The 144,179-nt window shown below is 44.8% G+C and overlaps 1 protein-coding gene across 1 annotated transcript; it reads left to right on the top strand.

Annotated features, from left to right (window-relative positions):
* The first annotated feature begins 37,401 nt into the window (after nucleotides 1–37,401).
* On the top strand, nucleotides 37,402–125,140 carry atrx (ATRX chromatin remodeler). The gene is made up of 35 exons (XM_029744856.1): nucleotides 37,402–37,583; nucleotides 41,199–41,293; nucleotides 41,525–41,672; nucleotides 41,924–42,016; nucleotides 42,453–42,562; nucleotides 53,488–53,555; nucleotides 53,832–54,359; nucleotides 54,468–55,330; nucleotides 55,380–55,402; nucleotides 55,663–56,569; nucleotides 58,510–58,579; nucleotides 60,412–60,539; nucleotides 60,674–60,862; nucleotides 61,312–61,565; nucleotides 61,753–61,938; nucleotides 62,792–62,933; nucleotides 79,209–79,318; nucleotides 79,793–79,939; nucleotides 80,042–80,219; nucleotides 80,304–80,441; nucleotides 83,245–83,420; nucleotides 83,839–83,956; nucleotides 85,432–85,562; nucleotides 88,030–88,124; nucleotides 88,356–88,492; nucleotides 97,288–97,435; nucleotides 101,494–101,594; nucleotides 106,489–106,597; nucleotides 108,581–108,758; nucleotides 112,803–112,994; nucleotides 117,796–117,945; nucleotides 119,775–119,894; nucleotides 121,114–121,209; nucleotides 121,403–121,531; nucleotides 121,684–125,140. The coding sequence occupies exons 2-35, from the start codon at nucleotides 41,204–41,206 to the stop codon at nucleotides 121,912–121,914; spliced, it is 6,483 nt and encodes a 2,160-aa protein (XP_029600716.1). The 5' UTR covers nucleotides 37,402–37,583; nucleotides 41,199–41,203; the 3' UTR covers nucleotides 121,915–125,140.
* Nucleotides 125,141–144,179: the final 19,039 nt, after the last annotated feature.

The following is a 144,179-nucleotide window of genomic DNA, read 5'->3' as shown; positions in this document are numbered from 1 at the left end:
TCAGTGGTAATTATTCAGTATAGATAGTTCAGTAGAGAATAGTTCAGTAAAGAATAGTTCAGTACTAATAGTTAGTAGAGAATAGTATAGTAGAGAAATAGTTCAGTACAAAGAGAATAGTACAGTAAGAGAATGTCAGTAGAGGAATCGTATAGTAGGAATAGTTCAGTTACATAGAGAATGTTCAGTACAATAGAGAATAGTTCAGTTAGAGAATGTCAGTGGCGAATAGAAATTCATTTTACGGAATAGACAGTAGAGAATAGTTAGTAGAGAATAGTTATAGTAGAGAATAGTCAGTACAATAGAGAATAGTTCAGTAGAGAATAGTTCAGTAGAGAATAGTTCAGTGGAGAATAGTTCAGTAGAGAATACTACAGTACAATAGAGAATAGTTCAGTAGAGAATAGTACAGTAGAGAATAGTTCAGTAGATAATAGTTCAGTACAGTATAGAATAGTTCAGTAGAGAATAGTACTGTAGAGAATAGATCAGTAGATAATAGTTCAGTACAGTAGAGAATTGTTCAGTAGAGAATAGTTCAGTACAGTAGAAAATAGTTCAGTAGAGAATAGTTCAGTAGAAAATAGTTCAGTAGAGAATAGTTCAGTAGAGAATAGTTCAGTATAGTAGAGAATATAATAGTTCAGTAGAGAATAGTTCAGTAGATAATAGTTCAGTACAGTAGAGAATAGTTCAGTAGAGAATAGTTCAGTACAATAGAAAATAGTTCAGTAGAGAATAGTTCAGTAGATAATAGTTCAGTAGAGAATAGTTCAGTAGAGAACAGGACAGTAGAGAATAGATCAGTAGATAATAGTTCAGTACAGTAGAGAATAGTTCAGTAGAGAACAGTTCAGTACAGCAGAAAATAGTTCAGTAGAGAATAGTTCAGTAGAAAATAGTTCAGTAGAGAATAGTTCAATAGAAAATAGTTCAGTAGAGAATATTTCAGTAGAGAATAGTTCAGTAGAGAATAGGACAGTAGAGAATAGCTCAGTAGATAATAGTTCAGTACAGTAGAGAATAGTTCAGTAGAGAATAGTTCAGTACAATAGAAAATAGTTCAGTAGAGAAAGGTTCAGTAGAGAATAGTTCAGTACAATAGAGAATAGTTCAGTAGAGAATAGTTCAGTAGAGAATAGTTCAGTACAACAGAGAAAAGTTCAGTAGAAAATAGTTCAGTAGAGAATAGTTCAGTACAATAGAGAATAGTTCAGTAGAGAATAGTTCAGTACAGTAGAGAATAGTTCAGTAGAGAATAGTTCAGTAGAAAATAGTTCAGTAGATAATAGTTTAGTACAATAGAGAATAGTTCAGTAGAGAATAGTTCAGTAGAGAATAGTATAGTAGAGAATAGTTCAGTAGAGAGTAGTATAGTAGAGAATAGTTAAGTACAATAGAGAATAGTTCAGTAGATAATAGTTCAGTAGAGAATAGTTCAGTACAATAGAAAATAGTTCAGTAGAGAAAGGTTCAGTAGAGAATAGTTCAGTAGAGAATAGTACAGTAGAGAAAAGTTCAGTACAATAGAGAATAGTTCAGTAGAGAATAGTTCAGTACAATAGAGAATAGTTCAGTAGAGAATAGTTCAGTAGAGAATAGTTCAGTACAACAGAGAAAAGTTCAGTAGAAAATAGTTCAGTAGAGAATAGTTCAGTACAATAGAGAATAGTTCAGTAGAGAATAGTTCAGTACAGTAGAGAATAGTTCAGTAGAGAATAGTTCAGTAGACAATAGTTCAGTAGATAACAGTTTAGTACAATAGAGAATAGTTCAGTAGAGAATAGTTCAGTAGAGAATAGTATAGTAGAGAATAGTTCAGTAGAGAGTAGTATAGTAGAGAATAGTTCAGTACAATAGAGAATAGTTCAGTAGAGAATAGTTCAGTAGAGAATAGTTCAGTACAATAGAAAATAGTTCAGTAGAGAAAGGTTCAGTAGAGAATAGTTCAGTAGAGAATAGTACAGTAGAGAAAAGTTCAGTACAATAGAGAATAGTTCAGTAGAGAATAGTTCAGTACAATAGAGAATAGTTCAGTAGAGAATAGTTCAGTAGAGAATAGTTCAGTACAACAGAGAAAAGTTCAGTAGAAAATAGTTCAGTAGAGAATAGTTCAGTACAATAGAGAATAGTTCAGTAGAGAATAGTTCAATACAGTATAGATTAGTTCAGTAGAGAATAGTTCAGTAGAAAATAGTTCAGTAGATAATAGTTTAGTACAATAGAGAATAGTTCAGTAAAGAATAGTTCAGTAGAGAATAGTATAGTAGAGAATAGTTCAATAGAGAGTAGTATAGTAGAGAAGAGTACAGTTCAGTAGAGAATAGTTCAGTAGAGAATAGTTCAGTACAATAGAGAATAGTTCAGTAGAGAATAGTACAGTAGATAATAGTATAGTAGAGAATAGTTCAGTAGAGAATAGTATAGTAGAGAATAGTTCAGTAGAGAATAGTTCAGTAGAGAATAGTACAGTAGAGAATAGTTCAGTAGATAATAGTTCAGTACAGTAGAAAAATAGTTCAGTAGAGAATAGTTCAGTAGATAATAGTTCAGTAGAGAATAGTTCAGTAGAGAACAGGACAGTAGAGAATAGATCAGTAGATAATAGTTCAGTACAGTAGAGAATAATTCAGTAGAGAACAGTTCAGTACAGCAGAAAATAGTTCAGTAGAGAATAGTTCAGTACAATAGAAAATATTTCAGTAGAGAATAGTTCAATAGAAAATAGTTCAGTAGAGAATAGTTCAGTAGAGAATAGTTCAGTAGAGAATAGGACAGTAGAGAATAGCTCAGTAGATAATACTTCAGTACAGTAGAGAATAGTTCAGTAGAGAATAGTTCAGTACAATAGAAAATATTTCAGTAGAGAAAGGTTCAGTAGAGAATAGTTCAGTAGAGAATAGTACAGTAGAGAATAGTACAGTAGAGAAAAGTTCAGTACAATAGAGAATAGTTCAGTAGAGAATAGTTCAGTACAATAGAGAATAGTTCATTAGAGAATAGTTCAGTAGAGAATAGTTCAGTACAATAGAGAATAGTTCAGTAGATAATAGTTCAGTACAGTAGAGAATAGTTCAGTAGAGAATAGTTCAGTGGAAAATAGTTCAGTAGATAACAGTTTAGTACAATAGAGAATAGTTCAGTAGAGAATAGTTCAGTAGAGAATAGTATAGTAGAGAATAGTTCAGTAGAGAGTAGTATAGTAGAGAATAGTTCAGTACAATAGAGAATAGTTCAGTAGAGAATAGTTCAGTGGAGAATAGTTCAGTACAATAGAAAATAGTTCAGTAGAGAAAGGTTCAGTAGAGAATAGTTCAGTAGAGAATAGTACAGTAGAGAAAAGTTCAGTACAATAGAGAATAGTTCAGTAGAGAATAGTTCAGTACAATAGAGAATAGTTCAGTAGAGAATAGTTCAGTAGAGAATAGTTCAGTACAACAGAGAAAAGTTCAGTAGAAAATAGTTCAGTAGAGAATAGTTCAGTACAATAGAGAATAGTTCAGTAGAGAATAGTACAATACAGTATAGATTAGTTCAGTAGAGAATAGTTCAGTAGAAAATAGTTCAGTAGATAATAGTTTAGTACAATAGAGAATAGTTCAGTAAAGAATAGTTCAGTAGAGAATAGTATAGTAGAGAATAGTTCAGTAGAGAGTAGTATAGTAGAGAAGAGTACAGTTCAGTAGAGAATAGTTCAGTAGAGAATAGTTCAGTACAATAGAGAATAGTTCAGTAGAGAATAGTACAGTAGATAATAGTATAGTAGAGAATAGTTCAGTAGAGAATAGTATAGTAGAGAATAGTTCAGTAGAGAATAGTTCAGTAGAGAATTGTTCAGTAGAGAATAGTACAGTAGAGAATAGTTCAGTAGATAATAGTTCAGTACAGTAGAGAATAGTTCAGTAGAGAATAGTTCAGTACAATAGAAAATAGTTCAGTAGAGAATAGTTCAGTAGATAATAGTTCAGTAGAGAATAGTTCAGTAGAGAACAGGACAGTAGAGAATAGATCAGTAGATAATAGTTCAGTACAGTAGAGAATAATTCAGTAGAGAACAGTTCAGTACAGCAGAAAATAGTTCAGTAGAGAATAGTTCAGTACAATAGAAAATATTTCAGTAGAGAATAGTTCAATAGAAAATAGTTCAGTAGAGAATAGTTCAGTAGAGAATAGGACAGTAGAGAATAGCTCAGTAGATAATACTTCAGTACAGTAGAGAATAGTTCAGTAGAGAATAGTTCAGTACAATAGAAAATAGTTCAGTAGAGAAAGGTTCAGTAGAGAATAGTTCAGTAGAGAATAGTACAGTAGAGAAAAGTTCAGTACAATAGAGAATAGTTCAGTAGAGAATAGTTCAGTACAATAGAGAATAGTTCAGTAGAGAATAGTTCAGTAGATAATAGTTCAGTACAGTAGAGAATAGTTCAGTAGAGAATCGTTCAGTACAGCAGAAAATAGTTCACTAGAGAATAGTTCAGTACAATAGAAAATAGTTCAGTAGAGAATAGTTTAGTAGAGAATAGTTCAGTATAGTAGAGAATAGAAGAGTTCAGTAGAGAACAGTTCAGTACAATAGAGAATAGTTCAGTAGATAATAGTTCAGTAGAGAATAGTTCAGTACAGTAGAGAAGAGTTCAGTAGAGAATAGTTCAGTACAGTAGAGAATAGTTCAGTAGAGAATAGTTCAGTAGAAACTAGTTCAGTAGAGAATAGTATAGTAGAGAATAGTATAGTTGAGAATAGCAAAGTTCAGTAGAGAATAGTTCAGTAGAGAATAATTCAGTAGAGAATAGTATAGTAGAGAATAGTTCAGTAGAGAGTAGTATAGTAGAGAATAGTACAGTTCAGTAGAGAATAGTTCAGTAGAGAATAGTTCAGTACAATAGAGAATAGTTCAGTAGAGAATACTACAGTACAATAGAGAATAGTTCAGTAGAGAATAGTTCAGTAGAGAATAGTTCAGTAGAGAATAGTTCAGTAGAGAATAGTACAGTAGAGAATAGTTCAGTAGATAATAGTTCAGTACAGTAGAGAATAGTTCAGTAGAGAATCGTTCAGTACAGCAGAAAATAGTTCACTAGAGAATAGTTCAGTACAATAGAAAATAGTTCACTAGAGAATAGTTCAGTAGAGAATAGTTCAGTATTGTAGAGAATAGAAGAGTTCAGTAGAGAACAGTTCAGTACAATAGAGAATAGTTCAGTAGATAATAGTTCAGTAGAGAATAGTTCAGTACAGTAGAGAAGAGTTCAGTAGAGAATAGTTCAGTAGAGTAGAGAATAGTTCAGTAGAGAATAGTTCAGTAGAGAATAGTATAGTAGAGAATAGTATAGTTGAGAATAGCAAAGTTCAGTAGAGAATAGTTCAGTAGAGAATAATTCAGTAGAGAATAGTATAGTAGAGAATAGTTCAGTAGAGAGTAGTATAGTAGAGAATAGTACAGTTCAGTAGAGAATAGTTCAGTAGAGAATAGTTCAGTACAATAGAGAATAGTTCAGTAGAGAATACTACAGTACAATAGAGAATAGTTCAGTAGAGAATAGTTCAGTAGAGAATAGTTCAGCAGAGAATAGTACAGTAGATAATATTATAGTAGAGAATAGTTCAGTACAATAGAGAATAGTACAGTAGAGAATAGTTCAGTAGAGAATAGTATAGTAGAGAATAGTTCAGTACAATAGAGAATAGTTCAGTACAATAGAGAATAGTTCAGTAGAGAATAGTTCAGTGGAGAAAAGATCAGTAGAGAATAGTTCAGTACAATAGAGAATAGTTCAGTAGAGAATAGTTCAGTTCAGTTGAGAATATTTCATTAGATAATTATTTAGTAGAGAATCGTTCAGTTCAGTAGAGAATAGTTCAGTAGAGAATAGTTCAGTAGAGAATAGTTCAGTGGATAATTATTCAGTAGAGAATAGTTCAGTAGAGAATAGTTCAGTAAAGAATAGTTCAGTAGCTAATAGTTCAGTAGAGAATAGTATAGTAGAGAATAGTTCAGTACAATAGAGAATAGTACAGTAGAGAATAGTTCAGTAGAGAATAGTATAGTAGAGAATAGTTCAGTACAATAGAGAATAGTTCAGTACAATAGAGAATAGTTCAGTAGAGAATAGTTCAGTGGAGAATAGTTCATTAGAGAATAGTACAGTAGAGAATAGTTCAGTAGAGAATAGTATAGTAGAGAATAGTTCAGTACAATAGAGAATAGTTCAGGACAATAGAGAATAGTTCAGTAGAGAATAGTTCAGTGGAGAATAGTTCAGTAGAGAATAGTATATTAGAGAATAGTTCAGAAGAGAATAGTTCAGTAGAGAATAGTACAGTAGAGAATAGTTCAGTAGATAATAGTTCAGTACAGTATAGAATAGTTCAGTAGAGAATAGTACTGTAGAGAATAGATCAGTAGATAATAGTTCAGTACAGTAGAGAATTGTTCAGTAGAGAATAGTTCAGTACAGTAGAAAATAGTTCAGTAGAGAATAGTTCAGTAGAAAATAGTTCAGTAGAGAATAGTTCAGTAGAGAATAGTTCAGTATAGTAGAGAATATAATAGTTCAGTAGAGAATAGTTCAGTAGATAATAGTTCAGTACAGTAGAGAATAGTTCAGTAGAGAATAGTTCAGTACAATAGAAAATAGTTCAGTAGAGAATAGTTCAGTAGATAATAGTTCAGTAGAGAATAGTTCAGTAGAGAACAGGACAGTAGAGAATAGATCAGTAGATAATAGTTCAGTACAGTAGAGAATAGTTCAGTAGAGAACAGTTCAGTACAGCAGAAAATAGTTCAGTAGAGAATAGTTCAGTACAATAGAAAATAGTTCAGTAGAGAATAGTTCAATAGAAAATAGTTCAGTAGAGAATATTTCAGTAGAGAATAGTTCAGTAGAGAATAGGACAGTAGAGAATAGCTCAGTAGATAATAGTTCAGTACAGTAGAGAATAGTTCAGTAGAGAATAGTTCAGTACAATAGAAAATAGTTCAGTAGAGAAAGGTTCAGTAGAGAATAGTTCAGTACAATAGAGAATAGTTCAGTAGAGAATAGTTCAGTACAACAGAGAAAAGTTCAGTAGAAAATAGTTCAGTAGAGAATAGTTCAGTACAATAGAGAATAGTTCAGTAGAGAATAGTTCAGTACAGTAGAGAATAGTTCAGTAGAGAATAGTTCAGTAGAAAATAGTTCAGTAGATAATAGTTTAGTACAATAGAGAATAGTTCAGTAGAGAATAGTTCAGTAGAGAATAGTATAGTAGAGAATAGTTCAGTAGAGAGTAGTATAGTAGAGAATAGTTCAGTACAATAGAAAATAGTTCAGTAGAGAAAGGTTCAGTAGAGAATAGTTCAGTAGAGAATAGTACAGTAGAGAAAAGTTCAGTACAATAGAGAATAGTTCAGTAGAGAATAGTTCAGTACAATAGAGAATAGTTCAGTAGAGAATAGTTCAGTAGAGAATAGTTCAGTACAACAGAGAAAAGTTCAGTAGAAAATAGTTCAGTAGAGAATAGTTCAGTACAATAGAGAATAGTTCAGTAGAGAATAGTTCAGTACAGTAGAGAATAGTTCAGTAGAGAATAGTTTAGTACAATAGAGAATAGTTCAGTAGAGAATAGTTCAGTAGAGAATAGTATAGTAGAGAATAGTTCAGTAGAGAGTAGTATAGTAGAGAATAGTTCAGTACAATAGAGAATAGTTCAGTAGAGAATAGTTCAGTAGAGAATAGTTCAGTACAATAGAAAATAGTTCAGTAGAGAAAGGTTCAGTAGAGAATAGTTCAGTAGAGAATAGTACAGTAGAGAAAAGTTCAGTACAATAGAGAATAGTTCAGTAGAGAATAGTTCAGTACAATAGAGAATAGTTCAGTAGAGAATAGTTCAGTAGAGAATAGTTCAGTACAACAGAGAAAAGTTCAGTAGAAAATAGTTCAGTAGAGAATAGTTCAGTACAATAGAGAATAGTTCAGTAGAGAATAGTTCAATACAGTATAGATTAGTTCAGTAGAGAATAGTTCAGTAGAAAATAGTTCAGTAGATAATAGTTTAGTACAATAGAGAATAGTTCAGTAAAGAATAGTTCAGTAGAGAATAGTATAGTAGAGAATAGTTCAATAGAGAGTAGTATAGTAGAGAAGAGTACAGTTCAGTAGAGAATAGTTCAGTAGAGAATAGTTCAGTACAATAGAGAATAGTTCAGTAGAGAATAGTACAGTAGATAATTGGATAGTAGAGAATAGTTCAGTAGAGAATAGTATAGTAGAGAATAGTTCAGTAGAGAATAGTTCAGTAGAGAATAGTACAGTAGAGAATAGTTCAGTAGATAATAGTTCAGTACAGTAGAAAATAGTTCAGTAGAGAATAGTTCAGTAGATAATAGTTCAGTAGAGAATAGTTCAGTAGAGAACAGGACAGTAGAGAATAGATCAGTAGATAATAGTTCAGTACAGTAGAGAATAATTCAGTAGAGAACAGTTCAGTACAGCAGAAAATAGTTCAGTAGAGAATAGTTCAGTACAATAGAAAATATTTCAGTAGAGAATAGTTCAATAGAAAATAGTTCAGTAGAGAATAGTTCAGTAGAGAATAGTTCAGTAGAGAATAGGACAGTAGAGAATAGCTCAGTAGATAATACTTCAGTACAGTAGAGAATAGTTCAGTAGAGAATAGTTCAGTACAATAGAAAATAGTTCAGTAGAGAAAGGTTCAGTAGAGAATAGTTCAGTAGAGAATAGTACAGTAGAGAATAGTACAGTAGAGAAAAGTTCAGTACAATAGAGAATAGTTCAGTAGAGAATAGTTCAGTACAATAGAGAATAGTTCAGTAGAGAATAGTTCAGTAGAGAATAGTTCAGTACAATAGAGAATAGTTCAGTAGATAATAGTTCAGTACAGTAGAGAATAGTTCAGTAGAGAATAGTTCAGTGGAAAATAGTTCAGTAGATAACAGTTTAGTACAATAGAGAATAGTTCAGTAGAGAATAGTTCAGTAGAGAATAGTATAGTAGAGAATAGTTCAGTAGAGAGTAGTATAGTAGAGAATAGTTCAGTACAATAGAGAATAGTTCAGTAGAGAATAGTTCAGTAGAGAATAGTTCAGTACAATAGAAAATAGTTCAGTAGAGAAAGGTTCAGTAGAGAATAGTTCAGTAGAGAATAGTACAGTAGAGAAAAGTTCAGTACAATAGAGAATAGTTCAGTAGAGAATAGTTCAGTACAATAGAGAATAGTTCAGTAGAGAATAGTTCAGTAGAGAATAGTTCAGTACAACAGAGAAAAGTTCAGTAGAAAATAGTTCAGTAGAGAATAGTTCAGTACAATAGAGAATAGTTCAGTAGAGAATAGTTCAATACAGTATAGATTAGTTCAGTAGAGAATAGTTCAGTAGAAAATAGTTCAGTAGATAATAGTTTAGTACAATAGAGAATAGTTCAGTAAAGAATAGTTCAGTAGAGAATAGTATAGTAGAGAATAGTTCAGTAGAGAGTAGTATAGTAGAGAAGAGTACAGTTCAGTAGAGAATAGTTCAGTAGAGAATAGTTCAGTACAATAGAGAATAGTTCAGTAGAGAATAGTACAGTAGATAATAGTATAGTAGAGAATAGTTCAGTAGAGAATAGTATAGTAGAGAATAGTTCAGTAGAGAATAGTTCAGTAGAGAATAGTTCAGTAGAGAATAGTACAGTAGAGAATAGTTCAGTAGATAATAGTTCAGTACAGTAGAGAATAGTTCAGTAGAGAATAGTTCAGTACAATAGAAAATAGTTCAGTAGAGAATAGTTCAGTAGATAATAGTTCAGTAGAGAATAGTTCAGTAGAGAACAGTACAGTAGAGAATAGATCAGTAGATAATAGTTCAGTACAGTAGAGAATAATTCAGTAGAGAACAGTTCAGTACAGCAGAAAATAGTTCAGTAGAGAATAGTTCAGTACAATAGAAAATATTTCAGTAGAGAATAGTTCAATAGAAAATAGTTCAGTAGAGAATAGTTCAGTAGAGAATAGGACAGTAGAGAATAGCTCAGTAGATAATAGTTCAGTACAGTAGAGAATAGTTCAGTAGAGAATAGTTCAGTACAATAGAAAATAGTTCAGTAGAGAAAGGTTCAGTAGAGAATAGTTCAGTAGAGAATAGTACAGTAGAGAAAAGTTCAGTACAATAGAGAATAGTTCAGTAGAGAATAGTTCAGTACAATAGAGAATAGTTCAGTAGATAATAGTTCAGTACAGTAGAGAATAGTTCAGTAGAGAATCGTTCAGTACAGCAGAAAATAGTTCACTAGAGAATAGTTCAGTACAATAGAAAATAGTTCAGTTGAGAATAGTTTAGTAGAGAATAGTTCAGTATAGTAGAGAATAGAAGAGTTCAGTAGAGAACAGTTCAGTACAATAGAGAATAGTTCAGTAGATAATAGTTCAGTAGAGAATAGTTCAGTACAGTAGAGAAGAGTTCAGTAGAGAATAGTTCAGTACAGTAGAGAATAGTTCAGTAGAGAATAGTTCAGTAGAAACTAGTTCAGTAGAGAATAGTATAGTAGAGAATAGTATAGTTGAGAATAGCAAAGTTCAGTAGAGAATAGTTCAGTAGAGAATAATTCAGTAGAGAATAGTATAGTAGAGAATAGTTCAGTAGAGAGTAGTATAGTAGAGAATAGTACAGTTCAGTAGAGAATAGTTCAGTAGAGAATAGTTCAGTACAATAGAGAATAGTTCAGTAGAGAATACTACAGTACAATAGAGAATAGTTCAGTAGAGAATAGTTCAGTAGAGAATAGTTCAGTAGAGAATAGTTCAGTAGAGAATAGTACAGTAGAGAATAGTTCAGTAGATAATAGTTCAGTACAGTAGAGAATAGTTCAGTAGAGAATCGTTCAGTACAGCAGAAAATAGTTCACTAGAGAATAGTTCAGTACAATAGAAAATAGTTCACTAGAGAATAGTTCAGTAGAGAATAGTTCAGTATTGTAGAGAATAGAAGAGTTCAGTAGAGAACAGTTCAGTACAATAGAGAATAGTTCAGTAGATAATAGTTCAGTAGAGAATAGTTCAGTACAGTAGAGAAGAGTTCAGTAGAGAATAGTTCAGTAGAGTAGAGAATAGTTCAGTAGAGAATAGTTCAGTAGAGAACAGTATAGTAGAGAATAGTATAGTTGAGAATAGCAAAGTTCAGTAGAGAATAGTTCAGTAGAGAATAATTCAGTAGAGAATAGTATAGTAGAGAATAGTTCAGTAGAGAGTAGTATAGTAGAGAATAGTACAGTTCAGTAGAGAATAGTTCAGTAGAGAATAGTTCAGTACAATAGAGAATAGTTCAGTAGAGAATACTACAGTACAATAGAGAATAGTTCAGTAGAGAATAGTTCAGTAGAGAATAGTTCAGCAGAGAATAGTACAGTAGATAATATTATAGTAGAGAATAGTTCAGTACAATAGAGAATAGTACAGTAGAGAATAGTTCAGTAGAGAATAGTATAGTAGAGAATAGTTCAGTACAATAGAGAATAGTTCAGTACAATAGAGAATAGTTCAGTAGAGAATAGTTCAGTGGAGAAAAGATCAGTAGAGAATAGTTCAGTACAATAGAGAATAGTTCAGTAGAGAATAGTTCAGTTCAGTTGAGAATATTTCATTAGATAATTATTTAGTAGAGAATCGTTCAGTTCAGTAGAGAATAGTTCAGTAGAGAATAGTTCAGTAGAGAATAGTTCAGTGGATAATTATTCAGTAGAGAATAGTTCAGTAGAGAATAGTTCAGTAGAGAATAGTTCAGTAGCTAATAGTTCAGTAGAGAATAGTATAGTAGAGAATAGTTCAGTACAATAGAGAATAGTACAGTAGAGAATAGTTCAGTAGAGAATAGTTCAGTACAATAGAGAATAGTTCAGTACAATAGAGAATAGTTCAGTAGAGAATAGTTCAGTGGAGAATAGTTCATTAGAGAATAGTACAGTAGAGAATAGTTCAGTAGAGAATAGTATAGTAGAGAATAGTTCAGTACAATAGAGAATAGTTCAGGACAATAGAGAATAGTTCAGTAGAGAATAGTTCAGTGGAGAATAGTTCAGTAGAGAATAGTATAGTAGAGAATAGTTCAGTACAATAGAGAATAGTTCAGTAGAGAATAGTTCAGTAGAGAATAGTTCAGTACAATAGAGAATAGTTCAGAGGAGAATAGTACAGTAGAGTACAGTACAGTTCAGTAGAGAATTGTACAGTAGAGAATAGTTCAGTACAATAGAGAATAGTTCAGTAGAGAATAGTTCAGTAGAGAATAGTTCAGTGCAATAGAGAATAGTACAGCAGAGAATAGTTCAGTAGAGAATACTACAGTACAGTAGAGAATAGTTCAGTAGAGAATAGTTCAGCACAGAATAGTTCAGTAGAGAATAGTTCAGTAAAATAGAGAATAGTTCAGTACAATAGAGAATAGTTCAGTAGAGAATAGTTCAGTACAATAGAGAATAGTTCAGTAGAGAATAGTTCAGTAGAGAATAGCTCAGTAGATAATTGGACAGACCCTAGATCAGATTGTATGGGACAGACCCTAAATCAGATTGTATGGGACAGACCCTAGATCAGATTGTATGGGACAGACCCTAGATCAGATTGTATGGGACAGACCCTAGATCAGATTGTATGGGACAGACCCTAGATCAGATTGTATTGGACAGAGCCTAGATCAAATTGTATGGGACAGACCCTAGATCAGATATGATCAGTAAATATAGATAAGGAACACCATTCTGAAGTGTCTTTTAAGAGCACTGAAACTGTGAACTGTTGTTGACAGGAACACACTCGTCATCAGTATGATTCAGAGCTAACTAGAGTTAAAAAGACAGGTGACACCAACTAACACCCTGCAATCAATCAAGGTCTCTGACTCAGCCTGAGCATTCCATCACATTCTATCATGGGATGGTGAGAATCATCAGAACAAAATGACCACCAATCAGGTGTGACAATAAATCCATGCCCCTAGGCTCTGCATCTGCTGGCCATGTGATGATCACATCCTGTTTCCATCCAACTGCTGCCTCACGTTCCCCCTCTCTTCTCCATTCCTCTGTTCTACCTCTCCTCCCCTTTCTGTGAGTCATGAACACCTGTTTCTCTCAAGATTCACTTTCTGTTAAAGAGCATCTTTCAGGTAAGCTACTCAAAGCTACGGAGAAAATATCCGATCTCCCCATGATTAATGCCAGTCAGTCAATGACTTCCCGCTCAGTCACACACCTCAGTGACCTGTCTCACTGGTTATTTGTAACGCCCTGGCCATAGAGAGGGGTTTTTTGTTCTTTATTTTGGTTAGGCCAGGGTGTTACATGGGTGGGCGTTCTATGTTCCTTTTTCTATGTTTTTGTATTTCTTTGTTTTGGGCCGAGTAGGGTTCCTAATCAGAGGCAGCTGTCTATCGTTGTCTCTGATTAGGAATCATACTTAGGCAGCCTTTTCCCATCTGTGCTTTGTGGGATCTTGTGTTTGTGTAGCTGCCTGTGAGCAGCCCAGAACGTCACGCTTCGTCTGTATTGTTTTGGTGAGTTTTCATATTTAATAAACATGTGGAACTCTAAGCACGCTGCGCCTTGGTCTACTCCTTTAGACGATCGTGACAGAAGATCCCACCAAAGAAGGACCAAGCAGCGTGCCCAGGAGGAGCAAGGATCCTGGGCCAGGGAGAGAAAGGACTGGACATGGGAGGACATCCTGGACGGCAAGGGATCCTACACTTGGGAAGAGATCCTGGTCGGAAGGGATCGCCTCCCATGGAAACAGGTAGAGGCACTCAGAAGAGCGGAAGCAGCAGGAACGAAGGACCAACGGCAACGGTATGAGGGAACACGGCTGGCAAGGAAGCCCGAGAGGCAGCCCCCAAAAAATGTTTTGGGGGGGCACACGGGGAGTGTGGCAGAGTCAGGTTGGAGACCTGAGCCAACTCCCCGTGCTTACCGGAAGCGGCGTGGTACTGGTCAGGCGCCGTGTTATGCCGTGGAGCGCACTGTGTCTCCAGTGCGCGCTCATAGCCCGGTGCGCTACATCCCAGCCCCCCGCAAGTGCCATGCTAGAGTGGGCATCGAGCCAGGACGGGTTGTGCAGGCCATGCGCTCTAGACCTCCAGTGCGTCTTCAGGACCCGGTCTGCCCTGTGCCTACGCCCAGAGCCAGGCCTCCTGCATGTCTCCCCAGCCGGGGGAATCCTGTGCCTGCGCCCAGAACCAGGCCTCCTGCATGTCTTCCCAGCCTGGTGAGGCCTGTGCCTGCGCCCAGAGCCAGGCCTCCTGCATGTCTCCCCAGCCTGGTGAGTCCTGTGCCTGTGCCTGCGCCCAGAGCCAGGCCTCCTGCATGTCTCCCCAGCCGGGGGAATCCTGTGCCTGTGCCCAGAACCAGGCCTCCTGCATGTCTTCCCAGACTGGTGAGTCTTGTGCCTGAGCCCAGAGCCAGGCCTCCTGCATCTCTCCCCAGCCTGGTGAATCCTGGGCCAGAGCCGCCGGCCAGTCCGGAGCCGCCAGAGCCGCCGGCCAGTCCGGAGCCGCCAGAGCCGCCCGCCAGTCCGGAGCCACCAGAGCCGCCCGCCTGTCCGGAGCCGCCCGCCTGTCCGGAGCCGCCAGAGCCGCCCGCCTGCCTGGAGCCGCCAGAGCCGCCCGCCTGTCCGGAGCCGCCAGAGCCGCCCGCCAGCTTGGTGAGTCCTGTGCCTGCGCCCAGGGCCAGGCCTCCTTCATGTCTCCCCAGCCTGGTGAGTCCTGTGCCTGCGCCCAGGGCCAGGCCTCCTTCATATCTCCCCAGCCTGGTGAATCCTGGGCCAGAGCCACCAGAGCCGCCCGCCAGCCCGGAGCCGCCAGAGCCGCCCGCCAGCCCGGAGCCGCCCGCCAGCCGGGCGCAGCCAGAATCGCCCGCCAGCCGGGCGCAGCCAGGGTCGCCCACCAGTCCTCCGGCGCAGCTAGGGGCACCACCTAAGTGGCCGAAGCCAAGGGTGGAGCGGGGTCCACGTCCCGCACCCGAGCCGCCGCCGTAGGAAGGCCCACCCGGACCCTCCCCTTCAGAGTCAGGTTTTGCGGCCGGAGTCCGCACCTTTGGGGGAGGGGGGTACTGTAACGCCCTAGGCATAGAGAGGGGTTTTTTGTTCTTTATTTTGGTTAGGCCAGGGTGTTACATGGGTGGGCGTTCTATGTTCCTTTTTCTATGTTTTTGTATTTCTTTGTTTTGGGCCGAGTAGGGTTCCTAATCAGAGGCAGCTGTCTATCGTTGTCTCTGATTAGGAATCATACTCAGGCAGCCTTTTCCCACCTGTGCTTTGTTGGATCTTGTGTTTGTGTAGCTGCCTGTGAGCAGCCCAGAACGTCACGCTTCGTCTGTATTGTTTTGGTGAGTTTTCATATTTACATTTAAGTCATTTAGCAGACGCTCTTATCCAGAGCGACTTACAAATTGGTGCATTCACCTTAAGATATCCAGTGGAACAACCACTTTACAATAGTGCATCTAAATCTTTTGGGGGGGGGGTAGAAGGATTACTTTATCCTATCCCAGGTATTCCTTAAAGGGGTGGGGTTTCAGGTGTCTCCGGAAGGTGGTGATTGACTCCGCTGTCCTGGCGTCGTGAGGGAGCTTGTTCCACCATTGGGGTGCCAGAGCAGCGAACAGTTTTGACTGGGCTGAGCGGGAGCTGTGCTTCCTCAGAGGTAGGGAGGCGAGCAGGCCAGAGGTGGATGAACGCAGTGCCCTTGATTGGGTGTAGGGCCTGATCAGAGCCTGAAGGTACGGAGGTGCCGTTCCCCTCACAGCTCCGTAGGCAAGCACCATGGACTTGTAGCGGATGCGAGCTTCAACTGGAAGCCAGTGGAGAGAGCGGAGGAGCGGGGTGACGTGAGAGAACTTGGGAAGGTTGAACACCAGACGGGCTGCGGCGTTCTGGATGAGTTGTAGGGGTTTAATGGCACAGGCAGGGAGCCCAGCCAACAGCGAGTTGCAGTAATCCAGACGGGAGATGACAAGTGCCTGGACTAGGACCTGCGCCGCTTCCTGTGTGAGGCAGGGTCGTACTCTGCGAATGTTGTAGAGCATGAACCTACAGGATCGGGTCACCGCCTTGATGTTAGCGGAGAACGACAGGGTGTTGTCCAGGGTCACGCCAAGGTTCTTAGCACTCTGGGAGGAGGACACAAGGGAGTTGTCAACCGTGATGGCGAGATCATGGAACGGGCAGTCCTTCCCTGGTAGGAGGAGCAGCTCCGTCTTGCCGAGGTTCAGCTTGAGGTGGTGAGCCGTCATCCACACTGATATGTCTGCCAGACATGCAGAGATGTGATTCGCCACCTGGTTATCAGAAGGGGGAAAGGAAAAGATTAATTGTGTGTCGTCTGCGTAGCAATGATAGGAGAGACCATGTGAGGATATGACCGAGCCAAGTGACTTGGTGTATAGTGAGAATAGGAGAGGGCCTAGAACAGAGCCCTGGGGGACACCAGTGGTGAGAGCACGTGGTGCGGAGACAGATTCTCGCCACGCCACCTGGTAGGAGCGACCTGTCAGGTAGGACGCAATCCAAGCGTGGGCTGCGCCTGAGATGCCCAGCTCGGAGAGGGTGGAGAGGAGGATCTGATGGTTCACGGTATCAAAGGCAGCAGATAGGTCTAGAAGGATGAGAGCAGAGGAGAGAGAGTTAGCTTTAGCAGTGCGGAGAGCCTCCGTGACACAGAGAAGAGCAGTCTCAGTTGAATGCCCAGTCTTGAAACCTGACTGATTAGGATCAAGAAGGTCATTCTGAGAGAGATAGCAGGAGAGCTGGCCAAGGACGGCACGTTCAAGAGTTTTGGAGAGAAAAGAAAGAAGGGATACTGGTCTGTAGTTGTTGATATCGGAGGGATCGAGTGTAGGTTTTTTCAGAAGGGGTGCAACTCTCGCTCTCTTGAAGACGGAAGGGACGTAGCCAGCGGTCAAGGATGAGTTGATGAGCGAGGTGAGGTAGGGGAGAAGGTCTCCGGAAATGGTCTGGAGAAGAGAGGAGGGGATAGGGTCAAGTGGGCAGGTTGTTGGGCGGCCGGCCGTCACGAGACGCGAGATTTCATCTGGAGAGAGAGGGGAGAAAGAGGTCAAAGCACAGGGTAGGGCAGTGTGAGCAGGACCAGCGGTGTCGTTTGGCTTAGCAAACGAGGATCGGATGTCATCAGCCTTCTTTTCAAAATGGTTGACGAAGTCATCCGCAGAGAGAGAGGAGGGGGGGGAGGGGGAGGAGGATTCAGGAGGGAGGAGAAGGTAGCAAAGAGCTTCCTAGGGTTAGAGGCAGATGCTTGGAATTTAGAGTGGTAGAAAGTGGCTTTAGCAGCAGAGACAGAAGAGGAAAATGTAGAGAGGAGGGCGTGAAAGGATGCCAGGTCAGCAGGGAGGCGAGTTTTCCTCCATTTCCGCTCGGCTGCCCGGAGCCCTGTTCTGTGAGCTCGCAGTGAGTCGTCGAGCCACGGCGCAGGAGTGGAGGACCGAGCCGGCCTGGAGGATAGGGGACAGAGAAAATCGAAGGATGCAGAAAGGGAGGAGAGGAGGGTTGAGGAGGCAGAATCAGGAGATAGGTTGGAGAAGGTTTGAGCAGAGGGAAGAGATGATAGGATGGAAGAGGAGAGATTAGCGGGAGAGAGAGCGCGAAGGTTGGGACGGCGCAATACCATCCGAGTAGGGGCAGAGTGAGAAGTGTTGGATGAGAGCGAGAGGGAAAAGGATACAAGGTAGTGGTCGGAGACTTGGAGGGGAGTTGCAATGAGATTAGTGGAAGAACAGCATCTAGTAAAGATGAGGTCAAGCGTATTGCCTGCCTTGTGAGTAGGGGGGGAAGGTGAGAGGGTGAGGTCAAAGGAGGAGAGGAGTGGAAAGAAGGAGGCAGAGAGGAATGAGTCAAAGGTAGACGTGGGTAGGTTAAAGTCACCCAGAACTGTGAGAGGTGAGCCATCCTCAGGGAAGGAACTTATCAAGGCATCAAGCTCATTGATGAACTCTCCAAGGGAACCTGGAGGGCGATAAATTATAAGGATGTTAAGCTTGAAAGGGCTGGTAACTGTGACAGCATGGAATTCAAATGAGGAGATAGACAGATGGGTCAGGGGAGAAAGAGAGAATGTCCACTTGGGAGAGATGAGGATTCCAGTGCCACCACCCCGCTGGCTCGATGCTCTAGGGGTATGCGAGAACACGTAGGCAGACGAGGAGAGAGCAGTAGGAGTAGCAGTGTTATCTGTGGTAATCCATGTTTCCGTCAGCGCCAGGAAGTCTAGGGACTGGAGGGTAGCATAGGCTGAGATGAACTCAGCCTTGTTGGCCGCAGACCGGCAGTTCCAGAGGCTGCCGGAGACCTGGAACTCCACGTGGGTCGTGCGCGCTGGGACCACCAGGTTAGAGTGGCAGCGGCCACGCGGTGTGAAGCGTTTGTATGGCCTGTGCAGAAGGGAAAGGGAACAGGGATAGCCAGACACATAGTTGACAAGCTACAGAAGAGGCTACGCTAATGCAAAGGAGATTGGAATAACAAGTGGACTACACGTCTCGAATGTTCAGAAAGTTAAGCTTACGTTGCGAAAATCTTATTGACTAAAATGACGAAAATGCTAGCTAACTAACACAACACTACACTAATCAAGTCGTTCCGTTGTAATGTAATAGTTTCTACAGTGCTGCTAGTCGGTAGAGGTTGGGCTATTATACAAAAGCAACTTTGTAGCTAGCTAACATAACATAACACTAATCAAGACGTTCCTTTGTAATGTATTTAGTTTCTACAATGCTGCTCGTCGGTAATAGTTGGCTGGGTATGGAACAATGGCGTCGCGGGGGACGGAAATAGCTGGCTAGCTAACCTAGCTAACCTAGCTAGCCTCGATAATTACTAAACTACACAATTATCAAGCTATGACAAAGACAGCTATGTAGCTAGCTAGCTAATACTGCACTAGTCAAATTGTTCCGTTGTAATGTAATAGTTTCTACAGTGCTGCTAGTCGGTAGAGGTTGGCTATTATACAAAAGCAACTTTGTAGCTAGCTAACATAACATAACACTAATCAAGACGTTCCTTTGTAACGTATTTAGTTTCTACAATGCTGCTCATCGGTAATAGTTGGCTGGGTATGGAACAATGGCGTCGCGGGGGACGGAAATAGCTGGCTAGCTAACCTAGCTATTACTAAACTACACAATTATCAAGCTATGACAAAGACAGCTATGTAGCTAGCTAGCTAACACTGCACTAGTCAAATCGTTCCATTGTAATGTATTAGTATCTACAGCGCTGCTAGTCGGTAGCGGTTGGCTAGCTAGCGGTGTTGACTAGCTAGCAGCTAGCAGCCAGCAGTGTTGACTACGTTAGGAGGACGAAAAAATAGCTGGCCTCGATAATTACTCTAATTACTCTAAACTACACAATTATCTTTGATAGCTAAGAAAAAAAATTGTTCAGATCAAACAAACCAAACCGTTGTAATGTAAAGAAGTGTAATATTACCTGTGGAGCGAAGCGAAGTGCGACTGCTCGCTCCGAAACATGTGGAACTCTAAGCACGCTGCGCCTTGGTCTACTCCTTTAGACGATCGTGACATTATTACAGAACACACGTGAAGCATGCATAGCTGCATACTTAACCAAACTATGTTTCAATGCAAAATAATGTACATATGCAGCCTAAAATGTAAGATCTGTAGACTACACTGTAGTATGACGGGTCTGATTAAGACCTAATCTATCTAGGCCTATGTGATTCAAATGCTAAAATGGAAACAAAATCAAGCAATCAATCAATCAAATGTATTTATAAAGCCCTTCTTACATCAGCTGATGTCACTAAGTGCTGTACAGAAATAGGCTTATAACTATGCATTGTAAATAGAAGAAGTTCTGATGTATCACATTTTTGGGGAGAGATAGCCTGCATGCATGGTTGCTATGGATTCGGTACCACTGTGATGTTTTGTTTACCTCGTGACCCTCTGCCCGGGCCCCGGGGTCCATCACTCGGGGACCGGAGGGGAACACCGGGTCAGTCACATCCGTTCCAGTTCCACCGACGGTCAACTTCACGTCTCCTCCTCTTCCCTGAGAAATCTCCCGCTTCACTTCGGACCGGAGATCCAGGTAGCACAGCCAGTGTTGCCAACTTAGCGACTTTGTCGCTATATTTAGCGAGTATTCAGACCCCTCTAGCACACATTTTCAAAAAATCGACTAGCGACAAATCTAGCGAATTTTTCTGGTGTTATTGGAGACTTTTGGAAACTCTGACGTGAAAGCACGTATCGTTCTTACTCTTCTCAACGAGCAGCGGGTGCTGCCGTGGGCCCCACCTCCGTCCCAAAGCACTCACAGGTGGCCCAGTCCTCGCGCAGCAGTCCCTCCCAGCTGCAGTCAGAGCAGGAGATGTTCACCCCTCCGCGTCCATACTGAAAATGAATCGCACATGTGGGAAGCCGCCGCTGGCTGATCCCTCCCTGGCTTACATTCAGGGCGGGATGTAAATGTAAAATGTTCTTTGTCTAAAAGAAATCAATGCACAAAAATAAATCACTGCATTTGACTCACACAGCCTCAGTCACTTACTCACCTTGTCCACTGTGTGTGCTTCTCTGTGACATAAGCTAAACATCTAGCTGGCTAGCTCATCATGTCTCCAGTCTAAACTGTACACTCAAAAATACAGAAAGGAGTGGGAATCAAACCCTGAATTCAAAGGCTGGTTGAAGCCGTTTATTGGAGAGGATACACGGACATACTGCCTGTATTGTAAGGCTGATTTCTACGCCAAACTTAGTGATGTAAAAAAACACATGACAACTCAAAAACATACTCAAAAGGCAAAGCCTTATAACAGTACCACCCAAAATAAGCTGTCATTTATGGTTAAAAAAATTGACTCTGCAAAAAAGGATGAGCTGCTTTCTCAGACTCCACTGCTGCTACCCACTTCAAAATGCACAGGACAAAGTCCACAGAAATGATTAATGGTGTTCTAGCACCATACTTTCAGAAAAAGTTGGTCGCAGATGTGGGTGACCAGCGTTTCAGCCTCCTCCTCGATGAGTCCACGGATGTAAGTGTTTCTAAGTACATGGGGGTTGTGATAAGGTACTTTAGTGACACCAAGCAGACAATTGTATCAACATTTATGGGGCTTGTTGAGTTGGAGGTAGGAGATGCCAAATCTATAGCCCGTGCTGTTGTGGCTTTCCTTGAGAAGTGTTGTCTTAAAAAATAGATACTACTGGGGATAGGGACTGACAATGCCTCTGTTATGATGGGGATTAACAATGGGGTCCATAAAGTGCTGAAGGAGGAGTAATGGCCTCAAATATCTGGTTCTTATTCGTTGTGTGTGCCACTCTCTGCAGCTTGCTGTAAGTCATGCTTCCAATGGCACCATCCCCCGTAGTGTGGAGTACTTGGTACGAGAGACTTATAACTGGTTTTCAGTGTCTCCAAAGTGCAGGGAGGCCTACAAGGCCATATATGAGACCATCAACTGTGGGGAGAAACCTTTACAGATAACCAAGGTGTGTGCCACACGTTGGCTCTCCATTGAACCCACGGTTTCACATGTTTTGGACCAGTGGGAGGAGCTTAGGCTGCATTTCGCAGTCACCAAGTCCAGTGAACACTGCTACACGGCTGAGGTTTTATACTCCATGTACAGTGATCCTCAAAACATATTAGATCTGACTTTTTGAAGTCGTTGCTGGGTGAGGTACAGTTGGCCATCAAGGCTTTTGAGGGAGAGCAAGTAGATTCTCTTAAGCTACTTGACAGCTTGGTTAGCCTGATCAAGTCTGTGAGCAGCAGGGTGCTGAATCCACTGGCAAATGTTGATGTACTCAAAGGGCCAATAGATGGATACATCAGTCCCAAACCGTACCTTGGTTACCTTTGTTTAAGTCAAAGGCAGCTGAGCTACACCTTGCGCCTGAGGATGAAAACAATGTCCAAAAGAGGTGTGTAGCCTTCACCATCTCCCTCACTAATGAGTTGAGGGTGAGACTGCCGGACAACATCGAAGCACTGCAGTACATGTCAGTTTTCAATGTGGAGGAAACTCTAAAGCACAATAAGAGCCCTGGAGAAATAGAAAAAAATAGCCAAGCTCCTTGGCTACTCCCCTGCAGAGATAGACAAGACTGTCCAGCAATGGCGTGCCGTCCATCTTAGTAAATTGAATGAGACAAAAAAAACACACTGGGCTTCTGGAGTGAGATTTGGAAGTTCAGGGATGCAGCTGATATCAACCCGTTTCAAGAATTTGCCATGGCTGCTGTGTCTGTGTTGTCCTTGCCACACTCGAATGCTGAAGTCAAGAGAGTATTCAGCCAGATGAGTGTGGTAAAAAGCAAACTTAGAAATCGGATGTCCTTGCAAAATCAAATCAAAATCAAATCAAATTTATTTATATAGCCCTTCGTACATCAGCTGAAATCTCAAAGTGCTGTACAGAAACCCAGCCTAAAACCCCAAACAGCAAGCAATGCATGTGAAAGAAGCACGGTGGCTGGGAAAAACTCCCTAGGAAAAACTCCTGAGAAAGGCCAAAAACCTAGGAAGAAACCTAGAGAGGAACCAGGCTATGAGGGGTGGCCAGTCCTCTTCTGGCTGTGCCGGGTGGATATTATAACAGAACATGGTCAAGATGTTAAAATGTTCGTAAATGACCAGCATGGTCAAATAATAATAATCATAGTAATTGTCGAGGGTGCAACAAGCACGTCCGGTGAACAGGTCAGGGTTCCGTAGCCGCAGGCAGAACAGTTGAAACTGGAGCAGCAGCATGGCCAGGTGGACTGGGGACAGCAAGGAGTCATCATGCCAGGTAGTCCTGAGGCATGGTCCTAGGGCTCAGGTCCTCCGAGAGAAAGAAAGAAAGAGACCCTTAACTCCATCCTGTACATTCAATATGGACTGAAGCTGTCTGGTGAGGCTTGCTATGAGCACCAGCTGCCTGATAATGTTTTGCAGCTTTTTGGCACATCAGCTGCTTACTCATTTAAGTCAGCTCCCTCAGTTGCTGAACCTGTCTATAGAGAGCCTTGACAAAAATTACGATGACCCACTCTTTCTGTGAGCCAGCACAGCCTGTATGTGTGTGTTGAGATTTCTAGCTCACTCAGGAAAAGAAAAAAAAAATATATATATATAAATAGATAAAAGAGAAGCAAATGGGTCTGATGAGTTCAATTAAATGGGGAACGAGTGATTTCTTTAAGTTTCTTAGATGCTCATATGTTACGTTATGTGCGCATGCGCAGCTTCACTAGAGACTTAAATAACAGCACCTGGTAATCACTTCACCGTAGACAATCATCAGGAGCACACAGCCCGTTGGTATGTAACTGCGAACTACTCAGTCTAGCATTGATGTTTAAGTCACTTATATGTTTGTGCACTGAACGTTTACCTCACTGTGTCGGTGTTAGTTGGCCGGGAGTAACTTGTAGCTCGCTGGGTGCGGTAGCTCAGCGAACCAGATGCTATATAGCATTAGGCTATTATTATCAGACATTTGCATTGTGCTGATTTGTTCGGAGCACTCTGCTGGTTTCTGGTGGTGGTGGTGGTGATAGCGGTGGTTTGGTTCGGTGATCCATGGTGGAGTGCCGCATTATGTTGCGTTTGTGTGTAAATCCTTTGGACGAGGCATGTGGTGGCAAGGGTCCTGTGACAGCGTCCATAGCAACCTGTGATGGCAGAGTCACTGTGCGCATGCTCCTCTGGCGCTGGGCATTCTGGGTGATGTAGTCGGTGCTGTATGCCAGATTCACCACATCTTTGATGGTGTTGCAGGCTTATTTGATTTATTATTTACATTATTATTATTATATTACTTGAATAACATACTAAATAATATATCTGAATAATATATTGTCATTACTTGTTTGTTGTATTTCAGGTTTATGAGCTGTGGTCATTTGATTTAAATAAAATTAAGGACAAAACACGAGTCATGACATTGTGTGCTTCCTGGTGAGCCTTTTCGGAGGGCTAAATAACGAAAATCCGAACAGTGTGTGTGAAGGGGGGTCTGGGGAAAAAAAACTATTAACCTGAATTAGGGCCAGACTAGTTACCATAATTTTCTCACATTGCCATTGACAGTTTTTTCTATTGTCTCTTTTTGGTCCATTTAGATTGTTAATGTAGATCGTATACAAAAACATGTTATGGTTAAAAATGTTCATGTTTTACTGTGACTTGTTGTAGACTCCTAAGTGGACCATAAGGTTAAATCCAAACCAAATTAAGAAAACTAAACTAAAAAACAAAAAACAAACAAATAAAAAATAAATGGACATGGACAATTCTACAAATTAGGTGATGTCATTTAGCGACTTCTAGCGACTTTTAGGACAGCCATTAGCTACTTTCCTTACTGAGGAGTTGGCAACACAGAGCACAGCAGTGTGATAACGTGCAGTGACATCGACAAAATAAATGTACATGATGCATAGGAAGTGTAGTGTACTGTTTAAATTATATCTGTATATAACAATTACAAATCAGCCTTTTAACTAGTTAAATCCTGTTTCTAGTCTATTGCATAGTTACAATGTGTAACCATTGATGTCCCAGGACCAAGATTGGTAAACACTGTTGAAGTGTATAATTGTAATACATACATGCAGACACAGCATCATTCAAAGACTGGAATTTGATACTCCTGGTATTGGACATGACTGAAAAATAATCTCAAAGACATTCATACAGTTCATACCTGAACTGCACCTTTATTTACCAAGGTAGAGTACATGATCAGTGAATATATTAAATGTACAGGCTAAAATGTGGGGATTTCATGCAAGGTAATAACTACGTGTATATATGACTTGCATCCTTGGCACAAAGTTATATTTTAATCTACTCAATCCATAGGCTTCATTAATGTCATTCAGACTCTTTTGAAGTTGATACAACTGGCTATGATAGCTGAGGTTCATAGCTAGGTTCTGAACTAATATGTATACCAAACGTTTGGGTCCATACACAGATCAGCTAGATAGCTAGCTACACATCCATAGGCATACAGGTATTTGTATCCTCCACTGCACAATAAGCAAGACCATAGATAGTTATGTTATTTCAATAGTTACGTTATTTCATCTATGCATTGCATGGCAAATATCAGCAAGACAAGCTTACAAAATTGTACATTCAATTTGCAGTAAATGCTTTAGCTAACTAGATTCTTTACATCCACTGTTTCACAAGACAACGGCCTGGTTTGCTGGTTGTTTCAAGAGTCCCTAAAACATTAAACAACCAGAATTACAATTTCATACTCATGTCACAACACCCATAAAGCTAGCCAGCTAGCTTGCAAAACAGCGATTTTTATAAATGAACTTTATGATTAAAAAAAATACATTAACTAACATATTCCTGTCAACTGTACATGTTTTGCATGATTAGTTATGACGTTATAATCACTTACATTTGCTTCCATCAGCATTTTTGAAGAGAGGAAAGAGCGGAATTAGGCAAGGTTGTCCTATCTCTCCGTACCTGTTTTTATTAATCACCCAACTTCTTACAAATTCTTTAAATAATAGTCCTGTACAAGGTATTCCCATAGCTGGTAAATAAATGATTATAAGCCAGCTGGCTGACGATACTACACTTTTCCTGAAAGATGCTGGTCAGATTCCCATATCGATCAATGTGATACAATCTTTTTCCAGAGCGTCTGGTCTATATCTTAACATTAATAAATGTGAACTCATGGCTGTCAAAGATTGTGTGACACCCTCATAATACGGTATTCCAGTGAAAGAAGAACTTACATATTTAGGCATATCCATTACAAAGGATCAGAAGTCTAGAGGCTTACTAAATTTTAACCCTCTTATTAAAAAAAACAGAAGAAGCTAAATGAATGGCCACAGAGGGACTTATCATTAAAATGAAGTCCTAATAACCAAGGCTGAAGGTATCTCTAGACTAACATATGGCGCTCTATCATTATATCTTGATGGTAAAATAAGCAAGGAGATAGACCAGATGCTTTTCAACTTGCTGTGGAGAAACCGTACCCATTACATTAGGAAAACTGTTGTAATGAACACATATGAGAATGGTGGGCTGAATTTTCTGGACTTTACTACCTTAGATAATACTTTTAAGATCAATTGGATAAAACAATTCCTAAGAAGACCCACTTCTATGTGGAATTTTATTCCTCATCATGTCTTCTCTACTTTTGGTGGCCTTAACTTCATGTTGGTTTGCAATTATAATATTGACAAAGTTCCAGTGAAACTTTCTGCTTTTCATCGGCAGGTTTTCTTGTCATGGATCTTAATTTATAAGCATAATTTTTCTCCACACAGATATTATATATGGAATGATCGGGATATATTGCATAAAAGTACTTCTTTGTTTTTAGAATATTGGCTCCGAAATAATATCCTATTGGTGAGCCAACTGGTAAATGCAGAGGGTCTTTTACCTAGTTATAAGGAATTCTTATCATTTTACAAGGTCCCTGTAACACTTAAAGATTTTGCAATTGTTTTAGATGCCATTCCCTCAGGTGTTGCTTTATTATTCAGGAACGTGTCAAGACCCTCAGAACTTACCTTCCACTGACCCTGTTGACTCATCAGTAGGAAAGATTTGTTTCTCTTTTGGTCCATTCAACAACAGAGCGATACGAACCTTGTTTCAGCAGGATGTTGTCATGCCTTATTGGAACGGATTTATTGATAATGTCTGTTGGAAAAAAGTTTCGATGTTGCCACACACATACCTACTTGTTAACAAAATTAAGGAAGTTTCCTTTAAAACCTGTTAGGGACAGACGTTCCGCTAGCGGAACGCCTCACCAATATCCAATGGTAGAGCGTGGCGCGAAATACAAATACCTCAAAAATGCTATAACTTCAATTTCTCAAACATATGACTATTTTACACCATTTTAAAGACAAGACTCTCGTTAATCTAACCACATTGTCCTGTTTCAAAAAGGCTTTACAGCGAAAGCAAAACATTAGATTATGTCAGGAGAGTACCATGCCAAAAATAATCACACAGCCATTTTCAAAGCAAGCATATAATGTCACAAAAACCAAAACCACAGCTAAATGCAGCAATAACCTTTGATGATCTTCATCAGATGACACTCCTAGGTCATTATGTTATACAATACATGCATGTTTTGTTCAATCAAGTTCATATTTATATCAAAACCCAGCTTTTTACATTAGCATGTGATGTTCAGAACTAGCATACCCACCGCAAACTTCCGGTGAATTTACTAAATTACTCATGATAAACGTTGACAAAAAACAGAACAATTATTTTAAGAATTATAGATACAGAACTCCTTTATGCAATCGCGGTGTCAGATTTTAAAATAGCTTTTCGGCGAAAGCACATTTTGCAATATTCTGAGTACATAGCCCGGCCATCATGGCTAGCTAATTTGACACCCACCAAGTTTGGCCCTCACCAAACTCAGATTTACTATAAGAAAAATGAGATTACCTTTGCTGTTCTTCGTCAGAATGCACTCCCAGGACTTCTACTTCAACAACAAATGTTGTTTTGGTTCCAAATAATCCATAGTTATATTCAAATACCTCCGTTTTGTTCGTGCGTTCAGGTCACAATCCGAAGGGTGACGCGCGAGTGCATTTTGTGACAAAAAAAATCGAAATATTCCATTACCGTTCTTTAAAGCATGTCAAACGCTGTTTAAAATCACTTTTTATGCTATTTTTCTTGTAAAATAGCGATAATATTTCAACCGGGCAACGTTGTATTCATTCAAAGGCTGAAAGAAAAAAATGGAGTCATCTCGTGGACGCGCATCTCCAGTGCCACTGTTCCCAGCCTGACCACTCACAAATACTCCTGCTGTTTTTCGCCCAGAGACTGCAGACATCCCATTACACTTTCTGGCGCCTTCTGAGAGCCAATGGAAGCCTTAGAAAATGTCACGTTACAGCACAGATGCTGTATTTTTGATAGAGATGCCAGAGAAGGAGAACAAATTGTCAGACAGGGCACTTCCTGTATGGAATCTTCTCAGGTTTTGGCCTGCCATATGAGTTCTGTTATACTCACAGACACCATTGAAACAGTTTTAGAAACTTTAGAGTGTTTTCTATCCAAATCTACTAATTATATGCATATTCTAGTTTCTGGGCAGGAGTAGTAACCAGATTAAATCGGGTACATTTTTTATCCGGCCGTGAAAATACTGCCCCCTATCCCAAATAGGTTAAAATTATTCATAATTACACTGCTCAAAAATAAAGGGAACACTAAAATAACACATCCTAGATCTGAATGAATAAAATAATCTTATTAAATACTTTTTTCTTTACATAGTTGAATGTGCTGACAGCAAAATCACACAAAAATAATCAATGGAAATCCAATTTATCAACCCATGGAGGTCTGGATTTGGAGTCACACTCAAAATTAAAGTGGAAAACCACACTACAGGCTGATCCAACTTTGATGTAATGTCCTTAAAACAAGTCAAAATGAGGCTCAGTAGTGTGTGGCCTCCACGTGCCTGTATGACCTCCCTACAACGCCTGGGCATGCTCCTGATGAGGTGGCGGATGGTCTCCTGAGGGATCTCCTCCCAGACCTGGACTAAAGGAATCGGCCAACTCCTGGACAGTCTGTGGTGCAACGTGGCGTTGGTGGATGGAGCGAGACATGATGTCCCAGATGTGCTCAATTGGATTCAGGTCTGGGGAACGGGCGGGCCAGTCCATAGCATCAATGCCTTCCTCTTGCAGGAACTGCTGACACACTCCAGCCACATGAGGTCTAGCATTGTCTTGCATTAGGAGGAACCCAGGGCCAACCGCACCAGCATATGGTCTCACAAGGGGTCTGAGGATCTCATCTCGGTACCTAATGGCAGTCAGGCTACCTCTGGCGAGCACATGGAGGGCTGTGCGGCCCCCCAAAGAAATGTCACCCCACACCATGACTGACCCACCGCCAAACCGGTCATGCTGGAGGATGTTGCAGGCAGCAGAACGTTCTCCACGGCATCTCCAGACTGTCACGTCTGTCACATGTGCTCAGTGTGAACCTGCTTTCATCTGTGAAGAGCACAGGGCGCCAGTGGTGAATTTGCCAATCTTGGTGTTCTCTGGCAAATGCCAAACGTCCTGCACGGTGTTGGGCTGTAAGCACAACCCCCACCTGTGGACGTTGGGCCCTCATACCACCCTCATGGAGTCTGTGTCTGACCGTTTGAGCAGACACATGCACATTTGTGGCCTGCTGGAGGTCATTTTGCAGGGCTCTGGCAGTGCTCCTCCTGCTCCTCCTTGCACAAAGGCGGAGGTAGCGGTCCTGCTGCTGGGTTGTTGCCCTCCTACGGCCTCCTCCACATCTCCTGATGTACTGGCCTGTCTCCTGGTAGCGCCTCCATGCTCTGGACACTACACTGACAGACACAGCAAACCTTCTTGCCACAGCTCGCATTGATGTGCCATCCTGGATGAGCTGCACTATCTGAGCCACTTGTGTGGGTTGTAGACTCCGTCTCATGCTACCACTAGAGTGAAAGCACCGCCAACATTCAAAAGTGACCAAAACATCAGCCAGGAAGCATAGGAACTGAGAAGTGGTCTTGTGTCACCACCTGCAGAACCACTCCTTTATTGGGGGTGTCTTGCTAATTGCCTATAATTTCCACCTGTTGTCTATTCCATTTGCACAACAGCATGTGAAATGTATTGTCAATCAGTGTTGCTTCCTAAGTGGACAGTTTGATTTCACAGAAGTGTGATTGACCTGGAGTTACATTGTGTTGTTTAAGTGTTCCCTTTATTTTTTTGAGCAGTATATTATCCTGCCAACCACTATATGAAGAAGTTTAAGGAAAACATCAACTCAAATTGTACCTTTTGTAATGACCACCCAGAAACAGTGTTGCATCTTTTTGGGCATTGTATTCATGTAAGGAAACTGTGGCAAGACCTCAGTAGATTTATAATTCAACACATTTATGAAAATCTTACACTATTTTGGAGAGATGTACTGCTTGGATTCTTTACCTAAGATAGAAATAAGCTGAAACATTTTTACGTAATTAATTTCATTATTCTTTTGGCCAAATTTCATATTTACAAATGTAAATTTACAAACAAAACACCACATTTTCTTACCTTACAAAAAGAAATTGAACTGTATTTTCAGTCAATTAAATACTCTTCTAACAAAAAAGCTGTTAGAATGATAATTGTCTGTATGTCCCTTACAGTCCTTGTGTAATGTGATATTGTATCCCCTAGCCCTGCCCCCAGCCACTCCCCTAGCCCAATTGTCCTTTGTATATTATTTATATATACTTGTGTTCCCACATGTACTTCCTGTATTGATTTGTTGTTAATAAAAATACATTAAAAAAAAGTCTAACTAACAGTCACTAGCGCATGCAGCAGCCTCTGCAGCAGCAGCCTCCCCCAGGTCCTAGTGCCCGCCAGGTAAGAAGTTTAAGATGCGACAGAACGGTTGACGGGAGAAAAAAAAATCACAGAAAATATATTGACTGATATATTGATTTATTTCTAAAATAGGCCTAGCGACATCCCTGCTAACAACGATACTACAATCTCAGGTCAGTGCAAACTTCCCGCATCTGTGATCAATTTGGCATTTTTCCCACCAAGGGTTAATGTTTGGCGTTGTTGAGAGTGAACTGATCCTAGAAAGGCAAACACTAAAGTTAAAGGAACATGTACGGCTCTGTATGGAACATGTATGGCTCTCTACAGGACATTAGCGACATCTGCTGGACAATGGGCTCTCCTGCAACTAATGTCATGTGCATTGATTGTGCATTATTTTCATACAGGAAGCAGGATGATCTATCTGATCACTCCAAAATACTTCACTTCCCTCAGTTAGGATCAACCTGGTCATAGTATATGTAACAGTATAGCTTCCGTTCCTCTCCTCGCCCCTACCCGGGCTCGAAGCAGGAACCCTCTGCACACATCGACAACAGCCACCCTCGAAGCATCGTTACCCATCACTCCACAAAAGCCACGGCCCTTGCAGAGCAAGAGGAACAACTACTTCAAGGTCTCAGAGCGAGTGACATCACCGATTGAAACGCTATTAGCGTGCACCCCACAAACTAGCTAGCCATTTCACATCAGTTACACATATAGCCTAGCGGTTAGACTAGAGTGTTGGGCTAGTAACAGAAAAGTCACTCGTTTGAATCCCCGAGCCGACAAGGTGAAAAATCAGCCGATGTGCCCGTGAGCAAAGCACTTAACCCAAACTGCTCCAAGATTGCCGTTGATAATGGCAGGCCCTGGCTGTCATCTCAAAATCAAATCCAAGTTTATTGGTCACATACACAGATTTGCAGATTAAATGCTTGTGTTTCTAACCCCAACAGCGCAGTAATAATACCTTGCAATACAAAACAATACACACATAGTCAAAAAAGTAAAAAGAAAGAAAATTGTCAGAGTCTGGAATATGAATATAGATATATATATATATATATATATATATATATATATATATATATATATACATATACACAGTTGAAGTCGGAAGTTTACATATACCTTGGCCAAATACAATAAAAAATTTTTTTTTTTTTTTTTTTTACAATTCCTGACAATTCCTGACACGTCCGGTGAACCCTGACCTGTTCACCGGACGTGCTACCTGTCCCAGACCTGCTGTTTTCAACTCTCTAGAGACAGCAGGAGCGGTAGAGGTGCTGACCTGTTGCACCCTCGACAACTACTGTGATTATTGTTATTTAACCCTGCTGGTCATTTATGAACATTTGAACATCTTGGCCATGAACTGTTATAATCTCCGGCACACCCAGAAGAGTACTGGCCACCCCTCATAGCCTGGATCCTCTCTAGGTTTCTTCCTAGGTTTTGGCCTTTCTAGGGAGTTTTCCTAGCCACCGTGCTTCTACACCTTCATTGCTTGCTGTTTGGGGTTTTAGGCTGGGTTTCTGTACAGCATTTTGAGATATCAGCTGATCTAAGAAGGGCTATATAAATAAATATCATTTGATTTTGATTTGATTTAATCCTAGTAAAAATTCCCTGTCTTAGGTCAGTTAGGATCACCACTTTATTTTAAGAATGTGAAATGTCAGAATAATAGTAGAGAGAATTATTTATTTCAGCTTTTATTTCTGTCATCACATTCCCAGTGGGTCAGAAGTTTACATACACTCAATTAGTATTTGGTAGCATTGCCTTTAAATTGTTTAACTTTGGTCTAACGTTTTGGGTAGCCTTCCACAAGCTTCCCACAATAATGTGGGTGAATTTTGGCCCATTCCTCCTGACAGAGCTGATGTAACTGAGTCAGGTTGTAGGCCTCCTTGCTCGCACACACTTTTTCAGTTCTGCCCAAAAATGTTCTATAGGATTGAGGTCAGGGCTTTGTGATGGCCACTCCAATACCTTGACTTTGTTGTCCTTAAGCCATTTTGCCACAACTTTGGAAGTATGCTTGGGGTCATTGTCCATTTGTGACCAAGCTTTAACTTCCTGACTGATGTCTTGAGATGTTGCTTCAATATATACACATAATTTTCGTTCCTCATGATGCCATCTATTTTGTGAAGTACACCAGTCCCTCCTGCTGCAAAGCACACCCACAACATGATGCTGCCACCCCCGTGCTTCACGGTTGACATGGTGTTCTTCGGCTTGCAAGCCTCCCCCTTTTTCCTCCAAACATAACGATGGTCATTATGGCCAAACAGTTCTATTTTTGTTTCATCAGACTAGAGGACATGTCTCTAAAAAGTACGATCTTTGTCCCCATGTGCGTTGCGAACCGTAGTCTGGCTTTTTTATGGCGGTTTTGAAGCAGTGGCTTCTTCCTTGTTGAGCATCCTTTCAGGTTATGTCGATATAGGACTCGTTTTTACTGTGGATATAGATACTTTTGTACCTGTTTCCTCCAGCATCTTCACAAGGTCCTTTGCTGCTGTTCTGGGATTGATTTGCACTTTTTCCACCAAAGTATGTTCATCTCCAGGAGACAGAACGCGTCTCCTTCCTGAGCGGTATGACGGCTGCGTGGGCCCATAGTGTTTATACTTGTGTACTATTGTTTGTACAGATGAACGTGGTACCTTCAGGCGTTTGGAAATTGCTCCCAAGGAGGCCTTGGCCTTGGCTGATTTCTTTTGATTTTCCCATGATGTCAAGCAAAGAGGCACTGAGTTTGAAGGTAGGCCTTGAAATACATCCACAGGTACACCTCCAATTGACTCAAATGATGTCAATTAGCCTATCAGAAGCTTCTAAAGCCATGACATCATTTTCTGGAACTTTCCAAGCTGTTTAAAGGCACAGTCAACTTAGTGTATTTAAACTTCTGACCCACCGAAATTGTGATACAGTGAATTATAAGTGAAATAATCTGTCTGTAAATAACAACAAAAATGACGTGTCATGCACAAAGTAGATGTCCTAACCGACTTGCCAAAACTATAGTTTGTTATTTAACAAGAAATTTGTGGAGTGGTTGAAAAACAAGTTTTATTGACTCCAACCTAAGTGTATGTAAACATCCGACTTCAACTGTGTGTGTGTATATGTGTATATATATATATGTGTATATATATATGTGTATATATATATATATATATATATATATATATATATATATATATATATATATATATATATATATATATATATATATATATATATATATATATATATAGTGCATATGGAAAAGTATTCAGACCCCTTGACGTTTCCCACATTTTATTACATTACAGACTTTTTCTAAAAATGAAAAGAATTACATAACAGAGTACAATTACATTACAATAACGAGGTTATATACAGGGAGTCGGTACCTAGTCAATGTGCAGGTTAGTCAAGGTAATTTGTACATGTAGGTAGGGCTAAAGTGACTATGCATAGATGATAGATGATAAACAGCGAGCAGCAGAAGTGTAAAAACAAAGGGGGGGGGTCAATGTTAATAGTCCCGGTGTTCATTTGATTAATTGTTCAGCAGTCTTATAGCTTGGAGGTAGAAGCTGTTAAGGAGCCTTTTGGACCTAGACTTGGTGCTCCGGTACTCCTTGCCGTGCGGTAGCAGAGAGAACAGTCTATGACTTCGGTGACTGGAGTCTTTGACAATTTTTAGGGCCTTCCTCTGACACCGCCTGGTATAGAGGCCCTGGATGGCAGGAAGCTTGGCCCCAGTGATGTACTGGGCCGTACGCACTACCCTCTGTAGTGCCTTGCAGTCGGAGGCCGAGCAGTTGCCATACCAGCCAGTGATGCAACCAGTCAGGATGCTCTCGATGGTGCAGCTATAGAACCTTTTGAGGATCTGGGGATCCACGCCAAATCTTTTCAGTCTCCTAAGGGGAAATAGGTTTTGTCGTGCCCTCTTTACGACGGTCTTGGTGTGCTTGGACCATGTTAGTTTGTTGGTGATGTGGACACCAAGGAAGTTGAAGCTCTCAACCTGCTCCACTACAGCCCTGTCCATGAGAATGGGGGCATGCTCTGTCCTCCTTTTCCTGTAGTCCACAACCATCTCCTTTGTCTTGATCACGTTGAGGGAGAGGTTGTTGTCCTGGCACCACAAGACCAGGTTTCTGACCTCCTCCCTATAGGCTGTCTCATCGTTGTTGGTGATCAGGTCTTTCACTGTTGTGTCATCGGCAAACTTGAAGATGGTGTTAGAATTGTGCCTGGCCATGCAGTCATGAGTGAACAGGGAGTACAGGAGGGGACTGAGCACACACCCCTGAGGGTCCCCTGTGTCGAGGATCAGTGTGGCGGATGTGTTGTTACCTACCCTCACCACCTGGGGGCGGTCCGTCAGGAAGTCCAGAATCCAGTTGCAGAGGGAGGTGTTTAGTCCCAGGATCCTTAGCTTAGTGATGAGCTTTGAGGGTACTATGGTGTTGAATGCTGAGCTGTAGTCAATGAATAGCATTCTCACGTAGGTGTTCCTTTTGTCCAGGTGGGAAAGGGCAGTGTGGAGTGCGATTGAAATTGCGTCATCTGTGGATCTGTTTTGGCGGTATGCAAATTGGAGTGGGTCTAGTGTTTCTGGGATAATGGTGTTAATGTGAGCCATTACCAGCCTTTCAAAGCACTTCATGACCTCAGACGTGAGTGCTACGGGTCTGTAGTCATTTAGGCAGGTTGCCTTAGTGTTCTTGGGCACAGGGACTATGGTGGTCTGCTTGAAACATGTTGGTATTACAGACTCAATCAGGGACATGTTGAAAATGTCAGTGAAGACATCTGCCAGTTGATCAGCACATGCCCGGTGGATTTGACTATGACTATCAGTGACTATGTTCAGGGCAGGGTACTGGTCCGAGGCCAGCTAGTGACAACTATTTAACAGCAAGAAGCTGTTTCTCAGTCTCTCCGTCCCAGCTTTGATGCACCTGTACTGTTTCCTCCTTCAGATGGTAGCAGCGTGTACAGGCCGTGGCTCGAGTGGCTGAGGTCCTTGATAATCTTCTTTCCCCCAATGATGCATTGGGTTGACCGGACCACCCTCTGGAAAGCCCTGAGGGTCTTAGGGGCCTCCAAGGGTGTCTTATGGGAGAGTTGGGGCGGAAAAAACACATTTCCAATTCACACATGCTTATAATACACACGGGTACATGTGTGAAATAGAACTAATATAAGCATCCATCTAATTATTATTGTGGAAAAAACTAAAGGCTGATCGGGGAGCCAGTGGTTAGGGTTCAGCCACCACAGGTCTGTCCCGGCAAGAACAAGTCCAAGATATCTTCAGACTGGTTTATTAAAGATAAATGTTCACCACAGCACACTCCTCTGTAATGATGGCTCACAGTGAGAGTAAGAGAGAAGAGAATACTAATCCTTACATGTGGGAGAGAATCAGGCACTCAAACGATTCATTATGACAGGTGTTAATGCAACAGGGCTGTAATCACTGAGGACAACAGGACGGCTCTGATTGGGCACCGGGCATACGATGGATGATTTCCACTGAGCTGGTACAGCGTGCTCCCTCAGTGAGCGACAGCTCACAGAACACACCGACAGGATTTTTCAGATCATTGTTGTTGATGTTATCTGGGCCAATGACTTTGTTGACTGATATTCGTTTTAATACCATGTCAACATCTGCTTCCTCTATAACCAAATCAGCTTCACCTTGTGATAAAGATAACAGTTCACACAACTCCTTACTAAAGTCCAGACTCTCATTTTTATATATTTGTTATTTCCCTCTATCTTGTTTATTGTTTTTATAAAAAATGTTGGTACGTTTTACCCCTTTTTCTCCCCAATTTCAGGATATCCAATTGGTAGTTACAGTCCCATCGCTGCAACTTCCGTACAAACTCGGGAGAGGCGAAGGTCGAGAGCTATGCGTCCTCCGAAAACACGACCCTGCCAAGCCGCACTGCTTCTTGACACACTGCTCGCTTAACCCAGAAGCCAGCCGCATCAAACACTGTACAGCTGGCAAACGAAGGTAGCGTGCATGCGCCCGGTCCGCCTCAATGAGTCGCAAGAGAGCGATGGGACAAGGACATCCCAACCGGCCAAACCCTCCCATAACCCGGATGACGCTGGGCCATTTGGCGCTGCTTCATGGATCTCCCAGTTGCGCCGGCTGCGACACAGCCTGTGATTGAACCCGGGTCTGTAGTGACGCCTCTATCTCTGCGATGCAGTGCCTTAGACCACTGCACTACTCTGGAGGCCAGAATCTCAAATCTGCAATAAAAATAGTTCAGACTCTCTGCAAACTCAATGCAATTTTATTTTGAATGGACATTGAGCTCAGTGTGGTCAGTTGCTAGTCCAGAGTAGGTTTTTAGGCTTTCCAAGCGTCCCTCATAATAGTGTGTCCTGGTTTTATAACATACTTTTTGTAGGCCTACCTGAGGGGACAGGCCAGGCTCTGAGTGGGGAATACGTAGGTCTACCTGAAGGGACAGGCCAGGCTCTGAGTGGAGAATACATAGGCCTACCCGAGGGGAAAGGCCAGGCTCTGAGTGGGGAATATGTAGGCCTACCTGAGGAGACAGGACAGGCTCTGAGTGGGGAATATGTTGGCAGCGCAATAGACTAAAGTTTAGAGTTTAGAAAGCAAAGACAGACCAGAATGCAGCCTGCCTCTATGGGAGGCTCAGATTATCAGAGAAAATAGTGGCATTTCCATGTGGCATTTCCATTGTAGAATGTGTGAATGAATCAAAAATAAAAACCAGAGCAAAGAGGTGCGACACACACAAAAAAAAAATCGCCAGTAGATTGAAACATTACGGTTCACATTAAATTCTAAACCAATGGGAATGCTCGAAACGATTTGGCCAATCAGAAAGCCATAATGTTATGACTCAACAACCAATAGGATAACAGATCGGATTTGGTCTAGATGCGCCATTTTAGCGCGTCTCGAGTCATCCGGTAAAATGGCGCCTTTGCTTTGTCTCCACTGAAAAAGGTTGCTTCAATATTCGAACATTTTTCTAAAATACAAATTACTGAGAATTATCAGTATTACATCTCCGGGACGACGTGCCAAGAACTACACGTGTCTCAGTCATTCAAGAAATGACAAAAAAAGTACAGTAGGTATGTACAGTAGGTATTAGCTTTTCCCCTCAAAGCAGTGCCTAACGTTAGCATCTTTGCATTCATGCTCTGGGCTAGGCTAATTAGCTAGCTAGTTAGCTAGCTATGTACCGGTGTTACGCAGCGGAGCCGGCACAGGTTCCCATGGTACCAACGTAGCTTGCTACAGTGTGAAAAAAAGGTTACTGCTGTTATAATGGAGGATTTATAAACTAGCTAGCTAGCTTAACCACTATTACTAAGTGAGTCTTTTAAAAAAAAATGGTCAACGTTGTAGCACAAAACATTTCAGCGTGTGCGGTCGAATTCCACCTGTGTTTTGCCCGGGAATGTATTAACTAACTGCAGCTACCTATAGCATGCTAACTAATGTGAGATCTGACATTTTATATCTGGCGAGGGGGGATAAAGTGATGCATACATTTCGTTGCATGCCTCTGAATGCACAGGACCATGCATGAAACGGTATTGCAGGGTTGCCCGGGATACTGGTGTCTGAAATCTTGACATACTGCAGCGATGTAGGATTTTTTGTATATACAGTTTGATCACATTGTATATAGAATTTTTTTTTCTCCTATTGTGTTATTGACTGTGTTTGTTTACTCCCATGTGTAACTCTGTGTTGTTGTTTGTGTCGCACTGCTTTGCTTTATCTTGGCCAGGTCGCAGTTGTAAATGAGAACTTGTTCTCAACTGGCCTACCTGGTTAAATAAAGGTGAAATAAAAAATAAAATAAAAAATGTTTGTTGACCTCGACTAACATGTACCCCCGCACATTGACTCGATACTGCTGTATATAGCGTCGTTCTTGTTGTTTCATTGTTTAACTTTTTTGGGGGTGGTTTATTTAGTACATTTTTTCTTAACTGTTATTTTCTTAAAACGGCATTGTTGGTTAAGGGTTTTGTAAGTAACTATTTCGCGATAAGGGTAATTCGGCGCATGTGACAAATAAAAGGTGATTTTGATAACTGTCAGGCTGACTTAGTGCACAGACAACCCGTTAGCGAGTTAGTTCGCCTTTTGATGGGATGAGGCCCGATTTTTCTAGTACGTTTTTTTTCTTCCAGCATGCCTGATTTGTGTCAGAAAGCATTAATTGTAGCAGACACGGTCCATGTTAGTTCGTTAATAATTTGCGCCAGACAGGAAACCGATGCATTCTGGAGATGCTCAACAGAATCACATCGCGTCTATGATGGTGCTTGATAATGTCTGGAGTTAAACCTTTAGGTAGCTCACACACGGGGCTTTTTTCTTTACAACGAGCTGGTGTAACTGCATTTTTAGCTCAAATAGTTACCTAACATTAGTTGGCTTTAGTTATAACATGAATAGTTAAAAAAAAAAAGTTTTTTATCTCATAGGCTACTGTTCATCAGTCACTTTATTCTTATGTTTTGGGATCCTGAGTGGTGCAGCGGTCTAACATGCGCGTCCGCATGAGACATCGTCCGCATGTTGAGGTTGTCCACCCACACCAGAGGTGATTAGGAAATTCTCATTTGGGGACAGGTCGAAAAGCATTAAACATTTATGGAAATGTAGCTTGCTGTTGCTATCTAATTTGTCCTGGGATATAAACATTGGGTTGTTATTTTACCTGAAATGCACATGGTCCTCTACTCCGACAATGAATCCACAGATAAAAGGGTAAACCAAGTTAATTTCTATCTCTCCTCAATCAGGCTTCTTCTTTGGACGTTTTGTGGTGGTTGGCAACCAACTTTAAGGTGCATTACCACTACCAGCTGGACTGGAGTGTTGACGTCAGTTCATCTTTCAATGCTCTTAAAAACCAATGAGGAGATGGGAGAGGTGGGATTTGCAGCACGTCATGCATCACAAATGGAACCAAGTTCTATTTTAGCGCCCAACTACGCAGACACTCAATGACGCGCACAAGTAGTGTGGGTGCAATGATTGAATAATATGTATGTGTAAATATATTTTGCACTGCTCGCGTCGCATGGTCAGCATATATGGCACTGCATCGCAGCGCTAGAGGCGTCACAACAGACCCATGTTCGATCCTGGGCTGTATCACAACTGGCTGTGATCAGGAGTCCCATAGTGCGGCGCACAATTGGCTCAGCGTCGTCCTGGGTAGGCCGTCATTGTAAATAAGAATTTGTTCTTAACTGATTTGCCTAGTTAAAGGTACTATAGATAGATAGATATCTCTCAATTACCTGATACCCCTGCACATGGACTCGGAACTGGTACCCTGTGTATATAGCCATGTTATTACCTCGTAGCCCTGCACGTCGACTCTGTACTGGTACCCCGTGTATATTTAACGAGGCATGTCAGTTAAGAACAAATTCTTATTTACAATGACGGCCTACCGGGGAACAGTGGGTTCAGTGGGAACAACTGCCTTGTTCAGGGGCAAAACAACAGATTTTTACCTTGTAAGCTTTTGGTTATTGGCCCAATGCTCTAACCACTAGGGTACCTGCCGCCTTGAATATAGCCATGTTATTACCTCGTACTCCTGCACATTGACTCAGTACTGGTACTCTGTGTATATAGTCAGGTTACTCATTGACTCAGTACTGGTAGTCTGTGTATATAGTCAGGTTACTCATTGTGTATTTATTATTAAGTTTTTTTCCTTTTCTATTATTTCTCAATTTTCTTTCTCTTCATTGTTGGGAAGGGCCGTCAGTCAGCATTTCACCGTTAGTCTACACCTGTTGTTTATGAAGCATTTCACTGTCAGTCTACACCTGTTGTTCACGAAAGCATGTGACAAATAACATTTTGATTTGAACTACCTAGTTACTGCCCTTGGTTGCTAATTTCGTATGTTCACATTATAAAAAAAATATCTGAAGCCTGATTTTTGCTGAAACAGTAGGCCTAGCTAATCTGGCTTATTTAGATCCCGTGTCCAAATTTAATAGAGCCAAAGTTCCACTCAAACTCCCATTGGTGCTGCTGGGGCTGCGCCATTGTTGCTGCTGGGCAGTGCTGCTGGGGCTGCGCCATTGGTGCTGCTGGGGCTGCGCCATTGGTGCTGCTGGGGCTGCGCCATTGGTGCTGCTGGGGCTGCGCCATTGGTGCTGCTGGGGCTGCGCCATTGGTGAGTGACGTTACAGGTCTACTTGTTGAGTACAGTACTGAATACAGTTACAGAAGTTGAATTAAAATTCTAGCCTTGCTGTTAGTGAACTTAGTTTCTAACAGCCAATGTTATATCTAGTGTTCCATCTGAATCCGCACCCTATTCCCTGAATAGTGCACTACATTTGACCAGGGCCTATAGGGAATAGGGTGCCATTTGGGACAAAACCCTAGATCTTGATTAAGATCAGGCTGTTTTGCTTCTAAGTTAACTTTTACTTACAAAAATGAAAGAGCCTGTAGCCTGACGGTAAGAGCCTGTAGCCTGACGGTAAGAGCCTGTAGCCTGACGGTAAGAGCCTGTAGCCTGACGGAAAGAGCCTGTAGCCTGACGGTAAGAGCCTGTAGCCTGACGGTAAGAGCCTGTAGCCTGACGGAAAGAGCCTGTAACCTGACGGTAATTTAGTCCGCTCTTCACCCCCCCCCATCCTTTTTAACTGTATCATTTCAGACCTAATAGTGTGAATTCTTGTTGTTGGCAGGTAAAATGAGTAAGGCCTCAGCTGAATCTACAGACAAAGTGATGGAGGAGGAAGTAGGTCAACTTCCGATTACAGACCAGATGATGGAGGAGGAGGTAGGTCAACATCAGATTGTCTATTTACCTGCTCACATTTTCAAATGTATCCACCTGAGCACTAACATTAATGTCTTCCCAGAGCTGGTTAAAAGTAGTGCACTAGATAGAGTGCCATTTGGTCTACAGCCGGACTGTAGCTTCTGTGGCAGATAACAGGACAATACGATCACTCAGGGTCTATTCTGAGGTTTTTCATTAGACTCATGGTGACAGTTGTTTACTCCTCAGCCTGGGAGCTCAGCAGAGACTGAGACACCCTCCTCTTCTCACACCAAGAGGAAGCCTGCTGTTGCAGCCAAGCACACCGGAGGGAATGAGTCTGACACCTCGGACGAGAGTGGACAGGAAGATGGCGCCTCTGACAACCCCTCAGATGGTAAGGTCTACCACTAGACCTGGGGCCAGCACATGTTTTAATGCCTCTTCATATCATTGTGGAGCCAGAAGGGGCATTTCCACACCTTGTGGATAATATTTTTGCTGGTCTATTCTGAGTTGATGTTCAAGGTTTATGTAGGGGTGAAAGAGTACTTGTTGAGAGTTATGGGCCCTGGTCAAAAGTAGTGCACTATATAGGGAATAGGGTACCATTTGGGATGCACATTAAGTGCCTGTCCTCTACTTCAGGAATGTTTGTGGTACGGCCTCCCACTGGGACTGACAACAAGGAGAGCAGAGGAGCCATGAAGCTCCGAGTGGACCTCTCAAGGAAAAAGACAGGTTCGTCTCTCACACACAGGCCATGTCTAAAATCTGGCTTATCTACTTGAATGGAATTTTTAAAGCATACTCAATTTATAAATTTCACATACTATAAAACTTGTTTAGCATACCCAAAATACCTACTATTTGGAACGCAATTACAGGTACTCAGATATGGCCCACACACACCACACAGGTCCCCTCAGTCAAAAACACAGGTTGGTCTCCTCGCTGTGTATATCACACTACTACTAACCAGTGGATAGTCAGATAAACACCTGCCAGCTGTTTGAATGCTCCTATCGGGTGTTTAAAAGGTTTTGACCAGGAATGGGTTTTCCTACAGCCTAATATCCAGAACTGTTGCTAGTTTAATGAAATCAATCAGTTTGGGATTGATATTGGATGTAAACGAAACATGTTTGTCTCTTGGTCTTCCTCTGTGTTTATCCAGATACCACTTTGCAGGAGAGAATAGACTGCACCGCCTGTGGACAGCAGGTCAACCACTTCCAGCGCCACTCAGTGTTTGAGCACCCCATGCTCCATGTGCTCCTCTGCAAGGTAGATACACCTGCAACACCTTCTCTGTCTATCTTTCATCTGTTTATAAGTCTCTCTCCTATCATGCTAGACATCTTTCCATCTATCTATTTGTCTGTCTCTATCAAATTCTCTCTATCCGTCTCTCTCACATATCCTTTCCTCTCTTTTAGTCTGTGATTGTGGGATGATTTTCTGTCTTTCTCTCTGTCTGAGCACCCCCATGCCCCTTTAGGGTTGGGCCATATATATATGATTAATTTATGTTTTTGCGAGATATTCCAAATGCCAATATCGCAGAATCACCGTTTTATTTTCATTGAATTTTTTCATTTTTCCAAGCGTTTGTGTCCTTATGTCAGTCCTTCTCAAATAGTGGGGCGCGCCCCCCTGGGGGTGCTCGGAGCGAAGCCAGGGGGGGCGCGTGACCCCGGGAACACGCTTTTTTTTGCCGCGTAGTATTTATTTTTTTAACCGAACAAGAGCACACAGCACAGAGCAGGAGATATGAAGTGCAGATAACAAACCCTTAAGAGACACCATGGAAAAATATTTAACAGGGATGAAAAGGAAGGCGGAGAGAGACGGAGATAATGAGACAAATGTAAGTCTCCCGAAAGCTAAGACGAGGAAATATGACGAAGCGTATGTAGCGCTTGGCTTCACTGTGACTACTGTGGGAGACGAGGAAAGACCGGTATGTTTACTGTGTCTAAAAATGTTGGCAGCGGACAGCATGAAGCCAAATAAATTAAGGCGTCACTTAAAGACATTACACCCCAATCACGCTGATAAGCCGCTTGAGTTTTTTCAGCGAAAACGTGCCGAATATTGTCAACAATCGTCCCGCTTTGTGAATGCTACTTCAGTAAACCAGCGAGCACTGTTAGCATCATATAAGGTGGCGTACCAAATTGCTCAGTGCAAAAAACCCCACTCCATAGCAGAGGAGCTGATACTGCCTGCAGCATTAGACGTGGTCTCTGTCATGCTGGATGACGCAAGTGCTGCAAAAATAAAAACTATTCCTCTGTCCAATGACACTGTCGCCAGACGTATAAATGACATTGCTAATGATATTAAAGAACAGCTGGTAGATAAACCCAAAGACAAACGTTTTGCCTTACAGTTCGATGAAGCAACTGACAGCAACAAAGACTGTTTGTTTATCGCTTATGTACGTTTTGACATGACAAAATCCCTGTGTGAGGATCTACTTTTTTGTAAATATGTCAGAGACAGAGCCACAGCTGAAGAGCTATTCAAAATGCTGGACTGCTTCCTGACTGAGAATGGGCTAAAGTGGGAGAACTGCATTGGTGTTTGCAGTGATGGTGCACAGACCATGGCAGGGATGAGAAAAGGACTTCGGGCACTCATCAAGAAGGCCTCACCTAATGCTGAGTGGACACACTGTGTTATACACAGAGAAGCACTGGCATCAAGGCACCTTTCCTCTGAATTAAGTGAGGTTATGACTGACATTGTAGGTGTAGTCAATTTTATAAAGACCAGACCACTAAAAACAAGAGTCTTCTCTGCTATCTGTGAGGAGATGGGAGCTGAACATCAAGCTGTGCTGTTTCACAGTGAAGCAAGGTGGCTGTCACGAGGAAAAGACTTGTCCCGAGTTTTTGAGCTCAGAGAGCAGATAAGAATGTTTTTGGAGCAAGAGCACAAGTATGACATCACAGAAAAATTTTGTGATGAGAACTTCCTGGCAAAACTGGCCTACCTGAGTGACATATTTGGAAAGCTAAATGAACTAAATCTACAGCTTCAAGGGAAAGAAACACCTACCTCAGGTCACAGACAAGATCAGCTCTTTCACTCGAAAGCTTGCAATGTGGGGCAGCCGACTTGATGAAGGAAATACTGATTCATTCGAGAACCTGCATGAATTTGTTGACACTACTGACTATGATGCCACCTCAGTGATTCCATATATTAAGGAGCATATTTCATCGCTGATGGGATTCTTTAAAAAGTACTTCCCTGAAAACAGTTCCCAATATGACTGGGTGAGAGATCCTTTCAATGCACCAGCTCCAACTGGTTTCAGCTCTGCAGAGGAGGACCAGTTCATTGATATGACGTCTGACTCCACATTGAGACTGAGGTTCACATCACAGACACTGAGTGAATTCTGGCTGAGTGTAGAGAGGCAGTATCCACTCTTAGGGCAGAGGGCCATGGGCATTCTTCTTCCTTTTGCAACATCTTATCTTTGTGAGACTGGCTTCTCTGCTGTTGCTGCACTGAAGACCAAGTACAGGTCCCAGCTAAACATTGAGCAGGAGCTGAGAGTTGCAGTATCATGCTTCAAACCCTGCTTCGAAAAGCTGTGCTCTGCAAAACGTGCTCATGGTAGCCATTAATCCTGACTTCCTCATTTTGATGATAAAAATCTGCACAAATTGTTTTATTCATTTTTGTTTTATAGGTCAAAATGTTTCATATATTGTGCTCCTGAGTTAATGTTGCTGATCAATTTGAATGTATTATTATTTATTGATTATATTTAATTTACTTTTTCAGTATCAAATGGTCAAAAAATGTTTACAGTTTAAATAAGGGTTTAATTTTTTTAAACATTTCAGGCAAATTGATGCACTTGAAGTCTTTTCTGTTACAAACAAAAAAAAACAATGTTAATAAAGTTATTCTTTGTTGTAAGTTGATCTATATTTCTTTCTTTTTTCTTTTTCTTTAATGTTAATAAGGATACAATGTTATGCAGAGGTGTACTTATAACAATTTTATAGACAAATTATACTATTTACAGTCGCGGCGGAGAGTTGGGGGGGGCGCGAAATGTTTACTTCTTCCTAGGGGGGGCGTAACAGAAAATAATTGAGAAGCACTGCCTTATGTTCTCATGTCTTTTTGCTCTCCTCTCCTTCGCTTTTTCTGTGCTGTGTGCACCTACACCAGAGATCTGAATATAATGAGGAGATACTCATGTCCCCCTAACAATGGGAGTCATCCCAAAGGCGACAAGCTTAGGACCAAAATAAGCCCATAGAAACACATTAGGATGATTTTAGACAGATTTGGGCGAGAGTGAAACCTCTCACTTAGTTTCTTCCTCTGTTTACACACTCACACCAAGCCCCTCCCCCTGCCACTCACACCAAGCCCCTCCCCCTGCCACTCACACCAAGCCCCTGCCACACACCAAGCCCCTCCCCCTGCCACACACCAAGCCCCTGCCACTCACACCAAGCCCCTCCCCCTTCCCCTCACGCCAAGCCCCTCCCACTGCCCCTCACGCCAAGCCCCTCCCACTGCCCCTCACGCCAAGCCCCTCCCACTGCCCCTCACGCCAAGCCCCTCACACTGCCCCTCACGCCAAGCCCCTCACGCCAAGCCCCTCACACCAAGCCCCTCCCTCTGCCCCTCACACCAAGCCCCTCTGCCACTCACACCAAGCCCCTCTGCCACTCACACCAAGCCCTTTGCCCGTCACACCAAGCCCTTTGCCCCTCACACCAAGCCCCTGCCCCTCACAAAAACAAATAGAGATCACTTCTTCCTCTGACAAGCGGTTTCATCTCGGTATTTGCATTTGAGGTTTATTGGAACAGAATGGGTCATATGGAGACCGAAACACATTGAGACATTATTTTCCTGTAATAGAGTAGTTAACCTTTCAAACCCTGTTTATGTTTCAACTCCTTAACTTCCCTGGTCCCACCCTAGTCAACAGCCAGTGGAATCGCGTGGCGCGAAATACAAATACCTCAAAAATGCTATAACTTCAATTTCTCAAACATATGACTATTTTACACCATTTTAAAGATAAGACTTTCGTTAATCCAACCACATTGTCCGATTTCAAAAAGGCTTTACAGCGAAAGCAAAACATTAGATTATGTCAGCAGAGTACCCTGCCAAAAATAATCACACAGCCATTTTCAAAGCAAGCATATATGTCACAAAAACCAAAACCACAGCTAAATGCAGCACTAACCTTTGATCTTCATCAGATGACACTCCTAGGACATTATGCTATACAATACATGCATGTTTTGTTCAATCAAGTTCATATTTATATAAAAAAACAGCTTTTTACATTAGCATGTGATGTTCAGAACTAGCATACCCACCGCAAACTTCCGGTGAATTTACTAAATTACTCATGATAAACGTTGACAAAATACATAATTATTTTAAGAATTATAGATACAGAACTCCTTTATGCAATCATGGTGTCAGATTTTAAAATAGCTTTTCGGCGAAAGCACATTTTGCAATATTCTGAGTACATAGCCCGGCCATCACGGCTAGCTATTTTGACACCCACCAAGTTTGGGACAACCTAAACTCAGAATTACTATTAGAAAAATTGGATTACCTTTGCTGTTCTTCGTCAGAATGCACTCCCAGGACTTCTACTTCAACAACCAATGCTGTTTTGGTTCAAAATAATCCATAGTTATATTCAAATAGCTCCATTTTGTTCGTGCCTTCAGGTCACTATCCGAAGGGTGACGCGCGAGCGAATTTCGTGACAAAAAAATGCAAAATATTCCATTACCGTACTTAGAAGCATGTCAAACGCTGTTTAAAATCAATTTTTATGCTACTTTTCTCGTAAAATAGCGATAATATTCCAACCGGGCAATGTTGTATTCATTCAAAGGCTGAAATAAAAAAAATTGAGAATTCTCATGAACGCGCATCTCCAGTGTCACTGTCCCCAGGCTGACCACACACACATTCTCCTGCTGTTCTTTGCCCAGAGAAGGCAGACACCCCATTACACTTGCTGGCGGCTTTAGAGAGCCAATGGGAGCCTTAGAAAGTGTCACGTTACAGCACAGATTCTGTATTTTCGATAGAGATGCAACAGAAGGACAAGACATTGTCAGACAGGGCACTTCCTGTATGGAATCTTCTCAGGTTTTGGCCTGCCATATGAGTTCTGTTATACTCACAGACACCATTCAAACAGTTTTAGAAACTTGAGTGTTTTCTATTCAAATCTACTAATTATATGCATATTCTAGTAGTAACCAGATTAAATCGGGTACGTTTTTTTATCCGGCCGTGCAAATACTTCCCCCTAGCCCCAACAGGTTAACAGAGAAGACATTACTAAAACAAGATTATCAATCGACATTGATTTAGGAAATGAATGGTCTGTTTATCACACGCGGCGTTGGGGTTCCACCTTCCACTAGCAGCATATTAGCCAAAGACTGTTTATACGAGCTGTCTAGTCTGTGTTTTAGAAAAGTGCAATAAGCATTAGACACAATTTATATAAGAAATTGGCATCTCGTTCTCATTCCGAGAAGTAAGGTTGGCCACTTGATTTCAACATGTGAACAAAATGGACAGGCTAGCATGCTGTTCAAACAGTTGGAGACGGACCGGAGGTTGTGTTCCTAATCCAACCGTTTTTCCTTGTTAGCTGTATTCAGAGCTTGTCAAATTATACCTTGATCCAAGTTGGCTGAACTTAAGAAGTGTAAATATTAGCTGGCTACTCACTAGCACATGTGCTTGTTCTTGAGAGATTGTTTATGAGACCGGTGTTCATTTACTACATTTAGTAAATGTGCATTATGCATGGTTCTGGTTAAATATTCAGACCCCTTGGCTTTTTCCACGTTTTGTTACGTTACAGGCTTGTTCTATAATTGATGAGGATAATTGAATTTAAGTCAATCTGCACACAATACCCCATAATGACAAAATGAAAACAGGTTTTGAGACATTTTTCCAAATCTTTAAATATTAAAAACAAATAAAGTCTGCAGCATTGAAGATCCTCAAGGCCTCCGTTATTCTTAAATGGAAGACGTTTGGAACCACCAAGACTCTTCCAAGAGCTTCTCCCCTGATTACTCAGTTTGGCCAGGGGACAAGGGCCTTGGTCAGAGAGGTGACCAACAACCTGATGGTCACTCAGACAGAGCTCCAGAGTTCCTCTGTGGAGGTGGGAGAACCTTCCAGAAGGACAACCATCTCTGCAGCACTCCACCAATCAGGCCTTTATGGTAGAGTGGCCAGATGGAAGCCACTCCTCAGTAAAAGGCACATGACAGCCCACTTGGAGTTTGCCAAAAAGCACCTAAAGAACTCTGACCATGAGAAACAAGGTTCTCTGGTCTGATGAAACCAAGATTGAACACTTTGGCCTGAATGCCAAGCGTCACGTCTGGAGGAAACCTGGCACCATCCCTACGGTGAAGCATGGTGGTGGCAGCATCATGCTGTGGGGATGTTTTTCAGTGGCAGGGACTGTGAGACTAGTCAGGATCGAGGGAAAGATGAACGGAGCAAAGTACAGAGATCCTTGATGAAAACCCCAGTCTGAGCGCTCTGGAGCAGGTTAAGTTTCACCTTCCAACAGGACAATGACCCTAAGCACACAACCAAGACAACGCAGGAGTGGCTTCGGGACAAATCTCTGAATGTCCTTGAGTGGTCCAGCCAGAGTCCGGACTTGAACCCGATTGAACATCTCTGGAGAGGCCTGAAAATAGCTGTGCAGCGACGCTCCCCATACAACCTGACAGAGCTTGAGAGGATCTGCAGAGAAGAATGGGATAAACTCCCCAAATACAGGTGTGCCAAGCTTGTAACGTCATACCTAAGAAGACTCGAGGCTGCAATCGCTTCTGAAGGTGCTTCAACAAAGTACTGAGTAAAGGGTCTGAATTCTTAGGTAAATGTGATATTTCTGATTATTTATATATATAAAATAAATAAATATATATATAAATAAATAAATAAATCTCAGCAAAAAAATAAACTTCCTCTCACTGTCAACTGCGTTTATTTTCAGCAAACTTAACATGTGTAAATATTTGTATGAACATAAGATTCAACAACTGAAATATAAACTGAACAAGTTCCATAGACATGTGACTGACAGAAATGGAATAATGTGTCCCTGAACAAAGGGTGGGTCAAAATCAAAAGTAACAGTCAGTATCTGGTGTGGCCACCAGCTGCATTAAGTACTGCAGTGCATCTCCTCCTCATTGACTGCACCAGATTTGCCAGTTCTTGCTGTGAGATGTTACCCCACTCTTCCACCAAGGCACTTGCAAGTTTCCGGACATTTCTGGGAGGAATGGCCTTAGCCCTCACCCTCCGATCCAACAGGTCCCAGACGTGCTCGATGGGATTGAAATCCGGGCTCTTCGCTGGCCATGGCAGAACACTGACATTCCTGTCTTGCAGGAAATCACGTACAGAATGAGCAGTATGGCTGGTGGCATTGTCATGCTGGAGGGTCATGTCAGGATGAGCCTGTAGGAAGGGTACCACATGAGGGAGGAGGATGTCTTCCCTGTAACGCACAGCGTTGACATTGCCTGCAATGACAACAAGCTCAGTCCGGTGATGCTGTGACACACCGCCCCAGACCATGACGGACCCTCCACCTCCAAATCGATCCAGCTCCAGAGTACAGGCTTCGGTGTAACGCTCATTCCTTCAACGATAAGTGCGAATCCGACCATCACCCCTGGTGAGACAAAACCGCAACTCGTCAGTGAAGAGCACTTTCTGCCAGTCCTGTCTGGTCCAGCAACGGTGGGTTTGTGCCCATAGGCGATGTTGCCGGTGATGTCTAGTGAGAACCTGCCTTACAACAGGCCTACAAGCCCTCAGTCCAGCCTCTCTCAGCCTATTGCGGACAGTCTGAGCACTGATGGAGGGATTGTGCGTTCCAGGTGTACCTCGGGCAGTTGTTGTTGTTGCCATCCTGTACCTGTCCCGCAGGTGTGATGTTCGGGTGTACCGATCCTGTGCAGGTGTTGTTACACGTGGTCTGCCACTGCGAGGACGATCAGCTGTCTGTCCTGTCTCCCTGTAGCACTGTCTTAGGCGTCTCACAGTACGGACATTGCAATTCATTGCCCTGGCCACATCTGCAGTCCTCATGCCTCCTTGCAGCATACTTAAGACTCGTTCACGCAGATGAGCAGGGACCTGTCCTGCAACACTGTCCATAGAGGTTGACCTGTAGTAGTTTAGATCCACCTGCAACACTGTCCATAGAGGTAGACCTGTAGTAGTTGTATGTTTTGGAGCTGATGTTTGTCTTTTGAACAGAAATGTGATATTTGGTAGGTTAAGACAGATCTCAGTATTATATTGTCTAGGGATGTACGATACATCGGGGAACACATCGGAATTGGCCGTTATTAGCTAAAAATGCGAACATCGGCATCTGGAGGAATACGCAGATTTAAACAGGAGTCCGTAATTTGTTTTCTAATGATCATGGGTGCGACTGCATCTAGGGTATTGCGCAAGGTTAAATTGAATTCCTCAGTTAGGTGGTTAACTGATTTTTGTCCTCTGACATCCTTGGGTAGGCGAAGGGAGTCTGGAAGGGCATCTAGGAATCTTTGGGTTGTCTGAGAATTTATAGCACGGCTTTTGATGATCCTTGGCTGGGTTCAGAGCAGATTATTTGTTGCGATTGCAAACGTAATAAAATGGTGGACTGATAGTCCAGGATTATGAGGAAAAACATTAAGATCCACAACATTTATTCCATGGGACAAAACTAGGTCCAGGGTATGACTGTGGCAGTGAGTAGGTCCGGAGACATGTTGGACAAAACCCACTGAGTCGATGATGGCTCTGAAAGCCTTTTGGAGTGGGTCTGTGGACTTTTCCATGTGAATATAAAGTCACCAAAAATGTGAATATTATCTGCTATGACTTCAAGGTCCGATATGAATTCAGGGAACTCAGTGAGGAACGCTGTATATGGCCCAGGAGGTCTGTAAACAGTAGCTATGAAAAGTGATTGAGTAGGCTGCATGACTAGAAGCTCAAAAGATGAAAACTGCGTGGTTTTTTTTTGTAAATTGAAATTTGCTATCGTAAATGTTAGCAACACCTCCGCTTTAGCGGGATGCGCGGGGGATATGGTCACTAGTGTAACCAGGAGGTGAGGCCTCATTTAACACAGTAAATTCATCAGGCTTAAGCCATGTTTCAGTCAGGCCAATCACATCAAGATTATGACCAGTGATTAGTTCATTGACTGACTGCCTTGGAAGTGAGGGATCTAACATTAAGTAGCCCTGTTTTGAGATGTGAGATATCACAATCTCTTTCAATAATGACAGGAACGGAGGTCTTTATTCTAGTGAGATTGCTAAGGTGAACACCGCCATGTTTAGTTTTGCCCAACCTAGATCGAGGCACAGACACGGTCTCAATGGGGATAGCTGAGCTGACTACACTGACTGCTAGTGGCAGACTCTACTAAACTGGCAGGCTGGCTAACAGCCTGCTGCCTGGCCTGCACCCTATCTCATTGTGGAGCTAGGGGAGTTAGAGCCCTGTCTAGGTTCGTAGATAAGATGAGAGCACCCCTCCAGCTAGGATGGAGTCCGTCACTCCTCAACAGGCCAGGCTTGGTGCTGTTTGTGGGTGAGTCCCAGAGAGGGCCAATTATCTACAAATTATATTTTTTGGGAGGGGCAGAAAACAGTTTTCATCCAGTGATTGAGTTGAGACTCTGCTGTAGAGCTAATCACTCCCCCTAACTGGGAGGGGGACAGAGACAATTACTCGATGCCGACACATCTTTCTAGCTGATTTACACGCTGAAGCTATGTTGTGCTTGGTGACCTCTGACTGTTTCATCCTAACATCGTTGGTGCTGACGTGGATAACAATATCCCTATACTCTCTACACTCGCCGGTTTTAGCTTTAGCCAGCACCATCTTATGATTAGCCTTTACGTCGGCAGCCCTGCCCCCTGGTAAACAGTGTATGATCGCTGGTTGATTCGTTTTAAGTCTAATACTGCGGTTAATGGAGTTGCCAATGACTAGGGTTTTCAATTTGTCAGAGCTAATGGTGGGAGGCTTCAGCGGCTCAGACCCGGTAACGGGAGGAGTAGAGACCAGAGAAGGCTCGGCCTCTGACTCCGACCCGTTGCTTAATGGGGAGAACCGGTTGAAAGTTTCTGTTGGCTGAATGAGCGACACCAGTTGAGCATTCCTACAGCATTTCCCTCCAGAAGCCAAAGTTGTCCTGCTGCGGGGACCGTGCGAGGGGATTTATGCTAACGTTACTATCTGTACTTAATGGTGGCATAGACGCTGTTTCATCCTTTCCTACACTGAAATTACCCTTGCCTAACGATTGCGTCTGAAGCTGGGCTTGCAGCACAGCTATCCTCGCTGTAAGGCGATCGTTCTCCTGTATATTATGAGTACAGCGACTGCAATTAGAAGGCATCATGTTAATGTTACTTCTTAGCTTCGGCTGGTGGAGGTCTTGACGAACCACGTCCAGATAAAGCGTCCGGGGTGAAAAAGTTGAATGGAAGAAAAGTTGAGTGAGGGGAAAAACGAAAAATATAAACTGTAATTAAAAGTAAAAACCGTAAAGTTGTCAGGTAGCAAAGTAAGGTAGTAACTACCTACATTTTTTTTTTAATGAACGCGTTAAATTATTATGTGACGTGGAGTCATATTCTGGTCCTGATTGGTCAACAAGCTTATTTGACACGTCAAATAGTGTTAAATTGTGTATATTTTTTGACACGCAACGACCCAAACAGCGTTCCAAAGAAATCCTGGTCGAGAATGAAACAACTGAACAAATGAACAACAAAACAGCACAGCAAGTGAAAGAAATGGGGACATATACGTAAATGCCTAAACTGGATGACGCTGGGCCAATTGTGCGCCGCCCTATGGGACACCCAATCACGGCCGGATGTGATACAGCCTAGATTCGAACCAGGGACTGTAGTGATGCCTCTTGCACTGAGATGCAGTGCCTTAGACCGCTGCGTCCAAACTATTTAACTGTAATGCTTAAAAGGCAAAAAAATGTAATATCAATTTTCGGTATCGTTTTTTTTTTGCAAGGAAAATATCGGTATCAGCCAAAAATGTAATATCTGTGCATCACTATGTTCCTCCCTTGTTGTTTTCTCTTCCTCTAGTCGTGCTATAAGTATTACACCAGCGACGATATCAATAAAGACGAGGACGGCATGGATGAACAGTGCAGGTAGGTCTCCATTGTTGTAGCTGCCATAAGGTCCCTGTTCTACTGCTTGACTATCGCCACCTCTTGTACAATATTGGCTCTCGATTACGAGTACCGGCACCTATTTTAGTCCACACCAAGGGCTACGTCCCAACTGCCACCCTATTCCCTATATAGTGCACTACTTTTGTCATTTTTAGAAGGGTTCATTACTTCCCAACAACAGCTGCAAATCCCAATTTAAGATATGTCAGGTTTTGAAGTTGACTTTCCCTGCTGTCTTAACTATGCCCCAAGGTGGTGTGCTGAAGGTGGCAACCTGATCTGCTGTGACTACTGCCACAACGCCTTCTGTAAGAAGTGCATCCTGCGTAACCTGGGGCGCAAGGAGCTGTCCATGATCACCGACGAGCACAGTAAATGGTCCTGCTATATCTGCAGTCCTCAGCCCCTCTCAGACATCGCCTCCAACTGCTCCAACATCATGACCAAGCTGGAGAGCTTCTGGAGCACGGGACGCAAGAAAGAGAGGGAGGAGAAAGAGCGGAAGGAGAAAGAGAGGAAGGAGGTGAAAAGGCACAGTAAGGGTAAAGGTCACCACCACCATGGTAAAGCTGTGGTGAACGGTAAGGAGCATTCAGACGGGTCAGGGACCCTCACCTTCTCCTATAAGACCCTGAAGGTCCCCAAGGAGCTGGTGAAGAGGACCAAGAAGCTGATTGAGACGACTACAGGGCTCAACAACACCTTCATCCATTTCATCCAGCAGGCTGAGGCGGAACAGGGAGGAGGTGGAAGCGGGACCAGACACCTCAAGGCCTTCAGGTATCCTAACATGTTAATATTATGACTGCTACAAAGTAAATGAGGCAGCCCAATTCTGTTATTTTGCCTAATCTAGCCATTCATCCATCTCTCTCGCTCTCTCTCTAGGTCTGTTCTGGCTGATTTAAAGAAGGCCCATGCTGCCCTAGAGGAGGACTTGGAGTCACAGTTCACTTCCCAGGACCAGGGGATGCAGAACGGGGATGCTGTCTCCAACACTGATGGCCATGACGGCCACGATCAGATTGACAACATGGTTGAGGATGGACAGGAGGCAGAAGAGGATAAAATGGCCGACACTGAGGATGGGGAGGAGCTAGAGGAGGATGGGTGCTTGTCAGAGGACATAGAGATGGAGGGTAGCCCCGCCCCCGCGCCTCAGGACCACTCGGACACAGAGACAGACAGCCAGGCCAAAGACCAGACAGCAGTGAAAGTAGTGGATGAGGAGGAGGAAGAAGAGGAGGATGGAGAGGAGGAGGAGGGTGACCGGGATAAAGACATTGTGTCCGTCGGGCCGTCTGTCCCTGATGAGCTCTTCCAGATGGTAGAGAGTCTGGCGGACTCCACAGGGTTAACGCCCGGCAACCAAGCCATGGAACCCACAGCTGCTAGCCAATCCGAGAGCCCCGCCGCCGGCTCAAACAGGAAGTCACTTGAAACCCATAAGGAGAAGGCCATGCCCAAGGTGAAGAACCTGATCGTGAAGCTGACGCCCGTTCCCGTGGTTACCACACGCACCTCCAGGTCTAAGAGTAAGGATGGGAGGAAGGAGATGAGTAAGGATGGGGGGAAGGGGATGAGTAAGGATGGGGGGAAGGGGATGAGTAAGGATGGGGGGAAGGGGATGAGTAAGGATGGGGGGAAGGAGATGAGTAAGAATGGGGGGAAGGAGATGAGTAAGGATGGGGGGAAGGAGATGAGTAAGGATGGGGGGAAGGAGATGAGTAAGGATGGGGGGAAGGAGAGGAGTAAGGATGGGGGGAAGGAGATGAGTAAGGATGGGGGGAAGGAGATGAGTAAGGATGGGGGGAAGGAGAGGAGTAAGGATGGGGGGAAGGAGAGGAGTAAGGATGGGGGGAAGGAGAGGAGTAAGGATGGGGGGAAGGAGAGGAGTAAGGATGGGGGGAAGGAGAGGAGTAAGGATGGAGGGAAGGAGAGGAGTAAAGGTGGAGGGAAGGAGAGGGAGAGGAGTAAGGATGGAGGGAGGGAGAGGAGTAAGGATGGAGGGAGGGAGAGGAGTAAGGATGGAGGGAAGGAGAGGAGTAAGGATGGAGGGAAGGAGAGGAGTAAGGATGGAGGGAAGGAGAGGAGTGAGGAGGAGGAGGGTAGGGAGGTGGAGGAAGGTGGGGGCTCTGAGGACGACAGCCGCCGCTCTAGCCGCACAAAGACCACACCCCTCAGGAAGTCATCTGACGGGAAGAACAAGATGGCCGAATCCTCTCAGGAGAACAGCGACTCAGAGGGCAAGGGGAAGAGTCCCAGCAAGCTGAAGAGTAGAACCAAAGGCAGCTCGGAGGAGGAGGAGCAGAGCAATGCCTCCTCCAAGGTGACCGCTGACCCTTCTAAACAGGAAGTGGACTCCGACTCTGACGAGGTTCCGGACATCCTGCTCCAGACTGCAGCGGCGGAACACAGCTCTGACGAGGATGCGCAGCAGGACGCCGATGGTAACCAGGGCAACAGTAGCTTCAAACGGTGCCTGTTCAAACTCGGCAAGAAAGACGGTGAGGGGGAGGAGAATGACAAGGTGAAGACTGAGAAGAAGCTGGCGGCCAAACGCAAACTGAAAGCCGACGATTCAGACAACTCAGAGTCCGACTCGGACGAAGACGCGAAGAAGAAAAAGAAGTCTTCCACGGCTTCTGCCAAAAAGACATCCAAGAAGAAGGGCTCGGGCGGCTCCTCTAACTCTGACCTGGAGAAGGAGATGAAGGGACTCAGCAAACTGGGCACGGGGAAACGGAGGAGCAGCCGCGTGAAGAAAGAAAGAGAGGAGAAGGAGAACAAGGGCGGGGATCGGAGGCGGTCGTACGAACTGAAACGCAAAGCCAGAAGTAGAGGAGCCAAGCAGCAAGATTCATCGTCTGATGACGTGGAGGAGGAGGAGGGAGGAGGGTCTGGAGAGGAGAGTGGAGACCAGCAGAAGATTAAACCCATCGTGGAGGAGACGGTGGTAGCAGGGAGGGGAACCTTCCACCAGTCTTCAGGTGAGTAGAGCTGTTGTTTCTGAAATCTGTATATTGGGCTCTTCGTTTCTACAAGGCAGACGGTACACTGTGTTGTCAATACAACTTGACCTAAACTCCACTGAATTAACACCTGACCTCGGCAGTGTTTCCACAAGTACATAGAGTAGTCATCCAAATGGAAAAAGTAGCCAGCCAGGCGCCCCCGGGGTCTGAGGCTTGACCCCCAGGGTTTGGCATTTTTGGCCAAAGGAACTCTATTTTGGTGGCCTCAGGTACATTCTAAAGATTCCATCCGAAATAGACAGTGAAATTATTTGACACTTTATCGAGTTCACTTCCCAGATTGGAAAAATGTGTTGTGGTTTTGTGTACAACAGGGCTCTCCAACCTTGTTCCTGGAGAGATACCCTCCTGGAGGTTTTAACTCCACCCCTGTTCCTGGAGAGATACCCTCCTGTAGGTTTTAACTCCAACCTCAGTTGTAACTAACATGATTTAGTTTATCAACCAGCTAATTATTAGTCAGGTGCGCTAGATTAGGGTTTGAGTGAAAACCTACAGGCCTGTAGCTCTCCAGGAACAGAGATAGAGAGCTCTGGTAAAGAAAGACTACAATTTAAATGATATTGTATGAATTCAGTGTATTGTTGTTTTGAATATGGTCTGGGCCTATATGATCAGGATTATTTTCTAAATAGGAGAACATTTAAACCTGTCTTCTCTTGAGTTTAGGTGTACAAAGTTTTACCGCAAGACATGAATTATCCCAATGATGTTTGTTCTTTAAATTATGTATTATATTAATAATGAATTAAGTAGCCCACATCGTAAAAAAATGTAATTTAAGGTTGCATTGAACAAATTACAAGATTACATCAGTTTTCAGTATTATCGTTCTGATTTTACATATCCTTAATTAATGTGAAATTATCATTAGTTAGGACCCTATAAAATGTGTTTTTTATTGTCTGATTCCATTTTATTTCCCAAATTCCGTTTTCTCTTAGTTTTTTCAGGTTTCTGTTTTTTTTATATTGAAATCACACTTTTAAAAATAGAAAAACAACTAATTGGATGTTTTAAGTCCACAACAATGCTTAAACCTCATCAGGAGACCGCTTTGAAATCTGGGAAAAACCTGATCAATTAAAATGTTTGGGTGTAGTTGGCCTTCAATTGAATGGCGTGCCCGGCAAGAGGCTGTTTATGGCGCGCCCGGCAAGAGGCTGGTTATGGCGCGCCCGGCAAGAGGCTGGTTATGGCGCGCCCGGCAAGAGGCTGTTTATGGCGCGCCCGGCAAGAGGCTGTTTATGGCGCGCCCGGCAAGAGGCTGTTTATGGCGCGCCCGGCAAGAGGCTGTTTATGGCACGCCCGGCAAGAGGCTGTTTATGGCACGCCCGGCAAGAGGCTGTTTATGGCGCGCCCGGCAAGAGGCGTATAGATCAACTTTATTCAGTTCTACACCTTTTAGAAAATAGTCACTTGCTGTTCAGTTGTCAAAGCACAGTAAATAGCCTGCCGTGCGCCGTGACTCCGCGTGGCTTATTATGTGAAACAGGCCAAAGAAAATAAATATGCCAGAAAACAATTAGGCTAAGTGGATTTTCACTCGTTGTTACCGTTTACGTTACATTCTAATTCACCAGCGTGCTCTGTAAGGAAATTAAACTGCAACCACCGTATGCAGAAATTGTACCGGGGGGGGGCAGATGGCAGAATGCGTTACCCTGTCATCGCTCGCTTTGTGACGGACAGGACTATCCTATCAATAGATGGCTAGCAGATGCATATTATTCATTATAGCAGGAGACGGTTCGACAGACTGGCGAACAAAGACTTTTAAATTGAAAGTATCGTAGTTTATCTGAAGTGGAAAATGTAGCTGATTTAACTGACTTTCGTCTCTTATGGGAAAACACTGTCTCTAACCCCTGACCCCTCCCTCTGTGTGTCTGAAGGAGATGAAGGTAACCATGACGCTTCTCAGATGGCTGAGGATGATGATGAGGATGATGATCCAGAGAACAGGTATTAAAAAGTATTTTCATTCAAGACAAACCAAATATGTCCTGAACTGCATGCTTCTCAACCAGCTGACGAACATCCTTCAATCCTTTTTCTTATTTCCTTTACTTTTCTTATTTCCTTTACTTACGAGATGGCTGCCGTTTTGTTATTTTGTGTTTTTTCACATTGTAACTTATTTTGTACATAATGTTGCTGCTACTTTCTCTTATGATCGAAAAGAGCTTCTGGACATCAGAACAGCAATTACTCACCTCGAACTGGACAAAGACTTTTTAATGAGTCCGACGTGAAGGATATACTGCTTCTCCGAGAACAGGTCCAAATTCTTGTAATTCATGTTAAGAAAAGATGGAGGTACAGGGGGTGGAGATCTGGGTGCCTTGTGAGAATTAGTCTGCGAGTGGGTAATCCGCCTGTGCTCCTGGTGGCTGGGTACTTTAATGCAGGCAAACTGATCAGTTTTACAACATTTTTACCAACATGTCACATGCAACCAGAGGAAAACAAACAAAACAAACTCTAGACCACCTTTACTCCACACAGAGACGTGTACAAATCTCTGCCTCGCCCTCCATTTGGCAAATCTGACCATAATTCTATCCTCCTGATTCCTGCTTACAAGCAAAAACTAAAGCAGGAAGTACCAGTGACTCGCTCAATACGTAAATGGTCAAATGACGCGGATGCTACGCTACAGGACTGTTTTGCTAGCACAGAATGGAATATGTTCCAGGATTCATCCAATGGGATTGAGGAGTATACCACCTCAGTCACCGGCTTCATCAATAATAATAATAACGACGTCGTCCCCACAGTGACCGTATGTACATATCCCAACCAGAAGCCATGGATTACGGGCAACATCCGCACCGAGCTAAAGGCTCGACTGCCGCTTTCAAGGAGCGAGACACTAATCCGGACGCCTATAAGAAATCCCGCTGTGCCCTCAGACCAACCATCAAACAAGTAAAGCTTCAATACAGGACTAAGATTGAATCCAACTACACTGGCTCTGATGCTCGTCGGATGTTGCAGGGTTTACAACTACAATGGGGAACCCAGCCGCGAGCTGCCCAGTGATCTGAGCCTACCAGACGGGCTTAATGTCTTTTATGCTCGCTTCGAGGCAAGCAATATTGAAGCATGCATGAGAGCACCAGCTGTTCCGGACGACTGTGTGATCACGCTCTCCGTAGCCGATGTGAGCAAGACCTTTAAATAGGTCAACATTCACAAGGCTGTACGAGCACTCTCGGACCAACTGGCAAGTGTCTTCAGTGACTTTTTCATCTTCTCCCTGACCAAGTCTGTAATACCTACATGTTTCAAGCAGACCACCATAGTCCCTGTGCCCAAGAAAGTGAAGGTAACCTGCCTAAATGACTACCGCCCCGTAGCACTCACGTCAGTAGCCATGAAGTGCTTTGAAAGGCTGTATTTACATTGCGCCCCCCCCCCCTTTACACTGCTGCTACACGCTGTTTATTTTCTGTGCGTAGACACTTTACCCCTACCTACTTGTACAAATTACATCAACTAACCTGTACCCCTGCATATTGACCCGGTACCCCCTGTATATAGCCTCGTTATTTATTATTATTTTTTTTTTACTTTCGTTTATTTTGTAAATATCTTAACTCTATTTCTTGAATTGCATTGTTTGTTAAGGGCTTGTAAGTAAGCATTTCACTAAGGTCTACACCTGTTGTATTCGGCATTTCACTGTGAGGTCTACACCTGTTGTATTCGGCATTTCACTGTAAAGTATACACCTGTTGTATTCAGAGCATGTGACAAATAACATTGATTTTACATTTCTTCCTCCTTAATAGAATTGCCAAGAAGATGCTGCTGGCCCAGATCAAGGCCAACTACTCTTCAGGAGCAGAGGAGAGCTCTGACGAGGACGGAGAAGAGAAGGAACAGAAGAAGGGGAAGCGAGGAGAGGAGCAGGAGGAGGGTGAGCTACATAGACTTTTTCACTTCATACTCGTTGATACAGTGATTCTGCAGTTCCTCTTTCCACCACTAATGGTTTATGTCACTAGACTAGATCTTGAAACCATAAATAACTGCTTGTGTTCCCCTCAACAGTTGACGACGATGATGATGATGATGATGATGATGATGAAGGGGGCTCTGACGTGGACATGAAGAAGAGTGTGGGGCGTCGCCACAGGCTGCTCCGCCACAAACTGACGCTGAACGAAGGGGAGTCGGGAGAGGAGAAGGAGAAACCAGCTAGCAAGGGGAAGAAGGAGACCAAGAGGACCAGACGGAAAGGTATGAGGGCTGTCTGGCTGTTTGGCACGGTCTGGCTGGCTGGCCTGGTCTGGCTGGCTGGCTGGCCTAGTCTGTCTGGCTGGCCCGGTCTGTCTAGGCCTCTGTATTAACACCTATGGAACAGAATGAAAGTCCTACTCTGCAAACTGATGACAGTTTTCAATCAACTCTACCTCCCGCCTCTCTCTCTATCCCCCTCTTTCACCCTCTCCTCTCTCTCTCATTCTTTCTCCTTCTGCTTCTACACCTGCATTGCTTGCTGTTTGGGGTTTTAGGCTGGGTTTCTGTACAGCACTTTGAGATATCAGCTGATGTAAGAAGGGCTATGTAAATACATTTGATTTGATTCTCCCCTCACCCTGTGCCCTCTCCCTGTCTTCTCTTCTCCCCTCTTGCTCTCCCCCTCTTCTCTCTCCCTCCCCCTCTTCTCTCTCCCTCCCCCTCTCCAGTGGGTAGTGATGACTCGGCAGACTCAGACTTTAAGGAGTCAGCTAGCAGCAGTGAGTCGGGAGTTAGTGAGGAGATCAGTGAGAAGGAGTCATCGTCAGAGGAGGAGTCGGAGTCTGAGAAGGAAGGCAGTAGCCGCAGGAGGACCACGCGCTCCTCCAAGAAGAAGAAGAAGAAGAAGAAGAAGGAGGAGAGGAGCTACGCACAGAAGAAGAAACGGCGCCGCATCAAGGTCCAGGACTCTTCATCCGACAAGGTATAGGGAAGGAGAGGATTTTCTCCTTACTCCTGAACAATTCTATATTTGTGAATTTGGTCTGGAATTCATTGGTTGGTCATTGTTTGATTGTTACCACGTCATAGGTCACTATGTGTGATTTGGATTGGTCAGTTGACCCCTGGGGGTTGAAGTTTAAAGGTTTACCCACATTCTGTCCTCCCAGAGCGGGTCAGGAGAGGACGGCTCGGGGAAGGAGGATGGAGACACTCCTAAAGGACAGAGGAAGAAGATCAGAAAAATCCTCAAGGACGACAAGCTGAGGACGGAAACGAGGGATGCCCTAAAGGAGGAAGAGGAGAGGAGGAGACGCATCGCTGAGAGGGAGCAGCTCAGGGAGAAACTCAGAGAGGTAAAAAGTCAACTGTGTGTGCTCTGTTGTCATGGCATCCGCTAATGGGATGAAGATGATGATGAAGATGGACTGAGTCAATCAATGAGTCAACTACTCCTTCTGCCTGATGGTACGCTGACGAGCGCGATGGATGTGTGGTCCATTGTGGTTCAGATAAGAGCGTGGTACCAGCTTTGCCATGTTTCCACAGTGATCACATAAATGTACTGAATGTGCTCTTTCAGTAGATTGGAAGTCGCTTACCATTTCCTTAGTATAAAGGTTTGAATGCTTGTGGACTAGAAGATCAGCTGCCCTATACTCCTAGGAACATAACCTGTCCCAACCAGCAGAAAAGTCTCCCAGCTGCCCTACCTATAGTCCTAGGAACATAAAACCTGTCCCACCCAGCAGAACAGTCTCCCAGCTGCCCTATACTCCTAGGAAGATAACCTGTCCCAACCAGCAGAACAGTCTCCCAGCTGCCCTATACTCCTAGGAACATAACCTGTCCAACTGGCAGAAAAGTCTCCCAGCTGCCCTACACTCCTAGGAACATAACCTGTCCAACTGGCAGAACAGTCTCCCAGCTGCCCTACACTCCTAGGAACATAACCTGTCCAACTGTCAGAACAGTCTCCCAGCTGCCCTACACTCCTAGGAACATAACCTGTCCTAACTGGCAGAACAGTCTCCTAGCTGCCCTATACTCCTAGGAACATAACCTGTCCCAACCAGCAGAACAGTCTCCCAGCTGCCCTACCTATACTCATAGCAACAAACCTGTCCCAACCAGCAGAATAAATGTATGTATTTGTATGTACAGACTGTAATGCTTTTAGACTAGACTCTATATGTCCCTCCCGACCAGGTACTCGTGGTGGAGGAGGCGTCCGCCGTGGCTTGTCCAATCACAACCAAGCTGGTGCTGGATGAAGACGAGGAGACCAAGCAGCCCATTGTGCAGGTCCACCGCAACCTGGTCACTAAGCTCAAACCACACCAGGTCGACGGTGAGAGACTTAGTAGCAGTAGTAGTAGCAGTAACAGCAGAAGTAGCAGCAGAAGTAGCAGCAGAAGTAGCAGCAGAAGTAGCAGCAGAAGTAGCAGCAGTAACAGCAGCAGTAACAGCAGTAACAGCAGCAGTAGTAACAGCAGTAACAGCAGCAGTAGTAACAGCAGTAACAGCAGCAGTAGTAACAGCAGCAGCAGCAGTAGTAGTAACAGCAGCAGTAGTAGTAACAGCAGCAGCAGTAGTAGTAACAGCAGCAGCAGTAGTAGTAACAGCAGCAGCAGTAGTAGTAACAGCAGCAGCAGTAGTAGTAACAGCAGCAGCAGTAGTAGTAACAGCAGTAGTAGTAACAGCAGCAGCAGCAGTAGTAGTAACAGCAGCAGTAGTAGTAACAGCAGCAGTAGTAACAGCAGTAGTAGTAACAGCAGTAACAGCAGTAGTAGTAATAGCAGTAGTAGTAACAGCAGTAACAGCAATAGTAGTAACAGCAGTAACAGCAGTAGTAGTAACAGCAGTAACAGCAGCAGTAGTAACAGCAGCAGTAGTAACAGCAGTAGTAGTAACAGCAGTAACAGCAGTAGTAGTAACAGCAGCAGTAGTAGTAACAGCAGCAGTAGTAGTAACAGCAGTAGTAACAGCAGCAGTAGTAGTAACAGCAGTAGTAACAGCAGCAGTAGTAGTAACAGCAGTAACAGCAGTAGTAGTAACAGCAGTAGTAGTAACAGCAGTAACAGCAGTAGTAGCAGCAGCAGTAACAGCAGCAGCAGAAGCAGTAACAGCAGCAGTAACAGCAGCAGCAGTAGGAGCAGCAGCAGCAGTAGGAGCAGCAGTAGCAGCAGCAGCAGTAGTAACAGCAGCAGCAGTAACAGCAGCAGCAGCAGCAGTAGTAGTAGCAGCAGTAGCAGTAGTAACGGCAGCAGCAGTAGTAACGGCAGCAGCAGTAGTAACGGCAGCAGCGGTAGTAACGGCAGCAGCGGCAGCAACGGCAGCAACAGCGGCAGCAGCAACAGCAGTAGTAACAGCAGCAACAGCAGTAGTAACAGCAGCAGCAGCAGTAGTAACAGCAGCAGCAGCAGCAGCAGCAGTAGTAACAGCAGCAGCAGCAGCAGTAGTAACAGCAGCAGCAGCAGCAGCAGTAGTAACAGCAGCAGCAGCAGCAGTAGTAGTAACAGCAGCAGCAGCAGTAGTAAGAGCAGCAGTAGTAACAGCAGCAGCAGCAGTAGTAACAGCAGCAGTAGTAACAGCAGCAGTAGTAACAGCAGCAGTAGTAACAGCAGCAGCAGTAGTAACAGCAGCAGCAGTAGTAGTAACAGCAGCAGCAGTAGTAACAGCAGCAGCAGTAGTAACAGCAGCAGCAGTAGTAACAGCAGCAGCAGTAGTAACAGCAGCAGCAGTAGTAACAGCAGCAGCAGTAGTAGTAACAGCAGTAGTAGTAGTAACAGTAGTAGTAGTAGCAGCAGCAGTAGTAGTAGCAGCAGCAGTAGCAGCAGCAGTAGCAGCAGCAGCAGCAGCAGTAGTAACAGCGGCAGTAGTAGTAACAGCGGCAGTAGTAGTAACAGTAGTAACAGCAGTAACAGCAGGAACAGTAGTAGTAGTAGTAGTAGTAGCAGCAGCAGTAGTAACAGCAGCAGCAGCAGTAGTAACAGCAGCAGCAGTAGTAACAGCAGTAGTAGTAATAGCAGTAGTAGTAACAGCAGTAACAGCAGTAGTAGCAGCAGCAGTAACAGCAGCAGCAGAAGCAGTAACAGCAGCAGTAACAGCAGCAGCAGTAGCAGTAACAGCAGCAGCAGTAGCAGCAGCAGTAGCAGCAGCAGCAGTAGCAGCAGCAGCAGCAGCAGTAACAGCAGCAGTAGTAACAGCAGCAGTAGTAACAGCAGCAGTAGTAACAGCAGCAGCAGTAACAGCAGCAGCAGCAGTAGTAACGGCAGCAGCAGTAGTAACGGCAGCAGCAGCAGTAACGGCAGCAGCAGCAGCAACGGCAGCAACGGCAGCAACAGCGGCAGCAGCAACAGCAGTAGTAACAGCAGTAGTAACAGCAGTAGTAACAGCAGCAGCAGCAGCAGCAGCAGTAGTAACAGCAGCAGTAGTAACAGCAGCAGTAAGCAGTAGTAACAGCAGCAGTAGTAACAGCAGCAGTAGTAGTAACAGCAGCAGTAGTAGTAACAGCAGCAGCAGTAGTAGTAACAGCAGCAGCAGTAGTAGTAACAGCAGCAGCAGTAGTAGTAACAGCAGCAGCAGTAGTAACAGCAGCAGCAGTAGTAACAGCAGCAGCAGTAGTAACAGCAGCAGCAGCAGTAGTAGTAACAGCAGCAGTAGTAACAGCAGCAGCAGTAGTAGTAACGGCAGCAGCAGTAGTAACGGCAGCAGCGGTAGTAACGGCAGCAGCGGTAGTAACGGCAGCAGCGGTAGTAACGGCAGCAGCGGTAGTAACGGCAGCAGCGGCAGTAACGGCAGCAGCGGCAGTAACGGCAGCAGCGGCAGCAACGGCAGCAACGGCAGCAACAGCAGTAGTAACAGCAGCAGCAGCAGTAGTAGCAGCAGCAGCAGTAGTAACAGCAGCAGCAGCAGCAGCAGTAGTAAGAGCAGCAGTAGTAACAGCAGCAGCAGCAGTAGTAACAGCAGCAGTAAGCAGTAGTAACAGCAGCAGTAGTAACAGCAGCAGCAGTAACAGCAGCAGCAGTAGTAAGAGCAGCAGTAGTAACAGCAGCAGCAGCAGTAGTAACAGCAGCAGTAAGCAGTAGTAACAGCAGCAGTAGTAACAGCAGCAGTAGTAACAGCAGCAGTAGTAACAGCAGCAGCAGTAGTAGTAACAGCAGCAGCAGCAGTAACAGCAGCAGCAGTAGTAAGAGCAGCAGTAGTAACAGCAGCAGCAGCAGTAGTAACAGCAGCAGCATCAGTAGTAGTAACAGCAGCAGTAGTAGTAACAGCAGCAGTAGTAGTAACAGCAGCAGCAGTAGTAACAGCAGCAGCAGTAGTAGTAACAGTAGTAGTAGTAGTAGTAGTAACAGTAGTAGTAGTAGTAACAGCAGCAGCAGTAGTAACAGCAGCAGCAGTAGTAGTAGCAGCAGCAGTAGCAGTAGCAGCAGCAGTAGTAGCAGCAGCAGCAGTAGTAGCAGCAGCAGTAGCAGCAGCAGCAGCAGTAGTAACAACAGCAGCAGTAACAGCAGTAACAACAGCAGCAGCAGTTACAACAGCAGCAGCGGCAGTAGTAACAACAGTAGCAGCGGTAGTAGTAGCAGCAGCAGTAGTAATAAAATAAAATCAAATGTATTTATATATCCCTTCTTACATCAGCTGATATCTCAAAGTGCTGTATAGAAACCCAGCCTAAAACTCCAAACAGCAAGCAATGCAGGTGTAGAAGCACGGTGGCTAGGAAAAACTACTACTAGTAGTAACAGCAGCAGTAGTAGTAACAGCAGCAGTAGTAGTAACAGCAGCAGTAGTAGTAACAGCAGCAGTAGTAGTAACAGCAGCAGTAGTAGTAAGAGCGGCAGTAGTAGTAACAGTAGTAACAGTAGTAACAGCAGTAACAGCAGGAACAGCAGTAGTAGTAGTAGCAGTAGCAGCAGCAGCAGTAGTAACAGCAGCAGCAGTATTAACAGTAGCAGTAGTAACAGCAGCAGTAGCAGTAATAACAGCAGCAGTAGCAGTAATAACAGCAGCAGTAGCAGTAATAACAGCAGCAGTAATAACAGCAGCAGTAATAACAGCAGCAGTAATAACAGTAGTAGTAGCAGCAGCAGTAACAGCAGCAGTAGTAGTAGTAGCAGTAGCGGTAATAACAGCAGCAGTAGTAGCAGCAGTAGCAGCAGCAGTAGCAGTAGCAGCAGCAGCAGTAGTAGCAGCAGCAGTAGTAGCAGCAGTAGCAGCAGCAGCAGTAGTAGCAGCAGCAGTAGTAGCAGGAGTAGAAGCAGTAGTAGTAGTAGTAGTAGCAGTAACAGCAGCAGTAGCAGCAGCAGCAGTAGCAGCAGCAGCAGTAGCAGCAGCAGCAGTAACAGCAGCAGCAGTAACAGCAGCAGCAGTAATAACAGCAGCAGTAATAACAGCAGCAGTAATAACAGCAGCAGTAATAACAGTAGTAGTAGTAGTAGCGGTAATAACAGCAGCAGTAGTAGCAGCAGCAGCAGCAGCAGTAGTAGCAGCAGCAGGAGTAGAAGCAGCAGTAGTAGTAGTAGTAGTAGTAGTAGTAGTAGTAGTAGCAGTAACAGCAGCAGTAACAGCAGCAGCAGCAGTAACAGCAGTAGCAGCAATAACAGCAGCAGTAGCAGCAATAACAGCAGCAGTAGCAGCAGTAGCAGTAACAGCAGCAGTAGCAGTAACAGCAGCAGTAGCAGTAACAGCAGCAGTAGCAGCAATAACAGCAGTAGCAGCAATAACAGCAGTAGCAGCAATAACAGCAGCAGTAGTAACAGCAGTAGCAGCAATAACAGCAGTAGCAGCAATAACAGCAGCAGTAGTAGCAGCAGTAGCAGCAGTGACAGCAGCAACAGCAGCAGTAGCAACAGCAGCGGTAGCAACAGCAGTGGTAGCAACAGCAGCGGTAGCAACAGCAGCAGTAGTAGCAGCAGCAGCAGTAGTAGCGGCAGCAACAGCAGTAGTAGCGGCAGCAACAGCAGTAGTAGCGGCAGCAACAGCAGTAGTAGCGGCAGCAACAGCAGTAGTAGCGGCAGCAACAGCAGTAGTAGCGGCAGCAACAGCAGTAGTAGCGGCAGCAACAGCAGTAGTAGCGGCAGCAGCAGCAGTTGTAACGGCAGCAGCAGCAGTAGTAACGGCAGCAGCAGCAACAGCAGCAGCAGTAGTAGTAACGGCAGCAGCAGCAACAGCAGTAGTAACGGCAGCAGCAGCAGCAACAGCAGCAGTAACGGCAGCAGCAACAGCAGCAGTAACGGCAGCAGCAACAGCAGTAGTAACGGCAGCAGCAACAGCAGTAGTAACGGCAGCAGCAACAGCAGTAGTAACGGCAGCAGCAGTAGTAACGGCAGCAGCAGTAGTAACGGCAGCAGCAGTAGTAACGGCAACAGCAGTAGTAACGGCAACAGCAGTAGTAACGGCAGCAGCAGTAGTAACGGCAGCAGCAACAGCAGTAGTAACGGCAGCAGCAACAGCAGTAGTAACGGCAGCAGCAGTAGTAACGGCAGCAGCAACAGCAGTAGTAGAGGCAGCAGCAGCAGTAGTAGCGGCAGCAGCAGCAGTAGTAGCGGCAGCAGCAGCAGTAGTAACGTCAGCAGCAGCAGTTGTAACGTCAGCAGCAGCAGTTGTAACGGCAGCAGCAGTAGTAACGGCAGCAGCAGTAGTAACGGCAGCAGCAGTAGTAACGGCAGCAGCAGCAACAGCAGTAGTAACGGCAGCAGCAGCAGCAACAGCAGTAGTAACGGCAGCAGCAGCAGCAACAGCAGTAGTAACGGCAGCAGCAACAGCAGTAGTAACGGCAGCAGCAACAGCAGTAGTAACGGCAGCAGCAACAGCAGTAGTAACGGCAGCAGCAACAGCAGTAGTAACGGCAGCAGCAGCAGCAACGGCAGCAACAGCGGCAGCAGCAACAGCAGTAGTAACAGCAGCAGCAGCAGCAGTAGTAACAGCAGCAGCAGTAGTAACAGCAGCAGCAGCAGCAGTAGTAACAGCAGCAGCAGCAGCAGTAGTAACAGCAGCAGCAGCAGTAGTAACAGCAGCAGCAGCAGCAGTAACAGCAGCAGCAGCAGTAACAGCAGCAGCAGTAGTAAGAGCAGCAGTAGTAACAGCAGCAGCAGCAGTAGTAACAGCAGCAGCAGCAGTAGTAACAGCAGCAGTAAGCAGTAGTAACAGCAGCAGTAGTAACAGCAGCAGTAGTAACAGCAGCAGCAGCAGTAGTAACAGCAGCAGCAGCAGTAACAGCAGCAGCAGTAGTAAGAGCAGCAGTAGTAACAGCAGCAGCAGCAGTAGTAACAGCAGCAGCAGCAGTAGTAACAGCAGCAGCAGCAGTAGTAACAGCAGCAGTAAGCAGTAGTAACAGCAGCAGTAGTAACAGCAGCAGTAGTAACAGCAGCAGCAGTAGTAACAGCAGCAGCAGTAGTAACAGCAGCAGCAGTAGTAACAGCAGCAGCAGTAGTAGTAACAGTAGTAGTAGTAGTAACAGTAGTAGTAGTAGTAGTAGTAGCAGTAGTAGTAGTAGCAGCAGCAGTAGCAGTAGCAGCAGCAATAGTAGTAGCAGCAGCAGTAGTAACAACAGCAGCAGCAGCAGTAACAGCAGTAACAACAGCAGCAGCAGTTACAACAGCAGCAGCGGCAGTAGTAACAACAGTAGCAGCGGTAGTAGTAGCAGCAGCAGTAGTAATAAAATAAAATCAAATGTATTTATATATCCCTTCTTACATCAGCTGATATCTCAAAGTGCTGTATAGAAACCCAGCCTAAAACTCCAAACAGCAAGCAATGCAGGTGTAGAAGCACGGTGGCTAGGAAAAACTACTACTAGTAGTAACAGCAGCAGTAGTAGTAACAGCAGCAGTAGTAGTAACAGCAGCAGTAGTAGTAACAGCAGCAGTAGTAGTAACAGCGGCAGTAGTAGTAACAGTAGTAACAGTAGTAACAGCAGTAACAGCAGGAACAGCAGTAGTAGTAGTAGTAGTAGCAGTAGCAGCAGCAGCAGTAGTAACAGCAGCAGCAGTATTAACAGCAGCAGTAGTAACAGCAGCAGTAGCAGTAATAACAGCAGCAGTAGCAGTAATAACAGCAGCAGTAATAACAGCAGCAGTAATAACAGTAGTAGTAGCAGCAGCAGTAACAGCAGCAGTAGTAGTAGTAGCAGTAGCGGTAATAACAGCAGCAGTAGTAGCAGCAGTAGTAGTAGCAGCAGCAGTAGTAGTAGTAGTAGTAGTAGTAGCAGCAGCAGCAGCAGCAGCAGTAGTAGCAGCAGCAGCAGCAGCAGCAGCAGCAGTAGCAGCAGCAGTAGTAGCAGTAGTAGCAGGAGTAGTAGCAGCAGCAGTAGTAGCAGGAGTAGAAGCAGCAGTAGTAGTAGTAGTAGTAGTAGTAGTAGTAGTAGTAGTAGTAGCAGTAGTAGTAGCAGTAACAGCAGCAGCAGCAGCAGCAGCAGTAGCAGTAACAGCAGCAGTAACAGCAGCAGCAGTAACAGCAGCAGCAGTAACAGCAGCAGCAGTAATAACAGCAGCAGTAATAACAGCAGCAGTAATAACAGTAGCAGTAATAACAGTAGTAGTAGTAGTAGCGGTAATAACAGCAGCAGTAGTAGCAGCAGCAGCAGTAGTAGCAGCAGCAGCAGTAGTAGCAGCAGCAGGAGTAGAAGCAGCAGTAGTAGTAGTAGTAGTAGTAGTAGCAGTAACAGCAGCAGTAACAGCAGCAGCAGCAGTAACAGCAGTAGCAGCAATAACAGCAGCAGTAGCAGCAATAACAGCAGCAGTAGCAGCAGTAGCAGTAACAGCAGCAGTAGCAGTAACAGCAGCAGTAGCAGTAACAGCAGCAGTAGCAGCAATAGCAGCAGTAGCAGCAATAACAGCAGTAGCAGCAATAACAGCAGCAGTAGTAGCAGCAGTAGCAGCAGTGACAGCAGCAACAGCAGCAGTAGCAACAGCAGTGGTAGCAACAGCAGCGGTAGCAACAGCAGCGGTAGCAACAGCAGCAGTAGTAGCAGCAACAGCAGTAGTAGCGGCAGCAACAGCAGTAGCAGCGGCAGCAACAGCAGTAGTAGCGGCAGCAACAGCAGTAGTAGCGGCAGCAACAGCAGTAGTAGCGGCAGCAGCAGCAGTTGTAGCGGCAGCAGCAGCAGTTGTAACGGCAGCAGCAGCAGTTGTAACGGCAGCAGCAGCAGCAGTAGTAACGGCAGCAGCAGCAACAGCAGCAGCAGTAGTAGTAACGGCAGCAGCAGTAGTAACGGCAGCAGCAGTAGTAACGGCAACAGCAGTAGTAACGGCAACAGCAGTAGTAACGGCAGCAGCAGTAGTAACGGCAGCAGCAGTAGTAACGGCAGCAGCAACAGCAGTAGTAACGGCAGCAGCAACAGCAGTAGTAACGGCAGCAGCAGTAGTAACGGCAGCAGCAACAGCAGTAGTAACGGCAGCAGCAGCAGTAGTAGCGGCAGCAGCAGCAGTAGTAGCGGCAGCAGCAGCAGTTGTAGCGGCGGCAGCAGCAGCAGTTGTAACGGCAGCAGCAGTAGTAACGGCAGCAGCAACAGCAGTAGTAACGGCAGCAGCAGCAGCAACAGCAGTAGTAACGGCAGCAGCAGCAGCAACAGCAGTAGTAACGGCAGCAGCAACAGCAGTAGTAACGGCAGCAGCAGCAGCAACAGCAGTAGTAACGGCAGCAGCAACAGCAGTAGTAACGGCAGCAGCAACAGCAGTAGTAACGGCAGCAGCAGCAACGGCAGCAACGGCAGCAACAGCGGCAGCAGCAACAGCAGTAGTAACAGCAGCAGCAGCAGCAGCAGCAGTAGTAACAGCAGCAGCAGCAGCAGTAGTAACAGCAGCAGCAGCAGCAGTAGTAACAGCAGCAGCAGCAGTAGTAGTAACAGCAACAGCAGCAGCAGCAGTAGTAAGAGCAGCAGTAGTAACAGCAGCAGCAGCAGTAGTAACAGCAGCAGTAGTAACAGCAGCAGTAGTAACAGCAGCAGTAGTAACAGCAGCAGCAGTAGTAGTAACAGCAGCAGCAGCAGTAACAGCAGCAGCAGTAGTAAGAGCAGCAGTAGTAACAGCAGCAGCAGCAGTAGTAACAGCAGCAGTAAGCAGTAGTAACAGCAGCAGTAGTAACAGCAGCAGTAGTAACAGCAGCAGCAGTAGTAGTAACAGCAGCAGCAGCAGTAACAGCAGCAGTAGTAAGAGCAGCAGTAGTAACAGCAGCAGCAGCAGCAGTAGTAACAGCAGCAGCATCAGTAGTAGTAACAGCAGCAGCAGTAGTAACAGCAGCAGCAGTAGTAACAGCAGCAGCAGTAGTAGTAACAGTAGTAGTAGTAGTAACAGCAGCAGCAGTAGTAGTAGCAGCAGCAGTAGCAGTAGCAGCAGCAGTAGTAGCAGCAGCAGCAGTAGTAGCAGCAGCAGCAGCAGCAGTAGTAACAACAGCAGCAGCAGCAGTAACAGCAGTAACAACAGCAGCAGCAGTTACAACAGCAGCAGCGGCAGTAGTAACAACAGTAGCAGCGGTAGTAGTAGCAGCAGCAGTAGTAATAAAATAAAATCAAATGTATTTATATATCCCTTCTTACATCAGCTGATATCTCAAAGTGCTGTATAGAAACCCAGCCTAAAACTCCAAACAGCAAGCAATGCAGGTGTAGAAGCACGGTGGCTAGGAAAAACTACTACTAGTAGTAACAGCAGCAGTAGTAGTAACAGCAGCAGTAGTAGTAACAGCAGCAGTAGTAGTAACAGCAGCAGTAGTAGTAACAGCGGCAGTAGTAGTAACAGCGGCAGTAGTAGCAGCAGCAGCAACAACAGTAGCAGCAGCAGCAACAACAGTAGCAGCAGCAGCAACAACAGTAGCAGCAGCAGCAACAACAGTAGTAGCAGCAGTAGTAGCAGCGACAACAGTAGTAGCAGCAGCGACAACAGTAGTAGCAGCAGCAGTAGTAGAAGTAGCAGCAGCAGTAGTAGAAGTAGCAGCAGTAGTAGTAGTAGTAGCAGCAGTAGTAACAGCAGCAGCAGCAGCAGCAGCAGCAGCAGTAGCAGCAGTACCAGCAGTAGCAGCAACAACAGCAGTAGCAACAGCAGTAGCAGCAGTAGTAGCTGTAGTAGCAGCAACAACAGTAGCAGCAGCAACAACAGTAGCAGCAGCAACAACAGTAGCAGCAGCAGCAACAACAGTAGCAGCAGCAGCAACAACAGTAGCAGCAGCAGCAACAACAGTAGCAGCAGCAGCAACAACAGTAGCAACAACAGTAGCAGCAGCAGCAACAACAGTAGCAGCAGCAGCAACAACAACAGTAGCAGCAGCAACAACAACAGTAGCAGCAGCAACAACAACAGTAGTAGCAGCAGCAACAACAGTAGTAGCAGCAGTAGTAGCAGTAGTAGTAGCAGCAGCAGTAGTAGTAGTAGTAGCAGCAGTAGTAGTAGTAGTAACAACAGCAGCAACAGCAGCAGTAGTAGTAACAACAGCAGCAGTAGTAGTAACAGCAGCGGCAGTAGTAGTAATAGCAGCGGTAGTAGTAGCAGCAGCAGTAGTAATAAAATCAAATCAAATGTATTTATATATCCCTTCTTACAGCTGATATCTCAAAGTGCTGTACAGAAACCCAGCCTAAAACCCCAAACAGCAAGCAATGCAGGTGTAGAAGCACGGTGGCTAGGAAAAACTACTACTAGTAGTAACAGCAGCAGTAGTAGTAACAGCAGCAGTAGTAGTAACAGCAGCAGTAGTAGTAGTAGTAGTAGTAGTAGTAGCAGCAGCAGTAGTAGCAGTAGCAGTAGTAGTAACAGTAGTAATAGCAGTAGCAACAGCATCAGTAGTAACAGCAACAGTAGTAGCAGCAACAGTAGTAGCAGCATCAGTAGTAGCAGCAACAGTAGTAGCAGCAACAGTAGCAGCAGCAACAGTAGCAGCAGCAACAGTAGTAGCAGCAACAGTAGTAGCAGCATCAGTAGCAGCAGTAACAGTAGCAGCAGTAACAGTAGCAGCAGTAACAGTAGCAGCAGTAACAGCAGCAGCAGTAACAGCAGCAGCAGTAACAGCAGCAGCAGCAGTAGTAGTAGTAGCAGCAGTAGTAGTAACAGCAGCAGGAGTAGTAGTAACAGCAGTCGTATCAGCAGCAGTCGTATCAGCAGCAGTCGTATCAGCAGTAACAGCAGCAGTAGTAGCAGCAGCAGTACTAGCAGCAGCAGCAGCAGTAGCAGCAGCAGTAGTAGCAGCAGCAACAGTAGCAACAGCAACAGTAGTAGTAGCAGTAGTAGTAGTAGTAGTAGTAGTAGTAGTAGTAGCATCAGTAGTAGTAACAGTAGTAGTAATTGCAGTAACAGCAGCAGTAGTCGTAACAGTAGTAGGAGCAGCAGTAGTAGTAGTAGTAGTAGTAACAGCAACAGTAGTAGTAGTAGTAGTAACAGCAACAGTAGTATTAGTAGTAGTAACAGTAACAGTAGTAGTAGTAGTAGTAGTAGTAGTAGTAGTAACAGTAACAGTAGTAGTAGCAACAGTAGTAGCAACAGTAGTAGTAGCAACAGTAGTAGTAGTAGTAGTAGTAGCAGTAACAGCAGCAGTAGTAGTAGCAGCAGTAGTAGTAACAGCAGTCGTATCAGCAGCAGTCGTATCAGCAGCAGTCGTATCAGCAGCAGTCGTATCAGCAGTAACAGCAGCAGTAGTAGCAGCAGCAGTAGTAGCAGCAGCAGTACTAGCAGCAGCAGTAGCAGTAGCAGCAGCAGTAGTAGCAGCAGCAACAGTAGTAACAGCAACAGTAGTAGATGTAGTAGTAGTAGTAGCATCAGTAGTAGTAACAGTAGTAGTAGTTGCAGTAACAGCAGCAGTAGTCGTAACAGTAGTAGGAGCAGCAGTAGTAGTAGTAGTAGTAACAGCAACAGTAGTAGTAGTAGTAGTAGTAGTAACAGTAGTAGTAGTAGTAGTAGTAGTAGTAGTAGTAGTAGTAGTAACAGTAGTAGTAGCAACAGTAGTAGCAACAGTAGCAACAGTAGTAGTAGTAGTAACAGTAGTAGTAGCAACAGTAGTAGCAACAGTAGTAGTAGCAACAGTAGTAGTAGTAACAGTAGTAGTAGTAGTAGTAGTAGTAGTAGTAGTAGTAGTAGCAACAGTAGTAGTAGTAGCAACAGTAGTTGTAGTAGTAGTAGTAGCAACAGTAGCAACAGTAGTAGTAGTAGTAACAGTAGTAGTAGCAACAGTAGTAGCAACAGTAGTAGTAGCAACAGTAGTAGTAGTAACAGTAGTAGTAGTAGTAGTAGTAGTAGTAGTAGTAGTAGTAGTAGTAGTAGTAGCAACAGTAGTAGTAGTAGCAACAGTAGTTGTAGTAGTAGTAGTAACAGCAGTAGCAGTTGTAACAGCAGTAGTAGCAGTAACAGCAGTAACAGCAGTAGCAGTAACAGCAGTAGCAGCAGCAGTAGCAGTAACAGTAGTAGCAGTAACAGCAGTAGTAGTAGTAACAGTAGTAACAGCAACAGTAGTAATAGCAGTAGCAGTAACAGTAGTAGTAGTAGTAGTAGTAGTAGTAGTAGTAGCAGCAGCAGCTGCAGTAACAGCAGTAACAGCAGTAACAGTAGTAGTAGGAGCAGTAGTAGTAGTAACAGTAGTAAAAGCAACAGTAGTAATAGCAGTAGCAGTAACAGTAGTAGTAGCGGTAACAGTAGTAGTAGTAGCAGTTGTAACAGCAGTAACAGCAACAGCAGTAGTAACAACAGCAGCAGTAGTAACAACAGCAGCAGCAGTAGCAGTAGTAGCAACAGCAGTAGTAACAACAGCAGCAGCAGTAGTAGTAGCAACAGCAGCAGTAGTAGTAGCAACAGCAGTAGTAGTAGTAACATCAGCAGCAGCAGTAATAACAGCAGTAGTAGTAGTAGTAGTAGTAGTAGTAGCAGCAGAAGTAATAAAATCAAATGGATTTATATATCCCTTCTTACATCAGCTGATATCTCAAAGTGCTGTACAGAAACCCAGCCTAAAACCCCAAACCGCAAGCAATGCAGGTGTAGAAGCACGGTGGCTAGGAAAAACTACTACTAGTAGTAACAGCAGCAGTAGTAGTAGTAGTAGTAGTAGTAGCAGCAGCAGTAATAACAGCAGCAGCAGTAATAACTAACAGCAGTAGTAGTAGCAACAGCAGTAGTAGCAGCAGCAGTAGTAGCAGCAGCAGCAGCAGTAACAGCAGCAGCAGTAACAGCAGCAGCAGTATCAGCAGCAGCAGTATCAGTAACAGTAGTAGCAGCAGTATTAACAGTAGCAGCAGCAGCAGTATTAACAGTAGCAGCAGCAGCAGTAGTAACAGTAGTAGCAGCAGCAGTAGTAACAGTAGTAGCAGCAGCAGTAGTAACAGTAGTAGCAGCAGCAGTAGTAACAGTAGTAGTAGCAGCAGCAGTATTAACAGTAGTAGTAGCAGCAGCAGTAGTAACAGTAGTAGCAGTAGTAACAGTAGTAGCAGTAGCAGCAGCAGTAGTAACAGTAGTAGCAGCAGCAGCAGTAACAGTAGTAGCAGCAGCAGTAGTAACAGTAGCAGCAGCAGTAGTAACAGTAGTAGCAGCAGTAGTAACAGTAGCAGCAGTAGTAACAGTAGTAGTAGCAGCAGTAGTAGCAGTAGTAGCAGCAGTAGTAACAGTAGTAGTAGTAGCAGCAGCAGTAGTAACAGTAGTAGCAGCAGCAGTAGTAACAGTAGTAGTAGCAGCAGCAGTATTAACAGTAGTAGCAGCAGCAGTATTAACAGTAGTAGTAGCAGCAGCAGTAGTAACAGTAGTAGCAGCAGCAGTAGTAACAGTAGTAGCAGTAGCAGCAGCAGTAGTAACAGTAGTAGCAGCAGTAACAGTAGTAGCAGCAGCAGTAGTAACAGTAGTAGCAGCAGTAGTAACAGTAGCAGCAGTAGTAACAGTAGTAGTAGCAGCAGTAGTAACAGTAGTAGTAGCAGCAGTAGTAGCAGTAGTAGCAGCAGTAGTAACAGTAGTAGTAGTAGCAGCAGCAGCAGTAGTAACAGTAGTAGTAGTAGCAGCAGTAGTAACAGTAGTAGTAGCAGCAGTAGTAACAGTAGTAGTAGCAGCAGTAGTAACAGCAGCAGCAGTAGCAGCAGTACCAGCAGTACCAGCAGTACCAGCAGCAACAGCAGCAGCAACAGCAGTAGCAACAGTAGTAGCAACAGTAGTAGCAACAGTAGCAGCAGTAGCAGCAGCAGCAACAACAGTAGCAGCAGCAGCAACAACAGTAGCAGCAGCAACAACAGTAGCAACAACAGTAGCAGCAGCAGCAACAACAGTAGTAGCAACAGTAGTAGCAGCGACAACAGTAGTAGCAGCAGCGACAACAGTAGTAGCAGCAGCAGTAGTAGAAGTAGCAGCAGTAGTAGTAGTAGTAGTAGATACAGTAGTAACAGCAGCAGCAGCAGCAGCAGCAGTAGCAGCAGTACCAGCAGTAGCAGCAACAACAGCAGTAGCAACAGCAGTAGCAACAGCAGTAGCAACAGCAGTAGCAGCAGTAGTAGCTGTAGTAGCAGCAACAACAGTAGCAGCAGCAACAACAGTAGCAGCAGCAACAACAGTAGCAGCAGCAGCAACAACAGTAGCAGCAGCAGCAACAACAGTAGCAGCAGCAGCAACAACAGTAGCAGCAGCAGCAACAACAGTAGCAGCAGCAGCAACAACAGTAGCAGCAGCAGCAACAACAGTAGCAGCAGCAGCAACAACAGTAGCAGCAGCAACAACAACAGTAGTAGCAGCAGCAACAACAGTAGTAGCAGCAGTAGTAGCAGCAGTGACAACAGTAGTAGCAGCAGCAGTAGTAGTAGTAGTAGCAGCAGTAGTAGTAGTAACAACAGCAGCAACAGCAGCAGTAGTAGTAATAGCAGCGGTAGTAGTAGCAGCAGCAGTAGTAATAAAATCAAATCAAATGTATTTATATATCCCTTCTTACAGCTGATATCTCAAAGTGCTGTACAGAAACCCAGCCTAAAACCCCAAACAGCAAGCAATGCAGGTGTAGAAGCACGGTGGCTAGGAAAAACTACTACTAGTAGTAACAGCAGCAGTAGTAGTAACAGCAGCAGTAGTAGTAGTAGTAGTAGTAGTAGCAGTAGTAGCAGTAGTAGTAACAGTAGTAATAGCAGTAGCAACAGTAGCATCAGTAGTAGCAGCAACAGTAGTAGCAGCAACAGTAGTAGCAGCAACAGTAGTAGCAGCAACAGTAGCAGCAGTAACAGTAGCAGCAGTAACAGTAGCAGCAGTAACAGTAGCAGCAGTAACAGTAGCAGCAACAGTAGCAGCAGTAACAGTAGTAACAGTAGTAGCAGCAGCAGTAACAGCAGCAGCAGTAACAGCAGCAGCAGTAACAGCAGCAGCAGTAGTAGTAACAGCAGCAGGAGTAGTAGTAACAGCAGTCGTATCAGCAGCAGTCGTATCAGCAGCAGTCGTATCAGCAGTAACAGCAGCAGTAGTAGCAGCAGCAGTAGTAGCAGCAGCAGTAGTAGTAGCAGCAGCAGTAGCAGCAGCAGCAACAGTAGTAACAGCAACAGTAGAAGTAGTAGTAGTAGTAGTAGCATCAGTAGTAGTAACAGTAGTAGTAGTTGCAGTAGTAGGAGCAGCAGTAGTAGTAGTAACAGCAACAGTAGTAGTAGTAGTAGTAGTAGTAGCAACAGTAGTAGTAGCAACAGTAGTAGTAGCAACAGTAGTAGTAGCAACAGTAGTAGTAGTAGTAGTAGTAGTAACAGTAACAGTAGTAGTAGTAACAGTAACAGTAGTAGTAGCAACAGTAGTAGTAGCAACAGTAGTAGTAGCAACAGTAGTAGTAGTAGTAGTAGTAGTAGTAGTAGCAGCTGCAGTAACAGTAGTAGTAGGAGCAGTAGTAGTAGCAGCAGCTGCAGTAACAGTAGTAGTAGGAGCAGTAGTAGTAGCAGCAGCTGCAGTAACAGCAGTAACAGTAGTAGTAGGAGCAGTAGTAGTAGTAACAGTAGTAAAAGCAACAGTAGTAATAGCAGTAGCAGTAACAGTAGTAGTAGCGGTAACAGTAGTAGTAGTAACAGCAGTAGCAGTTGTAACAGCAGTAACAGCAGTAGCAGTAACAGCAGTAACAGCAGTAGCAGCAGCAGTAGCAGTAACAGAAGTAGCAGTAACAGCAGTAGTAGTAGTAGTAACAGTAGTAACAGCAACAGTAGTAATAGCAGTAGCAGTAACAGTAGTAGTAACAGTAGTAGCGGTAACAGTAGTAGTAGTAGTAGTAGTAGTAGTAGTAGTAGTAGTAGCAGCAGCAGCTGCAGTAACAGCAGTAACAGTAGTAGTAGGAGCAGTAGTAGTAGTAACAGTAGTAAAAGCAACAGTAGCAGTAGCAGTAACAGTAGTAGTAGCGGTAACAGTAGTAGTAGTAGCAGTTGTAACAGCAGTAGCAGTAACAGCAGTAGCAGTAACAGCAGTAGCAGTAACAGCAGTAGCAGTAACAGTAGTAGTAGTAGTAGTAGTAGTAGTAACAGCAGTAGTAGTAGCATCAATGTTTGTCTTTAATCATGTTGTTGTTGATTGTTTATGGTGAAAACAAGGGTGTCCACCTTTTACTCACTTATCAAGTCAATGCCATGCTTCATGGGTTCAGTGCTACCGACAATGGTAGGATTTCTGTAGTCTGAGAAAAGCGTTGGGTGTTGAGTGAGGTCTCTGTCTCTCTCTAGGGGTCCAGTTCATGTGGGACTGCTGTTGTGAGTCAGTGAAGAAAACCAACAAGAACTCTGGTTCTGGATGTATCCTGGCTCACTGTATGGGCCTGGGAAAAACACTGCAGGTCTGTACCACCCATTCTATTCCCTTTACCTGTTTCTATGGCTGGTAGACTGGGATCTCTGGCCGGTAGACTGCGGGGGTCTCTGGCCGGTAGACTGCTGCGGTCTCTGGCCGGTAGACTGCTGCGGTCTCTGGCCGGTAGACCGCTGCGGTCTCTGGCCGGTAGACCGCCGCGGTCTCTGGGCCGGTAGACCGCCGCGGTCTCTGGGCCGGTAGACCGCCGCGGTCTCTGGGCCGGTAGACCGCCGCGGTCTCTGGGCCGGTAGACCGCCGCGGTCTCTGGGCCGGTAGACCGCCGCGGTCTCTGGGCCGGTAGACCGCCGCGGTCCTAACCATTTATCTAATCTGACCCTCTCATTACATGCTGTGGCCACCAGGTGGAAACCCTACTCCACACTACTGCTTTGTGACAAGTTAGACTTCTCTCTCTGTGTGTATATATCTATACTGTATCTAACCCTGTCTATATCACTAGGTGGTAACCCTACTCCACACACTACTGCTGTGTGACAAGTTAGACTTTTCCACGGCTCTGATCGTCTGTCCTCTCAACACGGTTCTCAACTGGCTCAATGAGTTTGAGAAGTGGCAGTACGGCTTCAAGGACGAGGAGAGTTTAGAGGTACACACTTATAACTCTTATATACCTGTCTGTGTGTCTTTACGCTGTCTGTGTGTGTCTTTACGCTGTCTGAATGTGTGTCTTTACGCTGTCTGTCACTAGGTGACGGAGCTGGCCACAGTGAAACGTCCTCAGGAGAGAGCGGCCGCTCTGCAGCAGTGGCAGGAGGATGGAGGGATCATGATCATTGGCTATGAGATGTACCGTAACCTCACACAGGGTAGGAACATCAAGAGCAAGAAACTCAAAGAGACCTTCCAGAAGACCCTGGTTGACCCAGGTAGGTAGAGGACACACACACGGTTATTTCTTGTATCCAATTTCTTCTCAACTCTCTCTGCTCTGTGTTCACCTCCTTCCCCAGGCCCAGATTTTGTGATCTGTGATGAGGGCCACATCTTGAAGAACGAGGCGTCGGCCATCTCTAAAGCCATGAACTCCATCAAGACCCGACGGAGAGTGGTGCTCACCGGCACACCGCTGCAGAACAACCTCATAGAGTGTATGCCTGTTACTTCCTGTTATATCCAGACCGCTAGCCTACAGGGCATTCCTGTTATATCCAGACCGCTAGCCTACAGGGCTTTCCTGTTATATCCAGACTGCTAGCCTACAGGGCATTCCTGTTATATCCAGACCACTAGCCTACAGGGCATTCCTGTTATATCCAGACCGCTAGCCTACAGGGCATTCGGAAAGTATTCAGACCCTTGGACTTTTTACACATTTTGTTACGTTACAGCCTTACTCTTAAATGGATGAAATTGCCCCCCCCTAGTCAATCTACACATAATACCCATAATGACAATGCAAAAACAGTAGATATTTTTGCTTATTCATAAAAAATACAAAACTGATATCACATTTACATTTAGTATTCAGACCATTTACTCAGTACTTTGTTGAAACATCTTTGGCAGCCATTACAGCCTCGGGTCTTCTTGGGTATGACGCTACAAGCTTGACACACCTGTATTTGGGGAGTTTCTCCCATTCTTCTCTGCAGATCCTCTTTGGTTGGTGGAGGGCCTAAGCCCTCCCAGGTCCACCCATGACTGTGCCCCTGCCCAGTCAAGTGAAATCCATGGATTAGGGCCAAATGAATTTATTTAAATTGACGACTTTTCTTTCTATGAACTGTATCTCAGTAAAATATTAGAAATTGTTGCATGTTTTTGTTCAATATAGTAAGTTATATGGGTAAATAGTTATATGGGTTATATAGTAGGGGTTGACATTATTGTTTTCATGACTCTCCCTTCCTCTGTCCCCCATATGTACAGTTGAAATCAGAAGTTTACATACACCTTAGCCAAATACATTTAAACTCCGTTTTTCACAATTCCAGACATTTAATCCTAGTAAAAATTCCCTGTCTTAGGTCAGTTAGGATCACCACTTTATTTTAAGAATGTGAAATGTCAGAGTAATAGTAGAGAGAATGATTTATTTCAGCTTTTATTTCTTTCATCACATTCCCAGTGGGTCAGAAGTTTATATACACTCAATTAGTATTTGGTAGCATTGCCTTTAAATTGTTTAACTTGAGTCAAACGTTTCGGGTAGCCTTCCACAAGCTTCCCACAATATGTTGGGTGAATTTTGGCCCATTCCTCCTGACAGAGCTGGTGTAACTGAGTCAGGTTTGTAGGCCTCCTTGCTCGCACATGCTTTTTCAGTTCTGCCCACAAATTTTCTATAGGATTGATGTCAGGGCTTTGTGATGGCCACTCCAATACCTTGACTTTGTTGTCCTTAAGCCATTTTGCCACAACTTTGGAAGTATGCTTGGGGTCATTGTCCATTTGGAAGACCCATTTGAGACCAAGCTTTAACTTCCTGACTGATGCCTTGAGATGTTGCTTCAATATATCCACATAATTTTCCTCCCTCATGATGCCATCTATTTTGTGAAGTACTCCTGCAGCAAAGCACCCCGACAACATGATGCTGCCACCCCCGTGCTTCACGGTTGGGATGGTGTTCTTCGGCTTGCAAGCCTCCCCCTTTTTCCTCCAAACATAACGATGGTCATTATGGCCAAACAGTTCTATTTTTGTTTCATCAGACTAGAGGACATTTCTCCAAAAAGTACGATCTTTATCCCTATGTGCAGTTGCAAACCGTAGTCTGGCTTTTTTATGGCGGTTTTGGAGCAGTGGCCTCTTCCTTGCTGAGCGGCCTTTCAGGTTATGTTGATATAGGACTCGTTTTACTATGGATATAGATACTTTTGTATCTGTTTTCTCCAGCATCTTCACAAGGTCCTTTGCTGCTGTTCTGGGATTGATTTGCACTTTTCGCACCAAAGTACGTTCATCTCTAGGAGACAGAACGCATCTCCTTCCTGAGCGGTATGATGGCTGCGTGGTCCCATGGTGTTTATACTTGCGTACTATTGTTTGTACAGATGAACGTGGTACCTTCAGGCGTTTGGAAATTGCTCCCAAGGATGAACCAAACTTGTGGAGGTCTGCAATTTTTTCTCTGAGGTCTTGGCTGATTTCTTTTTATTTTCCCATGATGTCAAGCGAAGAGGCACTGAGTTTGAAGGTAGGCCTTGAAATACATCCACAGGTACAGCTCCAATTGACTCAAATGATGTCAATTAGCCTATCAGAAGCTTCTAAAGCCATGACATAATTTTCTGGAATTTTCCAAGCTGTTTAAAGGCACAGTCAACTTTGTGTATGTAAACTTCTGACCCACTGGAATTGTGATACAATGAATTATAAGTGAAATAATCTATCTGTAAACAATTGTTGGAAAAATGATGTGTCATGCACAAAGTAGATGTCCTAACCGACTTGCCAAAACTATTGTTTTCTTCCTTTTACTTTAGTATTTTCTACACCAGCTTCAAACAGCTGAAAAATACAATATTTTGGTTATGGTTATATTTGGTTATATTTTACAGCAGTTTTAGATGGTACAGTGATTCTCTGCACAATAACCTTTTGTGCAGGGAATTTTTAAAAAATGAATGGGAAAATACAGTATTTTACAATCCAGGTGTGCAAAGCTCTTATGAAAGGTAACCAAGAAGACTCACTGCTGTGATCGCTGCCAATAGGTGTTTAACATGTATTGCCCTGAGTGAATACTTATATAATCAAGATATATTACGGTTTCATTTCTCTTTTATTTTTTTATTTTAGGGATATAATTCAACTTTGACATTACCAAGATTGTTGACAAAAAATGACAGTGGAATCAACTTTAATCCCACTTCGTAACACAACAAAATGTGAAGAAATCTGAGGGGGGTGGGGTGAATACTTATGTTGTGTGTTTGCCCTGTCCAGACCACTGCATGGTGAACTTCATCAAGGAGAACCTGCTGGGGTCAGTGAAGGAGTTCAGGAACCGTTTCGTTAACCCCATCCAGAACGGGCAGGCAGCAGACTCTACAGACCAGGATGTACGGATCATGAAGAAGAGGGCTCACATCCTCTACGAGATGCTCAATGGATGTGTACAGGTAACGCTGTGTGACATACGCCTCATGAAGGAGAGCTCACATCCTCTGCAACATGGATGTGTAACTGGCAGCCCACACCCTCCCTTTTCTAGGCGGGCCCTGACCCCCAGGGGGCCCCCATTTTGATTTTGTTAGTCACTCTCACGCTGATATTGTATTTACGTGACAAAATGTATAGAATTACAGGAAATTGGCTGTAAAACTGTCCCCCTCTCCACAGAGAAGCGACAGTTGTGTTAACCTCTCGCTCTCTGCTCTCTTCTCTCTCTGCTCTCTCCTCTCTCTGCTCTCTGCTCTCTCCCCTCTCTCTGCTCTCTCCCCTCTCTCTGCTCTCTCCCCTCTCTGTCTCTGTCTCCTCTCTCTCTGCTTTCTCCTCTCTCTCTGCTCTTTCTCCTCTTTTTCTCTGCTCTCTCTCCAGAGAAGAGACTACTCTGCCCTGACCAAGTTCCTGCCTCCTAAACATGAGTACGTCGTGTCCGTCAGAGTCACGCCCATCCAGTGTACTCTATACCGACACTACCTGGAGCACTTAACAGGTACACACTAACCCCTACCTTATCTAGTGTACACCACAGATGCTACCTGGAGCATTGTACCTCTGTGTGTTTTAAGAGGGACAGGAGGTTACCAGAGGTCTGGTCTCTAGTCTAAACGGTTCAATATGATCCATATTACCAGAGGTCTGGTCTCTAGTCTAAACAGTTCAGTATGTTCCCGCAGCATGATGCTGCCACCACCATGCTTCACCGTAGGGATGGTGCCACCACCATGCTTCACCGTAGGGATGGTGCCACCACCATGCTTCACCGTAGGGATGGTGCCAGGTTTCGTCCTGACGTGATTCTTGGCATTCAGGCCAAAGAGTTCAATCTTGGTTTCATCAAACCAGAGAATCCTCTTTTTCATGTTCTGAGAGTCCTTTAAGTGCCTTTTGGCTAACTCCAAGTGGGCTGTCATGTGCCATTTTACTGAGCAGTGGCTTTCGTCTGGCCACTCTACCATAAAGGCCTGATTGGTGGAGTGCTGCAGAGATGGTTGTCCTTCTGGAATGTTCTCCCATCTCCACAGAGGAACTCTGGAGTTCTGTTAGAGTGACCATCGGGTTCTTGGTCACCTCCCTGACCAAGGCCCTTTTCCCCCGATTGCTCAGTTTGGCCAGAAGGCCAGCTCCAGGAAGAGTGTTGGTGGTTCCAAACTTCTTCCATTTAAGAATGATGGAGGCCACTGTTTTCTTGGGGACCTTCAATGCGGCAGACATTTTTTGGTACCTTTCCCCCAGATCTGTGCCTCAACACAATCCTGTCTCGGAGTTCTACGGACAATTCCTTCGACCTCATGGCTTGGTTTTTGCTCTGACATGCACTTTCAACTGTGGGACCTTATATAGACAGGTGTGCGCCTTCCCAAATCATCTCCAATCAATTGAATTTACCACAGGTGGACTCCAAGTTGTAGAAACATCTCAAGGATGATCAATGGAAACGGGATGCACCTGAGCTCAATTTCGAGTCTCATAGGAAAGGGTCTGAATACTTATGTAAATAAGATATCTCTTTTATTTGAAATTTGCATTATGTTTTAAACCTGTTTTTGTCATTAGTGTAGATTGAGGAAAACATTTAATTTCATCCATTTTAGAATTAGACTAACGTTTGAACAAAATGTGGAACAAGTCCAGGTTCCTGAATGCGCTGTATATTTTAGTTGTTGAGGTGTTACGTCTCACGTTGTTCTGGAGTTGATGTGAGGGAGTAGTACCTTATTGAGTTATATCTATGGTGGGTTTGACATACGTTCTCTCTCCTCTCTCTCTTCTCGCTCTCCTCTCTCTCCCCCTCTCTCTCCCCTCTCTCTCCCCTCTCTCTCCCCTCTCTCTCCCCTCTCTCTCTCCCCTCTCTCTCTCCCTCTCTCTCTCTCCCCTCTCTCTCTCTCGTTCTCTCTCCCCTCTCTCTCTCTCTCCTCTCTCTTCTCGCTCTTCTCTCTCCTCTCTCTCTGCGTGTGTGTGGGCCAGGTGCGGGGAACGTGGTGGAAGGGGGTCGGGGCCGAGCCGGGACCAAACTCTTCCAGGACTTCCAGATGCTCAGTAGAATCTGGACCCATCCCTGGTGCCTCCAGCTGGACTACATCAGCAAGGAAAACAAGGTACACACAGACGGACTCATACACTCATCAGCTAAGAAAACAGGGTGAGGGGAACGAGACGGGTCTGTATCAGCTGCACCCCCCACCAACAGACGCGCTTCACTAAACCCCAGGAGAACATACTAGCACACGCTTCACTAAACCCCAGGAGAACATACTAGCACACGCTTCACTAAAACCCAGGAGAACATACTAACACGCTTCACTAAACCCCAGGAGAACATACTAGCACACGCTTCACTAAACCCCAGGAGAACATACTAACACACGCTTCACTAAACCCCAGGAGAACATACTAACACACGCTTCACTAAAGCCCAGGAGAACATACTAACACACGCTTCACTAAAGCCCAGGAGAACATACTAACACACGCTTCACTAAAGCCCAGGAGAACATACTAACACACGCTTCACTAAAGCCCAGGAGAACATACTAACACACGCTTCACTAAAGCCCAGGAGAACTAGAGAATAATAATCTAAAATTAACTCTTTATTAACCCATGTTCCTGCTCTTATTTGACTGTCTTGTGTCTTAGGGGGGGGCTGACTGTGTCTTGGGGGGGGCTGACTCTGTGTCTTGGGGGGGGCTGACTGTGTGTCTTGTGTTTTAGGGGGGCTGACTGTGTGTCTTGTGTTTTAGGGGGGCTGACTGTGTGTCTTGTGTTTTAGGGGGGCTGACTGTGTGTCTTGTGTTTTAGGGGGGCTGACTGTGTGTCTTGTGTTTTAGGGGGGCTGACTGTGTGTCTTGTGTTTTAGGGGGGCTGACTGTGTGTCTTGTGTTTTAGGGGGGCTGACTGTGTGTCTTGTGTTTAGGGGGGCTGACTGTGTGTCTTGGGGGGGCTGACTGTGTGTCTTGGGGGTGGGCTAACTGTGTGTCTTGGGGGGGCTGACTGTCTTTGGGGGGGGCTGACTGTCTTTGGGGGGGCTGACTGTGTGTCTTTGGGGGGGGGGCTGACTGTGTATCTTGTTTTTTAGGGGGGCTGACTGTGTGTCTTTGGGGGGGCTGACTGTGTCTTTGGGGGTGGCTGACTGTGTGTCTTTGGGGGAGGCTGACTGTGTGTCTTTGGGGGGGGCTGACTGTGTGTCTTTGGGGGGGGCTGACTGTGTGTCTTTGGGGGGGGCTGACTGTGTGTCTTTGGGGGGGGGGCTGACTGTGTCTTGGGGGGGGCTGACTGTCTTTGGGGGGGGCTGACTGTGTCTTTGGGGGGGGCTGACTGTGTCTTGGGGGGCTGACTGTGTGTCTCGGGGGGGGGCTGACTGTGTGTCTTGTGTCTCAGGGGGGCTGACTGTGTTTTAGGGGGGCTGACTGTGTGTCTTGTGTTTTAGGGGGGCTGACTGTGTGTCTTGTGTTTTAGGGGGGCTGACTGTGTGTCTTGTGTTTTAGGGGGCTGACTGTGTGTCTTGGGGGGGGCTGACTGTGTGTCTTGGGGGGGGGGCTGACTGTGTGTCTTGGGGGGGCTGACTGTGTGTCTTGGGGGGGCTGACTGTGTGTCTTGGGGGGGCTGACTGTGTGTCTTGGGGGGGCTGACTGTGTGTCTTGTGTTTTAGGGGGGGCTGACTGTGTGTCTTAGGGGGGGCTGTCTGTGTGTCTTAGGGGGGGGCTGACTGTGTGTCTTAGGGGGGGCTGACTGTGTGTCTTGGGGGGGGCTGACTGTGTGTCTTGGGGGGGGCTGACTGTGTGTCTTGGGGGGGCTGACTGTGTGTCTTGGGGGGGCTGACTGTGTGTCTTGGGGGGGCTGACTGTGTTTTGGGGGGGCTGACTGTGTGTCTTAGGGGGGGCTGACTGTGTGTCTTAGGGGGGGCTGACTGTGTTTTGGGGGGGGCTGACTGTGTCTTGGGGGGGGCTGACGGCTGACTGTGTCTTATGGGCGGGGCTGACTGTGTCTTGGGGGCGGGCTACCGGTGTTTTGGGGGGGGGGCTGCCTATGTCTTGGGGGGGCTGCCTATGTCTTGGGGGGGCTGCCTGTGTCTTAGGGGGGGGCTGCCTGTGTCTTAGGGGGGGGCTGCCTGTGTCTTAGGGGGGGGCTGCCTGTGTCTTGGGGGGGGGGGCTGCCTGTGTCGGGGGGGGGGCTGCCTGTGTCTTGGGGGGGGGCTGCCTGTGTCTTGGGGTGGGGGCTGACTGTCTTGGGGGGGGGGCTGACTGTTTTAGGGGAGACTGACTGTGTCTTAGGGGGGCTGACTGTGTCTCTTGTGTTTTAGGGGGGGCTGACTGTGGGTCTTGTGTTTTGGGGGGGGCCGACTGTCTTAGGGGGGGCTGACTGTGTCTTAGGGGGGGCTGACTGTGTCTTAAGGGGGGCTGACTGTGTCTTAAGGGGGGCTGACTGTGTCTTAAGGGGGGCTGACTGTGTCTTAGGGGGGGCTGACTGTGTGTCTTGTGTCTCAGGGGGGCTGACTGTGTTTTAGGGGGGCTGACTGTGTGTCTTGTGTTTTAGGGGGGGCTGACTGTGTGTCTTGTGTTTTAGGGGTACTTTGACGAGGACAGCATGGAGGAGTTCATCGCCTCGGAGACCGAGGAATCTTCTTTAAGCATGACCTCTGAGGACGAGAAACAGAAAAAGTAACCCCACATTATTTACAAGGACACAAACTCGTCACTTTTCGGCGATATTTGCCATCGTGTTGATCTGGTCCCTCACCAGTTATCATCCCTGATTTAACGTTACAGTATCAATCATAATGTAATATACGGCCTTTCACTGTTGACTGTCTTATCATACTGCAATATACAACCTTGTTCTGCTCTGTCCCGTCCGTCCGTCCGTCCGTCCGCCCCCCCCCCCCCCCGTAGGAAGAAGAAGCGGGGGAAGGCTCGGAAGAAGGATAGTGACTCAGACAGCGATGCTCTGGAGGTGATAAAGGAATGGAACACCAGTTCCAGAGGTGGAGACCCTTCCAGCCGCAACCGGGCAGAGCCAGAGGAGGAAGGTATAGATATACAATTATAGAACCTGTTGATTGTTACCTGACTAGAAATGTACAGTTATAATGTTACGGTGTTATATATATATATATATATATATATATTAGTTTTTATATATATAATTTCTTTTTAAAGGTTAATTCATATTAAATAACTAAAATAGTAATTAAATAAGTATTCAGGTCCCTGAGTCAATACATGTTCGAAACACCTTTGGTAGCAACTACAGCGGTGAGTCTTCTTGGGTAAGTCTCATAAGAGCTTTTTCAAAAGATTAAATTGCCACTTACAAGCATACCCATAACACGATGCAGCCACCACCATGCTTGAAAACATGGAGAGTGGTACTCGGTGATGTTAGATTTACCCCAAACTTAAGCCTTTGCACTTAGGCCGAAGAGCGTTCCTTTTCTGTGTTTTGTTGCACACCAGTTGCATGTTATGGAATATTTTTTTATAAATGTCTATTTACACTCTGTCATTGAGGTCATTATTGTGGAGTCACGACAATGTCGTAGATCCATCCTCAGTTTTCTCCCATAACATCCATTGAACTCTGGTAGATGTTTTAAAATTACCAATGGCCTCATGGTGACATGAGAGTTCAGGAGGACTGTTCTCTCTTTGATTTGCCTGGTTGATTTAATATACTGAACTAAAATATAAACGCAACAAGGGTTTTACTGAGTTACAGTTCATAGAAGGAAATCAGTCAATTGAAATAAATTCATTACGCCCTAATCAATGGATTACACATGACTGGGCGCTGGTGGGCACCAGGAGGGCATAGACCTTCCCCTTGTGAGCCAGGCCCAACCAATCAGAATGAGTTATTCTCCACAAAAGGCCTTTATTACAGACTAGCCCAGATGCCACCTGTGTAATGCTCATGCTGTTTAATCAGCTTCTTGATATGCCACACCTTCTCAGGTGGAGGGATTATATTAAGGTATCTATACTTCTACTCAAGTATGACAATTGATTACTGGAAAATGTCTGTCATCTTTTATTTCAGCTCATGAAACATGGGATGTTGCTCAGTGTACATAATCCACAGCATCATTATGAACCTTCAAGAGATATTAAATGTCTGATTTGTTGTTACCAATCAGCTTGAAATTCAATACTTGACTGGTGAACTTTACAGATGTTGTATATATGGGGAACAGAGGAAGGGGGAGTCATAAAAAAAAAGTGAAATCATTATAGTCCATTTAACTTGTGATTTGTCAAGCCAAATGTTCCTCCTGAACCAAGGTTTGCCTTAACAAGGGGCTGATGTTCCTCCTGAACCAAGGTTTGCCTTAACAAGGGGCTGATGTTCCTCCTGAACCAAGGCCTGCCTTAACAAGGGGCTTTATATTTAGGATTTTTTATTTAACTAAAATAGTAATATCTTAAATAGATATATTTTATTTGAAATGGGGATTTTTTGTCAAGATTGTAAAAAAAAAAAAAAAACAATTAGATGAATTTTAATCCCACTTTGTAACACTAACATGTAAAGGGTTCTGAATACTTTTGCAAGGCACATACATGAACCGTCTGACCTCACCGCTTCAGCTCAGCGCAGGTTAAAATATCAAAACAAACTCTAAACCAACTATATTAATTTGGGGACAAGTCAAAAAGCATTAAACATTTATGGCAATTTAGCTAGCTAGCTTGCAGTTGCTAGCTAATTTGACCTATGTAGCTAGCTTGCTGTTGCCAGCTAATTTGTCCTGGGAAATAAATGTTGAGTTATTTTAACTGAAATGCACAAAGTCCTCTACTCCGACAATTAATCCAGACATAAAACGGTCAACCGAATCATTTCTAGTCATCTCCCCTCCTTCCAGGCTTTTCCTTCTTTGGACTTTGTATGGCGATTGGCATCTAAACTTTCATAGTACTACCACGACGCCCGACGAACTCAGTTGTCTTTCAATCGCCCATGTGGGTATACCCACGTGCCATCTCCTCATTGGTTATCTGCTTCTATAAACCAATGAGGAGATGGGAGAGGCAGGACTTACAAGGCGATCAGCGTCACAAATAGAACTGACTTCTATTTTAGCGCTTGGCAACGCAGACGCTCGTTGGCGCAATAATTGAGTAGAGTCGCACGCGATGCGAGCGGTGTAGTCGGAATGTAACCCATGCCCTTTCCCCTCCCTTGTGCGTCCAGCCCTGGCACCAGGAGTCTTGACTGGCACAAGTTTGCCTTCTAACCCTCATAAGCTACCCAGGAAAGGGCTGAAAATAGCCCTTATTAACATATGTAGCCTTAAAATTAAAGTTAATGAAATTAATAACTGGCGAACATCAGGTAACTTTCATATATTAGCCATTTCTGAGAGTCATTTGGATAATTTCTTTGGTACAGCAGTAGCAATAAAAGGATATAACATCTATAGAAAAGACAGGAATGCTTATGGGGGAAGTTGTTCTATATTCAGAGCCATATCCCTGTAATGCTTAGAGAATATCTCATGTCGAGTGTTGAAGTGCTGTGTTTGCAGGTTCCTCATCTAAAGCCTATAATGTGAGGCTGTTGCTATAGGCCACCAAGTGCTAACAGTCAGAATCTAAATATGTGTGAAATGCCTGATTTTGTTTATGTGATGTGTGTGTATATATATATATATATGTGTGTGTGTGTGTGTGTGTGTGTGTGTGTGTGTATATATACATATATATATATATACATACATATATACATACATATATATATATATATATACATACATACATACACTTTCTTGGGGACCTGAATATTGACTGGTTTTCTTCAAGATGTCTGCTCAAGAGGAAGCTTCTGCCTGTAACCAGTGGCTGTAATCTGGTTCAGGATTTTATTCAACCTAACAGAGTGTTTACAACCACTACAGAAACAAGATCATGTACAGTGCCTATCATGTATTCAGACCCCTTCCATTTTTCCACACTTTGTTACCTTTAGCTTTATTTCTAAAATGTATTAAATTAAGTTGTTTCCTCATCAGTCGACACACAATAATCCATAATGACGAAGCTAAAACAGGTTTTTAGAAATGTTCGCTAAGTTATTAAACAAGAAACAGATACCTTATTTACATAAGTATTCAGACCCTTTGCTATGAGAGTCAAAATTGAGTTCAGGTGCATCCTGTTTCCATTGATCGTACTTGATGTTTCTACAACTTGATTGTAGTCTACCTGTGGTAAATTCAATTGATTGGACATGATTTGGAAAGGCTCAAATCAAATTTATTTGTCACATACACATGGTTAGCAGATGTTAATGCGAGTGTAGCGAAATGCTTGTGCTTCTAGTTCCGACCATGTAGTAAAATCTAACAAGTAATATAACCTAACAATTTCACAACAACTACCTTATACACACAAGTGTAAAGGAATGAATACGAATATGTACATAAAAATATATGAATGAGTGATGCCCGAACGGCATAGGCAAGATGCAGTAGATGGTTTAGAGTACAGTATATACATATGAGATGAGTAATGTAGGGTTTGAAAACATGATATAAAGTGGCATTGTTTAAAGTGGCTAGTGATACATTTATTACATCAAGATGGCAAGATGCATCTTGTCTGGCAAGATGCACGTGTCTATATTAGGTCCCACAGTTGATAGTGCATGTCAGAGCAAAAACCAAGCCACGAGGTCGAAGGAATTGTCAGTAGAGCTCCGAGACAGGATTGTGTCGAGGGTCACAGACCTGGGGACGGGTACCAAAACATTTCCCAGGATTGTGTCGAGGCACAGACCTGGGGAAGGGTACCAAAATATTTCCACAGGCTTGAAGTTCCCCAAGAACACAGTGGCCTCCATCATTCTTAAATGGAAGAAGTTTGGAATCACCATGACTCTTCCTAGAGCTGGCCTTCTGGCCAACTGAGCAATCGCGGGAGAAGGGTTTTGGTCAGGGAGCTGACCAAGAACCCGATAGTCACTCTGACAGAACTCCAGAGTTCCTCTGTGGAGATCGGAAAGCCTTCCAGAAGGACAACCATCTCTCCAATCAGGCCTTTATGGTAGAGTGGCCAGATGGAAGCCACTCCTCAGTAAAAGGCACATGACAGCCCGCTTGGAGTTTCTCAAAAAGCATCTATAGAACTCTGACCATGAGAAACAAGATTATCTGGTCTGATGAAACCAAGATTGAACACTTTGGCCTGAATGCCAATCGTCACCTCTGGAGGAAACCTGGCACCATCCCTACAGTGAAGCATGGTGGTGGCAGCATCATGCTGTGGGGATGTTTTCAGCTGCAGGGACTGTGAGACTAGTCAGGATCGAGGGACAGATGAACAGCAAAGTACAGAGATCCTTGATGAAACCTGCTCCAGAGCCTCAGACTGGGGTGAAGGTTCACCTTCCAACAGGACAACGACCCTGAGCACACAACCAAGACAATGTAGGAGTGGCTTCAAGTCCCTTTGAATGTCCTTGAGTGGCCAAGCCAGAACCCGATCAAACATCTCTGGAGAGACCTGAAAACACCTTTGCAGTGACGCTCCTCGTCCAACCTGACAGAGCTTGAGAGGATCTACAGAGAAGAATGGGAGAAACTCCCCAAATACAGGTATGCCAAGCTTGTAGCGTCATTCCCAAGAAGACTCGAGGCTGTAGTCGCTGCCAAAGGTGCTTAAACAAGGTACTGAGTGAAGGGTCTGAATACTTATGTAAATGTGATATTTACTTTTTTTTTTTAATAAATTTGCAAAAATGTATAAAGCTGTTTTTTCTTTATCATTATGGGATGTTTGTGTTTTGATGAGGAAGAAAAAATATTTAATGCAGTTTAGAAAAAGGCTGTAACCTAAAAACGTGATGGTCTGAATACTTTCATGTATGTATGTATGTATGTATGTATGTATGTATGTATGTATGTATGTATGTATGTATGTATGTATGTATGTATGTATGTATGTATGTATTTTGATAACATTTTTACTAATTCTGTAGAACTTTGTTCTAAAACTGTATCCGTACCCATTGGATGCAGTGATCACCATATAGTGGCTATATCCAGGAAAGCCAAAGTTCCAAAAGCTGGGCCTAAAATTGTGTATAAGAGATCATACAAAAGATTTAGCTGGATGATATTAAACATATATTTGTTGGTCTGATGTGATTAATAAGGAGCATCCAGACGCTGCACTTGATGAATTCATGAATTTGCTTCCAATTAGTAATAAACATGCACCTGTTAAGAAACTGTTAGAACTGTTAAGGCTCCATGGATTGATGAGGAATTGGAAAACTATGGTTGAAGGAGATGGGGCAAAAGGAGTGGCTAATAAGTCTGGCTGCACATCTGACTGGCTGAAATTATGTGACTAAACTCCACAAAAAGAAGAAACTGTATTATGAAGCCAAGATCAATGATATAAAGAATGATGGAAAAAAAACTTTGTAGTACTTTAAATTAAATGAGGGGCAGAAAGACTAATTCAAATCCATCTTTCATCGAATCAGATGGCTTATTCGTCACAAAACCATTTGATGCTGCCAGTTATTTTAATGATTACTTCATTAGGCAGGAAATGTCAACAACGAGCAGCCATCGTATTCATTCATAGAAAAACTAATAATGAAAGAAAAGCATTACAAGTTTGAATTTTGTAAAGTTAGAGTTGGAAAATTATTGTTATCGATCAATAATGAAAAACCTTCTGGCATTGACAATTTAGAAGTGGCTATAGAGTCAGCTAACATCCTCAGTAGCTTTCCATCTATCTGCCATATTTTTAATCTGAGCCTAGAGCAAAGTCTTTGTCCTGGAGGGAAGCCAAGGTAATTCTGCTACCCAAGACCTGGCTTGCTGCAGGGTTAGTTAGGATTACACTGACTGGTATCAGACAATTACCAGGGTTAGTTAGGGTTACACTGACGGGTATCAGACTATTACCAGGGTTAGTTAGGGTTACACTGACTGGTATCATACTATTACAGGGTTATTTAGGGTTACACTGACTCCTATCAGACTATTACCAGGGTTAGTTACACTAACTGGTATCAGACTATTACCTAGGGCGAGTTAGGTCTACACTGACTCCTATCAGACTATTGCCAGGGTTAGTTAGGGTTACACTGAGTGGTATCAGACTATTACCAGGGTTAGTTAGGGTTACACTGACTCCTGTCAGACTATTACCAGGGTTCGTTAGGGTTACACTGACTGGTATCAGACTATTACCAGGGTTAGTTAGGGTAACACTGACTGGTATCAGGCTATAACCAGGGTTAGTTTGGGTTACACAGACTGGTATCAGACTATTACCAGGGTTAGTTACACTGACTCCTATCAAACTTTTACCAGGGTTAGTTAGGGTTACACTGACTGGTATCAGACGATTACCAGGGTTAGTTACTGACTGGTATCAGACTATTACCAGGGTTAGTTAGGGTTACACTGACTGGTATCAGACTATTACCAGGGTTAGTTAGGGTTACACTGACTGGTATCAGACTATTACCATGGTTAGTTAGGGTTACACTGACTCCTATCAGACTATTACCAGGGTTAGTTTGGGTTACACAGACTGGTATCAGACTATAACCAGGGTTAGTTTGGGTTACACTGACTGGTATCAGACTATTACCAGGGATAGTTAGGCTTACACTGACTGGTATCAGAATATTACCAGGGTTAGTAAGGGTTACACTGACTCCTATCAGACTATTACCAGGGTTAGTTAGGGTTACACTGACTCCTATCAGACTATTTCCAGGGTTAGTTACACTGACTGGTATCATACTATTACCAGGGTTAGTTGGGGTTACACTGACTGGTATCAGATTATTACCAGGGTTAGTTACACTGACTGGTATCATACTATTACCAGGGTTAGTTAGGGTTACACTGACTCTTATCAGACTATTACCAGGGTTAGTTAGGGTTACACTGACTGGTATCAGACTTACCAGGGTTAGTTAGGGTTACATTGACTGGTATCATACTTACCAGGGTTAGTTAGGGTTACACTGACTGGAATCAGATTATTACCAGGGTTAGTTAGGGTTACACTGACTGGTATCAGACTATTACCAGGGTTAGTTGGGGTTACACTGACTGGTATCAGATTATTACCAGGGTTAGTTACACTGACTGGTATCAGACTATTACCAGGGTTAGTTAGGGTTACACTGACTGGTATCAGACTATTACCAGGGTTAGTTAGGGTTACACTGACTGGTATCAGATTATTACCCGGGTTAGTTACACTGACTGGTATCAGACTACTACCAGGGTTAGTTAGGGTTACACCGACTGGTATCAGACTATTACCAGGGTTTGTTAGGGTTACACTGACTCCTATCAGACTATTGCCAGGGTTAGTTAGGGTTACACTGACTGGTATCAGACTATTACCAGGGTTTGTTAGGGTTACACTGACTCCTATCAGACTATTGCCAGGGTTAGTTAGGGTTACACTGACTGGTATCAGACTATTACCAGGGTTAGTTAGGGTTACACAGCTTGTTGCAAACTTTTGGAAAAAAGTTTTGGACTAAATATAATGCTATTTCTCTAAACAAATGAACTGACTTTCAGCATTCTTATAGGGAAGGGCACTCAACATGTCCTGCACTGGCACAAATGACTGATGATTGGTTGAAAGTAATTGATAATAAGACGATTGTGGGAGGTCTACTGTTAGATTTCAGTAAAGCCTTTGATATTATTCACCATAATGTGTTATGGCTTTTCAACCTCTGCCATATCGTGGATTCAGATCTATCTATCTAATAGAACTCAAAGGGTTTTCTTTAATGGAAGCCTCACTCATGTCAAACATGTAAAGTGTGGTGTACCACAGGGCAGCTCTCTAGGCCCTCTACTCTTTTCTAGTTTTACCAATGACCTGCCACTGGCATTAAACACAATGTGTGTCCATGTATGCTGATGATTCAACCATATACACATCAGCAACCACTGCTAATGAAGTCACTGAAACCCTTAACAAAGAGTTACAGTCTGTTTTAGAATGGGTAGCCAGTAATAAACTGGTCCTGAACATCTCTAAAACTAACAACATTGTATTTGGTACAAATCATTCCCTAAATTCTAGACCTCAGCTGAATCTCGTAATGAATGGTGTGGCTGTTGAACAAGTTGAGGAGACTAAATTACTTGGCGTTACCTTGGATTGTAAACTGTCATGGTCAAAACATGTAGATTCAATGGTTGTAAAGATGGGGGAGGTCTGGCCGTAATAAAGAGATGCTCAGCTTTTTTTTGACACCACACTCCAAAAAGCAACTTCTGCAGGCTCTAGTTTTGTCTAGTCTTGATTATTTTCCAGTCATATGGTCCAGTGCTGCACGGAAAGACTGACTGTGTCACTACTTGTTATAATAAACATTGTTGGAAATTCCAAATTGTTTGCATAATCAACTTACACACAGCACTGACGCGCACGCACTTATCCCACCAGCATTGCCACCAGGGATCTTTTCCAGAACAAATTCCCGGGAAACATACAGTATTATACAGAGCTGTGATTGCATGGAAGTCCCTTCCATCTTATATAGCGCAAGTGAACAGCAAACCTGGTTTCAAAAAACAAATAAAGCAACACCTCACGGCACAACTCCTCTCCCCCATGTGACCTACTTGTTGTGTTTATGTACTGACATGTATGTGCAACTGATAGATGCACACACACTACATGTTAATGATTTAAAATGTATGTAAATTAAATTTGACAAAATACTTTTCGTTGTGTCGTACCCTAGTAAGACTAGCTGTCACTAATGGGGATCCTAATAAAAAACATATACATTTTTACCCTCTACCCTACCCAGTGCGTCTGGCCTCCAGCCCTGGCACCAGGAGTCCTGACTGGCACAAGGAGTTTGTTACGGAGGCTGACTCTGAGATCCTGGAGCATTCTGGGAAAATGGTGCTGCTGTTTGAGATCCTCCGCATGGCCGAGGAGGTGGAGGACAAAATGTAAGAAACTATAATACACTGCTCAAAAAAATAAAGGGAACACTAAAATAACACATTCTAGATCTGAATGAATGAAATAATCTTAAATACTTTTTTCTTTACATAGTTGAATGTGCTGACAACAAAATCACACAAAATTAATCAATGGAAATCCAATTTATCAACCCATGGAGGTCTGGATTTGGAGTCACACTCAAAATTAAAGTGGAAAACCACACTACAGGCTGATCCAACTTTGATGTAATGTCCTTAAAACAAGTCAAAATGAGGCTCGGTAGTGTGTGTGGCCTCCACGTGCCTGTATGACCTCCCTACAACGCCTGGGCATGCTCCTGATGAGGTGGCGGATGGTCTCCTGAGGGATCTCCTCCCAGACCTGGACTAAAGCATCCGCCAACTCCTGGACAGTCTGTGGTGCAACGTGGCGTTGGTGGATGGAGCGAGACATGATGTCCCAGATGTGCTCAATTGGATTCAGGTCTGGGGAACGGGCGGGCCAGTCCATAGCATCAATGCCTTCCTCTTGCAGGAACTGCTGACACACTCCAGCCACATGAGGTCTAGCATTGTCTTGCATTAGGAGGAACCCAGGGCCAACCGCACCAGCATATGGTCTCACAAGGGGTCTGAGGATCTCATCTCGGTACCTAATGGCAGCCAGGCTACCTCTGGCAAGCACATGGAGGGCTGTGCGGCCCCCCCAAAGAAATGCCACACCATGACTGACCCACCGCCAAACCGGTCATGGTGGAGGATGTTGCAGGCAGCAGAACGTTCTCCACGGCATCTCCAGACTGTCACGTCTGTCACATGTGCTCATTGTTAACCTGCTTTCATCTGTGAAGAGCACAGGGCGCCAGTGGCGAATTTGCCAATCTTGTTTTTTTCTGGCAAATGCCAAACGTCCTGCACGGTGTTGGGCTGTAAGCACAACCCCCACCTGTGGACATCGGGCCCTCATACCACCCTCATGGAGTCTGTGTCTGACCGTTTGAGCAGACACATGCACATTTGTGGCCTGCTGGAGGTCATTTTGCAGGGCTCTGGCAGTGCTCCTCCTGCTCCTCCTTGCACAAAGGCGGAGGAAGCGGTCCTGCTGCTGGGTTGTTGCCCTCCTACGGCCTCCTCCACGTCTCCTAATGTACTGGCCTGTCTCCTGGTAGCACCTCCATGCTCTGGACACTACGCTGATAGACACAGCAAACCTTCTTGCCACAGCTCGCATTGATGTGCCATCCTGGATGAGCTGCACTACCTGAGCCACTTGTGTGGGTTGTAGACTCCGTCTCATGCTACCACTAGAGTGAAAGCACCGCCAGCATTCAAAAGTGACCAAAACATCAGCCAGGAAGCATAGGAACTGAGAAGTGGTCGTGTCACCACCTGCAGAACCACTCCTTTATTGGGGGTGTCTTGCTAATTGCCTATAATTTCCACCTGTTGTCTATTCCATTTGCACAACAGCATGTGACATTTATTGTCAATCAGTGTTGCTTCCTAAGTGGACAGTTTGATTTCACAGAAGTATAATTGACTTGGAGTTACATTGTGTTGTTTAAGTGTTCCCTTTATTTTTTGAGCAGTGTATATACATTTATATATATTTGTAATTTGTAATGTACGCATGGCTGAGAAGGTGAGGATAAAATGTAAGAAACTATCATATACATATGAGGTGGAGGAAGAACCAGAAACCCACCAATTCAGACAAACAAAGATGGAATTTTGAATAAAACGTCATTATTACATTTTTTTGTATTATTTTCACTGCATCAGGGATAACGTACACAGATGTTTCGGCTTTACAGCCTTCAGTGTGTAGGTATAATTGTATTTAAATTCATAAGTGTTTGTAAAGAACAACCTATGAGCAGCAGGTGCTAGTCTGTCACCAGCTTCATCAATAAGTTTATCGATGACGTCGTCTCCACAGTGCCTGTATGTACATATCCCAACCAGAAGCTATGGTTTACAGGCAACATCCTCACCGAGCTAAAGGCTAGAGCTGCCGCTTTCAAGGAGCGGGACACTAATCCTAACGCATATAAGACGTCTGGCAATGTCCTCAGACGAACCATCAAACAGGCAAGGCGTCAATACAGGACTAAGACCGAATCCTACTACACCAGCTCTGATGCTCATCGGATGGGGCAGGGCTTTGAAACTATTACTGACTACAAAGGGAATCCCAGCCGCGAGCTGCCCAGTGACGTGAGCCAACCAGACGAGCTAAATGTATTTTATGCTCGCTTTGAGGAAAGCAATACAGAAGCATGCATGAGAGCACCGGCTGTTCCGGACAACTGTGTGATCACGCTCTCCGTAGCCGATGTGAGCCAGACGTTTAAACAGGTCAACATTCAAAAGGACGCGGGGCCTGACGGATTACCGGGAGGTATACTCAGACCATGTGCGGACCAACTGGCATGTGTCTTTACTGACATTTTCAACCTCTCCCTGACCGAGTCTGTAATACCTACATGTTTCAAACAGACCACCATAGTCCCTTGTTCCCAAGAATGCGAAGGTAACCTGCCTAAATGACTACTGCCCCGTAGCACTCACGTTGGTAACCATGAAGTGCTTTGAAAAGCTGGTCATGGCTCACATCAACACCATTATCCCAGAAACCCTAGACCCACTCCAATTCGCATACCGCCTCAACAGAACCACAGATGACGCTATCTCAAACGCAATCCACACCGCCCTTTCCCACCTGGACAAAAGGAACACCTATGTGAGAATGCTGTTCATTGACTACAGCTCAGCATTCAACACCGTAGTGCCCTCAAAGCTCATCAATAAACTAAGGACCCTCCCTCTGCAACTGGATCCTTGACTTCCTGACGGGCCGCCCCCAGGTGGTGAGAGTAGGCAACAAGACATCTGCCACACTGATCCTCAACACGGGGGCCCCTCAGGGGTGCATACTCAGTCCCCTCCAGTACTCCCTGTTCACTCACGACTGGGTGGCCAAACACGACTCCAACACCATTAAGTTTGCTGACAACACCGAGGGTAGGCCTGATCACGAACAACGCTGAGACAGCCTTTAGGGAGGAGGTCAGATACCTGGCCGTGTGGTGCCAGGACAACAACCTCTCCCTCAATGTGATCAAAACAAAGGAGCTGATCGTGGACTACAGGAAAAGGAGGGCCGAACAGGCCCCCATTCACATCGACAGGGCTTTTGTGGAGTGGGTCGAGATTTTAAAGTTCCTTGGTGTCCACATCACCAAAAAACTATCATGGTCCAGACACACCGAGACAGTTGTGAAAAGGGCACGACAAAACCTATTCCCCCTCAGGAGACTGAAAAGATTTGGCATGGGTCCCCACATCTTCAAAAAGCTCTACAGCTGCAACATCGAGAGCATCCTGACCGGTTGCATTACCGCGCTCGGCCTCCAACCGCAAGGCACTCCAGAGGGTACGGCTCAGTACATCACTGGGGCCAAGCTTCCTGCCATCCAGGACCTCTATACTAGGCGGTGTCAGAGGAAGGCCCTAAAAATTGTCAAAGACTCCAATCACCCTAGTCATAGACTGTTCTCTCTGAAACTGCACGGCAAGCGGTACTGGGGCACCAAGTCTAGGTCCAAAAGGCTCCTTAACAGCTTCTACACCCAAGCTATAAGACTGCTGAACAATTCATGAAATTGCCAGCTGGACTATATACATTGAATGTGACAAATAAGATTTGATTTGCTTCTAATCTGCCAATCAGGAATGGGGTTTTTAGTCACAAAGAAATACTGAATGACATGAAGGACAACTCTCTCAAGTCATCCGCTCCAGGTGTCCGCTCACCTAAATACATCATATCAATTCATGAGAGAGAGCCCACCACAAAGGAGGAGGTGGGGGGCAAAGTGTAAGGGGCCATGCTCTGAAAACATGCTACACTTTGAGACAAGAAGTGCTGAATTGATCAATGCTAAGTGCTTGAATGAAACGCTTAAATGGCAATTTTTTTTCATGTTTTCAAATGTCCTGATAACTTGACATACAGTCCAGTGATGATGTGATGTTGACAGTGTCTTCTATCCTCTCATCAGTCTGGTGTTCAGTCAGTCTCTCATCTCTCTGGACCTGATTGAAGACTTCCTGGAGCTGGCTGGCCGAGCCAAAGAGGAGGAGAAACCCGCTCCCTATAAAGGTACTATACTGCCCTGCACCCTAACCCCTCCAACATAACCCCTACCCCCTAGCAGAGAGGGACAACCCTCTCGTTACCGAGGTAGTCCCTGGACACACTGTCCACTAACAACCCCTAGCCTAGTGTTTCCCAACCTTGTCCGTTATGTACACCACCGGCTCACTGTACCATGACACCATAACATGCTTACCACACCGCGTGTTGTAAAATAGATGTACACATACGTGTTATTCCGTCATTGCACCCACACTGATCGCCCACGTCAATGACTGTCTGCGTAGCAAGTCGCTAAAATAAGACTTGGTTCTATTTGTGATGCTTGATGCACTGCAAATCTCCTTTCTTCCATCTCCTCATTGGTTTTTGGGAGCATATACCCATGTAGGTGATTGAAAGATGAACTGAGGGCCACACTCCAGTCCAGTTGGTGGTGGTAATGCACCTTAAAGTTGGTTGCCAACCACCACATAAAGTCCAAAGAAGAAGCCTGATGGAGGAGAGATAGAAATTAACTTGGTTTACCCTTTTATCTGTGGATTCATTGTCGGAGTAGTGGACCTTGTGCATTCCAGGTAAAATAACAACCCAATGTTTATATCCCAGGACAAATTAGCTACATTTTTACATTTAAGTCATTTAGCAGACGCTCTTATCCAGAGCGACTTACGAGCAACAGCAAGCTAGCTAGCTACATTACCATAAATGTTTAATGCTTTTCGACCTGTCCCCAAATGAATATAGTTGGTTCAGAGTTAATTTTGATATTTCAACCTGAATGTCCTAATCTCCTCTGGTGTGGGTGGACAACCTCAACATGTGGACAATGTCTCATGCGGACCCGCACGTTAGACCGCTGCACCACTCAGGATCCCAAAACATAAGAAAGAATAAAGTGACTGATAAACAGTAGCCTATGAGTTTTTTTTTTTTAACTATTCATATTATAACTAAGAATAAAGTGACTGATAAACAGTAGCAGATCCCGATTTAAATTCCTTTACCACAAATATTGGACTTACATGTTTTATACATCAACCTCAATACCAAGCTTATATCACTAAACTAACTACTGATGAATAGAAGGACAGCTCTGTCCTCAATCGGTTTGTCCCCTATGGCACTCTATTCCCTATATAGTGCACTTACCGTATGGGCCCTGGTCTAAAGTAGTGCACTACCCCTATGGGCCCTGGTCTAAAGTAGTGCACTACCCCTATGGGTCCTGGTCTAAAGTAGTGCACTACCCCTATGGGCCCTGGTCTAAAGTAGTGCACGACCCCTATGGGCCGTGGTCTAAAGTAGTGCACTACCCCTATGGGCCCTGGTCTAATGTAGTGCACTACCCCAACCATGTATACTGCTAGAAACAGTGGGTTACCGGAGGAGACCGGGGCGGGTGGGTTACCGGAGGAGACCGGGGCGGGTGGGATACCGGAGGAGACCGGGGCGGGTGGGTTACCGGAGGAGACCGGGGCGGGTTGGAACCGGGGCGGGTTAGTACCGGAGGAGACCGGGGCGGGGTCGTAATGAGAGAAAACAACACACTCTGAAGACATGCAACATGTGTACTGGTACATGCACACAGTATTGCTCTCTGCCCCTCTCAACAAACACACAGCCTCTGGCGTTAGGTCATGTTCTTAATTAAGCCTTGGCATCTGGTTTTGCTTACTTTTTGAAAATGATTAGACCTTGACTCTTTAAAAAAAAAATTAAAAAAATGATATAACACAAAAAAAATGTTTGCTTAAGGCTTAGCAATTTGTAATGAAAAGATCACTGAAGTAATTGGAACCATACTGGATGTTAGTTGTGAAGCAGGCGGCATGCGTGTGTGTTTAGCAGGCCATATTAAAAGGCTGAACACTTGTGCCTGAGAGGCCTCGTTTGGCCTGGCCTCCACTATCGCTGTTCTCTCAGAACTTTTAGTTTACATCTCTCAAATCAATTTCAATTTAAGGGCTTTATTGGTATGAGAAACATATGTTAACATTGCCAAAGCAAGTGAAATAGATAATAAACAAAAGTTAAATCATTTTTGTTGTTTAACAGTAAACATTACATTCCCAAAAGTTCCCAAAAAATAAAGACATTTCAAATGTCATATTTCTATATACAGTGTTGTAACAATGTGCACATAATTAAAGTACAAACGGGAATTTACAATGGTGTTTGTTCTAAATTGGTTGCACTTTTCTTGTGGCAACAGGTCACATTTTAATTGGTTTTCAAATTCTTTGTGGATCTGTGTAATCAGAGAGAAATATGTCTCTCTACTATGGTCATGCATTTGGCAGGAGGTTAGGAAGTGCAGCTCAGTGTCCACCTCATTTTGTGGGCAGTGTGCAGATAGCCTGTCTTCTCTTGAGAGCCAGGTCTGCCTATTGCGGCCTTTCTCAATAGCAAGGCTATGCTCACTGAGTCTTCTCTCTCTGTCCTTTTAGCTTGTATCTGTCCTCTCTCCGTTCTCCTCTCTCCGTTCTCCCCTCTTCTCTCTGTCCTTTTAACTTAAATCTGTTCCCCTCTCCCCTCTCCGTTCTCCCCTCTCTGTTCTCCCTCAGTACTTTTAACTTAAATCTGTTCCTCTCTCCGTTCTCCTCTCCGTTCTCTCCGTTCTCCTCTCTCCGTTCTCCTCTCTTCCCTCTTCTCTCTCAGTACTTTTAACTTAAATCTGATCCTCTCCGTTCTCCTCTCCGTTCTCCCCTCTCTGTTCTCCCCTCTTCTCTCTGGCCTTTTAGCTTGTATCTGTCCTCTCTCCGTTCTCCCCTCTTCTCTCTCAGTACTTTTAGCTTGTATCTGTCCTCTCTCCGTTCTCTGTTCTCCTCTCTCCGTTCTCCTCTTCTCTCTCAGTACTTTTAGCTTGTATCTGTCCTCTCTCCGTTCTCCACTGACAAAATCACTATCATCACTTCCTGGAGTAGATCAAACTGAGCATGACACCATATGGAGATGTAAGTACTGAGAGAGAAGAGGAGAAGGGAGAGAGGACAGATACAAGCTCTCCTCTTCTCTCTTAGTACTTTTAGCTTGTATCTGTCCCGTTCTCCTCTTCTCTCACAGTACTTTTAGCTTGTATCTGTCCTCTCTCCATTCTCCCCTCTTCTCTCTCAGTACTTACATCTCCATATGGTGTCATGCTCAGTTTGATCTACTCCAGGAAGTGATGATAGTGATTTTGTCAGTGCTGCCTTCTCTTATTAAGTACACTACATGACCAAAAGTATGTGGACTGCTCGTCCAACATCTCATTCCAAAATTAATTCATATGGTGTTGGTCCGTCCTTTGCTACTGTAACAGCCTCCACCCTTCTGGGAAGGCTTTCCACTAGTTGTTGGAACATTTCTGCGGGGACTTGGTTCCATTCAGCCACAAGAGCATTAGAAGGGGTCAGGCACTGATGTTAGGCAATTAGGCCTGGCTCGCAGTAGGCGTTTCAATTCATCCCAAAAGTGTACGATGGGGTTGAGGTCAAGGCTCTGTCCATTTCTATATGGACCTTGCTTTGTGCATGTGTGCATTATGCTGAAACAGGAAAGAGCCTTGGAAGCACAGAATTGTCTAGAATGTCATTGTATGCTGTAGCGTTAAGATTTCACTTCACTGGAAATAAGGTGCCGAGCCTGAACCATTAAAAACAGCCCCAGACCATTATTCCTCCACCAAACTTTACAGTTGGCAGTTGGGGCAGGTAGAGTTCTCCTGGCTTCTGCCAAACCCAGGTTCGTACGCTGGACAGCCAGATAGTGAAGCATGATTCATCATTCAAGAGAGCGTGTTTCCACTGCTCCAGAGTCCAATGGCGGCGAGCTTTACAGCACTCCAGCCGACGCTTGGCATTGCACATTGTGATTTTAGGCTTGTGTGCGACTGTTGGGCCATGGAAACCCATTTCATGAAGCTCCCGACGAGCAGTTGTTGTGCTGACGTTGCTTCCAAAGGCAGTTTGGAACTCGTTAGTGAGTGTTGCAACTGAGGATAGATAATTTTTACACGCTTCAGCACTCAGCGGTCCCGTTCTGTGAGCTTGTGTGACCTACCACTCTGCGTCTGAGACATTGTTGCTCCTAGACGTTTCCACTTCACAGTAACAGCCCTTACAGTTGACCAGGGCAGCTCTAGCAGGGAAGACATTTGACCCCTGAATGGTTGGAAAGGTGGCATCCCATTAGCCACTAAATGGTGCTCATGACATCATCAGGACATCTGGTGTAATAGAAGTGTCTTATTTACAGGAAAATCATCATTTTCCCTTCCACTATAATGGGGACCCTGTTTACTACCAGTAATGCCTGCAGTACCGTTGGTGTCCTTTGAACTTTGTGGCTTCAGTGAGGGGGCAGGGATTGGTTTGGACCTGGGCCTGTCTAGGGATTGGTTTGGACCTGGGCCTGTCTAGGGATTGGTTTGGACCTGGGCCTGTCTAGGGATTGGTTTGGACCTGGGCCTGTCTAGGGATTGGTTTGGACCTGGGCCTGTCTAGGGATTGGTTTGGACCTGGGCCTGTCTAGGGATTGGTTTGGACCTGGGCCTGTCTAGGGATTGGTTTGGAACTGGGCCTGTCTAGGGATTGGTTTGGAACTGGGCCTGTCTATTGGCTACCTAAACTGAAGCTGAAAAGAGAATAAGGTCTCCCGAGTGGTGCAGTGGTACTAGAGGTGTCACTACAGACACCCTGGATCCAATCCAGGCTGTCTCAACCGGCCGTGATTGGGAGTCCCATGCACAATTGGCTCAGCGTATTCCGGCTTAGGGTTTGGCCGGTGTAGGTTGTCATTTTAAATAAGAATTTGTTCTTAACTGACTTGCCTAGTAAAATAAATGAAAGCCAAACTGTATGATGACTGTACTTTTTGAAGACTGTCGTCTAACTACACTATGTGTTTATCTGTGCAGGTGAAGGGAAGTGGTTCCGGAACATAGACTACTACCGTTTGGATGGCTCCACCAACGCCCTGAACCGGAAGAAGTGGGCCGAGGAGTTCAATGACACCAGCAACGTCCGGTAAACTACGCCCCGCTCTCCACACTACTACGCCCCGCTCTCCACACCACTACGCCCCGCTCTCCACACCTCTACGCCCCGCTGTCCACACCTCTACGCCCCGCTGTCCACACCTCTACGCCCCGCTGTCCACACCTCTACGCCCCGCTGTCCACACCTCTACGCCTCGCTCTCCACACCTCTACGCCCCGCTCTCGAACTAAACTTTTACAGCCAAAGTAGTTTTTAATTGAAAACCCCCATACCCTGATATCACGTCTCTTTGGTAGTCCTGTACCTTGATAGTGGATATTGGAACTTAGACATGTTACATCGCCGCTCTAACTCTCCATCTCTCTCTCTCTCCTCTAACTCTCCATCTCTCTCTCTCCTCTATCTCTCTCTCTATCTCTCCATCTCTCTCTCTCCTCTATCTCTCTCTCTCTCCTCTATCTCTCCATCTCTCTCTCTCTCCTCTATCTCTCCATCTCTCTCTCTCTCCTCTATCTCTCCATCTCTCTCCTCTATCTCTCCATCTCTCTCTCTCTCCTCTATCTCTCCATCTCTCTCCTCTATCTCTCCATCTCTCTCTCTCCTCTATCTCTCCATCTCTCTCTCTCTCTCTCCTCTATCTCTCCATCTCTCTCTCTCCTCTATCTCTCCATCTCTCTCTCTCCTCTATCTCTCCATCTCTCTCCTCTATCTCTCAATCTCTCTCTCTCTCCTCTATCTCTCCATCTCTCTCTCTCTCCTCTAACTCTCCATCTCTCTCTCTCCTCTAACTCTCCATCTCTCTCTCTCCTCTAACTCTCCATCTCTCTCTCTCCTCTAACTCTCCATCTCTCTCTCTCCTCTAACTCTCCATCTCTCTCTCTCCTCTAACTCTCCATCTCTCTCTCTCTCCTCTAACTCTCCATCTCTCTCTCTCTCTCTCCTCTAACTCTCCATCTCTCTCTCTCTCCTCTAACTCTCCATCTCTCTCTCTCTCTCCTCTAACTCTCCATCTCTCTCTCTCTCTCCTCTAACTCTCCATCTCTCTCTCTCTCTCCTCTAACTCTCCATCTCTCTCTCTCTCTCCTCTAACTCTCCATCTCTCTCTCTCTCTCCTCTAACTCTCCATCTCTCTCTCTCTCTCCTCTAACTCTCCATCTCTCTCTCTCTCTCCTCTAACTCTCTCTCTCTCTCCTCTAACTCTCCATCTCTCTCTCTCTCTCTAACTCTCCATCTCTCTCTCTCTCTCTCCTCTAACTCTCCATCTCTCTCTCTCTCTCTCCTCTAACTCTCCATCTCTCTCTCTCTCTCCTCTAACTCTCCATCTCTCTCTCTCTCCTCTAACTCTCCATCTCTCTCTCTCTCTACTCTAACTCTCCATCTCTCTCTCTCTCTACTCTAACTCTCCATCTCTCTCTCTCTCTACTCTAACTCTCCATCTCTCTCTCTCTCTCCTCTAACTCTCCATCTCTCTCTCTACTCTCCTCTCTCTCTCTCTCTCTCTCCTCTACTCTCTCTCCTCTCCTCTAACTCTCCATCTCTCTCTCTCTCTCCTCTAACTCTCCCTCTCTCTCTCTCTCTCCTCTAACTCTCCATCTCTCTCTCTCTCTCCTCTAACTCTCCATCTCTCTCTCTCTCTCCTCTAACTCTCCATCTCTCTCTCTCTCCTCTAACTCTCCATCTCTCTCTCTCTCCTCTAACTCTCCATCTCTCTCTCTCTCCTCTAACTCTCCATCTCTCTCTCTCTCCTCTAACTCTCCATCTCTCTCTCTCCTCTAACTCTCCATCTCTCTCTTTCTCCTCTAACTCTCCATCTCTCTCTCTCTCCTCTAACTCTCCATCTCTCTCTCTCTCCTCTAACTCTCCATCTCTCTCCTCTAACTCTCCATCTCTCTCCTCCAACTCTCCATCTCTCTCCTCCAACTCTCCATCTCTCTCTCCATCTCCTCCTCTCTCTCCATCTCTCTCTCCTCTAACTCTCCATCTCTCTCTCTCTCTCCTCTAACTCTGTAGAGGTCGGTTGTTCCTGATCTCGACCAGGGCTGGTTCTCTGGGCATCAACCTGATAGGAGCTAACCGGGTCATCATCTTTGACGCGTCCTGGAACCCGTCGTACGACATCCAGAGTATCTTCAGGGTCTACCGCTTCGGACAGCTCAAGACTTGCTACGTCTACCGATTCCTGGCTCAGGTAACCAGTCAGCAAGTCAGCCAGGGGTAGTGCACTACTTTAGACCAGGACCCATAGGGGTAGTGCACTACTTTAGACCAGGGCCCATAGGGGTAGTGCACTACTTTAGACCAGGGCCCATAGGGGTAGTGCACTACTTTAGACCAGGGCCCATACGGGTAGTGCACTACTTTAGACCAGGGCCCATAGGGGTAGTGTGTAGCCGGAGAGTTGGTGGCGTGTGTAGCCGGACAGTTGGTGGCGTGTGTAGCCGGACAGTTGGTGGCGTGTGTAGCCGGACAGTTGGTGGCGTGTGTAGCCGGACAGTTGGTGGCGTGTGTAGCCGGACAGTTGGTGGCGTGTGTAGCCGGACAGTTGGTGGCGTGTGTAGCCGGACAGTTGGTGGCGTGTGTAGCCGGACAGTTGGTGGCGTGTGTAGCCGGACAGTTGGTGGCGTGTGTAGCCGGACAGTTGGTGGCGTGTGTAGCCGGACAGTTGGTGGCGTGTGTAGCCGGACAGTTGGTGGCGTGTGTAGCCGGACAGTTGGTGGCGTGTGTAGCCGGACAGTTGGTGGCGTGTGTAGCCGGACAGTTGGTGGCGTGTGTAGCCGGACAGTTGGTGGCGTGTGTAGCCGGACAGTTGGTGGCGTGTGTAGCCGGACAGTTGGTGGCGTGTGTAGCCGGACAGTTGGTGGCGTGTGTAGCCGGACAGTTGGTGGCGTGTGTAGCCGGACAGTTGGTGGCGTGTGTAGCCGGACAGGTGGTGGCGTGTGTAGCCGGACAGTTGGTGGCGTGTGTAGCCGGACAGTTGGTGGCGTGTGTAGCCGGACAGTTGGTGGCGTGTGTAGCCGGACAGTTGGTGGCGTGTGTAGCCGGACAGTTGGTGGCGTGTGTAGCCGGACAGTCGGTGGCGTGTGTAGCCGGACAGTTGGTGACGTAGTGGCGTGTGTAGCCGGACAGTTGGTGACGTAGTGGCGTGTGTAGCCGGACAGTTGGTGACGTAGTGGCGTGTGTAGCCGGACAGTTGGTGACGTAGTGGCGTGGGTAGCCGGACAGTTGGTGACGTAGTGGCGTGTGTAGCCGGACAGTTGGTGACGTAGTGGCGTGTGTAGCCGGACAGTTGGTGACGTAGTGGCGTGTGTAGCCGGACAGTTGGTGACGTAGTGGCGTGTGTAGCCGGACAGTTGGTGACGTAGTGGCGTGTGTAGCTGGACAGTTATTGGCGTGTGTAGCTGGACAGTTATTGGCGTGTGTAGCTGGACAGTTATTGGCGTGTGTAGCTGGACAGTTATTGGCGTGTGTAGCTGGACAGTTATTGGCGTGTGTAGCTGGACAGTTATTGGCGTGTGTAGCTGGACAGTTATTGGCGTGTGTAGCTGGACAGTTAGTGACGTAGTGGCGTGTGTAGCTGGACAGTTAGTGGCGTGTGTAGCCGGACAGTTGGTGGCGTGTGTAGCCGGACAGTTGGTGGCGTGTGTAGCCGGACAGTTGGTGGCGTGTGTAGCCGGACAGTTGGTGACGTAGTGGCGTATCCTGTTTCTCTTTCCTCTCACCTCTCATATATGTGTGTGTATCTTTAATGGCCTACATTACCTTGTTGACATCCTTTTCTACCTGCTGGGATTTGACCCCTGCCTGAGAAAGACCATTTCTGAATACCGTAAATTCCGGACTATAAGCCGCAACTTTTTTCCCACGCTTTGAACCCAGCGGCTTAAACAATGACGCGGCTAATATATGGATTTTTCCCGCTTTCAATTTTTTTTTTTCAAAAAAAACATTCTGTGACGTGCTTAGTTTTTTGGCGGCATGAAGCTTTCATTAGACCAATGAAATTGCCGGACAGGTTGAGGTCAAACAACTTTTTTGTTTACTGTTTAGATTAAATCGAGCGCTCTCAAACTTCCCATCATTCTGATTACGGTAGTCATTTTGTCACCCTCATCATGGCAAAGACACGGAGAAATGCATATGATGCAGCTTTCAAGTTGAAGGGGATTGATCTGGCTGTTGGAAAAGGAAATAGAGCTGCTGCACGGGAGCTTGGTCTTAATGAGTCGATGATAAGACGTTGGAAACAGCAGCGTGAGGAATTGACTCAGTGCAAAAAGACAACTAAAGCTTACTGCAAATTATTTTTATTTTTTTTACAAGCCGTGTTTCGTTAAAGCCTATTTATTTTTGTTACAAGCCGTGTTTCGTTAAAGCCTGTGTAAAGTTAATTTGTTTCAATGTACCGGTAGGCACCTGCGGCTTACAGACGTGTGGCTTATTTATGTTCAAAATAATATATATTTTTTAAATTCAGTGGGTGCGGCTTATATTCAGGTGCGCTTAATAGTCCGGAAATTACGGTAGTTGACTTCTCCTCTCAGGGTTCTATAGATGTAAACCTGTCCTCTTCTCCTCTCAGGGTACTATAGATGTAAACCTGTCTTCTTCTCCTCTCAGGGTTCTATAGATGTAAACCTGTCCTCTTCTCCTCTCAGGGTACTATAGATGTTAACCTGTCCTCTTCTCCTCTCAGGGTACTATAGATGTTAACCTGTCCTCTTCTCCTCTCAGGGTACTATAGATGTAAACCTGTCTTCTTCTCCTCTCAGGGTTCTATAGATGTAAACCTGTCCTCTTCTCCTCAGGGTACTATAGATGTAAACCTGTCTTCTTCTCCTCTCAGGGTACTATAGATGTAAACACCTGTCCTCTCCTCTCAGGGTACTATAGATGTAAACACCTGTCCTCTCCTCTCAGGGTACTATAGATGTAAACACCTGTCCTCTTCTCTCAGGGTACTATAGATGTAAACACCTGTCCTCTTCTCTCAGGGTACTATAGATGTAAACACCTGTCCTCTTCTCCTCTCAGGGTTCTATAGATGTAAACACCTGTCCTCTTCTCCTCTCAGGGTTCTATAGATGTTAACACCTGTCCTCTTCTCCTCTCAGGGTTCTATAGATGTAAGCACCTGTTCTCCTCTCAGGGTTTTATAGATGTAAACACCTGTCCTCTTCTCCTCTCAGGGTTCTATAGATGTAAACACCTGTTCTCTTCTCCTCTCAGGGTTTTATAGATGTAAACACCTGTCCTCTTCTCCTCTCAGGGTTCTATAGATGTAAACACCTGTCCTCTTCTCCTCTCAGGGTACTATAGATGTAAACCTGTCCTCTTCTCCTCTCAGGGTTCTATAGATGTAAACACCTGTCCTCTTCTCCTCTCAGGGTTCTATAGATGTAAACACCTGTCCTCTCCTCTCAGGGTACTATAGATGTAAACACCTGTCCTCTTCTCTCAGGGTACTATAGATGTAAACACCTGTCCTCTTCTCTCAGGGTACTATAGATGTAAACACCTGTCCTCTTCTCCTCTCAGGGTTCTATAGATGTAAACACCTGTCCTCTTCTCCTCTCAGGGTTCTATAGATGTAAACCTGTCCTCTTCTCCTCTCAGGGTACTATAGATGTAAACCTGTCTTCTTCTCCTCTCAGGGTACTATAGATGTAAACACCTGTCCTCTCCTCTCAGGGTACTATAGATGTAAACACCTGTCCTCTCCTCTCAGGGTACTATAGATGTAAACACCTGTCCTCTTCTCTCAGGGTACTATAGATGTAAACACCTGTCCTCTTCTCTCAGGGTACTATAGATGTAAACACCTGTCCTCTTCTCCTCTCAGGGTTCTATAGATGTAATCACCTGTCCTCTTCTCCTCTCAGGGTTCTATAGATGTTAACACCTGTCCTCTTCTCCTCTCAGGGTTCTATAGATGTAAGCACCTGTTCTCCTCTCAGGGTTTTATAGATGTAAACACCTGTCCTCTTCTCCTCTCAGGGTTCTATAGATGTAAACACCTGTTCTCTTCTCCTCTCAGGGTTTTATAGATGTAAACACCTGTCCTCTTCTCCTCTCAGGGTTCTATAGATGTAAACACCTGTCCTCTTCTCCTCTCAGGGTACTATAGATGTAAACCTGTCCTCTTCTCCTCTCAGGGTTCTATAGATGTAAACACCTGTCCTCTTCTCCTCTCAGGGTTCTATAGATGTAAACACCTGTCCTCTTCTCCTCTCAGGGTACTATGGAAGAGAAGATCTATGACCGCCAGGTGGCTAAACAGTCTCTGTCCTTCCGAGTGGTGGATCAACAGCAGATAGAGAGACATTTCACCATGAATGAGCTGACAGAGCTCTACGCCTTTGAACCTGACCTTATGGATGATCCCACTGGCAAGAAGAGCAAGAGGACCACTCCTATGCTGCCAAAGGTACCGAGGCTGGGAGGGAGGTGGGGGTATAATCTCTCTTGGACAGGCGTCGGTAACATAGATGTATGTAACTTCTGTCCCAGGACTATGGGATATGACTAATAACGATGGGATGTGACTAATAACGAGGAACAATTGTCACTGGTTATTTGGACAAATCATGATTTTGTGTGTGCACGCTCTCAGACATCTGTTAAGTGGAGGGAACATGCGGCCCAGCTGGCCCCCTGCTCACTGAGCCCCTGCAGAGGAACAGGTCCAACCCTCATTACTGTGTTTAAACCCTCTCATTATAGACACACCGCAATATCCTTCACTGGAACAACGATGGACCAAATAACCTTTAAATGCCAAGATACTCTCTGTCAACCTGCTCCATCTGTGCATATGTACGCTGGAATACATTAGTGTGTGTGTGTGTGTGTGTGTGTGTGTGTGTGTGTGTGTGTGTGTGAGGGGGGGTGGATTGTGTGTGTGTGTGTAACAGGTTAGTGTGCAGCCAGCTGCCTTTGAACTTCAGAGCTGTCATAAACCCTGTTGTTTATCCCTCCCTGGGTCTGTCCGGCCTGCGTCCTCTCTCGCGCTCTCTCTCGCGCTCTCTCTCTCGTTCCATTGTTTCCTCTCCTCCCATGGGTGCAGGTGCTGTGTGACAGGCTGGTTTGGCCCCTGAGTGCCCCCCCCCCATGCCGTTTAATGATTTCAGCACAGCCTTCAGAGAGGCTGTCTAACAATACAGCTGCACCGTCATTACTCTGTTTACTGCCCTTTACCAAATAGATGGATGATTCAGTTGGAGAGGTGGATGATTCAGTTGGATGGATGATTCAGTTGGAGAGGTGGATGATTCAGTTGGAGAGGTGGATGATTCAGTTGGAGAGGTGGATGATTCAGTTGGAGAGGTGGATGATTCAGTTGGAGAGGTGGATGATTCAGTTGGAGAGGTGGATGAGTCTGTTGGAGAGGTGGATGAGTCTGTTGGAGAGGTGGATGAGTCTGTTGGAGAGGTGGATGAGTCTGTTGGAGAGGTGGATGAGTCTGTTGGAGAGGTGGATGAGTCTGTTGGAGAGGTGGATGAGTCTGTTGGAGAGGTGGATGAGTCTGTTGGAGAGGTGGATGAGTCTGTTGGAGAGATGGATGAGTCTGTTGGAGAGATGGATGAGTCTGTTGGAGAGATGGATGAGTCAGTTGGAGAGGTGGAAGTGTTGGTTGGAGAGGAGAGAGTGAGATGTGTATTGATGTTTAACTGGCCAACTAAACCCAGTAATGTTTATATGACAGGGTTTACTGCCCACTATTAAAGATGTGTAGCTTCTCTGTTCTGGCCAGGGACTAGTACAGCTGTTGGTTCTGCTGGGTTCAGGTACAACTGTTGGTTCTGCTCAGTTCAGGTACAGCTGTTGGTTCTGCTGGGTTCAGGTTCAGCTGTTCTGTGTCATCTCTGCAACAGAGTCAGGGTATATGCAGCAGTTTGGGCCGCCTGGCTCGTTCCGAACTGTGAAGAATATTTCTTCCTAACAAAGACAGCCATCTTCGCCGAACGGGGGATGATTTAACAAAAGCGCATTTGCGAAAAAAAGCACAATCGTTGCACGACTGTACCTAACCATACACATCAATGCCTTTCTTAAAATCAATACACAGAAGTATATATTTTTAAACCTGCATATTTAGCTAAAACAAATCCAGGTTAGCAGGCAATATTAACCAGGTGAAATTGTGTCACTTCTCTTCCGTTCATTGCACGCAGTCAGGGTATATGCAACAGTTTGGGCCGCCTGGCTCGTTGCGAACTAATTTGCCAGAATTTTACGTAATTATGACATAACATTGAAGGTTGTGTAATGTAACAGGAATATTTGGACTTATGGATGCCACCCGTTAGATAAAATACGGAACGGTTCCGTATTTCACTGAAAGAATAAACGTGATAGTTTCCGGATTTGACCATATTAATGACCTAAGGCTCATGTTTCTGTGTGTTATTATGTTATAATTAAGTCTATGATTTGATAGAGCAGTCTGACTGAGCGATAGTAGGCACCAGCAGGCTCGTAAGCATTCATTCAAAACAGCACTTTCGTGCGTTTTGCCAGCAGCCCTTCGCAATGCATTGCGCTGTTTATGACTTCAAGCCTATCAACTCCCAAGATTAGGCTGGTGTAACCCATGTGAAATGGCTAGCTAGTTAGCGGGTGTGCGCTAATAGCGTTTCAAACGTCACTCGCTCTGAGACTTGGAGTAGTTGTTCCCCTTCCTCTACATGGGTAACGCTGCCGCGAGGGTGGCTGTTGTCGATGTGTTCCTGGTTCGAGCCCAGGTAGGAGTGAGGAGAGGGACGGAAGCTATACTGTTACACTGGCAATACTAAAGTGCCTATAAGAACATCCAATAGTCAAAGGTATATGAAATACAAATCTTATAGAGAGAAATAGTCCTATAATTCCTAATAACCTCAATCTAAAACTTCTTACCTGGGAAATACCAGCTTTCATATGTTCTCATGTTCTGAGCAAGGAACTTAAACGTTAGCTTTCTTACATGGGACACCTGCACTTTTACTTTCTTCTCCAACACTTTGTTTTTGCATTATTTAAACCAAATTAAACATGTTTCATTATTTATTTGAGGCTAAATTGATTTTATTGATGTATTATATTAAGTTAAAATAAGTGTTCATTCAGTATTGTTGTAATTGTCATTATTGCAAAAAAAAGTAAAAATTGTCCGATTAATCGGTATCGGGTTTTTGGTCCTCCAATAATCGGTATCGGTATCGGCGTCGAAAAATCATAATCGGTCGACCTCTAGTTCAGGTACAGCTGTTGGTTCTGCTGGGTTCAGGTACAGCTGTTGGTTCTGCTGGGTTCAGGTACAGCTGTTGGTTCTGCTGGGTTCAGGTACAGCTGCAGTACTATGGAAGGCATTACTGTCTACTGGAATGATCCAGGGATGAGTCAGATGAGTCTCCCAACCTGCTGTCTGACAGACTCATATACTGCTGAAGACTTGACCCTGTATCCACACAAAGAATAGTTGGGTGGCAGCCGTCTGTCCTCTCTAGTACAGCTGTCCTCTAGTACAGCTGTCCTTTGTGTTGCAACAAATGAGCTACCTCTCTCCCCACCCTCTTCTCCTTACCCCAAGTAGTTTTTCTTCTTCTGATGGTGTCATTACTCTATCCCGCTCTCCCTCCCTCCGTCAGTCTACCTGATGGTGTCATTACTCCATCTCTCTCCCTCCCTCCGTCAGTCTATCTGATGGTGTCATTACTCCATCCCGCTCTCTTTCCCTCCGTCAGTCAGGTGTACGGGACTGACAGGCCGGGCTTTCTGTCTGACTGGAGCTGTACGGGACTGACGGGCCGGGCTCTACTGTCTGACTGGAGCTGTACGGGACTGACGGGCCGGGCTCTACTGTCTGACTGGAGCTGTACGGGACTGACGGGCCGGGCTCTACTGTCTGACTGGAGCTGTACGGGACTGACGGGCCGGGCTCTACTGTCTGACTGGAGCTGTACGGGACTGACGGGCCGGGCTCTACTGTCTGACTGGAGCTGTACGGGACTGACGGGCCGGGCTCTACTGTCTGACTGGAGCTGTACGGGACTGACGGGCCGGGCTCTACTGTCTGACTGGAGCTGTACGGGACTGACGGGCCGGGCTCTACTGTCTGACTGGAGCTGTACGGGACTGACGGGCCGGGCTCTACTGTCTGACTGGAGCTGTACGGGACTGACGGGCCGGGCTCTACTGTCTGACTGGAGCTGTACGGGACTGACGGGCCGGGCTCTACTGTCTGACTGGAGCTGTACGGGACTGACGGGCCGGGCTCTACTGTCTGACTGGAGCTGTACGGGACTGACGGGCCGGGCTCTAATGTCTGACTGGAGCTGTACGGGACTGACGGGCCGGGCTCTACTGTCTGACTGGAGCTGTACGGGACTGACGGGCCGGGCTCTAATGTCTGACTGGAGCTGTACGGGACTGACGGGCCGGGCTCTACTGTCTGACTGGAGCTGTACGGGACTGACGGGCCGGGCTCTACTGTCTGACTGGAGCTGTACGGGACTGACGGGCCGGGCTCTACTGTCTGACTGGAGCTGTACGGGACTGACGGGCCGGGCTCTACTGTCTGACTGGACCTGTACGGGACTGACGGGCCGGGCTCTACTGTCTGACTGGAGCTGTACGGGACTGACGGGCCGGGCTCTACTGTCTGACTGGAGCTGTACGGGACTGACGGGCCGGGCTCTACAGTCGGACTGGAGGGTGGGGGGGAGAGAGAGGGAGAGATTTAAACCATGTTTGTGTGACTGGAGCTTGTTGTTTTTACTCAGGTATTGTTTTCAATAACAGTGTTGCCACGGAAACCGAAGAGTCTCATGAACGCCCCTGAACATGTCCATTTCTGCCCCCCCCCCCCCTGTCTGCTGTTCCACTCTGTAGAACACTCAACCCCCCTCCAGCTGTCTGCTGTTCCACTCTGGAGAACACTCAACCCCCCTCCAGCTGTCTGCTGTTCCACTCTGGAGAACACTCAAACCAGCTGTTGGATTTTATTTGTCATCTCTGATTATATTAACAGGTTTTATTTTTCTCCCACTTTTAGGGTTTTGATTGGTGTAAAAAAAAAAAAAAGCTGGGGGTTGTGATTTCATTGTGTGTGTGTGTGTATATGTGTGTGTCCTAGCTGACTGCTCCATCTCTCCTGTAGGACCACAGCAATAAGGGACAGATTGTGGGCTATCATGAACATGACTCCCTAACCTTAACCTAACCGTCCTGTAACTTGTCTCCTGTAGGACCCCTTCCTAGCTGAGCTGCTCCACAGCAATAAGGAGCAGATTGTGGGCTATCATGAACATGACTCCCTGCTGGATCACAAGGAAGAGGAGGCTCTCAGCGAGGAGGACCGCAAAGCAGCCTGGGCCGAGTACGAGGCGGAGAAGAAGGTACACAGTCATTCAGACCTTGAAGCTTTTGAACTCCGCTGCGGTCCCATCGATGTAGATAGGGGCGTGCTCCCGCTGCTGTCTCCAGAGTCCATGATCAGCTCCTTTTGTTTTGTTGACTTTGAAGGAGAGGTTATTTTCTTGACACCACACTGCCAAGTTCCTCACCTCCTCCCTGTAGACTCTCGTCATTGTTGGTAATCAGGCCCACTACTGTTGTGTCGTCTGCAAACTTGATGATTTAGTTGGTGTGCAGGAGGGGGCTGAGAACGCACCCTTGTGGGGCCCCAGTGTTGAGGATCAGCGAAGTGGAGGTGTTGTTTCCTACCTTCACCACCTGGGGGGGGGGGGGGGGGGCGTCAGGAGGTCCAGGTCCCAGTTGCACAGGGCAGGGTTGAGACCCAGGGCCTCGACCTTGATGATGAGTTTGGAGGGTACTATGGTGTTGAAGGCTGAGCTGTAGTCAATGAACAGCATTCTTACAAAGGTATTCCTCTTGTCCAGATGGGGCAGTGTGATGGCGATTGCATCGTCTGTGGATCTATTGGGGCGGTAAGCAAACTGAAGTGGGTCTAGAGTGGCCAGTAGGGTGGAGGTGATATGATCCTTGACTAGTCTCTCAAAGCACTTCATGATGACAGAAGTGAGTGCTACAGGGAGATAGTCATTTAGTTCAGTTATCTTATCTTTCTGGGTACAGGAACAATGGTAGCTATCTTGAAGCATGTGGGGACAGCAGACTGGGATAGGGAGAGGTTGAATATGTCCGTAAACACTCCACCAGCTGGTCTGTGCATGCTCTGAGGACGCAGCTAGGGATGCCGTCTGGGCCGGCAGCCTTGCGAGGGTTAACACGTTTAAATGTTTTACTCACGTCGGCCACGGAGGACGAGAGCCCACAGTCCTCGGGAGCGGGCCGCGTCGGTGGCACTGTATTAGCGGGTAAAAAAGGTGTTTAGCTTGTCTGGGAGCGTGACGTCGGTGTCCGCGACGTGGCTGGTTTTCCCTTTGTAATCTGTGATTTCCTGTAGACTCTGCCACATACGTCTCGTGTCTGAGCCGTTGAATCGCAACTCTACTTTGTCCCTGTACTGATCTTTTGCCAGTTTGATTGCCTTACAGAGGGAATAATTACACAGCGTTCAACTAGGACTGGGAATACCCAGTCACCTTGCCTTGGTTAAACGCTGTTGTTCGCCCTTTCAGTTTTGTGCGAATGCTGCCATGTGTCCACAGTTTCTGGTTTGGGTAGGTTTTAATAGTCACAGTGGATACAACATCCCCTATACACTTCCTGATTTAAGTCTGTCACTCTGCAACTCCCGTACGGACTCGGGAGAGGCGAAGGTCGAGAGCCACGAGTCCTCCGAAACACGACCCAACCAAGGCGCACTGCTTCTTGACATAATCCCCATTTAACCCATAAACCAGCGGCACCAATATGTCCGATGGCGACCTTCTCAGCATACGTTGCGTCCGGCCCGCCACGTCGCTCTGCGTCGGTCTCGCACGCTCTCTGTGTGTATCTAGAACTGTCTCTGTCCCAGGGTCTGTCTCTGTCCCAGGGTCTGTCTCTGTGTGTATCTATAACCCTCTCTGTCTCTGTCCCAGGGTCTGTCTCTGTCCCAGGGTCTGTCTCTGTCCCAGGGTCTGTCTCTGTCCCAGGGTCTGTCTCTGTGTGTATCTATAACCCTCTCTGTCTCTGTCCCAGGGTCTGTCTCTGTCCCAGGGTCTGTCTCTGTCCCAGGGTCTGTCTCTGTCCCAGGGTCTGTCTCTGTCCCAGGGTCTGTCTCTGCGTGTATCTATAACCCTCTCTGTCTCTGTCCCAGGGTCAGTCTCTGCGTGTGAACCATGGAGCGTACGGCGGACAGATGGACATGGGAGGAGCTAACAGCTACTTCCCCTTCAACGTGGCCGCACTGGCCTCTATGTCCAACCCCCAGCTGGAGGTACCTGTCACACACACACCCCACACACACACACACACACACACTGCCCTCACACACACACACTGCCCACACACACACACACACAGACACACTGCTCTGACACACACACACACACACACACACACACACACACACACACACACACACACACACACACACACTGCTCTGACACACACACACACACACACACACTGCCCTGACACACACACACACACACACACACACACACACACGCTGCCCTGACACACACACACACACGCTGCCCTGACACACACACACACACGCTACCCTGACACACACACACACACGCTACCCTGACACACACACACACGCGCTGCCCTGACACACACGCTGCCCTGACACACACGCTGCCCTGACACACACGCTGCCCTGACACACACGCTGCCCTGACACACACGCTGCCCTGACACACACGCTGCCCTGACACACACGCTGCCCTGACACACACGCTGCCCTGACACACACGCTGCCCTGACACACACGCTGCCCTGACACACACGCTGCCCTGACACACACACGCTGCCCTGACACACACACACACACACACACACGCGCTGCCCTGACACACACACACACTGCCCTGACACACACACACACACACACACACACACTGCCCTGACACACACACACGCTGCCCTGACACACACACACACGCTGCCCTGACACACACACACACACACACACGCTGCCCTGACACACACACACACAAGCTGCCCTGACACACACACACACATGCTGCCCTGACACACACACGCACACATGCTGCCCTGACACACACACACACACACACACGCTGCCCTGACACACACACGCTGCCCTGACATGCACACGCTGCCCTGACACACACACACACGCAGCCCTGACACACACACACGCACACGCTGCCCTGACACACACACACACACACACACACACGCTGCCCTGACACACGCTGCCCTGACACACACTATAGATTTAACCCAGTTCTCTAACTAGTGGTTTTATGTAGTTAACCCAGTCCTCTAAGTAGGGGTTCTATGTAGTTAACCCAGTCCTCTAAGTAGGGGTTCTATATATTTAGAGGGTTAAATAGGGCCGGACCACTGGAATGTGTGTTTTGATGTTTACGTTAGATCTGGTTTTATTTGTGATTTCCCAGCATCCCTTGAGATAAGCTGGGGTAGAAATGTTATGTGTCCACCCTTTCCTATGTCTGTAGGAGTTGATCAACCAGGGCCGTCAAAAGGTGATGGAGGCCACCAACGCTCTCAAGTTCCTCCCCAGAGAATCTCTAGAGGACACCATTGGGAGAGTGGTGAGTGGAGGGAGGGAGGGAGGGAATGTCATTTTTTTATATCGCTGTTGGAGTCCTACTCACCATCACTTCAGCTGTCTATTCTCCCCCTAAGACCTTGTGTTGAAGACTTCGGGTGTGAAGATGTTTAATGGTTTGTTAGGACTGTGTGTTGTCCGGGCTGTGACCAGTCTCCTCTTCCTCTCTTCTCCAGTGGAAGGAGAACCCAGCCCTAACAGAGTCCCAGGTCCAGGCCATGGCTCTGGGGAGACAGGCCAGTGTAGAGATGGAGCTCAAACATAGAGAAGCTGTCTACAGAGACGTCCTCAATAAGCAACAGACTGTAAGATCACAATTTCTGACCTGACGAGGCTCGACACAACTTGAAACGTTTTCTATCCACCTGCTATCTTAATCTCTCCTGCTTCTTTTTCTAGTGTTCATGCTGATCACCAGCTTCAGAAGTCCTAACCTCTCCCTCCCTTCCCTCCACAGCTGATGATGTACGTTCAGAAGGTGATCACCAACAGAAAGGTGAGAGAGCAGCAGATCGCCATGGCCAACCAGGCCCAGCTGATGAGCCAGATGAACGGCATGCTGGGAGCTGGAGGGATGAGCCAGATGGAACTCTTGGGGTTGTACCAACAGCTGGGGGCGCTACAGGGTCATCCCACCCACCCCTCCATGGGTGGCAAGAACCCCGGCCCCTCCAAGGGCAACCTGTAAGGGGGAGGGGGACCCAGGGCTTGCTCCAGATGGTAGCCTATCACCTACATAGTGCACTATCCACTATCCATATTGGCTGAGTGCGCAACGTTAGACCAATGTAGCGAATATGGTTCCATTTGTGACCCAGACTGCCCCCTCGATGTCGCAGTAGGCTGCTCCCTAATGCTGCTCTGTCTTCTACGTAGTGCACTAGATGGAGCCCAGAGCCCTAGGGTTTCGGTTAGAAGTAGTGCACTACGTAGGGGATATAAGGGGTGTGATCTGGGACGTTGCCCCACTGTCTACAACCCTCCTTCACTGGGGAGGTGAGACACGACTCGGAGCCTCTCACCGCTCCCTCCAGCTCTCCTGTCTCCTGAAGCAGGAAATTACTTGTATAGGGACTATATGAAGGGGTTTTAGCAATTTCATTTGAAATTCTGTATATACCGCCTTAATGTTATTCCATGTCTCTTCTATAGTTCACATGTATTTAAAGGAAAAACGTTAAGCATTGCGTTATTCTTTCCACTTAAAGGAGGGTTTGTTTAATGAATTGATTATTCTGTAAGTTGTGTTTTGATACAGTTTTAATGATTGCCTGTCTATCTAAAGAACCCCCAGAGGGGGACCATAGTGCTGACTAACTGGTGACGGGACTATTTTAGGATATTAAACATCTAGATGATTAGAGCCCCTATAGAACCCCCCCTCCACCAAGACACGCAGGCTAGCCGGCATGCAGGCAGCGGTTCTGGTGTTGTAAAACTATTTTGGGAGATTCTGATGCATAACCATGACAAGAAAAAAAACTAAAACACCCAAATAAAAATTAGGGCCTTATTTCCATTTCCTAAAGTTTTGTGTAAATGAGATTTGAGAATGATTTTTCTATCTGCTTGTAGCTCTTAATATTTCCACTGTTTGTCTCTGATCATGGTTATTATAATGGTAATATGGAATGCTCTCGTGTCGTTTAAAACAAACTGTCCCCCCCTCTCTCTTGCACCTCACTCGCTTTCCCAGGACTTTCTCTCTTTGTAAAGCTCATGCTCTTGTTGTCAAGTTGTTGCCTCGCGTAGCTCCATATCCGAGGGTGCTTTTCAGCCTTTTCTTTCTGTTCCACTTGTTGCATCCTAATCCAACCCTGGTGGAGGACTGGGTAGAGGAGAGGGAGGTTGGGGTGGTTCACCAAGCAAGGTCATGTCCAGCTCTTTTTCTTTCATTATGGGTGGGCCCAGCGGGAATCAAACTCACCATCTTGACGTTGCAAGTGCCAGGATCAACTGAGCCACAAAGGACTGAAGTTTGATACTGTGTAGCTTTTAAATCAGGACCCGATCCTTTCAAAACGAACCTTCTAATTCTTCTAATTGAGATTCCAGTGAGCCATTCCTTATCCAGACATGGGTTAGCTGGCTAGCAGCACCACACCTGGGTTTGCTGGCTAGCAGCACCTGACCTGGGTTAGCTGGCTAGCAGCACCTGACCTGGGTTAGCTGGCTAGCAGCACCAGACCTGGGTTAGCTGGCTAGCGGCACCAGACCTGGGTTAGCTGGCTAGCGGCACCAGACCTGGGTTAGCTGGCTAGCGGCACCAGACCTGGGTTAGCTGGCTAGCGGCACCAGACCTGGGTTAGCTGGCTAGCGGCACCAGACCTGGGTTAGCTGGCTAGCGGCACCAGACCTGGGTTAGCTGGCTAGCGGCACCAGACCTGGGTTAGCTGGCTAGCAGTGATTGATGACCGTGCTTGAGCTGTGAAACACTCTTTTCACACCGCTTCGATACTGAAATGACTTTTCGTAGCAGGTTAAGAGACTGAGGTTAAGGTTAGGAAAATTGATCTCCTAACCTGCAGGACAGGGTTGTGTTCATTAGGCACCAAATGGAAGATAACTGACCAACACAGAGGGATTTACCTGAACTTGCCCCATATGCTGTTTTTACTTGTCCGTTGCTTGAATGTACACGACCCAGGCCTATCCTAGGTCTCCACCCAGGCTACCTGTTCTCTACTCTAGTCGACACCCAGGCTACCTGTTCTCTACTCTAGTCGACACCCAGGCTACCTGTTCTCTACTCTAGTCGACACCCAGGCTACCTGTTCTCTACTATAGTATCCACCCTGGCTACCTGTTCTCTACTATAGTATCCACCCTGGCTACCTGTTCTCTACTCTAGTATCCACCCAGGCTACCTGTTCTCTGCTATAGTATCCACCCAGGCTACCTGTTCTCTGCTATAGTATCCACCCAGGCTACCTGTTCTCTACTATAGTATCCACCCAGGCTAGCTGTTCTCTATTATAGTATCCACCCAGGCTAGCTGTTCTCTATTATAGTATCCACCCAGGCTACCTGTTCTCTACTATAGTATCCACCCAGGCTACCTGTTCTCTACTCTAGTCGACACCCAGGCTACCTGTTCTCTGCTATAGTATCCACCCAGGCTACCTGTTCTCTACTATAGTATCCACCCAGGCTACCTGTTCTCTACTATAGTAGACACCCAGGCTACCTGTTCTCTACTATAGTAGACACCCAGGCTACCTGTTCTCTACTCTAGTCGACACCCAGGCTACCTGTTCTCTGCTATAGTATCCACTCAGGCTACCTGTTCTCTGCTATAGTATCCACCCAGGCTACCTGTTCTCTACTATAGTATCCACCCAGGCTAGCTGTTCTCTATTATAGTATCCACCCAGGCTAGCTGTTCTCTATTATAGTATCCACCCAGGCTACCTGTTGTCTACTATAGTATCCACCCAGGCTACCTGTTCTCTACTCTAGTCGACACCCAGGCTACCTGTTCTCTGCTATAGTATCCACCCAGGCTACCTGTTCTCTACTATAGTATCCACCCAGGCTACCTGTTCTCTACTATAGTATCCACCCAGGCTACCTGTTCTCTATTATAGTATCCACCCAGGCTACCTGTTCTCTGCTATAGTCGGCACATGTTTCTGTTCCTAAATAAAAGTCAGTGTTGTCGATGTTAAGAGGAGGAAGTGATGACTGTCCGACCTGATCGACCGGAGACGGAGTTCCTCCGTTTGCACAATACGGTGTATTTCTGAAATGTAGCCTGTCGTCCTCCCATTCTACTCTACCAAGAATATTCTTCTCATGTTTAGCAAATACACCAACTTGTTTTTGTTGCCATTCATTGATTAATCTGAACGGCTACTATCTTGAAAAGTATTTAAAATAAAATTTAATAAAGTGACCAAAAGGGTGACCACCTTTTTTGTTGTTGTTGTGGTTTTTACTTTCGCTGACTACACCACCACAGGGAGTGCTGACTACACCACCACAGGGAGTGCTGACTACACCACCACAGGGAGTGCTGACTACACCACCACAGGGAGTGCTGACTACACCACCACAGGGAGTGCTGACTACACCACCACAGGGGGAGTGCTGACTACACCACCACAGGGAGTGCTGACGACACCTGTTGGCAGCAGCCACTCAATGTTAGTGATGGCTGTTTAACAGTCTGATGGCCTTGAGATAGAAGCTGTTTTTCAGTCTCACGGGTCCCAGCTTTGATGTACCTGTACTCACCTCGCTTTCTGGATGATAGCGGGGTGAACAGGCAGGGGCTCGGGTGGTTGTTGTCCTTGATGATCTTTTTGGCCTTCCTGTGACATCGGGTGCTGTAGGTGTCCTGGAGGGGAGGTAGTTTGCACCCGGTGATGCGTTGTGCAGACCTCACTACCCTCTGGAGAGCCTTCCAGTTATGGGCGGAGCAGCTGCCGTACCAGGTGGTGATACAGCCCGACATCTGTAAAAGTTTGAGTGTTTTTGGTGACAAGCCGAATTTCTTCAGTCTCCTGAGGTTGATCTTTACCACTCTCTGTGTGGGTGGACCATTTCAGTTTGTCCGTGATGTGTACGCCGAGGAACTTAACTCCACTGCTGAATCCAGGTGACCGCTCCGCTATTATACCCAGGTGACCGCTCCGCTATTATACCCAGGTGACCGCTCCGCTATTTTACCCAGGTGAGCTCTCCACTATTATAACCAGGTGAGCGCTCCACTATTATACCCGGGTGACCGCTCAACTATTATACCCGGGTGACCGCTCCACTGCTGTACCCAGGTGACCAATCCGCTTTTGTACCCAGGTGAACGCTCCGCTATTGTACCCAGGTGACCGCTCCGCTATTATACCCAGGTGACCGCTCCACTATTATACCCAGGTGACCGCTCCACTGCTGTACCCAGGTGACCGCTCCGCAATTGTACCCTGGTGACCGCTCCACTATTATACCCAGGTGAGCGCTCCACTATTATACCCGGGTGACCGCTCAACGGTTATACCCGGGTGACCGCTCCACTGCTGTACCCAGGTGACCGCTCCGCAATTGTACCCAGGTGACCGCTCCGCTATTATACCCAGGTGACCGCTCCGCAATGATACCCAGGTGACCGCTCCGCAATGATACCCAGGTGACCGCTCCACTATGATACCCAGGTGACCGCTCCGCTATGATACCCAGGTGACCGCTCCGCTATTATACCCAGGTGACCGCTCCGCTATTATACCCAGGTGACCGCTCCGCAATGATACCCAGGTGACCGCTCCACTATGATACCCAGGTGACCGCTCCGCAATGATACCCAGGTGACCGCTCCGCAATGATACCCAGGTGACCGCTCCGCAATGATACCCAGGTGACCGCTCCGCAATGATACCCAGGTGACCGCTCCGCAATGATACCCAGGTGACCGCTCCGCTATGATACCCAGGTGACCGCTCCGCTATGATACCCAGGTGACCGCTCCGCTATTATACCCAGGTGACCGCTCCGCTATTATACCCAGGTGACCGCTCCGCTATTATACCCAGGTGACCGCTCCGCTATTATACCCAGGTGACCGCTCCGCTATTATACCCAGGTGACCGCTCCACTGCTGTACCCAGGTGACCGCTCCGCAATTGTACCCTGGTGACCGCTCCACTATTATACCCAGGTGAGCGCTCCACTATTATACCCAGGTGAGCGCTCCACTATTATACCCAGGTGAGCGCTCCACTATTATACCCGGGTGACCGCTCAACTATTATACCCGGGTGACCGCTCCACTGCTGTACCCGGGTGACCGCTCCGCTATTATACCCAGGTGACCGCTCCGCGTAGAGTGACAATGAGAGAGGTTTCGTCTCTGGAGGCACGAGTTAAGCCAGGTGAGGTCTCCGCATGTGTGTGGGGTGGGACAAAAGAGCTATCTAAGGCATTTGGAGCGGGACTGAGGGCTGTTACCATAGCTGAAAACTGTTGTTCTTATTAAAGAAGCAATAAAACTGGCCTTCTTTAGACTAGTTGAGTATCTGGAGCATCAGCATTTGTGGGTTCGGTTACAGGCTCAAAATGGCCAGAAACAAAACTTTCTTCTGAAACTTGTCAGTCTATTCTTGTTCTGAGAAATGAAGGCTATTCCATGTGAGAAATTGCCAAGAAACTGAAGATCGCTATGTACTACAATGCTATGTACAGTGAGGGAAAAATGTATTTGATCCCCTGCTGATTTTGTACGTTTGCCCACTGACAAAGAAATGAGCAGTCTATAATTTTAATGGTAGGTTTATTTGAACCGTGAGAGACAGGATAACAACAAAAAAATCCAGAAAAACGCATGCCAAAAATGTTATAAATTGATTTGCATTTTAATGAGGGAAATAAGTATTTGACCCCCTCTCAATCAGAAAGATTTCTGGCTCCCAGGTGTCTTTTATACAGGTAACGAGCTGAGATTAGGAGCACACTCTTAAAGGGAGTGCTCCTAATCTCAGTTTGTTACCTGTATAAAAGACTCCTGTCCATGTTTTTTGTGCTGCTACCATGTTGTTGTCATGTTGTGTTGCTACCATTCTGTGTTGTCATGTGTTGCTGCTTTGTTATGTTCTTGTCTTAGGTCTCTCTTGGTGCTGTCTCTCTCTTGGTGTGATATAAAAAAAATAAGATATGCATTACAAGGTAAATGGAGGAAGTTATTTAAGAACTCATCGATAGACTCATGGATTGGAAAGATCTGATTTAAATCAGTACAGAACATCTTCATCCAAGCTCTCACAGTGAACACTCAACAGCAGGACAATTTTATTGCCAAATTCATTTAATAACAGTTTTCAGTAGAATCTACAGTTGTGATAACTTCCAAGTTCATTACAAAATAGAGTTTTTGCAATAAATAAATAGAATATAGATTTATATTTATACTTTATATATGTAATAAAATAAATATATAGTACATCTCATAAATAGGATCATTCATATGCACATCTCAGCTGGTTGTATTTTAATAACGTTCCTTAGTACAGGCTGAACATTACAAGAACATTACAAGTCTCTGTCTCTCTCCCTCTTCAAAAGCTCTCCCTCTGTTCAAAAGCTCTCCCTCTGTTCAAAAGCTCTCCCTCTGTGCCCTCTGTTCTACAGCTCTCCCTCAGTTCTACAGCTCTCCCTCAGTTCTACAGCTCTCCCTCAGTTCTACAGCTCTCCCTCTGTTCTACAGCTCTCCCTCTGTTCTACAGCTCTCCCTCTGTTCTACAGCTCTCCCTCTGTTCTAAAGCTCACTGTAGTTTAGTGGTGTAACCTCACGGTAGTGTAACCTCACGTTAGTCTGGTAGTGTAACCTCACTGTAGTCTGGTAGTGTAACCTCACTGTAGTCTGGTAGTGTAACCTCACTGTAGTCTGGTGGTGTAACCTAACTGTAGTCTGGTAAACTAACCTCACTGTAGTCTAACCTCACTGTAGTCTAGCGGTGTAACCTCACTGTAGTCTGGTAGTGTAACCTCACTGTATTGTAACTTCACTGGAGTCTGGTATTGTAAACTCACTGTAGTCTGGTACTGTAACCCCACTGTAGTGTAACCTCACTGTAGTCTGGTAGTGTAACCTCACTGTAGTCTGGTAGTGTAACCTCACTGTAGTCTTGTAGTGTAACCTCACTGTAGTGTAAGCTCACTGTAGTGTAAGCTCACTGTAGTGTAACCTCACTGTAGGCTGGTGGTGTAACCTCACTGTAGGCTGGTGGTGTATCCTCGCTGTAGTTTGGTAGGGTAACCTCACTAGTCTGGTAGGGTAACCTCACTGTAATGTAACCTCACTGTAGTCTAGTATTGTAACCTCACTGTAGTCTAGTGGTGTAATCTCACTGTAGTGTAACCTCACTGTAGTCTAGCGGTGTAACCTCACTGTAATGTAACCTCACTGTAGTCTAGCATTGTAACCTCCCTATAGTATGTGTAACCTCACTGTAGTGTAACCTCACTGTAGTCTAGCGGTGTAACCTCACTGTAGTGTAACCTCACTGTAGTCTAGCGGTGTAACCTCACTGTAATGTAACCTCACTGTAGTCTAGCATTGTAACCTCCCTATAGTATGTGTAACCTCACTGTAGTGTAACCTCACTGTAGTCTAGCGGTGTAACCTCACTGTAGTGTAACCTCACTGTAGTCTAGCGGTGTAACCTCACTGTAGTCTAGCGGTGTAACCTCACTGTAGTCTAGCGGTGTAACCTCACTGTAGTCTAGCGGTGTAACCTCACTGTAGTCTAGCGGTGTAACCTCACTGTAGTCTAGCGGTGTAATCTCACTGTAGTCTAGCGGTGTAACCTCACTGTAGTCTAGCGGTGTAACCTCACTGTAGTCTAGCGGTGTAACCTCACTGTAGTCTAGAGGTGTAACCTCACTGTAGTCTAGCGGTGTAACCTCACTGTAGTCTAGCGGTGTAACCTCACGTTAGTCTGGCGGTGTAACCTCACGTTAGTCTGGCGGTGTAACCTCACGTTAGTCTGGCGGTGTAACCTCACGTTAGTCTGGCGGTGTAACCTCACGTTAGTCTGGTAGTGTAACCTCATGTTAGTCTGGTAGTGTAACCTCACGTTAGTCTGGTAGTGTAACCTAACTGTAGTCTGGTAGTGTAAGCTCACTGTAGTGTAACCTCACTGTAGTGTAACCTCACTGTAGTCTGGTGGTGTAACCTCACTGTAGTCTGGTGTAACCTCACTGTAATCTAGTACTGTATCTCACTGTAATGTAACCTCACTGTAGTCTAGCGGTGTAACCTCACTGTAGTCTAGCGGTGTAACCTCACTGTAGTCTAGCGGTGTAACCTCACTGTAGTCTAGCGGTGTAACCTCACTGTAGTCTAGCGGTGTAACCTCACTGTAGTCTGGCGGTGTAACCTCACTGTAGTCTGGCGGTGTACTCTCACTGTAGTCTGGTAGTGTAACCTCACTGTTGTCTGGTAGTGTAACCTCACTGTAGTGTAACCTCACTGTAGTCTGGTGGTGTAACCTCACTGTGGTCTGGTGGTGTAACCTCACTGTGGTCTGGTGGTGTAACCTCACTGTGGTCTGGTGGTGTAACCTCACTGTGGTCTGGTGGTGTAACCTCACTGTGTGGTCTGGTGGTGTAACCTCACTGTGGTCTGGTGGTGTAGTCTCACTGTAGTCTGGTGTAACCTCACTGTAGTCTGGTGGTGTAACCTCACTGTAGTCTAGTATTGTAACCTCACTGTAGTGTAGCTGTGTAACCTCACTGTAGTGTAGCTTTGTAACCTCACTGTAGTCTGGCGGTGTAAACTCACTGTAGTCTGGCGGTGTAAACTCACTGTAGTTTGGTGGTGTAACCTCACTGTAGTCTGGTACTGTAACCTCACTGTAGTCTGGTACTGTAACTTCACTGTAGTTTGGTACTGTAACTTCACTGTAGTCTGTTGTAATCTCACTGTAGTCTGGTACTGTAACCTCACTGTAGTGTAACCTCACTTGTCTGCTATTGTAACCTCACTGTTGTCTGGTATTGTAACCTCACTGTAGTCTGGTAGTGTAACCTCACTGTAGTGTAACCTCACTGTAGTCTGGTGGTGTAACCTCACTGTAATCTAGTACTGTATCTCACTGTAATGTAACCTCACTGTAGTCTAGCGGTGTAACCTCACTGTAGTCTAGCGGTGTAACCTCACTGTAGTCTAGCGGTGTAACCTCACTGTAGTCTAGCGGTGTAACCTCACTGTAGTCTAGCGGTGTAACCTCACTGTAGTCTGGCGGTGTAACCTCACTGTAGTCTGGCGGTGTACTCTCACTGTAGTCTGGTGGTGTAACCTCACTGTTGTCTGGTAGTGTAACCTCACTGTAGTGTAACCTCACTGTAGTCTGGTGGTGTAACCTCACTGTGGTCTGGTGGTGTAACCTCACTGTGGTCTGGTGGTGTAACCTCACTGTGGTCTGGTGGTGTAACCTCACTGTGGTCTGGTGGTGTAACCTCACTGTGGTCTGGTGGTGTAACCTCACTGTGGTCTGGTGGTGTAGTCTCACTGTAGTCTGGTGTAACCTCACTGTAGTCTGGTGGTGTAACCTCACTGTAGTCTAGTATTGTAACCTCACTGTAGTGTAGCTGTGTAACCTCACTGTAGTGTAGCTTTGTAACCTCACTGTAGTCTGGCGGTGTAAACTCACTGTAGTCTGGCGGTGTAAACTCACTGTAGTTTGGTAGTGTAACCTCACTGTAGTCTGGTACTGTAACCTCACTGTAGTCTGGTACTGTAACTTCACTGTAGTTTGGTACTGTAACTTCACTGTAGTCTGTTGTAATCTCACTGTAGTCTGGTACTGTAACCTCACTGTAGTGTAACCTCACTTGTCTGCTATTGTAACCTCACTGTTGTCTGGTATTGTAACCTCACTGTAGTCTGGTATTGTAACCTCACTGTAGTCTGGTAGTGTAACCTCACTGTAGTGTAACCTCACTGTAGTCTGGTGGTGTAACCTCACTGTAGTGTAATCTCACTGTAGTCTGGTGGTGTAACCTCACTGTAGTCTGTTATTGTAACCTCACTGTAGTCTGGTGGTGTAACCTCACTGTAGTCTGGTGGTGTACTGTAGTGTAACCTCACTGTGGTGTAACCTCACTGTGGTGTAACCTCACTGTAGTCTGGTACTGTAACCCCACTGTAGTGTAATCTCACTGTAGTCTAGTACTGTAATCTCACTGTAGTGTAACCTCACTGTTGTCTGGTATTGTAACCTCACTGTAGTCTGGTGGTATAACCTCACTGTAGTCTGGTGGTGTACTGTAGTGTAACCTCACTGTAGTGTAAACTCACTGTAGTGTAACCTCACTGTGGTGTAACCTCACTGTGGTGTAACCTCACTGTAGTCTGGTAGTGTAACCTCACTGTAGTCTGGTAGTGTAACCTCACTAGTCTTTCTAGATGCCACAACATCTCCTACTATTATGAGTGAGAGTAATCTGTATCAGAGAGGAGAAGGCTGTTTGGTTGGCCTGCTAAGGGGGCAGTCAATTTGACCCTGTAGAGGCAAATAGTAAGTGCTCTTTCATCTTCCTATGTCTTACATTGTCTCCTGTTTGCCTGTTCCTAAAAGTTTGTCTCAATACAAACCTATTCTTTTCATGATTTCTCATTCATTTTCATAGGTATTTCATTGAACTGCAATCTAGCTGCACCACCCATGTCCTTGACTGTCCTGTATTAATGTTTTACATTTATCACACAGTCAATACGTTTTACACGTATCCCTTATCACATCTCTTTACATTGACCATTTTACATTTACATTTACGTCATTTAGCAGACGCTCTTATCCAGAGCGACTTACAAATTGGTGCATTCACTTTATGAGATCATATAATTTATGTGCCAAGTTCTGCCAACCCTGCTACACCTGGATGCTCCCTCATGGCCAATCTGTCTCCATCACATATACATACTAGGTAGTAGTGTTCTCGCTCTCTCTCTCTCTCGCTCAGCCCGGACATCCCAATGACTCGTCAGAAGATGAGTTGTCTCTACACGTTGCTTTAGAACACACTGACATTCTCTCAACTTCCATTGGTCAATCCCCTCTCTCCATTCCTTCCTGGAATTATCTGGTTGCCGTGGTATGGCTTGGCTAGAGTAGTGTCCACTGGTCATCTCAGCTAGTCTGATCAACTTTCCATTACTAGTCCTCAGACCCCTTGGTGCTACTCGAACTGCTGAGGACTAACCCCAAACCCTTTTCATATATGCAGTGAATGCTGGTTAAGTATCTTATTATGTATAAAAGTGGTTCTCATCAGGAACAGTCTTGGTCTTCTTCAGATGGTTCAGGTGGTTTTAACCTGCGGTTATCCCAGGGTGGGTTAGGCAGTCGTACAGGCCTGACGCCAGTCCAGTCTCTCTCCCTCCATCTCTCCCTCCGTATCCGTTCAGTGAAGAGATTATCTCCTCCGCTCGACTCTGTGCTCTCCTCCAGAGTGAGGTCTTATGGGCCTAATGACACCTTTCCGTAGTAGGACCCCCCCTCTCCTCAGTGGCTGGAGACCCCCCTCTAGTAGGACCCCCCCCCCTCTCAGTGGCTGGAGAACCCCCTCTAGTAGGACCCCCCCCCTCTCAGTGGCTGGAGAGAAGAGCGTCTCCACTGCTCTGCTCTGACCCCTCTGAGGTCAAACAGCCCTTTCCAAGAGTTAATGTCCAGCAACACAAGCTATGTTTATCTCTCTGGTCGGTGGTCCTCGGAAGAATGGGAGGGTTTTTTGGGGGGCTGGAGGGGCAATACATAAACACCTTTGTAGGGGGTCGGGGCTGGAGACGGGGGAGCGAGGTCAGTGGGAGTACTGAGTCCTGTCCTTAGTGCCAAACATCCACCTCTCTCTTCCCTTTCCTCCTCCTCATCCCTCTCTCCCAGGCTCATCCCTGGTCACCTGTATTGGAACAGATCTCTGTAAGCCTGGGGGATCTTCTCTATCTCCACAGGCCGAGGCAGGAAGTGCGTTAGTTTCTGGTGTTTCTTAGTCCTCCCCCCCTCCCGCGGCGAGCCGTCCTTGTTGAGCGCTACGTAGTAGAAGCGTCCGGTGTCGGTGTGTTTGTAGAGCGTAGAGGCGTATGTGTTGTACCAATTCTCTTCAAACTGCTCTCTGAACACGCACTCCGCTGTTAACTTCTTCTGCGGAAGAGGGGGAGAGATGGTTGAGTGTGTTGTCCATACAGCAGCTTAATTAGGATATAATTCATGGATTAGTTAATTTATATTTAATTCACATTTTGCCAACAGTTTGAGGAGCAAACTAAACAGCAACAGATTTACTACCCAATAATCAACAACAAAGAAGGTAAGAAAGGTGGGACTAATGGAGAGAGAAGGTAAGAAGGGGGAACTAAGGGAGAGCGAAGGTAAGAAAGGGGGACTAAGGGAGAGAAAGCCTGCTGAGGGGGTGAGAATAGGTAAGAAAAGTGGGACTAAGGGAGACAGAAGGTAAGGAGGGGGGACTAAGGGAGAGAGCCTGCTGAGAGTAGGTAACAAAGGTGGGATTAAGGGAGAGAGAAGGTAAGGAGGGGGGACGAAGGGAGAGAGCCTGCTGAGGGGGTGAGAGTAGGTAAGAAAGGTGAGACTAAGGGAGAGAGAAGGTAAGAATGGTGAGACTAAGGGAGAAAGCCTGTAGTCTTGCGGTACAGTTCCTAGGTCTACCATCAGCTAAACTGAATCACTGGAAAGTGTTCCAGGCTCTGTGAGGCAAGTGCTGGTTATGACAAATCATGGAGGCTGCGTCCCAAATGGGTTTTATTACTTTTTCTTTGCTTTGGGGAGGGTAGTGTGTTTTTATTGGTCACAGGAGAGGGTAGTGTGTTGTTATTGGTCACAGGAGAGGGTAGTGTGTTGTTATTGGTCACAGGAGAGGGTAGTGTGTTTTTATTGGTCACAGGAGAGGGTAGTGTGTTTATTGGTCACGGGAGAGGGTAGTGTGTTTATTGGTCACGGGAGAGGGTAGTGTGTTTATTGGTCACGGGAGAGGGTAGTGTGTTTTTAATGGTCACGGGAGAGGGTAGTGTGTTATTGGTCAAGGGAGAGGTTAGTGTGTTATTGGTCACGGGGGAGGGTAGTGTGTTAATAGTCAAGGGAGAGGGTAGTGTGTTATTGGTCAAGGGAGAGGTTAGTGTGTTGTTATTGGTCACGTGAGAGGGTAGTGTTGTTATTGGTCACGGGAGAGGGTAGTGTGTTATTGGTCAAGGGAGAGGGTAGTGTGTTGTTATTGGTCAAGGGAGAGGGTAGTGTGTTGTTATTGGTCAAGGGAGAGGGTAGTGTGTTGTTATTGGTCAAGGGAGAGGGTAGTGTGTTGTTATTGGTCACGGGGGAGGGTAGTGTGTTGTTATTGGTCAAGGGGGAGGGTAGTGTGTTATTGGTCAAGGGAGAGGGTAGTGGGTTATTGGTCAAGGGAGAGGGTAGTGTGTTGTTATTGGTCACGGGGGAGGGTAGTGTGTTGTTGGTCATTGACTCTACTGCAGGTTTTACTACATGGTCATATATTCCATGTCCTCCCCTGCGTGCTCCTCCCCTGCGTGCTCCACCCCATACAATGATCCTCTCTAGACTAGTCTACAACAATACAATGATCCTCCCTAGACTAGTCTACAATAATACAATACAATGATCCTCCCTAGACTAGTCTACAACAATACAATACAATGATCCTCCCTAGACTAGTCTACAACAATACATTGATCCTCCCTAGACAAGTCTTCAACAATACAATATAATGATCTTCTATATGCGAGTCTACAACAACACAATACAAAGATATTCTCTAGACTAGTCGACAACAATACAATGACCCTATCTAGACTAGTCGACAACAATACAATGATCCTCCTTAGACTAGTCGACAACAATACAATACAATGATCCTCTCCAAACTAGTCTACAACAATACAATGATTCTCTCTAGACTAGTCCAAAACAATACAATGATCCTCCCTAGACTAGTCTACAACAATACAATACAATACAATGATCCTCTCCAAACTAGTCTACAACAATACAATGATTCTCTCTAGACTAGTCCACAACAATACAATGATCCTCCCTAGACTAGTCTACAACAATACAATACAATACAATGATCCTCCCTAGACTAGTCTACAATACAATACAATACAATGATCCTCCCTAGACTAGTCTACAACAATACAATACAATGATCCTCCCTGGACTAGTCTACAACAATACAATACAATGATCCTCCCTGGACTAGTCTACAACAATACAATTCAATGATCCTCTCTAGACTAGTCTACAACAATACAATGATCCTCTCTAGACTAGTCTACAACAATACAATGATCCTCTCTAGACTAGTCCACAACAATACAATGACCCTCTCTAGACTAGTCTACAACAATACAATGATCCTCCCTAGACTAGTCTACAACAATACAATGATCCTCCCTAGACTAGTCTACAACAATACAATGATCCTCTCTAGACTAGTCTACAACAATACAATGATCCTCCCTAGACTATTCTAAAACAATACAATACAATGATCCTCTCTAGACTAGTCTACGACAATACAATGATCCTCCCTAGACTAGTCCACAACAATACAAGGATCATCCCTAGACTAGTCTACAACAATACAATGATCCTCCCTAGACTAGTCTACAACAATACAATGATTCTCCCTAGACTAGTTTCAACAATACAATGATCCTCTCTAGACTAGTCTACAACAATACAATGATCCTCCCTAGACTATTCTAAAACAATACAATACAATGATCCTCTCTAGGCTAGTCTACGACAATACAATGATCCTCCCTAGACTAGTCCACAACAATACAAGGATCATCCCTAGACTAGTCTACAACAATACAATGATCCTCCCTAGACTAGTCTACAACAATACAATGATTGATTCTCCCTGGACTAGTTTCAACAATACAATGATCCTCCCTAGACTATTCTGAAACAATACAATACAATGATCCTCTCTAGACTAGTCTACGACAATACAATGATCCTCCCTAGACTAGTCCACAACAATACAAGGATCATCCCTAGACTAGTCTACAACAATACAATGATCCTCCCTAGACTAGTCTACAACAATACAATGATTGATTCTCCCTAGACTAGTTTCAACAATACAATGATCCTCTCTAGACTAGTCTACAACAATACAATGATCCTCTCTAGACTAGTCTACAACAATACAATGATCCTCCCTAGACTATTCTAAAACAATACAATACAATGATCCTCTCTAGACTAGTCTAAACAAAATACAATGTTCCTCCCTAGACTAGTCTACTACAATACAATGACCCTCTCTAGACTAGTCTACAACAATACAATGATCCTCCCTAGACTAGTCCACAACAATACAATGATCATCCCTAGACTAGTCTACAACAATACAATGATCCTCTCTAGACTAGTCTACAACAATACAATGATCCTCCCTAGACTAGTCTACAACAATACAATGATCCTCCCTAGACTAGTCTACAACAACACAATGATCCTCTCTAGACTAGTTTACAACATTACCATGATCCTCACTAGACTAGTCTACAACAATACAATACAATGATCCTCTCCAAACTAGTCTACAACAATACAATGATTCTCTCTAGACTCGTCCACAACAATACAATGATCCTCCCTACACTAGTCCACAACAATACAATGATCCTCCCTACACTAGTCCACAACAATACAATGATCCTCCCTAGACTAGTCTACAACAATACAATTCAATGATCCTCTCTAGACTAGTCTACAACAATACCATGATCCTCCTTAGACTAGTCTACAACAATACAATACAATGATCCTCCCTAGACTAGTCTACAACAATACATTGATCCTCCCTAGACAAGTCTTCAACAATACAATATAATGATCTTCTATAGGCTAGTCTACAACAACACAATACAAAGATATTCTCTAGACTAGTCGACAACAATACAATGATCCCATCTAGACTAGTCGACAACAATACAATGATCCTCCCTAGACTAGTCTACAACAATACCATGATCCTCCTTAGACTAGTCTACAACAATACAATACAATGATCCTCTCCAAACTAGTCTACAACAATACAATGATTCTCTCTAGACTAGTCCACAACAATACAATGATCCTCCCTACACTAGTCCACAACAATACAATGATCCTCCCTAGACTAGTCTACAACAATACAATTCAATGATCCTCTCTAGACTAGTCTACAACAATACCATGATCCTCCTTAGACTAGTCTACAACAATAAAATACAATGATCCTCTACAAACTAGTCTACAACAATACAATGATTCTCTCTAGACTAGTCCAAAACAATACAATGATCCTCCCTAGACTAGTCTACAACAATACAATACAATACAATGATCCTCTCCAAACTAGTCTACAACAATACAATGATTCTCTCTAGACTAGTCCAAAACAATACAATGATCCTCCCTAGACTAGTCTACAACAATACAATACAATGCAATGATCCTCCCTAGACTAGTCTACAATACAATACAATACAATGATCCTCCCTAGACTAGTCTACAACAATACAATACAATGATACTCCCTGGACTAGTCTACAACAATACAATTCAATGATCCTCTCTAGACTAGTCTACAACAATACAATGATCCTCTCTAGACTGGTCTACAACAATACAATGATCCTCTCTAGACTAGTCCACAACAATACAATGACCCTCTCTAGACTAGTCTACAACAATACAATGATCCTCCCTAGACTAGTCTACAACAATAAAATGATCATCCCTAGACTAGTCTACAACAATACAATGATCCTCTCTAGACTAGTCTACAACAATACAATGATCCTCCCTAGACTATTCTAAAACAATACAATACAATGATCCTCTCTAGACTAGTCTACGACAATACAATGATCCTCCCTAGACTAGTCCACAACAATACAAGGATCATCGCTAGACTAGTCTACAACAATACAATGATCCTCCCTAGACTAGTCTACAACAATACAATTATCCTCTCTAGACTAGTCTACAACAATACAATGATCCTCCCTAGACTAGTCCACAACAATACAAGGATCATCCCTAGACTAGTCTACAACAATACAATGATCCTCCCTAGACTAGTCTACAACAATACAATGATTGATTCTCCCTAGACTAGTTTCAACAATACAATGATCCTCTCTAGACTAGTCTACAACAATACAATGATCCTCTCTAGACTAGTCTACAACAATACAATGATCCTCCCTAGACTATTCTAAAACAATACAATACAATGATCCTCTCTAGACTAGTCTAAACAAAATACAATGTTCCTCCCTAGACTAGTCTACTACAATACAATGACCCTCTCTAGACTAGTCTACAACAATACAATGATCCTCCCTAGACTAGTCCACAACAATACAATGATCATCCCTAGACTAGTCTACAACAATACAATGATCCTCTCTAGACTAGTCTACAACAATACAATGATCCTCCCTAGACTAGTCTACAACAATACAATGATCCTCCCTAGACTAGTCTACAACAACACAATGATCCTCTCTAGACTAGTTTACAACATTACCATGATCCTCACTAGACTAGTCTACAACAATACAATACAATGATCCTCTCCAAACTAGTCTACAACAATACAATGATTCTCTCTAGACTCGTCCACAACAATACAATGATCCTCCCTACACTAGTCCACAACAATACAATGATCCTCCCTACACTAGTCCACAACAATACAATGATCCTCCCTAGACTAGTCTACAACAATACAATTCAATGATCCTCTCTAGACTAGTCTACAACAATACCATGATCCTCCTTAGACTAGTCTACAACAATACAATACAATGATCCTCCCTAGACTAGTCTACAACAATACATTGATCCTCCCTAGACAAGTCTTCAACAATACAATATAATGATCTTCTATAGGCTAGTCTACAACAACACAATACAAAGATATTCTCTAGACTAGTCGACAACAATACAATGATCCCATCTAGACTAGTCGACAACAATACAATGATCCTCCCTAGACTAGTCTACAACAATACCATGATCCTCCTTAGACTAGTCTACAACAATACAATACAATGATCCTCTCCAAACTAGTCTACAACAATACAATGATTCTCTCTAGACTAGTCCACAACAATACAATGATCCTCCCTACACTAGTCCACAACAATACAATGATCCTCCCTAGACTAGTCTACAACAATACAATTCAATGATCCTCTCTAGACTAGTCTACAACAATACCATGATCCTCCTTAGACTAGTCTACAACAATAAAATACAATGATCCTCTCCAAACTAGTCTACAACAATACAATGATTCTCTCTAGACTAGTCCAAAACAATACAATGATCCTCCCTAGACTAGTCTACAACAATACAATACAATACAATGATCCTCTCCAAACTAGTCTACAACAATACAATGATTCTCTCTAGACTAGTCCAAAACAATACAATGATCCTCCCTAGACTAGTCTACAACAATACAATACAATGCAATGATCCTCCCTAGACTAGTCTACAATACAATACAATACAATGATCCTCCCTAGACTAGTCTACAACAATACAATACAATGATACTCCCTGGACTAGTCTACAACAATACAATTCAATGATCCTCTCTAGACTAGTCTACAACAATACAATGATCCTCTCTAGACTAGTCTACAACAATACAATGATCCTCTCTAGACTAGTCCACAACAATACAATGACCCTCTCTAGACTAGTCTACAACAATACAATGATCCTCCCTAGACTAGTCTACAACAATAAAATGATCATCCCTAGACTAGTCTACAACAATACAATGATCCTCTCTAGACTAGTCTACAACAATACAATGATCCTCCCTAGACTATTCTAAAACAATACAATACAATGATCCTCTCTAGACTAGTCTACGACAATACAATGATCCTCCCTAGACTAGTCCACAACAATACAAGGATCATCGCTAGACTAGTCTACAACAATACAATGATCCTCCCTAGACTAGTCTACAACAATACAATTATCCTCTCTAGACTAGTCTACAACAATACAATGATCCTCTCTAGACGAGTCTACAACAATACAATGATCCTCCCTAGACTATTCTAAAACAATACAATACAATGATCCTCTCTAGGCTAGTCTACGACAATACAATGATCCTCCCTAGACTAGTCCACAACAATACAAGGATCATCCCTAGACTAGTCTACAACAATACAATGATCCTCCCTAGACTAGTCTACAACAATACAATGATTGATTCTCCCTGGACTAGTTTCAACAATACAATGATCCTCCCTAGACTATTCTGAAACAATACAATACAATGATCCTCTCTAGACTAGTCTACGACAATACAATGATCCTCCCTAGACTAGTCCACAACAATACAAGGATCATCCCTAGACTAGTCTACAACAATACAATGATCCTCCCTAGACTAGTCTACAACAATACAATGATTGATTCTCCCTAGACTAGTTTCAACAATACAATGATCCTCTCTAGACTAGTCTACAACAATACAATGATCCTCTCTAGACTAGTCTACAACAATACAATGATCCTCCCTAGACTATTCTAAAACAATACAATACAATGATCCTCTCTAGACTAGTCTAAACAAAATACAATGTTCCTCCCTAGACTAGTCTACTACAATACAATGACCCTCTCTAGACTAGTCTACAACAATACAATGATCCTCCCTAGACTAGTCCACAACAATACAATGATCATCCCTAGACTAGTCTACAACAATACAATGATCCTCTCTAGACTAGTCTACAACAATACAATGATCCTCCCTAGACTAGTCTACAACAATACAATGATCCTCCCTAGACTAGTCTACAACAACACAATGATCCTCTCTAGACTAGTCTACAACATTACCATGATCCTCACTAGACTAGTCTACAACAATACAATACAATGATCCTCTCCAAACTAGTCTACAACAATACAATGATTCTCTCTAGACTAGTCCACAACAATACAATGATCCTCCCTACACTAGTCCACAACAATACAATGATCCTCCCTACACTAGTCCACAACAATACAATGATCCTCCCTAGACTAGTCTACAACAATACAATTCAATGATCCTCTCTAGACTAGTCTACAACAATACCATGATCCTCCTTAGACTAGTCTACAACAATACAATACAATGATCCTCCCTAGACTAGTCTACAACAATACATTGATCCTCCCTAGACAAGTCTTCAACAATACAATATAATGATCTTCTATAGGCTAGTCTACAACAACACAATACAAAGATATTCTCTAGACTAGTCGACAACAATACAATGATCCCATCTAGACTAGTCGACAACAATACAATGATCCTCCCTAGACTAGTCTACAACAATACCATGATCCTCCTTAGACTAGTCTACAACAATACAATACAATGATCCTCTCCAAACTAGTCTACAACAATACAATGATTCTCTCTAGACTAGTCCACAACAATACAATGATCCTCCCTACACTAGTCCACAACAATACAATGATCCTCCCTAGACTAGTCTACAACAATACAATTCAATGATCCTCTCTAGACTAGTCTACAACAATACCATGATCCTCCTTAGACTAGTCTACAACAATAAAATACAATGATCCTCTCCAAACTAGTCTACAACAATACAATGATTCTCTCTACACTAGTCCACAACAATACAATGATCCTCCCTAGACTAGTCTACAACAATACAATTCAATGATCCTCTCTAGACTAGTCTACAACAATACAATGATCCCCCCTAGACTAGTCTACAACAATACAATGATCCTCCCTAGACTAGTCTACAACAATACAGTGATCCTCTCTAGACTAGTCCACAACAATACAATGACCCTCTCTAGACTAGTCTACAACAATACAATGATCCTCCCTAGACTAGTCTACAACAATACAATGATCCTCCCTAGACTAGTCTACAACAATACAATGATCCTCTCTAGACTAGTCTACAACAATACAATGATCCTCCCTAGACTAGTCTACAACAACACAATGATCCTCTCTAGACTAGTTTACAACATTACCATGATCCTCACTAGACTAGTCTACAACAATACAATACAATGATCCTCTCCAAACTAGTCTACAACAATACAATGATTCTCTCTAGACTAGTCCACAACAATACAATGATCCTCCCTAGACTAGTCTACAACAATACAATACAATACAATGATCCTCCCTAGACTAGTCTACAACAATACAATACAATGATCCTCCCTGGACTAGTCTACAACAATACAATTCAATGATCCTCTCTAGACTAGTCTACAACAATACAATGATCCTCTCTAGACTAGTCTACAACAATACAATGATCCTCTCTAGACTAGTCCACAACAATACAATGACCCTCTCTAGACTAGTCTACAACAATACAATGATCCTCCCTAGACTAGTCTACAACAATACAATGATCCTCTCTAGACTAGTCTACAACAATACAATGATCCTCCCTAGACTAGTCTACAACAACACAATGATCCTCTCTAGACTAGTCAACAACATTACCATGATCCTCCCTAGACTAGTCTACAACAATACAATGGTCCTCCCTAGACTAGACTAGTCTACAACAATACAATGATCCTCCCTAGACTAGTCTACAACAATACAATGATCCTCTCTAGACTAGTCTACAACAATACAATGATCCTCTCTAGACTAGTCTACAACAATACAATGATCCTCCCTAGACTAGTCTACAACAACACAATGATCCTCTCTAGACTAGTCAACAACATTACCATGATCCTCACTAGACTAGTCTACAACAATACAATACAATACAATGATCCTCCCTAGACTAGTCTACAACAATACAATACAATGATCCTCCCTGGACTAGTCTACAACAATACAATTCAATGATCCTCTCTAGACTAGTCTACAACAATACAATGATCCTCTCTAGACTAGTCTACAACAATACAATGATCCTCTCTAGACTAGTCCACAACAATACAATGACCCTCTCTAGACTAGTCTACAACAATACAATGATCCTCCCTAGACTAGTCTACAACAATAAAATGATCATCCCTAGACTAGTCTACAACAATACAATGATCCTCTCTAGACTAGTCTACAACAATACAATGATACTCCCTAGACTATTCTAAAACAATACAATACAATGATCCTCTCTAGACTAGTCTACGACAATACAATGATCCTCCCTAGACTAGTCCACAACAATACAATGATCATCCCTAGACTAGTCTACAACAATACAATGATCCTCCCTAGACTAGTCTACAACAATACAATGATTCTCCCTAGACTAGTTTCAACAATACAATGATCCTCTCTAGACTAGTCTACAACAATACAATGATCCTCTCTAGACTAGTCTACAACAATACAATGATCCTCCCTAGACTATTCTAAAACAATACAATACAATGATCC

Source organism: Salmo trutta, unplaced genomic scaffold (assembly GCF_901001165.1).
Source record: "Salmo trutta unplaced genomic scaffold, fSalTru1.1, whole genome shotgun sequence".
NCBI lineage: Eukaryota > Metazoa > Chordata > Actinopteri > Salmoniformes > Salmonidae > Salmo > Salmo trutta.
This window is presented reverse-complemented; position numbering and strand designations above follow the sequence as displayed.

Bases quoted from the DNA above. Each gene is read 5' to 3' on its own strand.
- atrx (XM_029744856.1), top strand. From the start codon at position 41,204: ATGAGTAAGGCCTCAGCTGAATCTACAGACAAAGTGATGGAGGAGGAA. The intron at 60,863-61,311 runs GTATGAGGGCTG...CCCCCTCTCCAG, and splicing joins CAAGAGGACCAGACGGAAAG to TGGGTAGTGATGACTCGGCA. The intron at 117,946-119,774 runs GTACACAGTCAT...TCTCTGTCCCAG, and splicing joins AGTACGAGGCGGAGAAGAAG to GGTCAGTCTCTGCGTGTGAA.